The sequence below is a fragment of the Rhododendron vialii genome, chromosome 4a (genome assembly GCF_030253575.1).
Source record: "Rhododendron vialii isolate Sample 1 chromosome 4a, ASM3025357v1".
Taxonomy (NCBI): domain Eukaryota; kingdom Viridiplantae; phylum Streptophyta; class Magnoliopsida; order Ericales; family Ericaceae; genus Rhododendron; species Rhododendron vialii.
The window spans coordinates 33,922,547-34,066,725 of NC_080560.1; the positions used below are offsets into that span (position 1 = coordinate 33,922,547).

General features: G+C 37.1%; 9 protein-coding genes and 2 long non-coding RNA genes across 20 annotated transcripts in view; 6 read left to right on the top strand and 5 right to left on the bottom strand.

The window, feature by feature from the left end:
• Positions 1-3,662: 3,662 nt before the first annotated feature.
• Positions 3,663-7,639, bottom strand: LOC131324842 (zinc transporter 4-like). Its single transcript, XM_058356995.1, has 3 exons — positions 6,970-7,639; positions 6,260-6,409; positions 3,663-4,112 (listed from the first exon to the last, which is right to left on the bottom strand). Exons 1-3 carry the CDS (start codon positions 7,561-7,563, stop codon positions 3,807-3,809), a joined length of 1,050 nt encoding a protein of 349 aa, XP_058212978.1. The 5' UTR covers positions 7,564-7,639; the 3' UTR covers positions 3,663-3,806.
• A 2,473-nt stretch (positions 7,640-10,112) lies between these two features.
• LOC131324843 (uncharacterized) lies at positions 10,113-17,916 on the bottom strand. 3 transcript variants are annotated; one of them, XM_058356998.1, is made up of 6 exons: positions 17,705-17,916; positions 16,612-16,892; positions 14,565-14,699; positions 13,397-13,453; positions 11,275-11,409; positions 10,113-10,473 (listed from the first exon to the last, which is right to left on the bottom strand). In XM_058356998.1, the coding sequence occupies exons 1-6, from the start codon at positions 17,715-17,717 to the stop codon at positions 10,408-10,410; spliced, it is 687 nt and encodes a 228-aa protein (XP_058212981.1). In that variant the 5' UTR covers positions 17,718-17,916; the 3' UTR covers positions 10,113-10,407. The 3 variants fall into 3 exon arrangements, with proteins under 3 accessions (XP_058212981.1, XP_058212980.1, XP_058212979.1); XM_058356997.1 differs by lacking the exon at positions 17,705-17,916 and adding an exon at positions 17,370-17,516 and having other exon boundaries at positions 16,612-16,881; XM_058356996.1 differs by having other exon boundaries at positions 10,113-11,409; positions 17,705-17,870.
• Positions 17,917-20,665: 2,749 nt separating this feature from the next.
• On the bottom strand, positions 20,666-29,790 carry LOC131324844 (uncharacterized protein At2g02148). Of its 4 annotated transcripts, none has more exons than XM_058357003.1 (9): positions 29,688-29,790; positions 29,048-29,339; positions 27,418-27,541; positions 26,970-27,311; positions 25,922-26,084; positions 25,132-25,255; positions 24,968-25,033; positions 21,305-21,568; positions 20,666-20,967 (listed from the first exon to the last, which is right to left on the bottom strand). In XM_058357003.1, the coding sequence occupies exons 2-9, from the start codon at positions 29,255-29,257 to the stop codon at positions 20,866-20,868; spliced, it is 1,395 nt and encodes a 464-aa protein (XP_058212986.1). In that variant the 5' UTR covers positions 29,258-29,339; positions 29,688-29,790; the 3' UTR covers positions 20,666-20,865. The 4 variants fall into 4 exon arrangements, with proteins under 4 accessions (XP_058212986.1, XP_058212984.1, XP_058212985.1 ...); XM_058357001.1 differs by having other exon boundaries at positions 26,970-27,326; XM_058357002.1 differs by lacking the exon at positions 29,688-29,790 and having other exon boundaries at positions 29,048-29,672.
• A 2,431-nt stretch (positions 29,791-32,221) lies between these two features.
• On the top strand, positions 32,222-34,387 carry LOC131324845 (pentatricopeptide repeat-containing protein At5g13770, chloroplastic). The gene has a single exon (XM_058357004.1). The coding sequence runs from the start codon at positions 32,280-32,282 to the stop codon at positions 34,110-34,112; it is 1,833 nt and encodes a 610-aa protein (XP_058212987.1). The 5' UTR covers positions 32,222-32,279; the 3' UTR covers positions 34,113-34,387.
• A 1,279-nt stretch (positions 34,388-35,666) lies between these two features.
• On the top strand, positions 35,667-44,005 carry LOC131324846 (protein NRT1/ PTR FAMILY 8.3-like). Its single transcript, XM_058357005.1, has 5 exons — positions 35,667-35,895; positions 40,347-40,452; positions 40,560-40,777; positions 41,613-42,169; positions 42,926-44,005. Exons 1-5 carry the CDS (start codon positions 35,791-35,793, stop codon positions 43,746-43,748), a joined length of 1,809 nt encoding a protein of 602 aa, XP_058212988.1. The 5' UTR covers positions 35,667-35,790; the 3' UTR covers positions 43,749-44,005.
• A 3,022-nt stretch (positions 44,006-47,027) lies between these two features.
• LOC131324847 (protein NRT1/ PTR FAMILY 8.3-like) lies at positions 47,028-52,820 on the top strand. Its single transcript, XM_058357006.1, has 5 exons — positions 47,028-47,212; positions 49,336-49,441; positions 49,526-49,743; positions 50,470-51,026; positions 51,799-52,820. The coding sequence occupies exons 1-5, from the start codon at positions 47,144-47,146 to the stop codon at positions 52,619-52,621; spliced, it is 1,773 nt and encodes a 590-aa protein (XP_058212989.1). The 5' UTR covers positions 47,028-47,143; the 3' UTR covers positions 52,622-52,820.
• A 1,326-nt stretch (positions 52,821-54,146) lies between these two features.
• LOC131324848 (uncharacterized) lies at positions 54,147-62,951 on the bottom strand. 2 transcript variants are annotated; one of them, XM_058357007.1, is made up of 7 exons: positions 62,608-62,951; positions 60,006-60,052; positions 57,412-57,538; positions 57,078-57,267; positions 55,520-55,649; positions 54,812-54,988; positions 54,147-54,718 (listed from the first exon to the last, which is right to left on the bottom strand). In XM_058357007.1, the coding sequence occupies exons 1-7, from the start codon at positions 62,849-62,851 to the stop codon at positions 54,503-54,505; spliced, it is 1,131 nt and encodes a 376-aa protein (XP_058212990.1). In that variant the 5' UTR covers positions 62,852-62,951; the 3' UTR covers positions 54,147-54,502. The 2 variants fall into 2 exon arrangements, with proteins under 2 accessions (XP_058212990.1, XP_058212991.1); XM_058357008.1 differs by having other exon boundaries at positions 62,632-62,937.
• A 32,901-nt stretch (positions 62,952-95,852) lies between these two features.
• Positions 95,853-99,605, bottom strand: LOC131324850 (uncharacterized). Its single transcript, XR_009199467.1, has 2 exons — positions 99,560-99,605; positions 95,853-96,545 (listed from the first exon to the last, which is right to left on the bottom strand). It is a non-coding gene; the product is annotated as an uncharacterized LOC131324850 (long non-coding RNA).
• LOC131324849 (uncharacterized) lies at positions 96,751-98,707 on the top strand. The gene is made up of 3 exons (XR_009199466.1): positions 96,751-96,875; positions 98,103-98,165; positions 98,473-98,707. It is a non-coding gene; the product is annotated as an uncharacterized LOC131324849 (long non-coding RNA).
• A 25,046-nt stretch (positions 99,606-124,651) lies between the features above and the next one.
• LOC131324851 (probable potassium transporter 17) lies at positions 124,652-133,358 on the top strand. Of its 4 annotated transcripts, none has more exons than XM_058357009.1 (8): positions 124,652-124,890; positions 126,099-126,321; positions 128,411-128,653; positions 128,741-128,791; positions 129,829-130,089; positions 131,050-131,102; positions 131,185-131,554; positions 132,353-133,358. In XM_058357009.1, exons 1-8 carry the CDS (start codon positions 124,780-124,782, stop codon positions 133,204-133,206), a joined length of 2,166 nt encoding a protein of 721 aa, XP_058212992.1. In that variant the 5' UTR covers positions 124,652-124,779; the 3' UTR covers positions 133,207-133,358. The 4 variants fall into 4 exon arrangements, with proteins under 4 accessions (XP_058212992.1, XP_058212994.1, XP_058212995.1 ...); XM_058357011.1 differs by having other exon boundaries at positions 124,747-124,890; positions 131,239-131,554; XM_058357012.1 differs by having other exon boundaries at positions 124,747-124,890; positions 131,392-131,554.
• Positions 133,359-138,379: 5,021 nt separating this feature from the next.
• LOC131324853 (annexin D5) overlaps positions 138,380-144,179 on the top strand; it is a 6,129-nt gene continuing 329 nt past the window's right edge. Inside the window, exons 1-6 of the mRNA XM_058357017.1 lie at positions 138,380-138,538; positions 140,651-140,796; positions 140,964-141,182; positions 142,853-143,068; positions 143,176-143,265; positions 143,899-144,179. The exon at positions 143,899-144,179 is cut by the window's right edge and continues 329 nt beyond it. Of these exons, the coding sequence (XP_058213000.1) occupies positions 138,463-138,538; positions 140,651-140,796; positions 140,964-141,182; positions 142,853-143,068; positions 143,176-143,265; positions 143,899-144,099 (948 nt within the window). The 5' untranslated portion in view covers positions 138,380-138,462 and the 3' untranslated portion in view covers positions 144,100-144,179. The remainder of the gene's footprint in view (positions 138,539-140,650; positions 140,797-140,963; positions 141,183-142,852; positions 143,069-143,175; positions 143,266-143,898) is intronic.

The window sequence follows — 144,179 nt, forward strand, 5'->3', positions numbered from 1 at the left end:
TTTCTCCATAATAGTATTGGAATCAATTTCTAAAACAGTCTATATTGCAGGAATCAATTTGCTCAATTTAAAACGACGACGACTAAATGCATCTCAAATCAAACTACAACGAAGCCCATGAGCGGCAATGTGGAGCATTTTTGTACCAATTAACTACCAAACATGACATTACCTTTTTGCTTTGTTTAGGAGTTTGCTAAGATGGTTCTTGGGCCTATACATGATTGTTCCATTTCACACATTCAGCAAACTAAAATGATGCTCAAACTAATACAACAAAATACCCTTGAAGATAATGGCCAAACCGTTCTAAATTCCCACAAGTTTTGAGAAAAAACTTGGCTGCTCAGCCTGTTCAAGCTCAATGAAAAATGGAACTTTTAAAGAAAAGTACGCTATGGGGAAAATAATAGTTTGATGACTAAAGAACAACACAGGAGACCCTAAAATGAAACCTTTCAAGTTATTCTGCAGTTTTATTGGGAAGGCACCAGTGAGATATAACTTTGAGATCAACAGAAGAAAGGTTGAAGGAATAAGAAAAACCAGGAGAGAGTGACCAGCTCGATCCCTAGGTTCACTCGCTTCAATGGAGAAAGGTTGAAGGAATAATACCCATAAAAAATAAAATAAAATAATTGGTGCGGCAGAGGGGGAGAGCCTCTTGCATGCGGTTAGCCATCAAGTACAAGTCAGTCCATAGTAGAAACTAGAAAATAAGAGAGGTGCCGGACTGGGATAATGTAATCCTTCCCTAGATCAATTTCTAGATTGGTTCGAATTGTTTATCTCACATAGAGGTGTATAGGGCCTTTTTGTATTCAGGCGGCATTCCCTTAATGCCTTATTTCTAGTATAACTATTTACTCATCAAAGAGAGAGAGAGAGAGAGAGAGAGAGAGAGAGGTGCCAGACTGGAAAACTTTCATGGAGCAAACATCTGTAGTTAAGAAGCAATACTGACACGGCAAAACACGGTTTGAGATGAACAGAATTCACAACGAGGCAGGTATAATGAGGCGACCCATGAGACAACTAGAGGCGGCAGCAGCAAAGATAAGATGTTGGAACAAAAAACTTAGTCGACCATAAATGAGTAATGATGGCTACAGAAGGTGGGAGTAATGAGGTCAACGGGCTAAGCTTTTAGATAATTTTTTTAATTATATTATATATCGTCATAACAAATTAAAATTTTAAACTAGATTTATAATTGAACACCATTTTTTAGGTTTTCCACTATCCAATTCTTAGCAAAAAGGCAAAATATATGGTGTATATAGCTTAAAGTGGTGTGAATATATACACACACACATATACACACACACCCAATATATATATATCCCCAAAATCTCCAAATTTTTCCGCCAAAAAATGTTGTACTTTTTTTTAAAAAATTAATAGTAGCTCATTACCTGACCAACCGGTTGTTGTAAGTATTACATGTTTGTGTGTTAAGTTTTGTCTTATACGATGGTAAGTGTTGCCTTAGTTAATGGTAAGTATTGCTTGTTTCTGTGGTAAATAATCTTCTTCTTTTTTGTCAAAAGTTCACAAAACCATCTTGTTTTTAATAAAACCACCCTACTTTTGTTTTTATTTAAGTAATTTACTTTTAAATATTATTGAAAAACTATATTATAGATATATTTACTTTTAAATAACCATTTATTATATATATACACAAATTATCAAGTGAGGGATCCCTCACTTTGTTAAAATGCGGGACTTTCAGCAAAAAAAAATGACCGGAAAGGGCTTCATCCGAGCAGTTTGTATATATATATATATATTTTAATAGTACCTACCACATTAAATTTTATTTGGATCTACTTTTATTACTTTTATGATAAATTAAATAAAAGCATTTATATTAATAAAATTACTTTTAAAAAAGGATCAAATAAATGAGATATTAATTTCAATTTTCTGGTTACTCCTACATTGGCCAAATGATCAATGTTAACCACAAAGACTGTTACTCATTTATTTGCCAAGTGATCAATGTTAACCATTTTTAAAATTTGCTAATTGTGTAATTTGAAGGATTGAAATAAATAAGTCCGTGGTTAATCAATTAAACAAATTAGTCAGCATACTTTAGCCAATTGTATTAATCTTCACTAATCATTATCAAACAACATCATTGTTAATTACCACATCTGCCAAATATGATTTTAATCGATTCAAATCATTTGATCAATTGGTTTAACATATAACTAGATCAATCAATTACAAATGAATCAATCCTCGTTGATTGATCGCTACCAAGTATATTAGTATCAATACTATTAGTTGTTAAATTTGCAAATTATATCATATTGATTACTATAAACTATATTAATTAAATTGAATAGCCTAATTTCATTAAAAACTACCATAAATTCAATTGAGAATCCTACAAAACTATTCAATAGCTATTAAGCAAAAATATATTTATTGTTCAATTTTGTTGTAACAATCAACTTATAGCGTTATTTTATAATATATATTAACTAAATTTGTAAGCTATCAAAATATTAAATGAATATCTTATTTTTTTCATAATATTTAAAAGTAAGTTACTTAAATATATCTATAATAAATTGTTATTTAAAAATAAATAAATACATTTACAATGTTATTTGGATATTATGGAAAATATTTGTCAAATTTTATATTTTTAGATAATTCTTCTAATTATATTTTCATAACAAATTAAAATTTTAAACTATATTTATAAACGAACACCATTTTTTAGGTTTTTCACTACCCAATTCTTAGCAAAAAAGCAAAATATATAGTGTATATAACTTAAAGTGGTGTGAATATATAAATTCCCAAAATTTCCAAATTTTTCGGCCAGAAAATAGGATATTCTCTTCTCTCTTTTTTTTTTAAACCTTAATGGGTAACTTGTTACCTGACTAATTGGTTGTAGTAAGTGTTGCCTTTTTATGTGGTAATTAAGTTTTATCTTATACGATGGTAAATGTTGCCTTAGTCAATGATAAGTGTTGTCTGTTTCTGTGATAAGTAATCTTTCGTCTTCTTCTTTTTTTTGTGTCAAAACCACCTCGTTTTGACAAAACCACCCTACTTTTAGTTTTTGTTTTTGATCCAAGGGTTGTGATTTATCTATTTTCAATCTAAGGGCTGCAATTCATTGTGAGTATGGTGCTCCCATACCACTTGGGAGCACCACAGAAGTTTTGTCCATCTCTGCAATGGACAGCTCGGATTTTCATCCAAATAATGGACAGAATAGGATTTGTAGAAGCTCAGATTATATCCAACTATTCATTGTCAGGATCGACGACCCGTGTGTGTCATACAGGGTGCCTTGTAGGGCCTCACACCACAGAATTTCTCAATCCAATCAATTCGGAACCTCAAATGTATTGTATTGCATTGGCACCTATAGGAGTACTGTGTTGACTCATTTTTACTAGTTTAGCTGGCCATCCATAAATAATTTCATTTCCCTTTCTTCGGAAAATTCAAATCAATGCATAGCGTATAAAAAGAGAGAGAGGCTATTGCGAAGAACAAATAGTTGATACAGCTTCAGCTATATCAACATTTTAATTCATTGTGGACTACCCCTAAAAAGGGCAAAACTTAATACAGAAGACATTGAGAAATCAACATTTTAATTAATTCATTCTGGACTACCCCTAAAATTGACAAAATTAATTCAGAAGACATTGTAAATTTTCCATTTTATCGTCAAAAGTTATAATCAACCCCTATCTATATGATTCAAACAATGCGACGGTAAAATAGACATTCGGAACAAAATTAATATTTCATATCTACTACTCCGTCTAAGCCCATATTGCCAAGAGGGACATGCACCCCATTCCTAGAAGAAGTGTCACATCGCAAACAAAAAGTAGTTTCAGATTGTTCAGCACTCGAGCGCTTTTGAAGTCTACTTCAATAAGGTCAACTAGAGCCATGTATAACAGTATTCCGGCAGAAGCGGCGTTGAATAGGCCTTCGACAATGAGAGCTGTTGGGCTGTTTTCGTTATACGAGTTTGAGATAGCAAAGCCGATGGCTATCCCTACTGGCGTGGTTAGGGAGAAGAAAATGGACATTATCGTGACGCTTGTTGCCTTCAATTTGGCCTACAAAATAGTTAATAAAATATGTTAGTTAGAAGAAAAGGAAAAAAGTACCAACATCAAAAATCTTATGATGATTGGAGAGAAATTTATTTACGGCTCAGCCATGAATAAGTTTTTTACGGCAGTAACCAATCGCGACCGTCCAAAAGTATTCTAGACGATCCGGATTTTAATGAATTTTTTTCGGAAAAAAGTTTAACTCTTTTCCAAATTTTTTTTATTAACTTCGGAATCGTCCAAAATACTTTTAGATAGTTGCGATTGACTCCGTAAACTATTATTTACTGCTCTGCCGCTATTAACTTTGGGATCGTTCCAGAATACTTTTAGATGGTCCAGAATACTTTTAGGAAAATGATTTTACCACACTATTTTTTGATAATGCCACACCCTGCAAGTGTATTTTTGCATCAAAAAATACACTTGCAGGGTGTAGCATCTTAAAAAAAAGGGTATGGCAAAATCACCACCTTACTTTTAAGAAGATTTTCTTAAGGCTCTGTTCCAGAACACCTTCTTAAAAAATAAGTACTTATTTCACATTTTCAAACTCAAAAATAATATAAATAAAAAATTATTTTTCAATTTTTTTTCACCGTATAAAAAATCTCAATGAGATCTATCAAACAAGATCCATATTGATAGGAGAATTATTTACGTAAACACATAATTTTTTAGCTTGAAATTACCTTCTTAAAAAATAACTACTTATTTCCGTTTCCGGAACGGGGCCTAATTGATCCTGTACATGGTCTGTAAGTTTGATGTGATGTGTTCTTCTATACAAGAGACAAGGTTGATGTACGAATTTGACATTTATCACCCCATATGGTCGTGGCTTCTGTTGTGTTGAAACCCATATCAGAAGCAATAAGGCCCCGTTCCAACTAACCTTCTTTTTTGAAAACTTTTTTTTCTTCAATTTTTAAACTCAAATATAATGAAAATGAAAAATAATTTTTTGATTTTTTTTGCACCGTATAAAAGATCTCAATAAAATCTATCAAACAAGATCCATATTGGTAGGAAAATTATTTGCATAAACATATAATTTTTGGGCTTGAAATTACCTTCCTTTTTCCAAAATCTTCTTTTTTTAGAGTTGGAACACCATGTCCACATAAATAATTTATGCACAGATTTTGTTTTGAAACTCATCATGGATCTCACACAGACGATTTGACTTGTTCATTAAATGTAAAACACTGTTTCAAGGGTCGATGCGAAAAAAGCTCAATCCGATATATATATATATATATATATATATATATAGGTGTTCAATCTAATAATCTAACTTTTCATTATTCGAAAATCTAAATGAAAATTTAGATGATTGAATCAAGCATCTATAGATATTAGATTGAGCTGATTTATTGCTGAGACCCTTGAAAAAATGTTTTGCATTTAATGAACGATTCGAATCATTTATGTAAGACCCGTGATGGATCCCTCGATAAAATCTATGCATAATCTATGCACAAATGTCTGTGTGGTTAGCAGGGTTCTATGAGAAGTCAAATGCCTTTTACGTATTGCGAGAATTCCAACCACATTTTGCTTTTTTCCCATCAATGACACAGCAGGACTATCTTTGTTTCTCGCCCAAACAAAATAACTTTTACAAATTTGGCCTTGACTTTTGAAAGGCTTAATGCAAAAATTAAAATGAGGCCTTTTTGTTGAATTATTATATAAGGTAAAAAATTAGAAGGGCCCCTTGAAACTAAAAAAATTTAGAGACCTAAAACGATCGCAACACAAATTTTAGCTCAGGATCAGCTCTATTTCCTTAGTAAATAGGTGGGCAACGGAAGGGAAGGTGATCAAAACCAGGATCAAAACTCGGGAAGGGGACAATGGCCAAAGCTACTACTGCTCCAGCCACCAAGGTGCGAGCATGGCAAGGGCCCCTCTCACACGGTCTAATTCATACACTTGACAACGCAAACGGGTTCAAACATGTGACCACATGGAGCTGGAATTTTCACCCCAAGTGTGTATCTTTGCCAACTCCACAACCACGAATTAGGTGGTCAAAATGGATTAGGTACATATTGAATTCAATATGAGAATATACTACTGCTATTCTAGTTTCATACATTACAACTAATGTTTTAACATTGGAATTTGACCAAGTTTATTAGTACCTGAGAAATGCAGCCTCCAAGACCCATGCCCTCAAACAACTGATGGAAACTCAATGCTGCTACAAGGGGCTTAATTGTCTTTGGATTTTCAGAAGCGCCCAAAGATATGCCAATTATTACCGAGTGAACCACAATACCTATCTCCAATACCTAGGCATCAACAATAGTAAAAAACATAGAATTAACAAACAAAATCAAACCAAATTCATATACAGGAAAAATTACCAGTTTAAACCCTGCTTCACTATGACCATTAGATTGAAAATTTGTCAGAAACAAGGGCTAGTTTTTTTTTTTGGTCAAACAATAGGATAAGCTTCTATTAATGATAGCAACAAAAAATATCAGAACGGACATCCATCCCCACAGAGGGAAGATAGATCATAGAATCCAAAAAAAAAGACTAAACTCCCAAATCTTACAACCAACATTTCTCTTCACAAAATCCACCTCGACCTCATCAAACCCTTCAATGAAACGGAGGAATAGAGAGACTAGTCTAAGAAATAGTGGAAGAGATACCTAAGGAGAAACAGCAGCGAACACCGACTATATGCAAAGTTGAAGGACATGAAAGTTGTTAAACAAATACTCCTACTACTAACTAATTGAGCATATATAATAGGAGAGAAACTTATTCACAGAGCCACCTGTTCACGGAGTCGGGCGCCGAAACACGGTTCAGATTGTAATGAACATTGATGACGTACCTGTGATATAACCTGATGCCGAAGAAGTTGAGCCTCATCCCCAAAAGCAGCGCCATGCGCATGTCCGTTCGTAGCACGCGTGTGAACGTGCACGTGACCCTCATGGTCCCCAACCTTTTCTCCATCGCTCGCCGCCGGTACTTTCGCCTCCTTACCGAAATGCATTCTCTTAAACAGGACGCTCGCAACCTGATCCACCAGCATCGTCGCGGTGGCCGCGACCATGACGCAGAAACCCGCGAACGGGAACGCCCCCCACGGGCTCTCGCTCAGGCACGGGCTCGTCAGGAGCTCGAACGAGTCCGGCAACACGTGCACGCATCCCGTGGCGAAGATCACGCCCGCCGCGAACGCCTTGACCACGAAGAAGAAGTCGTTCTCCGGCGAGAGGGCGGGGAAGATTTTTCCCAGGGTGGGGAGAGAGACCCCGACGGCGCCCGCCAAAAGGATGGAGGCTATTGCGATTAGTTTGTACTTGAGGGCCTGGACTCTGTCGTTGCCCGCCTCCTCGGTTCCGGCATCGCGCGCGCACTCGGCAGCGTGTATTGTGATCGGGAGGACAAGGACGAGGAGGAAGAAAAAAACCTTGTTCATGGCCTAGCCTAGAAGCGAGATCATGCAAGAGAGACAGAGGAGTTTTTGTGGGTTTAACGGTGGTTGTGAAAGGTTATATATACGAGAGAGGAGATATATCATGTATGCTGGGTCCGGATTGCCGACGGGTACCGTCACCCGAAAACTTCTCCATATTAGAAAAGGAATTAGGAGGAGATTACACGAATGGCGACATAGAACCTGATGCAATGTTGGTGGTGGTGTTAAAGGGAGTACCAAATATGCGGTGAGTTTGATGAAATGGCGACATTTTGGGGGTTAATATAGTGGTGGGTATAGAAACCTTTGACGAAAAAGGGCAATCATAGTGTGATGGAATGACGACATTGTATTGTAAAAGCGTAGGAAAATTAAGGGTGAATGCACTTCAATGCTAGCTTTAGCTTTTGACTTGGATGGGTTTGTTAATTAAGGAAAAAAAAAATTACTTAAAAGAAGAAATGTGACAGTGATTACTAGTATGACCTTTATGTGGAAATTTTTTTTAATGTCGGGTGGGTATCACATGGTGTCAGCTTGGCGCATTCGGACCGTTCATTTAAGTTTTGGGATGGCTCGAATTTGGAGATAGAGAAAGAGGAGAGAGAGTGGTGGGGTAAGAGGAGAGAGAGGATTTCAATCTGGACCGTTCAACACACTTTTGGACGGCCCAAATGGACTGTTCAGGCACCACGTAGACACGGTAAGGTGATTCCCACCCGTTACCCAAAAATTTCTCCCTTTATATGGGATGGGATCCCAACGATTTTTGAGAAAAAATCAATTGTAAGATTGGTCTCAATGGAGTTGTGCCGAATTAATATTGGTAGATGTGGACTGGAGAAGGCCAAATCTGAATAGAAAAAAAGCAATTCACACAATTGGAATGAAGCTTATATATACTAGTGTGGTAATCAAGTTAGGCAATAGTTCCATTTTAGCATGTCTTGACAAATAGTAGTGACGCATCGGAATTCACAAGAGACTAATTGCGTATTAATTAAACAAATAATAGAACTCGAATCCATAAACAAACCTTGCGCACAAGGAAAAAAAGAGAAAAACTCTGAATATTGTTGATGTAAAAGTTGAATAATTGAATAGGTTACGACCTTTATTTATACTAATAGATAAATCCTAACTCGGGTAGGAATCTAATAAGACAATTTCTTGCTAGTCAAGAAATTATAAAGAAGAAAATAAAATAAGACTTATAAAATCCTAAAAGGAAAGAAAATAAAATTCTTAGAAGAAATCCTAAATCATGCCAAAACAAGAAGATTAAAAATGTGCAAAACAGGTAGCACAAATAAAATTTCCTAATAATATAATTTCAAAAATAAAATTCTAATTCTAAATAAGATTTTAGATTCTTATTTTTATAATTCTGGAACCATAAAAATAAGAATAAAATCTTTCAGAATCTTGTCCTACATCAAGTAGCAATTAATTCATATAGTTGTCACTCCAATTGCGAGATAGAACCCACCCAAGTGCCGACCGGACAAGAGTCTTGTCAATTTCCTACCATCCATTTTCAATTTTTTTGGGCTCCGTCTAGGGCCCGCAACAATGATCGGATACCTTCATTTTGTAGAGCTCGTCAAGAACTTCAACCATGCAAAAAATAAAATAAAAATCATGTTGTCGGTTAACAATCGACCCTTGCATATGTATGTATGTATCAATTGCATGCTTCTGAGGCCCTACAAAGACGAGGTGTAGTGCACTGACATCTCCATTTATATTACTAGCATTAAAGCAGCTTCTGAAACTTCGGCAATGCCATGAAGATGGGTACACGAGATTAAACATTTTGTTCTGCTAACTCAAATAAATATTGTATTGTGAGAGAATGCCCTGTTTTGAAAACAGAAAATAACTTAAATAAGTACTTAAAAAATATTGTAAAAACCTTAGCGGAACGGGATCTATTGTTATTGAGGAGATACAATCTTTCTAATTTGATATAATATAAATATTGGAACTCTAGTACTCTACTCCCATTCTGCCATCACCGCCGTGGGTTGCGCAACGTCTTCCATGCTAGCAAAACGCTACTGGAGTTGCATAGTTTGGACACAGCAGCAGCTTGAAGGTGACACCATGACAAGCTCCTTCAAAGAGTTGTGTCATCCACTATATCATCTAGCGTTGTTCTGAAAAAGTCACTTGACAAAATTCATCCCGATTACATTGACCGAGCAAGCCAGTGGATAGCTACTGATCGATAGCTGCGGGATGCCTTATGAAGGGGTTCAACTTCACTAAGCAGTCTGCACTAACATCCGACTATGGTCTCTGCGTATCTCGTCTCCAAGGGAAGGTTTGCTAATGAGATCTTATCCTAAAATACCATTGTCGATATCATTGCTGTCAACCCCACATCCAAAGACATCAGAACAAGCTTGCTAAATCACAACCAAGTTTTTTCTTGGATCAAATCACAATCAAGTTCTTCAAGTGTTTCACCATTCTCTAGTCCACTTTCTCCATTGAAAGTATATCATAAATATACCAAAAAACAAGAAGAGTGAATGCAAAAGAAAGAATGAAGAGAATTCAAAATAGGAAATATCAGTGCAGTTGTACAATAATTCCCTATATACATGTATGCCACCAGAGGAGATATTTGAAAGACAATAGAGAAAATTGGAGAAGTACATGGCAAAACATCGCAAAAAAAAATCAGCTCCAAGGATTTTATCCAGCAGAGGAATCCACAACAACGAACAGGGAACAGGAGCAAGGATGTCTACTCAGTGACTCCGATCCCACCCCACATTACGAAGAGCATGTATATAACTGACTGCTGAAATTTTCTTGCTGGCTTGTTGAAACAATCTATTTGTAAATCCATTCATTTGCACGGCCTCCAGTCTCATCCATGTCGATAAAAATGCTGACTGCCTGTGCAAAAAATACAGACAAGAAGTAATACTGCAATGAATAATGATCCCCAAGCCTCGTAACAGACTCTTTACGAATGATTTTCGGTTAAATTATTGCCTGTCGTGTCATTTTCTAAATCACTTCTCCGTCAAATAGGCTTATTCACCTTCCAATAGGGTACATAGAGGCAATGGACAAGGCAGATTTAGAGTTCTGCTTGCGAAAATAACTTAATAAGTAAGTTGAATTTTATAAGGAATTTACGTCTTAGTCTTAGATTCCTCATAGGATTTGATTGGTTGCCATCTATATGGCTTTGAAGTGTATTGACTAGTACTTAAGAGAAATTTTGTACCAAATACCAATTGACACATAGGATTGTAGTTCTTCATTTCTTCTTCCCCTTATTCCTCATTCTTCTTGTACATTATTGGTGCTTCATGGCATTCTCTTTGCACTTAACTAGGTTCTTCTTGCTGCTCATTGTACATCATACAATCCATTAACTTTGCAAATTGTGTATAAAGCTTTGCTCATGATGGTCCTATCAGAGTTTTGAATCTTCATGGTTGAGTGTATGAATTGTAGCACCATTTGTTTGTTTATATCCACCTTATGATTATGTGCTCAACATGATTTGTGGAGCATTAATCAATATGATTGATATTTACATTTCCACCAAACATGCTAAATATGGTTTTCGTCAAAGTACAGGCCCAAAACTGTCTGATTCTCTACATTTTCCCTTGTCCCATGTTTTCTATCTGAAGACATTGAACTTGAACAGATGCAGTTGCGACACCTACATGCTAAGCTTACCTTCCCTATCCGAGGTCGCTCTTTTGATGTTGCTAGGCTATTCCGAATATGTGAGACAGCTCCCCAACATTTCAAAGTGTTTGCCACATCATCAAGCCTCAGTAGATACTCTTCCTCAGTCAGTGGAAAGGATTTCTGAGAGTAGGAAAAAAAATTGGTAAAAAAGCACAAAGTTTCAGATGGAAGGACGAAATCCAAAGGTCAGACATTCAAACAATGGCATGGTGGTCTACTGACTCTACTCCAGTAGCTTTTGTACCTTTAACTTCGATATTAATGTCAGGTAGATTTTATTGAGAGGGTAAACTACATCATCCTTCCCAGAGGTTTCCCACCACCAAAGTTGGTCGCCTTTAGTATGACGATGTTACACCAAATAATGGTGAAGTAAACAAAGATAAGAAAAACATAAAATCACATTCCTACCCCAATATAAATTGTATCAAAATGATAAATCACATATCACCCTTCCATCAACTTATATATTCCTTCCACTAAGATACCCACCTGCCAAATTTATGTTTTGTTTTCCCTCCGCTTAGAGCTGTAAGATACCTGTTCATGCAACTGTCTCTCTGTGTTCCTTCTCCTCTCCCTCACCTTATGTTAGCCGGACTCCAACACTGGTGTCACACCCAACACATGTTAGACATTGGACTTGTTAGTTTTCCTAATTGTAGGATATAATGACTCGTCTTAAGAATTGGACATACAGCATGTGTAACGTAAAACAGTATTCAATGTACGTGAGCTAGGCATGGTAGGGACATGACAAAAGTCAATTTAGGATATTGAAAACTTATGTGGGGGTCGAAATTTTAATATTAAAAAAGAAAAGGCAAAAAATTAGTTAGCATTTTAACCTAATAAAATCATCAAATCTAATTACTAAATGGCGAGAATGGAAATATAATACTACTTTTATTTTTTTTGAAAACAATATTCATGTCTAATGATTAAGGAATGGATTTAATTTTTTGTCGTGTCCCCTGCAGTATCCGTGTCCCCAATTTTGCAAATTGTCATGTCTTGTGTCTGTGCTTCTTGAGGGAGATGCATATGAGATGGAACAAGATAGCTTCCTCTTCTCCTTTTTTGGATTTATTGGACACACTGGTTGTGACCTAATGGCGTGTATCCAATGAGTATCCAATTATTAGGGGAGTACTCTGTAACATTCCATTTTATATTATATATGCAACATCAGATGGATTCTTTGAAATAACCAAAGCATCCATGTCTAATACTTGGTACCTAGACAAGGGTACCGGTCATGTGTCTAATACTTCCCGTGGGATACTTGTTTTTACAATTTTATTCACATCATCATTTTATGAGTATTTTGTTGCTTGATTTGAACAAAATTATTGGAAGTATATCTTTTGAAACTAGGTTGATGAAACATCATTGCAAGCCACAAAATAGACTAAATATTAACTCTAACATGTATGCGTAGAGAGAGAATTACTTATTGTCAACGTTTCCATTTTCTGAAATCGATGTGGAGTGTCCGTGTGTTCGTTTTCTGGTCATCAATCATGGAAAATGCAAGATAGCACTAGGTAAAATGCTCAATACCATGTATTCCATAACCTAAAAAGTGAGGGGTGAGTTATACGTGTTAGTGTTCGGAGAATGTATTTCGTGCATTGCATGTGCTGAAATTGTCCATATTCCTGAATTTGTCTGAAGAGTGTAGATTCTAAAATGCAAGTGGCCGAAGATTGTCTGGTTCTAAGAAAATAATAATTAGACAAGATTTGAGGAGTGTTCAACAAGGTGTCGATTCTGAGCCCCCTTTCCAAACTCTATACACTGGTAGACCAAATGTCACAAAGCATACTGCTCAAAAAACTCAAAATGGTGCCTGCTTTAACATTTAACTTCAGCTCAATACTGCTCTAAGAGTAAAGAAATCATGATAGCTAAAATAAAAGTGACAGAAACTTAATCAAAATTAAAGTATCTACAAGATGACATGAAAAAGTAGAACACTGATTGCATATTAAAAGCCTGAAGCTTTAAAGTTTGATCTAAACTCATAGCACTTCTTGTTACTGAAACTTGATATCAGCAAACACTCCATCAACAACCACCATTTTTGAGAGAAAAATTTGCTCACCTGCTCCATGTACTTCCACATGACATTCATAGCAAGGAGATTTCTTCCCATGAACTCCTATATTTAAGGCATGAAATAAAATGAAATGGCAAAACATAATGACTTCAGGCTGTAGGAATAGTAAATTGAAGACTACATAAGAAAAAAAATCACTTAAATGAACAAAGACACACTTGAAGACTTGGAACATTTCAGGACCTCCCTAAAAACAGAATTTTAGGAAAGAAAATGTGATTTCATCCACGATATCATTTTCTTTGGAACAAAGTGTTCCCTAGAAAAATCAAAACTATCGATTAAGCAAGACCATTGCTGGTGCTGTCTTTTAGCCTGCAGTTCAAGACCCCATTCCACCTGGATTTGGGAATTTAAGAAACGTGTAGTCATTTGTTGATGGAAACATACAACGGTATCATAATCATATCATCATTTGCTCAAAGGCAATGAAGGAGAGAGGGAATGTTGCCTTATGTACTGAAATTTCTCAGTTTACATGGTCTTAGCTAGCTACTCTAAAATGTTACAGAGTCAACTTAACAAGATTATATTTCCTAGAGAGAATCTAAACTTTAAGTGGCTTCAATGTTGGACAAGAAGCAGCGAAGAATATTTGACCATATGTGTTTTAACTTCCCAGCATTATAACTATCTTTTCCATTCTAGCTTCAGTAACTGTAATTGTCTGTAAGCCCTATAGAACAAATGAAGAGCTAAATGTCGGTGCAGAGGAAACTAAAGCACTATAATAGTGAGATTCTTCTGAAACCAGTATGCACTTGTTGCTGATACATTAAAAACTCCTTTATTCCCACCAAAAGAACCTCAAAAAGCCCCACATAAATGAGAAAACCACCCAGATGCAGTAGGAAATAATCTTTATAAAAGTAAACTGAAATCACTCCACTCACCGAAATCACTAATTGACATCAGCATTAAGGAAAAATAAGTGGAATCTTTCAATAGCTATGACAACTAAATACGTTTTTTATGAAAAAGTTGCATGACAAAGTGGGCTAATTAATTTCCATGAGACATTGAAGCACCCTTATCTATTCTTTCCCCAAATGCTTTTTCATGCCAAGGGGTAGAAAATGCATAAAATGATACAGTAGTGATGTTAAGTCATCCCAATTTCAGCATTTCATTCGCTAAGCCTGCAAATGCATACCTTCTTTATCAGTTGAACATCATAAGACCTCCCATACTTGTTCCTAATAAGAGTTGCCAGATCTAATCCACTAAAGGCAGAGTCATCTTTACCAACAATTCTTTCAAGATTTTCTCGAAGCACTTCACTGTTCACCTGAAAAATGTGAAGCCTGATGGTTATCAAATCAAAAGCAGTGAGGGTGTGCATGCCTGTGAGTAAAGATGCATATAGGTGCACACGAGATTATAATAAGCATTCCAGCAGCCAATGTGGATGGAAGTGCTTACCGCTAGAGAGTAGAGACTATGCATACAATATTTACTCCTAGTATCATTACGAAAAAGTAAGCATGAAGTCAATGAAAGCATCCAAGTTGTTAATGTGCATGGCAATATGCCTCCACTTGCGGATGCACACAGGTGCACACGAATTCAACAACACAAATAGTACCCACATAATTCCAAAATGTCGGGGATATGGGTAGGGGACGACTGGAGACAGACATTAACCTTTAGCAAAATAAGAGCAAAATGGCTGCTCTCGTAAAGTTTTACCACTGCAATAGTAGCCCCCTACTATGAAGCACCGACACTCCAAAAGGGCGCCGTGTCCACGTATTGGACACGGGGACCCAGGGACACATATTGGACATGCCACGAGGCGTGTCCAATAATTTTTATTTTTTTTGATAGGGGACACGCCGGGGACACAGCTGGGGATCAAATGTAATATTTTTAATTTTGGAGGGTTAATATAAAATTATTCAAAACATTTGGGTTAAACTGTAACTATGCCTTTGAAAGAAAATTACACAATTTGTGAAATTATTCATATACAATGGTTCATAAAAAAAATTATATATATTTATTTCTCTATTGATTTATACATGTGGTGTGTCATCCGCCGTGTCCGTATCCCCATTTTTTTAGAATTACTGTGTCCCGTGTCCATATCCGTATTCGTGTCCGTATTCGTATCCGTGTCCGTGCTACGTAGGCCCCCTATACCTCCAAAATGGAGGAACTCAAAGAATGTTACGCCTTGGAAGTTGGAACCATGCCCCTAAATCAAAGCAAAAGGCATCAGAGAGGGCATGCCTACAAACCCGATTCAATTTATGTGCTCATTAGCTTACCTCATTCATTCAAAATCTAGAGCATCAGTAGTGCACTACCGGGGCACACGAATTCATTTTTATTTTTTCTGTTATCAATGTGCACGAAATTTCTTAATTTCTTACAATTAGAGAGTAGAAAGCATACAGATATTACTTACACATATTCTTTACAATGTGCAAAGAAATGTTAAAGGCGACAAAGCAAAAAGAACTCAAGCATAGATGCATCACTGAAGGCCTCCAGCCTGAATTTTTTGATGTTAAAACATGAAACGAAGAAAAGAGAATGGAAACAAAATTCTGATTAGCTCACATCTCACGATTGACATGCTCTTCTGTTGCATTAAACTAGCGAGTAGCGAGAGCCTAATCTGTTGCATTAAATTTAAATTTCAACAATGGATGGTGGTAATAAAGCAGACAAACAACAAATGCCAGTCATAGAATACAAAGCTACACTTGGTTCTACATTGGAGCATAGAAAATACTCGATCAATGACTTAATCTTCCTAAAGGTTTTCAAAAAGTTGTAAACATTTTTTCGAATCTTCCTAAAGGTTTTCATAAAAGTAGTAAACAATTTTTTGAAAGTTAGCATACAAGTTAGAGAGAGTATATACTAGAGATAATTACGAAATCAAGATGCTCAAGAGAACAAGAGAGGATGAAAAAAACTGAAAGTGGATGACGTTTTTGCTTCACACGTTAAGGAACAACTCAACAAAGAATAACAGTAGCAATGTAGCATCAAGATATCTATAAGAATTTTGTGCGAGGACCCATTTTTTTGTTAGTTTAACTACTTCATGCTCTTGGCATTGGGGATAAACCCATAGAAAAACTGCAAGGCGCAGCAATATTCCACTGTAATCCCTTGTTCTTTCCAATTCACTTTCATTCTCATGTAACTTGTCAAATGACTACATTAAAAGAGAGCACTCAACATACCGCTTCAGTTTCATCTTCGGAGGACCCTTCATTAGAGTCATCAGAGTCAGCTGGGTCCGCCCCATCGTCCATGGTACTTGAGAAAATAGGCTGATGAATCCTAGTACTTCGCTTAGAACCGGTTGCAATGCATGGACATTGAAGAAAAACTGATTCCTTAAAATAAAAGTCTGGATTGTAATACCAAAAACATGGAACTTTACTAAATCTTTGCTCACGAACTCGTGGGGACCAGGTGCAAGGATGACTTCCAAGGATACTCATCATATGCTGCATGATATCTGTTGTTACACGAGAAAATAGTAGCACTTTTTTTGTTTGAGCTGGTAGTAAAGTGAGGTCTTATAAAGATGAATCATGAACATAACTACAAAACCAATGAACTTACGAGAGAGAGAGAGAGAGAGAGAGAGAGAGAGAGACCCACTCATTGTTCGAAAATTTTAAGACAGTTGAAAACTGAGCCATGAAGTCATTTAATCAGGCCATTCATGTTAAAGAAATCAACGGTTGCTACAAATTAAGGGCTTGCCCCAATAGGTCGCAAGATTGAATCCCATCAAGACCCCAAACGTTACAAACCTTGGATCACTGGATGTTTGGCCGGTCGTTACTTTCAGACCAGGGGATTAATTGAGATGCACGCAAGCTAGCTTGGACAACTAATTATCAAAAAATACAAAAAAATAAGAGCTCCCATTTATATCATCACTTTTGTTGGATTATATGTGAATCACAACAAATGTTCCCAAAGTTACCATCTCGTCCAGGAAAAGAGAGACACTCGACGCTTTCACGAGAGAGTCAACATCTAAGTCACATAAGGGATGTGCGCGCATGTGAGCGCGAGCGTCAGCGCGTCTTCCAAAAATAGGTGAAAACTACTACTAAAATTCTCGAGCAAGCGAGTGGAGGGTCTTAACGAAGCATCAGGATTATGCGACTAAGGTCAACAATCAACATACAAGAGCTGACCAATTGTAAATGATCTAACAATTTTAGAGACCACAGCACAGATTTTATTTTCCCCTTTCAAACTTCCTAAAGCTAGAAATGGCAAGGCATTATTGAAGAGATAAAGTAGTTTAAAAACCTGAAGCGAACATCAGTTTGACATGATCAAATGTAGTGAGTACACCCGAGCAAGCGAGAGAGAGAGAGAGAGAGAGAGAGAGAGAGAGAGAGAGTTGAAGAGGAACAAGAAAATGGTGAGAGAGAGAGAGAGAGAGAGAGAGAGAGAGAGAGTTGAGGAGGAACAAGAAAATGGTTGCAACTGAACAGTACCTTATTTTCAGTCCAAAATTAATTTGCAGCCTCACAGCCTTACGTTTCTTCACGGTTATATCCACTTGTTGGACGAATTACAAATAGAAACCCAGAGGTTTCCTTTTCTAATTAATCGAACCACAATATGCTTCGTGAAATTACAACATGAGCCCTTACTATTAATTTGATGACAATTGCCAACCCTACATGACCTAATTGATAATCTTTTCTTTTACTCAAAAAGCTGAGCGCCTGCGCCTGTCACTTTATTTTATCACAACTGGCAGGGAAATCATGAGAGTATTGTGGTTGTTTAAGTTTAATGTGCATTCTTCTTAACATATTTAGCCCCCAAGTTAGACATTCAACAATTGGACTTGTGTGTGAGATTCCATGTTCAACCTATTTAGTTGGAGATTCGCCTAGCAAACATAACTTGTAATTCGAACTTGCGTATATGGAGATTAACCCAGTGAACATAATCCTTTAAGTCAAACTTGCGACGAGCTATATATATTAATTCTAATTCACTCAAGCACCTTGTAAAAACTATTTAGATTATCAAATATAGTAAAATTTCTAAGTAATAGGAATATTATGGCATGTCTTGCTATCCTTGAAATGCATATTAGATGAATCCGACATTCACTTATGTGCCAACATACAACAACCATACCCGAGTCTATGTAACAGTCACTTATTGATGGTACGTTTGACTGATGATAACTCTCCTAACCTAAGAGATTATCAGGAGTGCACAAAGTGGGAACTTTAGTTCATTGCCCAAATCATTTGATAGATGCGGTGCAGTTACCGGAAAAATATATTGCTAGAGTTTCATCATGTCTAAGTGCTCATCATACAAATAATCTCGCAAAAAAGTTAAATGGCATGGCTTCAAAGAACGAAAGGGCACAAACGTGAGAAAAATCATACTGTAATCAATTCTTTACGAGCTTCTTATAGCTCATCATTACTTTTGTGCTCAATTCTTTATGATCTTCTTGTAGCTCATCATTACTTTTGTGCTCATCATACCCACCTTCCATTTGTTTTTCTCACCAGATGTACCCACATTTTTCGAATCGTTGGCATTACTATCACTGCTCTCATCTGCATCACTATCAGTGTCATCATCGTCCCTTGATGAGGAGGATTGTGCACAGACCACATCGCGGTGCTACCAGGAGTGTATCAAAGAGGCAATCTAAGTCTCTTCCGCTACAATGAAGCCTCTCTCTCTCTCTCTCTCTCTCTCTCTCTTCCATGGGGAACGCCCGTGGGAAGTTCGTGCACAACTGTGTATCATCTGTGGCATATGCACAATCCGTGCATCATCTGTGCACAATTTGATGACTAGTGTAAATTATTTGTGTAGGACCCAGTGGCGAAGCCAGGATATTGACCACGTGACATCGGTGTCGGTGCTGAAATCTGATCCGGTTCAACTTCAACCTAATCGTCACCGCCATCATTGGACGGAGCCCAGCGGCGGCGGAGCAAGGTCACTGCCAAGGCCACGAGCCCCAGCTTGACGAGGAAGCCCAAAACATTGACCGCAATCAGCATTGCAAGCGCCATGGACTACTGCTTGAGGCTACATCCAACTCTGTCGAACCTTTTTTTGAGCCCAACTCAATGATCAGAAAATCATTCATTTTTCAAACTCATATCTAAGCCTGCAAAAAATCAAGTTAATCGCATATAGTTTGATATGATTTCGGAACACATTTATATTGTAAAGGATAGTTGAAATGAGATTTGATCCTATAGTCTTGTTTTTTACGGAATAAATATGTCCCAAATCATATCAATTGAAATTCAATCAACTTTAATTTTCGGTATGCTTGATATTCTCTGAGAGCTGAACAAAATGAATGGTCCTGATTACTGAGGTGAGCTTAGAAATAATTCGTTTTCGAGCAAAAATTGTATTCTTCAATCGGATTGGAGTGGAGCTGGACTAAAAGGGTGCTGTGGCAAAAATTGCTCAACAAAATTGTGACAACATTTACGTGAAGAAGGTAAATTCCTTTCCAACAGTACAACTTCAAAGGTTACTTGCAAGAACTTGGTTGAGGTTTACCACACGGAAGTAGCTTGCTAAATGCGTGGGGAGAAGGGTAGAATGAATTCCATCATGAAATGTAATCAGATTGCTACATGGCAACTCTTCAGTCTAACTTACAAACCGAAGATACTTAAACCGATTCTAAATTTCATCGCATTTGTTAATTTTGCACCTCACTTTTTCGGTTTTCTACTTTGTCTCATCATGGTGAATTAAAAAAATAAAAAATTATGATTTTTACCCAAATATTTTTAAAAATATCCAAGATAAAGCCCAAAAAATTGGCTTTATATTGGATATATAAACGGCACTAATCACATGGGCACTATGAAGGGTTTTAATTTGGGGAAAAAAATTATATTATCACAAAAACAAAACAAAATTACCCATCCCATTTTCCTCTCGTTTTGAGGCATAAAATATCACTCGAAAGTATACAATGCTAGAAAATATCAAAACAACCACGATTATTTACAAGTGAATTGTAGTCCACAAGACCAACATTACATAGAAAATTGAGGAAAAATGGGAGGTGAAATTAAATGATCATAATCCCAAGTTCGGGGATCAGGGCAGATTCGAGGATACGGGGACAGTACTATCCGCCCCCGTTCCATCCCATTGCCATCGCATGGGCGTTGCATTGTAAAGGGGTTTTATTCAAAAGAAAAGAAATGAAATGAAAATCATATCATCACAAAAACAAAAAGACTACAGTTGTCGATTGAACACTAGGTTACCCATCCCATTTTCCTCTCGTTGTGATGGATAAAATATCGCTCAAAAATATACAACGCTCGTCCATGTCAAAATAATCATGATTATTTACAAGTGAATTGTAGTCCACAAGACAACCATTACATACAAAAAAAAAAAAAAGGAGGAAAAATGAAAGGAGAAATTAAATGATCGCCTTCTCAGGTTCCTAACCTCTTAACACCACACTCTGAGCAGAATTTAGAGGTCTCCCTCAAATATGGTGCTCCACATTCATCACAAAACTTAGCGGGACTCGTTGGCTGAAATTTAAGCAAACGAAACAACTGATCAGTGACCATTGAAGACAAGAAAACAACTGCCTAACTCATTGAATCTCTCAAAGAAATGATCCTCTGTCGTTACATGAAGCAGGACATCAGTAGGCATAATTGAAGCAAATATAAAAGACTTCATGCATCATATCCAAAACTGGTATCAAGGCATTTTTAGAAAAATAAACCGTATGATCACGAATCCGATAATGAGTTAGTTTGGTTTAGTTTAATCTTCGGATGATAAACAAAATTTCAATCCATGAACCCCAAAATCAGATGGAGAAACCAAACTGAAATAAGAACGTATTCCAAAGAAACTTACCAATAAATGCAAGCGCCCTCCCACATGGCCTCCTGAGAGTGGTTGTAAGCAAGCCATGTGCTGGGGAATGGTTGCAGACTGCTGCACATGGGCAATTCCAGGTAAGTGTGAAGGTGCTCCACACTGATGGTTGTGAGAAAACTGAGCTGCATGTTGATTTTGCTGGCCAGGATGTTGATGGTTGTGGTGCATAGGATGGAACTGGGTATGATGCAAAAGTGGTTCTAGCTGATGCTTTGATGGAGTTTGCTGCTGATTTTGTGGCTGCGAAAACAGGAAGAATAATATTATGAAATTATTGACTCCAGCATTAATTCTAGAAATACCAATACAAGCATATAAATAAGCGCGCACAAGTACCACAAACATATCAACTCTAAGATAGGTAATAAATTTGGTTGCACCCTAGTCTCATAATTCGCTCAAACTATCCATTGCTCCCATCCTGAAATCACAGAGACTTGAGGAGAATCCGAGCTCAATTCGAGAACTGAGATACATCATTCATGAATCAGCAAACGAATTCAGTTTTTAGCTGCTTGAAGACATCTGTCAAATTGCACGTGGCTAAACTCAAACCAGCCTTGATGATAGACAGCTGCATGTACATACGTAGCATACTGCATATATAGAACTAATAAGGAACCTCTGACCAGTGACTAGAAGACAAAAATGAGGTGGGCAACTGCCCAAGAGTTTCCTTTCACAAGGTGAGATATAGATTTCAAGATGGATAAAATTATAGGTGTATGAATATAAATATAAACACTCTAGGACACACCAGTTCTCAAAGTAATTTCATAAAAAATGCTCCCGTGCTCCTGCTCCCCCACCTGCTCCCGCCTTATGTGAATTAGGTTGCACCCACCCTTTCATAGCGTTTTCACTCTATGTAATGTGTTCACTTACTCTATTTTGAAGTGCAGGTGAAATCAACACGAAGTCGTGGCTATATTGGCCTCATAGGACACTCCAGCATGCCGCCTCACATGTGCACCTTAGCCTCACCCTAGGCACCCTGCCTCTCAAATATGAGCACTTTTCATGTAAACAACATAATCAAAATAAAAATTTGCTTGTTTCAAGAAATACTAATACCATACAAAGATTATCACATCATGTCCATTTTTGGTCCAATCTGAGCTCAAGATCCTTAGAAGAAAGAGATTAGAAGGCCTTGGAGACACCTGGTATGGTGTCTTCAAGCACCCTTTGACGAGCAAGTTAGAATGGAGTGATAAAGAGCAGAAGAGAATTGAGGTTTTTGGATGAAGAAGAAGAAAAGTTACTGTTTAGACGTCATCCACTTATCGTTCTATCATGTGTCCCCTTATCCATCTTATCATAGGTCAGGTGGGTTGTGGTCTCCCTTCTAACACATGTCCCATTGCAAGGGAATCTAAAAAGCCTTTGTAGTGACCACTGACCACTTGCAGTGCTCGAAATTCGGTTGCTTTAGACCATGCCTTCGAGATTCAGGTTAGGTGTAGACTGTAGCCTCTCTAAAGTTGAGGTTGGATTCAGGTCCCTCAAACATTGCAGGCTTACAATTAGGCTGAAATGGGAATGGGCCAAACCCGGTATACACTGCACCTATGTGTACTGCGGTCCCATTCTCGGAGTGAACTTTGGACCAGTGAAAAGTATACGTACGTGTTAACTTGATTCAAAGATTCAGGTCACTTCGGGACCCAACCAATTCCGTGTTGAGCTAGAGGCTAGAGCGACTTTGGGAGGCTAGAGCGACTTTGGGTGGCCTGTCTGATGAAATGCAGAGCTGACAAAGTGGGAACTCTCTTGAGCCATTGCCTTTATATGGCATGGTGCATGACTTTTGAGCTCTCCTCACGTTGAGCCACACTCGCCTTTCCTCCGTGAGATCATTATTTTGCATGCTCTCCTCCACGTTGAGCTATGTTTCCTTGCAAAACTTCATCGCCTGCTCCAAGATTGAGAAGTACCACTCCAAAAGGTGCCCTTCCAACATGAACGTTGACCCTCCAACGTAACCATGCAAGATGGCCTCTGCCCACTATTTCGGGTGAAAATATTCTGTTAGCTCTCCCCCCAGGATTGACCTTTGTTTACTAGTTCCCTTTGAAGGTAGAAGTCTATGTTATCTTGCTCCCCAGGGGGTCGAGCAACACTTAACCTTCGATCTGGGGTGATACAACTATGTGTGCTCTCCTCTTGGATTGAGCTATGTTTACATGCTCCCTTAGAAGCAAGGTAAAGAACTCACCAGATAAACTCAAATTTCACAATGCTATTGTTCTACAACCACACGCTAATGGACGACAGACGTGATTGGATGTGTTCTATTTCCAATTTTACATGGGATAAGTGAAGCAAATCAATTCAACATGCCAGAAGGGGTGCAACTCTACACACCAAAGAATACAAACAAGCTAGAGATGTTCACCGAAACTTGTTCTTTTTCACTTTGACAAGAAAATGCATGTAGAAGGGCATCAAAGGTGATGCAAGCCATGTTAATCAACGACAAGCCTTATTAAGGCCTAATAAAGCCCTAAACCCTAGCAACCACCCCAAAAAAAGGTCTATAAGATTGCAAACCCAAAAAAGGTCTATACATGCCTTACATTCAAGTTTACCGAGAAAACCCAACAAAAGATCAATGAGTATTCTGGTTAGTGTTTTTAAGAACTTCACCCGAAAAGAAATAAACTGTCAAATAAAGCACTGAGTTACACATCCCGACGAAAATTCTCAAAACTTCAAGGGGCACTCTCCAGCATCCTCTCTTTATAAAGGTGTTAGTCAGAAACTCACCACCTCTGACCATAAAGAAATATAGAATTGCACGAGTCAGCTTGTCCAGTATGACAGAATCTAAATATACAGCACTGTAAACTCTGTTTCAAAAGATAGTTGTAGGAATTGACCTAAGCCAACAATATATGGATACAAAAGGGGCTTAACAGAAGTTTCGATGAATAGTATGTCACCGAAACCTCCAGTCAGCTGCAAGTCCTGATTCAAAGATAGACCACAAAACCCAGCCTCTAAGGGAGAATAAGAACATTTAAGTAGACAAAATAATTAGAATAATTATTACCACACAAAAAATATTATGTTGAGAAAAGTCAAACTCTTGCCAAAAGCCTAGAACGTTAATAGAAGTTCACGCAAACACTACATGCATCCTGGGTAAGGCATCATAGCAGAGGGTAGTCAAGTAATATTAGAATCGCCTGAGTTTACAAACTGAGCACAATAGTTGTAAGAATTGGACTAAGCCAACAAACTACATAAAAGTGGGCTTTACAGAAACTGGAATCTGTAACAGTCTTGGTTCAGAGAACACTTTTTTTTACAACGCCCTGATTCAAAGATAGTACCACAAAAAATGCGTCTCCATTAGAATAAGAACATCTACAACAACATTGGAGACAAAAAAACAAAACAACTACTACCATGTTAAGAAAACTAAAGGAGCTCCTACTCTCGTTAGCACATAAATCAGAAGTGTAGTCATCATCCATGCGAAGAAATGCATCCGAGGTAAGGTGTCCAAGAAGCATAGGGCAGTCACATCATATTCCCACTATTTTAAGCACACCCTACTCAGCCCCTTGAACCCCCCCTTCTTAGAACAACAAAACTTATAGAAGAAATACAAGGATAGGGTAGGTATCTTACGTCATTGACAGAGCGATAACCTTGCCCTGTAGCCATTGGAGAAGAATTATCTGTGCCAGCAAAAGCCTGAGGAATAGTATCAGAATGATGACATATGAGTTAAACATTTGACCACAGTATGACTACAACAATCAGCATGTGAACATAAGGCAGGTCAAGCTTACAGGCAAACCGGGAATACATGGCAAGGAGTTTGATGCTGCACGCCTATACTTGTGTCTCGGATTGTAAAACTTATAGTCTCGGGCAGAGACAGCCACTTCATGCCGCCCCGTCAACCGCTTGAACCTTTGTAAGTCAGCATGCTAGTTAGACTATATGTTGCCACCTAAATTCAAAAACATTACGGAATTCGAAGATACCATTGTTACTCTATCAATATCTGTCTCACAAAATGTCATTCTGTGACTCATTAGGTTATAACCTCTATTTAGTTGTCGCAGCTTTGAATATCTCCTCTCCTTTTACACAAGAGTACCAAAATGGTCTTCCTCCACTATTCCACCATTTTCCTAATCATTATTCATTGTGATCTTACTGAGTAACTTTTTTAACCAAGAAACACCGACCTCTATTCTCTAGTCCCATCGAAATAATTCTCTCCCTCTCCTCCATGTTATCTAGATTTCAATTTGTCCTTAATCTCCTCTTCCTTAAACAGTTAACTCCCTTGAATCCTCAGCTTTTATACACTTAACTTGAGGAAAGTCCTTTGGTTTCCTTCTATTATCATATCGGGTTCACAAATGCTCTTTTCTCTTTCTTTGCTACTTTAAATGATGTAAATCCACTGCCACTTAAACTGATAATAAAAATGAATTTAAAACTTAATAAAAGTATATTTGTCCAATCCTAAACAAAATCATGACCTAAAGATTCACATATAATAAGCCATCTTATTCAAAAATAATAAAAATGAAGCCGCAAACATAGGAAACTCAAGGCCCCTCTTACCACTCAGCGTCTTCAATGTGCATGCTAGTAGGTTTCTCAATGATAGATAAACCATTGACAACTACAAAACGAACCCGCTTCTCCTCTTGAATTACTAATTCTGGAAATCTTGATCTTGTTTCAAATGAAGTAGCCAATTCTCTTCTTTTAAATACGCAAGTTCCTATGTTCATGGACCAAAATAACCGGAAGTCATAACAAGAAAGGAAATCGCTTGGAAAAAATAGAGGAGGAGAAAAAGGAAAACGAATGATAACAGAAACAGAGTGATAAGCATGTACAGCAACACGAAATGTGAGTGTGTCAAATAGTCAGCAGAAATGGTTGAAGCGTGGGGTTTTCGAAATTCAAAGAGCAGCAGCTGTAGCAAGGCAACATGCAGATAAGGATTACATTCTGAAAGGAGATGCCAAGCACGTCATCCAGATGTTACAAGGAATTACTTGTGTCACAGCTTAGATGTGGTCATCACAGATTCTATTGTTTTAGCTAGCTTTCTTCATTCTTGTTCTAATTTTGTTCCTCGAACGTGTAATAGGGTGGCTCATGTGGTAGCCAAGTATGGCCTATCTAGTGAGCTCCATACAACCTGGAACGGGAACTTTTCGGACTGGGTTTGTGATGAGGTTTCCTTAGATGTTCCTATTTCAGCTTGATCAATAATATGGTTATCAATGGTTAAAGAAATAGACCCATTAGAATGCTTTGAAAAACAGCAGGCCCTTCATGTCAATCGAATTAGAACCAAAGCTCACGTCCAGTGTTTTACTTTTACACACCACAGATATACGAAAAATAAGATAGCGAAAAGGAACCAACAGCTAAAGCCAAAAAATGGAAGTACAACTTCAAAATGCAAAAGCAGACTCTACAAATTTGTGACGATAGGCCGGATGAAGCGTTTTCGAAAATCAATTTGGTTCGCTCCAAATCCCATGTACTAATATTAGAAGCAAGCAAAATATATACAAATGACAAGGAAAAGTTCCAATTCTTAATAGAAATGTCCAAATTAACCAATGGCTCCAAAAGAGAAACAGCTCAATACCTTTTCTGGGGAATTTCTTATTAACCTTTCTGTACAAACCACCAGATGCTTCAAGGGCCACCCCAATGGTCTTTCCACGAAAGACATTCACAGAAGAAAGCCTTATGTTCGCTTCATTTACCAATGTCTCATACATATTTGCGACATACATCAAGGGCAAAACAAACCTTGCGTCCCCTTCATAATGGATCTCTCTTAGTTTCCTCTTGCTTAACTTATCTTGAGCAGACTGAGGCGTATAATCACCCTCAGAATCTGGTGCTTCAATTATGTGTGAACTAATAAAGTGATCCACGATTATGTCCAAAAATTTTGCTCTTGCATTTTCAATCGGTGCAACATCTGGGTCATTGTTAGCTACAAATTAGCATAAAGAAACCACATTCATCTCTAAAATTCCAATGATCACTAGTTTACGATTAACCAAATTATCAGAATTGGTAGCAACCTTCAGTCGTTAAAACATCATAGGGATCCCTTGAAGAACAATTGTTTTCTAGGGTGGAGCGATCCCCCTCCACTCCTACACTGTGAAGCGGTAAGGAATTCCTGTACGGTTCATGAATGCAGTCCTGAAAGAAAACGAACAACAAAATGATCAACAATCGTTTAAGAGATAAGGTAATGGGAAACTTGGCTCCCTTTGGCTGCTTCGAAAGTGTAGCAAAGGAACGATACTAACTATTTGATCCTATATTCTCCAATATCTAATTTCCAAAAACAAAAAGCCAACTTTAAACAAGGTTTTCATCTAACAGAAACCAAGATTAATGGGGAGGTTAAGTTGGACAGGTTATCTATTCACTATTTTAGCAGTGTGCGGTGACTTCCAAGCACAGACCTTCTACGCAGGAGACATGTTGTGTCCAACCCCCAATATTCCTACGACACTCCCGAATAAGTGGCTTAATTCATAGATTAAATTATTAAAATAATTTGAAACGCTAGATTTGAAATAGGGCTGTAATCAGTGTAAGTGCCCACTACTTCTTGAACCCTATGAACACGTCATATGAATTTCTTCAAAGGAACAATCCTGCATCATCTGGAACTCAATTTACACACTGACATATGAACATATTGGTCCTATCTAAATGTTCTGCAACTGCTTTGCATGCTTTAGAATGCAAATGTTACATGACCTATATCTTGACATATAACGCCTGAAACAAGACATATCAGAGATATATACATGACTCTTTAGACTCTCATTCGTGTCTGCCCCTCAGTTTTCTCAAAATTGTAGTCAGCGTATCCAAGTCATTTACAAATATTATGATATTCTTTTACCACCAAATAGTATGATTTAGTGAATTAGAAAAGGAAAAATAGCAACTGTTTCAAATTCAAGGCTAATTCTCGCAGAGAGTAAATAAGGCAAATTCTCTTCCTGTTTTCTTAATTTCATTTAATAACTCAATATTACTTAACAAAAGTACAGAACTAGGAAAAACTGTAATATCACATTCATAAAATTCTGGAGTGAAATCGCTGTTGCATAGGCAAACATGGTATTTTTTGTTATGTTTTATGGTTAGCGGGGGACTCTTTCAAGACCAGGTTGCTTTGGAGTTACCTGTCCAGTGGTAAGTTGGTAGCCCGTAGCCATAGTTGATTAACATTGAACCCATGTCAGTTCAGCGAATGAATGATGTCTCTGACGCGTATGAATCTTGTCTCCATTTTTTATCTTTTCATTTTTTCCTCAAGTATTATGAAGCCCTTTTAGAAGTAGCCTGTGTATACAATATAACTACGTTGGCCGCTTGTGCAATTTAAGTCTAGAAGTAGCTCGGCTCATTCACAAATGAGCCGAGCCGGGTTAATTTACTTAACGAGCCTCTTTAAACGAGCCAAGCCTATACAACCGAGCCGAGCTTTTGAGAGTTGAACTCGGCTCATTTACTAAACGAGCATAAAACTCAAGCTCGAGCTCGGCTGGATTTCTAAACGAGTCGTTTGCAGCCCTGAACCAGAAGGCAGAAACCTACAACAAACAATAAGAATTCACTCGTTTTCAACAAAAAGAGCATCAGAAGCAATAGAGGGAACTCGGACAAAAAGACTAGCAAACTCACAACAGCACTCGATTCCTCGACATTGTCCAAGCCATCATCTTCCTCCTCCTCAGTGACGACGTCCCGATCGACCTCCCCGAGGCCGTCCATCTCCCCGGGGCAACCGTCGACGACAGTGCTGTTGAGGTCGTGCAGAGAGCTGCCTCCGATGTACGAATCGGCAGCCGATCTGAGATTGTACTGCTGCACTACCGGTACCCTAGCCCCCATCACCCGGTCCAATTAAACCCTAGATTCCCCCCTGGACCAAAACCCCAAACAGCAATCTCACTCCTCCTCCTCCTCTCATTATCTGTGAAGTACAGAGATAGTAATTCAGAAGGCATCGTAGATGTCGTAACCTTGAGGAACAAGGAATGCTACGTACACAGTCCCGGACACAACTGCATAGTTCGATGCACATGGGTTCACATGCATCCAACCGCTCCGCGCAGCTGTGTCCTGGTCGACAGTTGTGTATGTATACTTAGGGTTGAGAAAAAGAGAGGGAAGGGGGAGAGAGAGACATTCAAATTTGAAGCTCAAGGACTAAATACTCCATGTGAACTGGATAAACTGATGATGAAAAAGAAGCGAACAAACGAGAGAGAGAGAGAGAGAGAGGGAGAGGGAGAGGGGGGCACCGAGGCTGTGACCTTACCTGAGCTTTTTCGCTATGGCAGTTTCCAAGCCTACCTTCCGATATCCGCACCAACCTCCAAGCCGGTTAGGGCTTAACTAGTGAAAAGTTCTTGTTGGGTGAGGTCGTCCTCATGTTATTTCTCATGTGCTTTTGACCCCTACTCTATGATGTTTTTGATAAAACGTACTTTGGTGTTCGGCTAAATAAGTCATTTGACTTTATTTATTTATTTATTTATTTTTATTTGTTAGTTTTTCGTTAATTTTTTGTGAATTATTGATTTTTCATGACGAGAGGAATCTAAAAAGTAAAAAAATACGATTGAAACCTAATTTTTTTGAATAAAGACAAAAGTAAGCCAAAAAGCTAATTTTTTCGTTTTTATTCAAAATAATTTGGGTTTCGATCATAATTTTATACTTTTTAGATTCCTCTTATCATAACGAAGCAATAATCCACAAAAAGTTGATGAAAAATTAACAAATGCGAAAAAAATTTGAATAAAAACAAAAAAAAAAAAAAGTCATTTGACTTGTTTAGCCGAATAACATACTGGAAACTAAATGCGAATTTTTAAGCTGAAAAACTATTTAATAAACATATTAAATACTAAATTAAGACATAATGACTTAATTTTAATTTCATTAGTTATAGTAATTTTCTCTTAATTTTACTAATGGTCACCATGTATTTGTGGTAGTGGTGGTGGCGGTAGTAGCGGTGGCAGAGTAATTGTGGTTGTGGTAGTAACTTTTCTTTTCGCCCAAGAGATTTGAAGGTTAATCATATAGAACTTTTCAAAATTAACCTGAAAAGTGAAAATATAATAAAGTTAGTGGGATAATTTGAAGTGCAATGGGCCGGCCCCAGCTTGTACCCCTTACGTCCGCCTTGGTGGTGGTAGGGGTGGTAGTGATGGTAGCAGAGTGTTTGTGGTAGTAGTGGTGGTAGTAGTGATGGTGATGGTGATGGTGATGGCGGGGACAATGATAGTGGCAGCGATGTGAAGATTCACGAATTCACTTAGAATTAAATACGGAGCAACGCAAAGCTAATCTTTTTCAATTTTTTGACTTACATTTTATGAGGAACTTAGGCTCCGTTCCAGAATTTATAGAGCGCCCTACGAATTCTGAAACAGCACTTACCGATACCGGATTAGGCTAATTTTTTTCAAAAACTCACAAAAAAATATTTCCAAAATAAATTACTATTTAAATTATCTTTGTAATACCCGTAAAGGGTCTCACAAAAATTCAAAAAATCATCATTTCTTGCCCATGAACCGAGTCCTATTTTAGAAGATTCAAATTTTGAACCAAAACAGGGCCGCACCATCCATTCCTAGAAACGTGCTCAACATTTGTCATAAAAATGTAAGTATTTATTCGGGGTGTTTCCACTAAAAAATTGTTGTGCACGACAGCACGACAATTTATTTATCAAATTCACAAGTTGTTCACATTTTTAATTAAGTTGTTCATTTATAAACTTAATTACATTAATGATTAAGTTTTTCATTAGTGAACACGTAAAAAATCACATTGATCTGATAATGACAAATATCTAATTGGAGTTAGTAATGAGATGAGTACACTGGATCACAAATTGAAGAGCCATTTTTTTTCCAACATAAACATGCTCCAGTCAGTGGACTCAGGAATTTAATATAATAGGTGCATCATTTTTTTTGTAACCATAAAATATGAGTTGGAATTAAGCAAAATCACACCAAAATAATCTTTTTTGATAAGTTAACAATGTTTAAATTATATGTTTATTTTAAAACCAATTACTAGGGCAAATTTGTCCACCTCGACTATATGCGTTCGAAAAAAATTTATCATGCATTCATATCATCTATTTTTTTTATTAATAACTCTATGCGTTCAAATTTTGAGACCAAAAGTGTACAAATGCAATGTGCAAGTTCACATTATGTCTCACGCAAATGATCAGAGATGTTCATTTTGAAAAAAATAATTTTTTAGCTTTCCTCGTGAAAATAAATAAATTTTATTGAATACGGATAAGTGCTTGATTTTTCATTTATGCTTTGATTAAGAATTTACAATCTTAAATTCCGAATTGAAAGTTGAATGAATGGATCAAGAGCTCAGTTGTATTCGATTGAGCTAATATTTTCTGGATAAGACTTAAACATTATTCTCTAAAGGATGAACGATTGTGATCATATAAATGGAACCTGAGATGAATCTGAAAATTCTATATATACATTAGTGAAAATGAATGGGGCACGTGACCTCATGGTACTCAGGGGCTCTGTTGTCCCAGCTGAGTGGGGTCCGCTCTGGTCTTGTTTCAATGATAAAAAATGTTCACTTCGTATAGCTCATTGAGTAGAATAACTCTGCAAACAATCAACTCGATCGAATATCACTAAGTATCTGATTGGAACACTTATGATTTGCCAATAATGGGTTCCAAATTTCCAATAGCCAATGATAGTATCTTCCACGTGGCAGTCATTGAGTGATCCACATGGATGGAGAAATCTAGTGATGGAAGACGATAAGGCATATACAAAATACAAATGTAGAGCCCCACGCCCAATTCTCCTCCTTTAACACCTTATCCGATCTCCCTCCCATGGCGATACCGAGCTCTCCAGGCTGGTCACCAGCCTCCATCAACAGCGCCAAAGCAACCCACAAGCTGCTGCTCATCACCTTCAACTCACCATCCAAATTCTTCTCTCTCCTCTCTCTTCACTGCGGAAGCTTGAGAGTTTCCACAGCCAGCTCCAACCCTGTTGGCTCCCCCGTTCTGGAAGACCCGTCAAACAAACCAATCGTACTGCCTGAACCAGACCCAAAGATTCAAGATTTCCAGGAGCTTGATTCCGAGGGCTTAAATGGTATGCTTTGCACTTTATTTGAACACCCACAAACAGAGGAGCTGGCGTATAACTACTACGGAAAAGCCAAGGGAAAGCCGGATTTTCGACCCGAGAAATCGACTCTGAAGCATCTGAGCAGGTACTTGGGAAGAACAAAGAACTGGGATTCTATATTGTCGATGTCTGAAGATTTGATAAGATTCCAAGTATTGCCTGACAGTTTGACATGCTGTAGATTGGTTAGTAAGTGCATTAGGTTTAGAAAATTCAGACTGGTAAGTAGACTGTTGGAAATTTTCAAGAATGACCAAGAAATCGCGGTCGCGGCCTTCGAATTGGCCATGAAAGGCTATAACAAGCTCCACATGTACTCCAGCACGATTTCTGCGTACGGTCTTTTGAAATCTGCAGGAGTTGGCCTGGACCCCGGATGCTATTGCCAGGCGATGGAAGCGTATATGAAAACGGGCGACAGCGAGAGAGTTCTTGCCTTGTTTAAAGAATTTGAAACTGGAAGTGTAATTGATGAGTCCACACCATTTTTGGGGCAAATTTACCGGACTCTATGCGAATCGTTGGGGAAATCGGGGCGTGCTTTTGAAGCCCTCGAGTACTTCAGGGACTTGACAGGGAAGGGCATTGCGCCAGACCACAAGATTTACTCTTCGCTGATTTGTTCGTTTGCGAGGATTCGAGAGGTTGAGGAGGCAGAAGAGCTGTTTTGCGAAGCGGAAAGCATGAAAATGTTGAGAGATCCCGCGGTGTTTCTGAAACTCGTTTTGATGTATGTCGAAGAAGGGGTTGTAGAGAAAACTGTGGAAATGGTTTCTGCTATGAAGCGCGTGAAAATCAGAGTCTCCGATTGCATTTTTTGCGCGGTAGTTAATGGTTTTTCGAAGAAGAGAGGGCTTAGAGCTGCTGCAAAAGTTTATGAAGACTTGGTATCGCAGGGTTGTGAACCAGGCCAAGTGACCTACGCTTCAATTATATGTGTCTACTATCGCCTCGGCCTCTATCTAAAAGCCGAAAAAGTATTTTCCGAGATGGAAAACAAGGGATTCGACAAATGTGTTGTGGCATACTCTAACATGATCGCAATGTACGGTAAAGCAGGGAAGCCAAGTGAAGCAATGAGACTGGTAGCGAAGATGAAGGAAAGAGGGTGCGAGCCTAACGTGTGGATTTACAACACCCTCCTGGACATGCACGCGAAGCTGTCGAACATGAGGCAAGTGGAGAAGACTTGGAAGGAGATGAAGAGAAGGAAAATTTTGCCGGATAGGATCAGTTACACGACTGTCATTACCGCTTACAGCAAGGCAAAAGATTTTGAAGCGTGCATGAAGTACTACGAAGAGTTCAGGTTCAATGGAGGGGTGATTGACAGGGCATTGGCGGGGATCATGGTAAGCATATTCTCTAAGATGAGCCGGATCGATAAGTTGGTGATGCTTTTGCAGGATATGAAGACGGAAGGGACTCGGTTGGATGGGCGCCTTTATCGGTCGGCTCTGAATTCCTTGAGGGATGCTGGGCTCCAGGTTCAAGCAAAATGGTTACAGCAGAGCTTTGGAATGACTTAGCTACACCTCTTGTCTTATGAACAATGACTTGGCTATTGCAAAAGGTGCCGATAGAAAGTTATATCAGAGAGTTTGTATGATTCTTACAAGGGCATGGAAGATTGAGTGCTTTGGATAGAAAACATGGCCCAAACATTCCTCATGCCTGATTTTGCTGGGCATTTGTTTGTAATCACAGGTCTTGTAAATGTTCATTTATTGCAGGGTAATATACTATTATACTGCATTACACTGTTATAGATCAACAGAAGCTTGGGCCTTGGGTTGGTGTTGTACTTAGTGATCACATAATTCTTCAAAAAACGGCATTCGCTTCTGCTCTCAATCCTCGCTCTGCGCTCTCAATCATCGCACTCACGAATTGTAATTGTTTGGAAGGTTTGTGAAAGAGTCTTACACGCTCGCGCTTTCGCACCTGCATTATGTGACTGGTGTCTCTACTTGTAGACCATTTGATAAGGCCATCCGAAACTTCATTTGTGGCAACAAGGATTCATTTTACTTTCAGAACAAGGAGTCCTGTAAACTCATTTAATTCTTCCAATATTGAGAAACTTCGCATGTAGTTTTGGGTCGATTTTGTGTGGATTATTTGTTCGTAACGATGAGAGGAATTTAAAAAGTAAAAAATTATGATCATTTTTCTTTTGAATTCAAACAAGAGAAAATCTTTTTCGTTTTATTTCTGCAATCAAACAAGAGAAAGTAACTGACTATCTTCACAATTTCTCTCTTAAATATTTTTTTTTTCCCTTTTTCACAAGTTCCAAACAAAAAGGGTGAGCCTAATAAAACCCTCCGTGTTGCAAGGAGGTTGAAGGAATAAATTTACCAAGATGCGGGCAACGAACTTATATTGCCTTTGGTTTGATCATGGATATATAGATATCCCACTTGGTTTTTTTTTTTTTTTTTTTGCATTATTTACTTGAATAGACTTATAAAATGAATGACTCAGAGAATATTTTAAAATCACACACAATCGAGGGGTGTGTTTTTCTGCTGTGTTTAAAATAGCGTGCTGCAAGGCTCAAAAAAATATTGGTATTGACTAACAATGCACAAAAAATGCAAAAAAATATGTGAGGGGCTCATTCTGAGGTCTCACACAAATAATTCGAACCGTTTATTAACTTTAAAATATTTGTTCGGGTTGCTGTAGAAACTATCATGCTCAATCATGATCTACATGAATTTTGAAAAATGTTCGACAATGGGCCCAAACACTTGCTACAATCCATCTAATTCAACTAATTTTTTTCAGGATAACTAGGAAAATTATTTTAAGTGGCTCCCATCATGAAACACTGGAGTGGGCCCCACGCATTTGTTTTTTTCCAGGCAACTGGAAAAAGTTATTAGCTGAACCCATTCTTAAGTCGAAGGGGGCATTGGCACAAACAAGTCAACAACCAAAGTCGAGGGGTGGTTCCTGTCATTATTAAAATACGAGGGTGAGGTTTTGTTATTATTAGAAATCGAGGGCAAGCTAGTGTAATTTACCCAAAAAGATTCTTGCATTATTGCGACCAATAATCCCACGATAACGATAACGATAACGATAACCACCGTTTTTCATTCACCATGACGAATGTCTTATCCTTAACCCACCCAGAATCAGTTTTCCATTCTTGAGAGAGAGAGAGAGAGAGAGAGAGAGAGAGAGATTGTTGCCCAAATGGGTACACAAGAGGACGAGAGGATTGTTGCCCAAATGGGTTCCCAGGAGGACGAGGGGTTAGAGACGAGATTGCTCCTGCCAGGAGAAGAAGGCCTTCCACAGGTCTCTCTCTCTCACTCTCTCTCTCTCTCTCTTTCCATCTAATATATATGTACATGCTCATGTATGCACGTATATATATACTGCCACCCACGTGCTTGTTGTATGTATTTGCATGATCAATCTCCAATTTCGACCTCTTAATTTTGTTCGGATTTTTGAGAATTGAGGAAGATTCGGGTACGTGTAGATTTTAGGTTGGGACTGATTATAGAGTTGCTGGTTGGTCGTGTGAATGCTGTTTCGAAGCCTTGATTCGAATTTGTTTTGCTTTTGTGAATTAATTAGCGTCTGGGCACACGCGATTTTGAATTATTTTTGTGTTCCGATCACATGTGGATTGATACCCAATTAACAAAACCACACTTATGGGTTCCAACGAGATCTACAATAGAAGTGGAGTCGATTATTGAAGTAGGTTTGGTAAGGGGCCAGAAAATGGCAAACCGCAGCCACTGCAGTTCTCGGCTGAAATGCCCAGTTCTTATAAATAGGGAGAATTTTTGGGAGGTCCAATATAACATGTTTCTAACCCCATTAGTCCACTTCTAAACTTCATAACCCCATTAGTCCACTAGCTCATTATTAGGGATAAAATGAACCCGGAATGACTAACATACCCCTGTACTTAAAACCTTTAGAAACCGTTTGAGAGCCTGATTTTTTCCCCATTTCATTCGTTCAAATGAAAAGAGATTGAGAGCCCGACTGAAAACCCTAGACGCTTGTTCCACCTCAAACATAATCACTCAACCTCCATCTTCATTCACGTTGTCGTTTTTGTAGATCCAACAGTCGCCGCCATTTTCACTTCGTCATCGCTGTCGTCAATCACTCAACCTCCATCGTCATTCACGTTGTCGCTGTCGTCAATCCAACAGTCGCCGCCATTTTCACTTCGTCGTCGCTGTCGTTTTGTTGCGTCCCGTCATTTCCCTCCATCGCCGTCATTCTCCTTCATCGTTCTTCGTTTCCCTCAGTATGGATATATTCAAGTACATGTGAACTTTTGCGTATATATAAGGTTATATGTCAATTTGTACGGTTAGGGTTTGGTTTGAGTAACATACATTGTTGTGTGAAGATATGTGAATATAGGGTTATATGTGGACTGTCATCAATTGCTTATATTCGAATATATTGTTATATTCGAATGTATGGTTATATTTGCATACATGGATACATGCGTATATGTGGTTATGTTCGAATATATGCGAATATAGGGTAATATGCGAATTTATAGTTATATGTGGACTTTCAACAATTTTTTGTGGACTGTCATCTATTGCTTATATCCGAATATATGGTTATAGAAGCTCTTCTGTAAATTGTCTTGTCGTCATATTTGACATATATGGTTATATGCGAACATATAACTTTCAGGGTTTCATTTGATATGTGTTACGGTTAGCATATGGTTATATGTTTGCATTTGTGCTTTTTAAATACAGAAAACAGAACATCTAACGTTTAGGGTGTCATATGGTTATATGTGATTTTATGTGCTTTGTAAAACCCAAACAAGATAACATATAACGGTTAGCATATGGTTATAATCGATTTTCTGTGCTTTGTAAATCCCAAATAAGATACCATAAAACGGGATGTCACGCGCTTATGCTTATTGGTTCGGTACATTAAACCACAGTTATGCTCATTTTGATACTCTTTAATATGAAACACTCCATTAGATCTATTCAAAATGGCATGCACGTGCCATTCACACCCATTAATAACACAATCAGTCATCACCCTATACGACGGTACATAAACCCATTCTCAATTGTTTGTTTGGCTAGTACCTCCCTAAACTCCCTCCGGGAGATTCTTGTCCAACACCCTCTATCAAGTCAACTCAGCCTTCCGTCAAATACCTAGTCTCAACATGCCTACAAAACTTTTCCAATGGGTTTACTCTATCTACATCTTCTAACTGATCATCAATCACTTCATCACTACCAACAATTACCCCGCTGCTATGTTTATGCTCATCAACCCCAGCATTTATCCGATCACAATTACTAAACAAGAATAGCATGTTATCAAAATCAGTTTCATTCTCAAGAGAACAATAACCATCCTCCAGAGCATACGAAACAGAAACGCTACCAACGGACAGGTTCTTCCACCTATTGCAAATGCTGCTTAAGACTTCCTTTAACCTAACACCACCCGATAACCTCACCGGAAGAATCTGCAACCCATACTTACAAAGAAACATAATTGTTGAATCCATGACACAACTTCACAAATAATAATACACAACAAAACAAAAAAAAAATCAACTAATATCATGACACCATAACTGAAATACATGGTTATATATCAAGCACTAGACTCTGTTACAAACATATATGGTTATATGTTTTCATCTGTCCTATGCAACTCCGAAAAGGATAACATATAACGTTAAATAAAGTCATATAACGTTACATGTGAACTTCTGTCCCATGTAACATATAATCTCATTTCAACAATATGCTTTCACAGTTAGGTTTCAACATATAACCACATATGTACCATATGATCCACGACCTCATACAGTTTTAACATATAACTCTCATATGTACAAAATTAATTTTAAAACCTATTACAATAACAACCACAAACCACAAAAAAGGAGACATATATTAGAAAATCGAAATCGTGAATCTATAACAATAACAACTTCAACAACAAAAACGAGATCGAGATCAGTTGATACTAAAATCAGAACTCTGAATCACTAATCAACAACAAAAATCACAAAAATGGAACAAACTAACGTACGCACATGAACATGAAATCCAGTCAATCACACAGAGCAAGCAGAGAAGCAGAAACAGAAACATTAGACGATTCGCAAAGAGCGCGTAGAGCAGAGCGCACAAAGAGAAATAGAAACAGAACGAACAACAGTCGATCGCGATCACCGTCGAACGGAATCAGAGACGATTCACAATCACCGTCGAACGGAATCAGGAGACGATCGCGATATCAATCGTTCTCTCTCTCTCTCTCTCTCTCTCAACGTAAATGGCGCAGTTTGAACGAGAGGGGATAATGGAAAAAATGGGAATTGAAAAGGGAATGGTAGTTTTGCCATGTACTAATTCCCTTTTTAGGAGATGTGGACTTACGGCCTTGCCAAACATTATTAGTGGATTATGGGGGGTTCCAAACTTAATAGGTGGACTAGATGGGTTAGAAACATGCTATAGCGGATCCTAGACCAATTTTTTATTATAAATATGTTGTTAGGTTGTTTTTTGGTTTCATGGACGTAGCTGAAATTTTTGCATTGATAACCTTTAAAATGGACCGTACACTTGTTTCATGATTGTTTAGTTACTACTTACTGCTTCATTCTTTCTAATGTGGAAGATGCCCTCTTTTGATGGCAATCCGTCAAAAATACTTTGAACAAACTTCAAATATTTTCTGCAAGACTATGAGATTGGGGTTTCATTCTATTGGACCTTAAGTAGCCTCAAAATGAAGGAAAACGAAGGCATATCATGTACAATCTTATAAAGAAGCATATCACCTTTCAAATTATTACTTGACTTTGGCCGAACTCCATTAAGTTCCTCATCCATATCCCTACTTAAGGGCAACTTCTCACTAGTAAGCTCTACTAATCTTGGTTATCTATTTTAATATAGATCCTTCCTTTTGTTTTTGCTCTTTTTTTGCATGCAGTTATTCAGACTCTCAAAATTGATGTAAATATCTAATTTGATAATGGCCAAAATGAAATTTTTTATGTGCATCATTATTTGTTGTTTGCTTGTTAGGCATATTTCAAGTAATAGTTGTTTGCACTCAATGTGACCCAACAGCTGTGCTCTTATTCCCCCAGTAAAGTGAGTAGAGATTGATAACCAATCTTCTTTACTTTTCCTATCAAAGTAAATGTTTGGGCTAAAAAAACATAGGGATAATTAGAATGTTGTCCGCTTAAGTTGACCCCTTTTGCCAATTTGGTCCATGTAGTTCCAATCGCAATAATTTTGACCCTTTTCAGTTAACCAAAAAATGCTTCAATCCACCATACCAGCAAGAATTGTCGACAAAATTGGCCATGTTCTCCTCACGTGAACGTGGCCATTTGTTAAAGGTGAAATGATACAATTCTATGTTTGCAAACTGGAGAATCAACTCTCAGCGTTGAAGGAAATTTGGGCTTGGGAACCAAAGGAATCAAGGTGCATTACAATTTGCAACTGACATCGAGGCTATCTGGAAAATTGAGACAAATCAGCGCTGACTATTGAACATCGAGGGGAAAGCATATGGGGATTGTATAGACTTCCAACAACCTCCCACCCACCAAATCACCCCCATAGATGCATCTATTTGGACACACACAGCCATACCCACACTCGCAGTAGCACCCATGAACACATTTATCACAAAAATGTTTACCCTGCAGGTTTACGCTCTCTGCCTTTCCTCTCATTCTCTATCTTCAGGATGAAAGTGGTGGACTTTACACAGGAGATGGTTCGGTTGATATTAAGGGGCAACCTGTGTTGAAGAGCAACACGGGGAATTGGAGAGCATGCCCCTTCATTTTTGGTACTTGCTAGTGCATTATTATTTAAAATTGTTTATGTTTCTGATATTTCCATCTGTTTCTCTAACATCTTTGTGTAAATTTTTCTAACATCTTTGTATAAATTTAGGTTTTGATTGTTGTGAACGTTTAGCTTATTATGGGATTGCTACAAATCTTGTCACTTATCTCACCACAAAATTGCACGAAGGGAATGTCTCTGCTGCAAGAATTGTTACCACTTGGCGAGGCACTTGCTACCTGATACCCCTTATTGGAGCAGTCTTGGCAGATGCATATTGGGGGAGATATTGGACAATTGCAGCCTTCTCTACCATCTATTTTTTTGTAAGTATGAAATGTAGTAGTAGTTTGTGCTCAAATCTTGGTTTCTTCACTATCAATTGAAATATTTTTATTAAATTCATGTTTGTCAGCTGCTACACCCTTGCTTGACCTCATCTTTGGACGAACAGTACATCATCTTAACAGATCTGGCTTGATTTAGTCAGATTAACGATTAACGACAATGGTAGTGGATTGCAAATTCAATGACTTAGCATTTTGCAACTGGCCCAAAGCTTGGTCCTATGGCAAAGAACAGTAAAAGTTACTTTTAATTAAACTAGGGATTCAACTATATGACAAAACAAATCAGGATGTTCCTGTTTAGTCTCATCGACAAGGTGAAGGAATGGAAGAGGAATTACATATAATGCCAAACATTGGTGATGGTCTGTAACAGTGTAATTGCCTCTTTGAAGAATTTGGAGGCCAGTTTTACCCATAAGTTCTACCTTTGTCTAGGGAAAACCTCAGCTCTTTCGTTTCCTCCCTTTGTATTCTCATGGAAATGCAGGTAAGAGATAAACACAAACCTCTGGATAACAATAATACTATAATATAGTAAAAATATTTTCAACCAGAAAATTTCTATGACGCTGATGTTGTGACTAGAATCATTCTCTCAGGAATTTCAGATTGTCTCCAGTTGGGATATGGTTTCCTCGACTTCCGATTAAGTTGAAGCTGGCAAGGGCTAGGCATGCTGGCTATGGTCATTGGGAGATAATTACGTTACTGATTAGTCTCTTCTGTGTCCTGTCTTCTCCATATCTGCAAAACAAAATAGCTATTATGCATTTCTGTCTCTTACATTGTTGTACTGTGCAATCTTGTTTAGGGAATGTGCACGTTGACTCTATCAGCAACGGTACCTGCATTTAAGCCTGCTGAATGTGTTGATTCTGTATGCCCTTCTGCTACTACCGCTCAATATGCAGTATTCTTCTCCGGACTATATCTGATTGCCCTAGGCACTGGTGGGATCAAACCATGTGTTATACAATTTGGGGCTGATCAATTTGATGATACTGATTCTAAAGCGAGGGTGAAGAAGGGATCATTCTTTAATTGGTTTTATTTATTTAGCAACATTGGTGCTCTTGTCTCAAGTAGTTTAATTGTGTGGATCCAAGACAATGCTGGGTGGGGCCTAGGTTTTGGAATTCCCGCATTATTTATGGCCATTGCAATTGCAAGTTTCTTCTCAGGCACTCCTCTGTATAGATTTCAGAAACCTGGGGGAAGCCCACTTACAAGAGTGTGCCAGGTTTTGGTTGCATCATTTCGAAAGTCCAATTCGGTGGTCCCTGCAGACAGTAATCTTCTATATGAAACACCAGACAAAACATCAGTAATTATAGGCAGCAGGAAACTGGAGCATACAGATGAGCTGAAGTAATATTTCTCCTCATTCTCCTGATTTAAATACTTGTCATTAATGTATTGTTTCCGACTTATTAAAAGAGTATTTTCCACTTATATGGACTTTTAGTAGCCTTCTGGACACTAAGCAAGACCTTTTTATTTGGCCTGTAGTCAAGCACACAAGTATGAATGGAGCAGCACCATCATTGCTGATAATGAAATTTCATGTTGGTCTCTCGTAGAACTTCAGGATAAATGATAGATTCAGTGAATTACCTTCAGAACGATAATGCGACAATCTCAGTTGATGTATGAAGACAGAAAAATGAGCTTAAATTCATGTAGATATTCTGATGCTTTCATTTATCTTCAGTTGTCCTGTCGTCGTTGCGTAACCATTTTTGCTGGTGAGGCTTTTTGCTGTTAGTTCTGCTGTGTCTTTTGTCAGCCATGTTTCAAAGCTTTAGATAGAATATCTACCTTGGTCTCCTTAGTAGCAGTACCAGTTGTGTTGGTCATAAAACTTGAGATTACAATTCTGTCATATCTTGCATAGTTCAAGAGGAAAGAGAACGGAAAATGTTTGTCAGAGTCATTTCTGAGAAGATGCAGGATTTTGGTGAAGTATGCAAATCTGATTTGACAGAGAAGTAAAGCAAAAATGTAGTCTGATGTATTTTCTCTTGATAATGGTTGCTTCATTTTCAATGCAACTTATCTAATGAAGAATCAATACCTACTTGTTTCTTGGACCTGTTGAAGAACTTTTCTCTCTTTATGTTGAAGGTGTTTTGACAAAGCTGCTGTAATCTCCGATGCTGAAAACAAAACTGGGGACTTCTCAAATCCATGGAGGCTTTGCACTGTGACACAGGTGGAGGAACTCAAAATCTTGATCCGCATGTTTCCAATCTTGGCTACTGGGATTGTGTTTTCGGCTGTTTATGCACAAATGTCGACACTGTTTGTTGAGCAAGGGAGGATGATGGACACAACCATCGGGTCCTTCTCGGTTCCTGCAGCCTCTCTTTCAACATTTGATGTCATCAGTGTTATTTTCTGGGTCCCGGTCTATGATCGCGTCCTTGTCCCCATCGCAAGAAAATTTACTGGCAAGGGTAGGGGGTTCTCAGAGTTGCAAAGAATGGGAGTCGGTCTCTTCATTTCAATTTTATGCATGTCAGCTGCTGCTTTGTTGGAAATGAAGAGGCTCTCAGTAGCAAAAGCCCTGGGTTTGGTTCATGAAGATGTTCCAGTTCCACTTAGCATCTTGTGGCAAATTCCACAGTACTTCTTGTTGGGTGCTGGGGAAGTATTTACATTTATCGGGCAGCATGAGTTTTTCTATAACCAGTCCCCGGATGCTATGCGTAGCTTGTGTAGTGCCTTGTCCCTGTTGACAAATTCCTTGGGAAATTACCTGAGCTCTTTTATTCTGACCGTAGTGACGTCTATAACAACCAAGGGTGGGAAGGCTGGATGGATCCCGGATAACTTGAATGAGGGGCATCTTGATTATTTCTTCTGGCTTTTGGCTGGGCTCAGCTTCGTAAATACGGTGGTTTACATCTTTTGCGCCAAAATGTACAAATCCAAAAAGTCAGCTTAATTGTTTTGTACTAGCAGCATAGCTTATTACCCGTCATTGCTTAAAGGGTTTTGGTTTATGTCATTGTATCTCACCTAGAATTGAATCATCCTATTGCACAGAAGTGACTGTAATATATTGTTATAAGTGAATAAGCACGTTCTTGTACTCCGCATGCATTTGCGTTTATTGCGAATGCATTTGCGTTTACATGATATGGATGAATGTTGAATACTTGAATGCCGTACTAGTACCACCGGGTACGACCTTTTATGAAATCCTTGATCCTTTAGTTTTGTTCCAGTTGAAGTATCGCCCTCTATTGGCCATATCTGGTAATATGGTCCTTGATACTTGTCGTAGGGGAGTGATTTTGCCACTTTCCTTTTTGTTAATGTCACTCCGCTTTGTGTCTTTATTAGATGATTTGTTTTGTGAGAGAAGGGAAGTGGTATTAACAAAAAAGGGAGAGACAAAATCAATTCCCTTGTCGTATCATGTTTTTGTTTCCTTATTATTACTTATGAGGAGGCCTTTCAAGAAATGAAGGCCATTGCTTGAGTAACTTCTTATTAAAACCAAAAAGGACTCAATTCATTGTCGGAAACTGATTTTTGTGCTCCACTTTTTACTGATGGCGCTCCAATTTTAACGTGAAGTTACTAATAACTTCATGAACAAAGTGGAACGCAAATATCAATTTCCTTCATTGTTTTATACTAAAAACTTGCAATTGTCTTTCTATCTCTTAATATAATGGTCTTCATAGTTCTCTATGATTTCAAATCTCTGAGTCTATAAACAGGTGTATTGAATACTCATTAGTTAGTTTTTGATGTATTGATTAAAGAATATTGAGAACTTTTGCTCCTTGTATCCCTTTTAGGGATTTCTCTCTCTTATGAATCTATCCTATTGATTTAGCTTGCATCATAAGGTACTACTAGTATGTTGGAAATGAGTATTTGTTTTTCCTTTTTTACTTCTTTTTTATATAATTTTTTGAACCTCTAAGAGGTGGGGAAAAAGCTCCTAAACTTTCAGTAATTTGTAGCAACAAGGATTCATTTTACTTGCAGGCTTGCAGGAGCAAGGAGTCATTTCAATGAGTATAATTCTTCCAATATCCAGAAACTTCAATCGTAGCTGCTTTTGTAACCAATCTATGTAGGTAATCCTACTAAACACGCTTCATAGCATAAATTTTCTTCAAACTAAATAAATTACATGTTGAGAGGCGCTTCGTAAAACATAGGTAACAACCCGCCGATGTGTCCCCTTACATGTGTCACTTGAGCCGCTGGCGTGTAGCTAATCGTCTGAAATTACTTTAAGGCCCATTCCATATATACTTACTCCATTGCGTCTTAGCATAACTATGTCCAGCCTAGCTAAAATTGTAAGCCAGCAAGACATCATTACAGTCTAGGTCTATACTTGTCTAAATCGGGAAAACTATAATATACATTAGTCCTGTAACAAGTACATTTAGAGTATTTGTTTATCTAACTACTACTATTGATTTTTTTTGGCTCAAAATATGATCCACTACGTCAATCTATTACTGCTTTTGACGTATGCATGCATATTCACTTAATCATATGATCTATTCATGGATTACGATCGTTATCGAATATCGAATCCATTATGACAAGTTCAACATAGAGAGACCGATTCCTAAGTATGTCTGTGGTGCTTCGAATGTGTTTGACATTGAACTCTTTGTATATTTTTGCATTTTTGATGTGATGATGGAAGGGATAATTCACATTTGATGAAAAGATTGTATTTTTTGTTTTATTTATTTATTTGTGTGTGTGCTAAGGTTAATGCCATGTATGGAACTTCAGGGAAACATACGAAAAAGGAAATAAGAAATTTTTTTCCCTCTTAGGGAGAAAAGAAAGTAATATAAAGGAATCTGTAAAATTGAAATCTAGAAACTAAAAAAATAGCAGAAGAAAATGGAAGAGAACTTTCGAATGAACAAGAGGCAGTTAAAGTAGACTTCATTATTTTCTTTTCATTTTCCTTATGAAGCCAAACAAGAGAAAATCTTTTTCCAGTTGTTTTCTTTCCTTTCATTTTCTTTCTACAACCAAACAAGACAAAACAATCCGCTTTCTTTACAATTTCACTCTTAAATACATTTTTTTTTCTTTTTCACAGGCTCCCAACGCAACCTAAGAGTAAGCGGTAAGCCTAATAAAACCGTTCATGTTGCAAGAAGGTTGATAATTGAACCTATATATTTTAAAAAAAAAAAATTCATGCCTAAATTTGGCAAAAGAACACTTTTGCCAAATTTTTTGGAAGAAGCAACTCGAATTGAGGTAAACAAAAAAGGAATAAATTTACCAAGATGTGGCCTACGAATTTATCATCTATAGTTTATAGGTTGGTGAGATAAATAAATAAAAAAATACTAAAATAAGAGCAAATTGGCAAAGCAACGATGAAATATCGCCAACTATTGTTGAGCAAAAGATAAATTATTTTTTCTGTTATTGTATTTTTTTTAAAACTGATCCGTACCATATATCATTTCAAACGTTACACCTAGTGCAAGTGCAGGCTTGGCGAAACGTCGGTAAATAAGAATCAGTCCCAGAAAAGACAATAGAGAATCCTACAAAGACACCTAACTCAAATCCTAGAAAGCACATATGAAATCTTGAGCACGATTCTGCCATCCCAAAGAGCCACACTAGCGTGTTGAAGATCCGTCAACCTGATAAACAGGCTCGCAATCACAAACACATCTTTCGATTTATGAAATTTTATGTGATTTTGAAAATTTTGTTTAATAGAACTAATTAAAATATTTCAAACAAGATCTATATTGTATATTTTTTAACATTCATATTGAAAGATATAAGCAATTGAGAATGACACGTTTTCCCAAAAAATGCCACTCATTTTGGAACAGATGGAGTATTTTTTTATTGGTAGTTGGGTGGCCTCGTGCCCCACCAGACCCCTTAATACCTCCGCCAATGTACACGGCTCGGATCCTTTGTGTGAGACACCCGTGTGGGTCCAACACATGCATCCGTGCACTGCTAGAGCACCATTTGTCGGACCGTAATTCTTTGGACGAAAGGGGGAAATTTTTCTTAGGTCCGAAATCTGAATGGGGCACCGATGCAAACAAGTCAACAACCAAAGTTCAGGGGTGATTCCTGTCATTATTAAAATATGAGGGTGAGGTTTTGTTATTGTAAGAAATCGAGGGCAGACTAGTGTAATTTACCCAAAAAGGATTCTTTGCGACCCAAGAATCCCAGATTCCCACGATAACCACCGTTTTTCATTCATTATGACGGGTGTCTTATCGCCAACCCACCCAGTATCTCTGTTTTTCCATTCTTGAGAGAGAGAGAGATAGAGAGAGAGAGATTGTTGATTGTTGCCAAATGGGTACCCATGAGGACGAGAGGTTAGAGACGAGATTGCTCCTGCCACGAGAAGAAGGCCTTCCACAGGTATCTCTCTCTCTCTCTCTCTCTCTCTCTCTCTCTCTCTCTCCAACCATCTTTATACCTACACACACATGTATATATGTACATGCTCGTGTATGCATGTAGGTATATGTATACTGCCACCCACGTTCTTGTTGTATGTATTTGCATCAATCTCCAATTTCGACCTCTTAATTTTGTTCGGATTTTTGATAATTGAGGAAGATTAGGGTACTTGTTGATTTTAGGTTGGGACTGATTATGGAGTTGCTAATTGATAATTAAGTTAATTAACTGTCGGGATTTTAATGGGAAATTCGGCTTTTGGGCAAGGGTTTTGGTCTTGTGAATGCTGTTTCGAAGCCTTGATTTGAATTTGAATTGCTTTTGTGAATTAATTGGCGTCTGGGCACACACGATTTTGAGTTATTTTCGTGTTCCGGTCACATGTGGATTGAATAAAACAACACTTATGGGTTCCAACGAGATCTACAATAGAAGTGGAATCGATTATTGAATTAGGTTCGGTAAGGGGCCGGAAAACCGCAAACCGCAGCCCCTGCAGTTCTCGGCTGAACTGCCGAGAAGCCCAGTCCTTATAAATATATTGTTGGTCGTTTTTTGGTTTCATGGACGTAGCTGAAGTTTTTGCACTTACGACCTTTAAAATGGACCGTACACTTGTTTCGTTACTACTTACTACATTCTTTCTAAAGTGGAAGATGCCCTCTTTTGACGGCAATCCGTCAATAATACTTTGAACCTACTTCGAATATTTTCTGCTAAAGTAGTTACTAGGACTATGAGATTGGGGTTTCATTCTATTGGACCTTAAGTAGCCTCAAATGAAGGAAAAGGAAGGCATATCATGTACAATCTTATAAAGAATGATGAATTTTGTTCTTGCGCTTCTTCAAGGAAGTTTCCCACGGGCATAGCAAACTTGTTTTTGAAAAATTTGGAAAGTAGAAAGTAAATATTGTCTTAGAAATAAAAAAAGCATCAAATCATTCTTAAATAATAATTTAAAATGTGCGTCTTCGCATACTCCTCTGTTTAGATTCTACAATCATAGACTCCAAATATAGTTATGAATTTTGAAAAGGGGGTTCATTTAGATCGATTTCGCTTGGATTAAAGGTGTGATTTATCAACTCAATGCTCCAATTTGAATGCATGAATGGGTTTATATTGTCGCAATGATCATCTTTATTCCTTGTCACCTTCAAATAATTAATTGACTTTGGCCGAACTCCATGAAGTTCCTCATCCATATCCCTACTTGAGGGCAACTTCTCACTAGTAAGCTCTACCAATCTTGGTTATCTATTTTATTATAGCTCCTTCCTATTGTTTTTGTTCTTTTTTGCGTGTAGTTATTCAGACTCTCAGAATTGATGTAAATATCTAATTAGATGATGGCCAAAATGAAATTGTTTATGTGCATCATTATTTGTTGTTTGCTTGTTTGGCTTATTTCAAGTAATAGTTGTTTGTGCTCAATGTCCCTTTTGGGACAGCCCAACAGCTGTGCTCTTATTCGTCCAGTAAATTGAGTAGAGATTGAGATCCAATCTTCTTCACTTTCCTATCAAAGTAAATGTTTGTGCTAAAAAAACATAGGGATAATAAGAATATTGGCCGCTTAAGTTTACCCTTTTTTGCAAATTTGGTCCATGTAGTTCCAATCGCAATGATTTTGTCCCATTTTGGTTAACCAAAAAATGCTTCAATTCACGACGCCAGCAAGAATTGTTGACAAAAGTGGCCATGTTCTCCTTACGTGAACATGACCATTATACCATTTGTTAAAGCCGAAATGATACAATTCTATGTTTCCAAATTGGAGAATCAACTCTTGACGTTAAAGCAAATTTGGGCTTGGGAACCAAAGGAATCGAGGTGAATTACAACTGACATCGAGGCTATCTTGGAAATTGAGACCAATCAGCACCTACAATTGAACATATCGAGGGGAAAGCTTAAGGGGATTGTATAGACTTCCACCCACACACATAGATGCATCTATTTGGGCACACACAGCCGTACCCACACTCACAGTAACACTCATGAACACATTTATCACACAAGAAGTTTATCCTACAAGGTTTATGCTCTCTGCCTTTCCTCTCATTCTCTGTCTTCAGGATGAAAGTGGTGGACTTTACACAGGAGATGGTTCGGTTGATATTAAGGGGAAACCTGTGTTGAAGAGCAACACGGGGAATTGGAGAGCATGCCCCTTCATTCTTGGTACTTGCTAGTGCGTTATCATTTAAAATTGTTTATGTTTCTGATATTTCCATCTGTTTCTCTAACATCTTTGTATAAATTTAGGTACTGAATGTTGTGAACGTTTAGCTTATTATGGGATTGCTACGAATCTTGTCACTTATCTCACCACAAAATTGCACGAAGGGAATGTCTCTGCTGCAAGAAATGTTACCACTTGGCAAGGCACTTGCTACCTGACACCCCTCATTGGAGCAGTCTTGGCAGATGCATATTGGGGGAGATATTGGACAATTGCGGCCTTCTCTACCATTTATTTTTTGGTAAGTATGAAATGAAGTAGTCATTTGTGCCAAACCTTAGTTTCTTCGTTATCAATTGAAATATTTTTATTAAATTCACGTTTGTCAGCTGCTACACCCTTGCTTGACTTCATCTTTGGACGAACAGTGCATCATCTTAACAGATCTGGCTTGATTTGGTCTGATCTTTTAACTGGATTAACGGGTCACTATGGAAGTGGATTGCAAATGTAACGACTTAGCATTTTGCAACTGGCCCACAGAATGGTCCAATGGCAAAGAACACTTAAAACTACTTAAACTAGGGATTCAACTTATGACAAAACAAATCAAAATATTCCTTTTAAGTCTTATCGACAGGGTGAAGGAATGGGAAAGGAATTACATAATGCCAAACATTGCTGAACTGCCTTTCTCTTACTTCTCATAGAAACTCAGATAAGGGATGAACACAAACCTCTTGATAATAATAACAATAATAATATTTTCAACCTGAAAATTTCTATGGCTCATGTTGTTGTGACTAGGATCATTGTCTCAGGGATTTCACATTGTCTCCAGTTGGGATATGGTTTCCTCGAATTCAATTGAGTTGAAGCTGGCAATGGTTGCGCATGCTGGCTATGGTCATTGGAGATAATTACGTTACTGATTAGTCTCTTCTGTGTCCTGTCTTCTCAATGGCTGCAAAAATAGCTATTATACTTTCCTGTCTCTTACATTGTTGTACTGTGCAATCTTGTATAGGGAATGTGCACGTTGACTCTAGCAGCAACAGTACCTGCCTTTAAGCCTGCTGAATGTATTGATTCCATATGCCCTTCTGCTACGACCGCTCAATATGTAGTGTTCTTCTCCGGGCTATATCTGATTGCCCTAGGCACTGGTGGGATCAAACCATGTGTTTCATCATTTGGGGCTGATCAATTTGATGATACTGATTCTAAAGAGAGGGTGAAGAAGGGATCTTTCTTTAATTGGTTTTATTTCTCTATCAACCTCGGTGCTCTTGTATCAAGTAGTTTAATTGTGTGGATCCAAGACAATGCTGGGTGGGGCCTAGGTTTTGGAATTCCTGCATTATTTATGGCCATTGCAATTGCAAGTTTCTTCTCAGGCACTCCTCTGTATAGATTTCAGAAACCTGGGGGAAGCCCTCTTACAAGAGTGTGCCAGGTTTTGGTTGCATCATTTCGGAAGTGCAATTCGGTGGTCCCTGCGGACAGTAATCTTCTGTATGAAACACCAGACAAAACATCAGCAATTAAAGGAAGCAGGAAACTGGAGCATACAGATGAGCTGAAGTAATATTTCTCCTCATTCTCTTGGTTTAAGCACTTGTCTCAAGTCTGAGCCATTTACAAGGACGCATTGTCTCCGCCTTATTAAAACAGTATTTTCCACTTATTTGGACTTTCAGTAGTCTTTTGGACACTAAGCAAGACCTTTTATTTGGCTTGTAGTCAAACACACAAGTATGGATGGAGCAGCACCATCATTGTTCATTAATGAAATTTCATGTTGGTCTCTCGTAGAACTTCAGGCTAAATGATAGATTCAGTGAACCATCTTTGGAAAGATAATTTGGCAATCTTAGTTGATGTATGAAGACAAAAACAATAAGCTTAGAATCATCTAGATATTCTGATGCTTTCATTTATCTTCAGTTGTTCTGTCATGGTTCTGTACCCATTTTTGCTGGTTAGGCATTTTGCTGTTAGTTCTGCCGTGTCTTTTGTCAGCCATGTTTCAAAGCTTTAGGTAGAATTTCTATATTGGTCTCCTCAGTAGCAGCACCATTTGCGTTGATCATAAAGCTAGATTACAATTCTATTATATCCTGCATAGTTCAAGAGGAAAGAGAATGGAAAATGTTTGTCGAGTCATTTCTGTGAAGATGCAGCATTTTGGTGAAGTATGAAAATCTGATTTGACAATGCAGTCTGATGTATTTTCTCTTGATAATGGTCGCTTCATTTTCAATGCAACTTAAGATAATGAAGAATCAATACCTATTTATTTCTTGGACCTGCTGAAGAACTCTTCTCTCTCTCTCTCTCTCTCTCTCTCATGAAGGTGCCTTGACAAAGCTGCAGTAATCTCAGATGCTGAAAACAAAACTGGGGACTTCTCAAATCCATGGAGGCTTTGCACTGTGACGCAGGTGGAGGAACTCAAAATCTTGATCCGCATGTTTCCGATCTGGGCTACTGGGATTGTGTTTGCGGCTGTTTATGCACAAATGTCGACACTGTTTGTTGAGCAAGGGATGATGATGGACACAACCATTGGGTCTTTCTCGGTTCCTGCAGCCTCTCTTTCAACATTTGATGTCATCAGTGTTATTTTCTGGGTCCCGGTCTATGATAGCGTCCTTGTCCCCATCGCAAGAAAATTTACTGGCAAGGGTAGGGGGTTCTCAGAGTTGCAAAGAATGGGAGTCGGTCTCTTCATTTCAATTTTATGCATGTCAGCTGCTGCTTTGTTGGAAATGAAGAGGCTCTCGATAGCAAAAGCCCTGGGTTTGGTTCATGAAGATGTTCCAGTTCCACTTAGCATCTTGTGGCAAATTCCACAGTACTTCTTGTTGGGTGCTGCGGAAGTATTTACATTTATCGGGCAGCTTGAGTTTTTCTATGACCAGTCACCCGATGCCATGCGCAGCTTGTGTAGTGCCTTGTCCCTGTTGACAACTTCCTTGGGAAATTACCTGAGCTCTTTTATTCTGACCGTAGTGACATCTATAACAACCCAGGGTGGGAAAGCTGGATGGATCCCGGATAACTTGAATGAGGGGCATCTTGATTATTTCTTCTGGCTTTTGGCTGGGCTCAGCTTCGTAAATATGGTGGTTTACATCTTTTGCGCCAAAGTGTACAAATCCAAAAAGGCAGCTTAAGTGTTTTGTACTAGCGGCATGGCTTATTACCTGTCATTGCTAGTAAAATGTTTTGGTTTATTGTCATTTTATATCAACCTAGAATTGAATCATCCAATTGCACAGAAAGTGGCTGTAATATATTGTTATGGGTGAATAAGCGTGTTCTTGTACCACAAATGCATTTGTGTTTACATGCTATGGATGAATGTTGAATACCGTACCACTACTCTCTGGTACGCTACGTTTCATGAAAAAGAATGCCTTGATCCTTTAGTTTCATTTCGCTTGAAATACCATCTAGCATCACAAAGCTGGGTCTGTTTTATTTGTTTCATTCATACTGTATTAAAGTGTTTCAGTTACCCAAAAAAAAATAGTGGGTCGTATTTCAAAGAGATGCTTGTATGAAAATTCTATTTTGCTCTTCCTGTAATGGAAGCAACTTAATTTTTTTTGGTTTATTTTTTTTGTAATCTATTATCTTGCAGAAATCTCTTTCAAAATATTCCAAAATAAATCCAAAATGATAAAAACATTCACGTTTGTAAGATTTAATTTCGTACCAGACATAATAAATTAGGTTCAGTATCTATTGCTTGTGGTAAAATAAGGTTTGTGGGGTTCAGTTTATCGGGATTTTGACCGTGGGTTGGTTCCGGTTCCTTCCTCCACTGCTCCGCGCGCCCGCCGCCGGACCTGCAACAAGTCACTAGAGCTGTGGAAGCCCAATGACCCTCCGACGATCAAGTTAAATGTAGAGAGAAGTGTATGTCTAGGGTTAGGGTAAAATGGCATACCTCTTTTAGGTTAGAGTCCCTTTGCTTTTATAGATATTGCTTGACTTGGTCCTCGATTAAGCGCGTGGAGCGTACGCTTGGATAACCGCCTTGGGTGACATCACAAGTGACACACTGGATAAGGTTGTTACGGAGCACATGGTCAGGTCAGTCTGCAATGATGATCCTTGTGCTATAACCGCCTCGGCCTACGTCATGATGACGCATGTGACCGAGCGTCCAGGTGCACGAGGACAAGCCTTTCCCTTCGGATCACTTGGGCTACAGCTGCAAGGTTTGGGTCGACTGTTCCCGAATGACTTCATTAAAATCCCGAGCTGTGTACCGAAGAGTCCTGAATATGACTTCCGAGCAAGCCTGGTTGCACCGGCGAATAATCCGAACGTCATGTCCGAGTGGATCTGTCACTGAGCGATTATGCTATCGTTCGAATACATCCCCTAGCTGAGTGTCCCGGTTGAGCTATCCAGACCCTCTTGACATAGTGGCTTGGTCGGTGATCAAACCCATTTATTCGGGCCACTACAAGATTGACTAATAGTATTTGGGTCCACGCACAAAAGGTTGATCATGGTAAATGAAGGTACGACTGATCGAGCGTGATAATGATCTATATCATCAATCACCCATACCTTAATTTACCAAGATTGACATGAGTACGATATGTTGTTGCTGACCCCTTCAAATTGTAATAGCATTAGTTTTTTTCTCTCTGTGGTTTCCCTTCGACTCCTAGGATGCAAGAATTGGATCCTTCAATTCAACTGTCATTTTACTTCAAAATCCAGTACAACCAAAGCATTCTTTTAAACCATAGGCATTCAACAATGTTGCAGATATCTTGGCATAAAAAACCTAGACAAATAGTAGAACAAAGAGCTACAAAACCATAACACAGCTGGGATGCAGTGAACAGATGAAATCAGATTCAACCAAAGATGCATATTCAGTGAAATTGGCTTTACCCACAAAATGAGGCACTTGCAGCTCACGTAACCATTGGCAACTGTACTTCTTCGCATCTCCCCCTAGAGATCAATAGGTAGACAGGGTATCAAGGACCTACATGGCAGCAGAAAACCAGCATGTCCATCCCCTTACACTAGAAACTAGCACCAGACTGTTTTTTATCTTCAGTCCCTTCAGGGCCTCTATCGATTTTCTTCCCGTCACTCTTAGCCTTTGTATCAGATAGCAGTGCCTTAATGCAAAGTCGCGGCTTAGTGGTAACAAGGTTGCATGGAAGAACTGAGACGGCAACCACTAATGCCTCCTTGGGCAACCCAGAGATGGGTAGCAGTTCCACAAGAACTGATAACTGTAAGTTCAGTTTGATCAGCAAAACAGCAGCTATAAAAATCAAAAGGAATCTGTACATTACAGAGTTCCGAAAAGGCTTTCGAGTTTTTACCTCTGGAGACTTCAGATCCACGACTGAATCTGTTACAACATCATTAACTGCTGTGGCCACAAGACTAAAGCATTTGTTGCGGTCTAACAAAGCCAAATCTTCATGACTTTTTGAAGTATTTTTTGAAATCTTCATCTCTGTCTCCTCAATTCCTCTGCGATTATACCCAACTGCAAACTACAATGCCATATTAAAAAAATTTCCCTAGCATATCTACAATCTTCCCATATAAAAACAAATGCCAGTAAATAGATTGAAGAAGATTGTGAGAAATGCTATTGCTTAAACTTAATTAAAATAAATAATTGTAGAGAAACCTGCTGATAATGGCCTCATATAATGTATCTAGGGTGTGCACAAAAGCAAAACAATGTGAAACACTTCCAGGTTTGACTTTTTATTTGATACTAGTTGATTCAGATTGCACGCATAAAGCATCAAAAAACAAGGTTAACAACAAAGTTAGACAAGATTTGAGGAATAACAAATAAATAACTTAATACAAAGTTTAGATAAGAAGCATATGCTTGCTACAAAAAATTCAATGTGCGAGTGTCGTGATTAAAATTGGAACTTCTCTAAAAACTGTTCAACAATAAAAAAAATATCATTATCCAAAAACAGTGAATATTAGCCATCAATAAGCAATGCATTCAAGGTCAATGACGTCAATACCAATCAATCTCAATAGTCTTAATCAAATCATACCTTAACAGGTCTTGCAAGTTTGTTCTGCTTGTCATTCACAAACTGAAGAACAAGCTTCGACACAGTTGCACGTAGATCCTTCTCATTCAAGCAACAAGTTGCTTGGATAGGAAAAATTCGATGACACCAACTGGAGAAAACAAATGACAGCCACATGTTATTATTTGTGATTAGTACAAATAGAACAAAGGTATCATTTCCACAACCACTTACTAGAAACAGGCCAAGGACATAAAGGCCGTGTATCAAAAACATCTATAAAAATCAATCAATTGGTGAGAGTTGGATTACACTCTCCCTACTCCCAACCAGACAAACTCCAAATAAAAGACTTTCAGGTTCATACATGTAACATTTAACACCATCAAAATGCCTCCTCTGCGGCTCTGCCGATCTCCCCAAATAAGCCACCCCAACCATTAGGGAATGAGAACGCAAATCTTTCTCCTCCTTCCGACTAGTTAGTCATTAGGCATTCCAATGGGCGACCATTGCCATGCTAAAAGCAACCTTAAAAGTTACATATAGTTCCTGGTTATCAAATCAAAAGACTACGCATTCATAAGAATAGTATCCAATCATGAATTGTAAGCTTTGGCATGATTAAAATAGGTTGATTAGAATATGATATTCGGTCAGTACATTCAAATCTAATCAGGGTCGATACCTGAACGGGTAGTTTCTGTAATGTTTTTACAACTATGTGTGTAATGCATCCTATCAACTTCCCTTTCAACTTGCTACTTTATCAGCAAGAGAAAGAAGCAACAGATGTGCACCGGCCTTGTTTGAGGAACCAAGGGAAGCATAAACATGACTCAGATGAAATACGTGGTTCACCATAAATGTATCTGATATATTGCACAAAATACCCAGTGTTTTAGCGAGCTTTAGGCGCAGAGAGGCACCACCCGTTCCCTAGAGCCTAGGCGTGAGGTGCGGCGAGGCGCATACCTCATAAGCAAGGTGCAAGTTATAGAAAATACGTACAGCTGTACGCACAAAATAAAATAAAAATTCTACATAAGCAAGTATTCATAGAATTCCAAATACCATAGGCTGACAATACAAATGTTCAAATTACCAACTACATACCATCCCTAGAAAACTACTGTTTTAACATTCAACTTCCAAAATTGATGGCTTAGTGTGAGCTTATCTAATGAGGTATCCTAGAGTTTACGACCTGAACTATATGATGTTTCTTTCATTTTGCGCAGCCATGGCTCACGATTAGAGTTCACCAACTTGTAATCCCTTAAAATCAATAGTTGAGAAACAAGATGAGATATTGAACAGATTTGGAAAACAAACAACTGCTCATGCCCCTTTGAGGGAGGTGTGCGCCTCAGGAGCCTCGGTCATGCTACACGAGCTGCGCCTCGAGGAGTTCGAGGTGTTTTGATTGTGCCTCGCCTCAGCACCTAGGTGCTTAGAACACTGAGAATACCCTTTTAAACTTATTTTAGTACATTAGTCACATAAACATTACTACCAAAATAAAATATGTAGAGAGGAGCAACTAAAAGTAAAAAATGAATTAAGGTAAGGAACTTACAGTGGTGAAGCTAAACTTCCAGATTCCAGAGAGCACATAATTCTTGACACAATATCAACAGCATCAGGAGAATCACTACTAGGAAACACAAACAGAAGCAAGCCACTCCTTGTCAACCTAACTAGAGAAAGCGTAGCACTATCCCATTTGGCAAAGGCTTTCTCCACACAAGAATCCTCTAAAAGTTTACCTGCCATCATTAAGTGCAAGCCAATCAGTTCTAAGGAACTTTTGAATCTGAATCCTCCTAGATATCACCAGAACTGCATTATATATTCGCAGCAATTTCATAATTCTTTTCCAGAGTCGCCAACATTAGCAGCAGAACTCTTGCCTTGTGTGCTGCTGGGACATTCTTGGTGGTCTATTTCTCCCATGCATATTTTCCTTCTCTTAGCATCAACATCCCCGTCAAAAATTTCGGAACATTCAGAGCTGCAACTATTGAAGGACCCAATAAACTGCAAAAAGTCCCAAATGCCCATGATTGTAATTTGTGAGTGCTAATTGTAAAAGAGCTTTTGGTTATTCTTGCACTATTTTAAACTGGAAACAAAGTATGGTTCTTGGTCACTATTTCATGTGACCAAGAACAGAAGGTTATTGTAGAAGAAAAATAAGAGGTTTAAAACCATACAGAAAAATTAGAAAAAGTTGCCCATTAAGAAAGGTGACCCCTAATGCCACAAATCCAGATTATGGTGGCCCACACATTTACACTGTCTGCATAAAATTGCCCTTCCACTAGCTCATGTATTGTCGCTCTCTGTATCTCCCTTTCTTTTTTTGCATATATTGTTCCACTGACCCATCACCCCTTCTATTGCAGACCACTGCACCACCGGTTATGATAGATCAGCTCCTCCGACCAAATATTTTTGGCTGTGGCTAGCATGTTTACCAAACCAACCCTTAAACGCCAATCGATTGGAGCTGGCCACATGAATCCATTTTCTCCATTGAGTTTGTCTGAGGACATTGTGTTTCGTTGCATCCATGAAACCTAGGTCTTTTCGAAGTACCGCCTCCAAAGTCAATTTTGGTCCCTTCCTCCCTCAAAGACTTTAGAGCCAATCCAAGTACACGGGTAACCCAAATTAGTACTCGGAACTAGTTTCACTCAATACTTGAGCTTTGAGGTGGATGCAAATATGAGTAGTCAAGGATATGGATACAGTTTATTTGATTTTTGTTGGTGATTGGAAGTACGCAAACCAAGTAAGGTTTCAAGTTATTGATGCCGACTAAATGACATCAGGGGATGTATTGATTTGTGGGTAGGAGGGCTCAACAATGGAAGTAATGAGGATCAATGTTCCATTAGATTGGCTTCAAACAAAGACATCTGTACGAGAACAAGAATGGAGATACGTTATTGAGAGAGGAAAACAGCAAGCGCAGTGGGTCAGTACATGGACAGTTTTGTCCAAAAGGTGTACAGTGTGTGGTCCCATTAGCACCATATCTATCAGAGGACAAACTAACATTATCTGGTGAAGAAATGAATAAAGTTTCCCTAAAAGTGTGACAAGAAAGAACGAAGCTCTGGTCTAAGAGGTCCTACTGTGAAGTTATTTTCTGTCAACAATTTAACATGGCAGTCAATCACTATTCCCCATTGTGTAGAATCATTTTCCATTAGGACTCAAAAATCGATAATTAGGCTAGTAGCTAATATTACAGTCAACTGCCAGTTGGAATGTTGTGATTGATCCATATTGCTTGACTCAACAATAACATTTGTTAGAGGTCTAGCTCTACACATCATTTTTCGAGAACTTCTCTTTTGGGAACACGAGGCCTTCTAGTTTCATAATGGCTTGAGTCATAACTAGTCCATCCAAGAAGATTCCAACATGACTTTTAGTGTACCAATGCAGCTACTACATGGTAAGCGCCCAAGAAACAACACAACATTCAACCTACAGAAGTATCACCAAATTGGTTAATGTAACAGTCAATTCCTTTGCTACATGGATCCTCCATTTAAGGGAACTACCCGTGTTCACACGGGATACGGCCGAATAAATACGGACGCGACTGTTTTTGCAGATCAAGATCAAAGAAGAAAAAGAATACCGGATATGAATAGATCAACGACCATGAAGGGAGACGAAATAGATCGACATAGTTGGCTCTATTCAAGGTTGATGGCGGTGCTGGTTCAGGATGTGTGCACGTTATCGATGAAGTTGAAGGGGTTCAATTTCTTAGATATCTACAAGGCAGACAAAGTTGAGGGATTTTAACTGTATATGGCAGGGTCTATTAAATCCGCATCTACATGGGAAGTAAAGTGGAAGTTTGGCTAACTTTTTTTTCTGGGCCGCGAATTGGCCTTCTATATTGAGTCAGGCTATATTCTTTTTAGGCTGAACTTAGTCTGACATATTGTGGCAAGCATGGGTAAAGCACTGACTCCACATTTTGTGGTCTGCTTGTAGAAAATATGATGGGCAATGAGAAAAGTGAAAACATAAGATATATTGTGGCAAGTATGATGGGCAATGGACAAAATCTCTTCCAATTCACACGAATTGTTCATTTTCAATTATCAATCTGGGCAACGTAATAAACATATTAAAAATAATTTATATATCATAACCCCGTATCCACATCCAAATCTAGATCCATATTCGCGTATCCTCTATTTGCAGATTTAGGTATCCACTCCCTAGATCTACACCAGCATCCATACCTGCACCCGTATCTGAGCAACATAGATCAATTCACTCTAACCTGGACTTGAAAGATGTTAATTTATCATTTAAACCATTATACAAGACCACAATCTCAAATCATGGTACGTCATTTATAAAAATATATTAATAAGTTCTCTTTCCAGAGGTCATTTAGAGATCTATTCATTGCGAAAGAAACCACAAATGAGCTTTGAAAAATGTCCAATAGCAACAGACAGAGAGTAACCTGTTGAAGAATGGATATGGCTTCTTTTGTGGCACTTTTCTCCCTCTCTGAAAGACAGAAAAAATTACTACTTCAGAGCCAGCTTGAACAAGTAATTACAGGTAAGACTAGTGATAAAGATCACCATCCAAACACTACAATTTCCATTTAGTTTTGCACGTTTAAATATGTCAATCACTCAACATATGGAATAATAACATACAATTTTTTGTACTGCAAGAACTACAATGTCAAACCTCGGGCCTAGCTCAAGAGGTAAGAGGGCAAATGGCTTTCTCCATGTCGGAACTTCAACTCCCAGGAATCCCACAAACCTACTAACATATATGTACAAAGTTCTTGCCTCCTAAAACAACACTAATGTACCACAACAAGCTCAGATACAGTGGGAAAAGTGGATTATACGAACTAATATACGTGTACATACAAGTCATGCAGAAGAAGTGCATGTTTACTAGAAGCTAAACAACTCACACCATCAAACACATAATCTAAAAGCATGCACGTCTTGTACGATTGTAGTTTTCTGGGATCACAAGAACAAAAATACCATACAGTTGGAAACACAATTATAACCAATTAACATTCATGCACATATGAGTAACGCAGAAGACAGTGCAGCTTAAAATCTAAGCATTTGGGGATTGTATTTGCAAGAAGCCAAACAACTTGCAACATTGAATACACAATATGAAAACATTCATTTCCAATATGTCTGTTGTTCCTGCACTAAGGCTTAAAGTAGTGTGAACATATCAATACATGGCAGCAGCAGTAGGATTCAGAGGATAGGATTCAATTTGATTTTTTACTGAAACGATACTGATAAATAGCAGGCAGCAGCAACAGTAGACTTCAGAGTGCTGGATTCAAATGGATTTTGGCTGAAAAAGTATTTAGCATATAGAATTTTAATGGTTTCTAGTACTAAAGAGGTCAGGGCTCAGAACTAGAAATGACAGGATTCTGGGCTGTTCGCTGATGTTTTGAGGACTGTGAACAGTAACCAAGAATTGTAACAAAGTGCAGTGCTTCAGCCTCACAAAAGAGAGGCAAATTCAAACATACACAATTCAATTCTCATAAGTCAGCTACATTGGTTAAAATGACTACATAGCTAATCATAGGCTGCTCGAGTTCTCCTATCATTTCAAGGGCCGCATGGACACTACACAGGTGGTTACGTGTCAGTGTCAAACTCGTGTTCGGAGAGTGTCAGGGTCGGAGAGTGTCTGACGGACCCTGACACTCTCCGAACACGAGCCCGACACTCAAATCAGAAGAGTCCTATATTATTCTCTACCTTTTTTGTTACAACACGCTAGGACATTCTCAGGACACTATGGACACTCTTATCACAGTCTACGGACACTCAGTGGGGGGTCTTCCTTTTGGGAATAGATAATGGTTGATTGATGACAGTGTGAGTGATAAAAACGTTTTTTTTTTTTGTGATATACTCAAGTGATTTATGTACTGATAAATGTGGAAACCATGATATATGGTATTTTGATTGTAATAGGGGCTTGTTCTGTTGTTCATATCTTGTATTTATAGCTTTGATTAGCGTATATTTTCCTTGCCTTGTCCACTGAAGTTTGGAGATTTACGCGTCGAAGTATCAGTGTCTTGTGACCCATGTCAGGTCGCATGTCTACGTCACGTAGCTAGAACCCCTAAAATATGAAACTAGTTAACTTTAGTAATAGCTACGTCATGGACCTACTAAAACCATGTGAAGGGGGAAAAAAAAACAACTAGATAACGTGATTGGAAGTATAGCACGCGAGCAAACTCTAATGCCCTGCAGAAGATAATTCAAATTTACCAAGCTACAGTAGAAGACTAAAACCTACGTAGCACGGACACTTTATTAGTTCATTAAAGGCAAGATACCAGTGTTGGATGCACTCTGGACACGTATCCGACAAACAATAATCATAGTCTCCGAATTCTGTTTGCACTATTTTCAATTGGACACTCTCCAACGCGCTCATACACTCCAAGTACATGCTCAGGACACTTTGGGGCAAAAACAGCGTACTTAAAATCTTACTCTCTCTCTCATATTGTCTCTCTTCGAATTTGTTATTTCACCAATAATATATGAAGCAATGTGGAAGATTTTGTGTGTGCCCTATAATGGTGGAAATTTGGAATGTGGAATATGTATGTTATGATAAAATTAAACTTGTATCTTTACGAAGAAATTAAACTTGTATCCCCCCGAAACGGCGACTGCCCGAGCTAATGATAAGAGGCAAGAACACTTTCCCGCCAAGTCCCATTAATTGATCATAACGATATCGTGGAAATGCTCAATCCCAAAATACTCAATCTAAATGAGTGATTTGGTTAGAAACCATAACCCTTTCTTTTCTTATGAAATCCCTCAATCCAAAGGGTCGATATAAAATTTTCCCATCTGAAAAAATAAAAGATACAAATCATCATAAACTCTTACAAAAACAACAAGAAAGTGATATATACGAAACTTAAATAAAAGCAGTATCGTTTGGAATACGAATCCATAGGTGTACATACAAAATCACATAGAACATGCAGATTCCATAAAGATTCAAGACGAGAGTTAGTAAGTAACTGATGGGGCAGGTGAGGAGAAAACCGGAATGGGAGCGATGGAGGAGGGAGGAAGGGGCGTTGTAGTCGAAGCGAGGGATGTTGATCACAGCCGAATGCTGCTCCCATGGCTTCATCATCCCATTCCTCCTCCTCGATTCCTCCTCTGCTTCACCTCCTTCTTCTTCTTCTTGCTGCTGTCCCAATTGCTCTTTCTCTTCCGCCATGCCCGTATTTCCAGTACTACCACTCTTCGCGCTATCCATAAAAGCGTTCGTTCTCTGTGCGTGTTGTGTAACAGTAAAACCCTAATTTAAAGCTCGTCCAGAACCAGAAGTCCTTCGGGATTCACACAGATGAGTGTGTGATAAGTCGAATCACTCATTAGTTTTAAAATATTTTCAAGATTATCCGAACCGTTGGTTGGTTTTAAATATTTTCAGGATTCTACATGGATTCTCAAAGAAATATTAGTACATTTAATTAAACACTTGCAAATTGCAATTATTCGATTGGGCCGATTTTTCTCGAGGCCACTCAAAAAATATTTTAAAATTCGGATCATCTGGACGGGATTCGAAAGGGGGCTCAATGCGCCAATCTATGCATTATGTGCACATCTCGTTGGTTCCCGTAGAAGGGTTCAAACTCGACCTCGAGCTCTACTCGTTTATTTACTGATGAACCCTCTATAAACAAGTCAAGTGAACTCGGCTCATTTACTATACGAGCTAAGACTCGAGCGCGAACTTGACTTCAGTACTAAATGAGTTGACCAAGCTGAGCTAGTAGCTCGGTTCATTCGTAACCCATCGCGGCCCACTTTTATACTGGATTCAATTCAATAAAAATAATTGATGTTCCAAAACAATAGAACCTGTAAAAGACAATTACAAGATCAGCTACCTTAATTTTTAGGGCCTGCTTGGATGGAATAAAAACTGGAGGGGAAAAATAAGAGGGGGTGTATAGGGAGGGCCCCACCCTTATCCCCCGTTTGGCATTTCATAATTTTCCCCTGATATTTTCTTACCCCCTCATCGTTTCTCCCCGTTCTAGGGTTTCTCAGGTGTTAATTTTGGACTCCTCTGGAGGTCCCCAAAAATAACCCAGCTATAGAGGGGTGATTTGTGGATGAATATACCCTTTGTTATCCCCTTTTCCCATCCCCAGGCTTCGTTGTTTACCATTTCTGTTGCCGCCCATTTCTGGTCTGTCAAAGAGAGGGTTTTGGTGGTGATTTCGTCGATTTCTGCTACTGCAAACTCATGTATGGCTTCAATTCGCGATGTAGGGTTTCTCACGCCCTCATCTTCATCATGCGATGCAATGGATTTCTCAGATCTATGTTTATGTGTGATACTGGTATGAATAGGCTTTCAAGTAAATTTTTTTTTTATTTTTATCGTTGGTGTTGTGTATTGTATGCATTCTTTGTTTGTTGGAGTATATTATGAATAATATGAAAGGTTAATATTAAAAAAAAAACGTGACAGAATTTCAGATCTGTTGCGCTGATACTCTTAGCAGTAGGCATTGAAGTACTTTATTTTATTTTTTCTATCGTTTGTGTTTTGCATTGTAGGCATTCATGATTTTGTTGGAGTATATTATGCATAATGTGAGAATTTAGTTTTTTTTTAAAATAAAAAACGTGACAAATTGAAAGATCAGAACACTTCACTTATATGCGTGTTGGAGTGGAAAGGATTTTGTCTCTTACCCATCACAGACTACACGAACTTTGATAGTGGAAAGAAGTTTATGAATATGAGGAAAAGCAATATAGAATGACCAAGTTTGAAATTTTTTAATTCATAATTATAGGGCCAATGTTAGGTGATTTGTTGATTGTCTTGTTTATTAGAAATTTATGAATGCATATGGAGGTTATGATTGAGTGTTGTGCCAAGGTTTGGCCTCTCTTGGTTTTGTTTTAAATTGCCTTTTCTGGTCTGTTTGTGGGTTGAAGTGCAGGTTTTGGTTATGTTTATATATGCACGTTATGGCTGTTTTTTGCGCGAAATTTTGGCCTATGTTGGTTGGGTTTAAAACTGCATTTTTTGGTTGAAAAGTGCAGATTTTGGTTATGGTTACACATGCAGGTTATGGTTGGGTTTTGTGCCAAGATTGTGGGCTGAGTTTGTGGGAAATAACTATAGGATTTGCTTGTGTTTGTGGCAGCATTTGTGGGTTAAAACTGGACGGATAAACATAAGCAATACTTGCACTTTTATTAACTCAGAAACAAAGGCCAAAACCCCCAGTTTTTAACCACAAGTAGATGTGAAAACTACTTCATAAACTGAAGCAGAACCTGCATGTTTGAACCAGTTGGCTACAGGAGCAAAAATTGGTTTCCAACTGATGTTTTCGATCAGGTTAAATGATGGCTAACACATGCAGTTTTATGACATATATTACGATATTTAGACACAAACAGAGGCTAGCACATGCAGTTTTAACCCACAAATAGAGGCCAGAACCTGGATGTTTGTATGAACCAAAATGTACAATTTTAGTATGGTAACATAGGGGTTTTAGTGATTGGTGGTGCTATAGATAACCAATTGTAGGTCATTTGTTGAATGTTGAGTTAAGGGCCTGCTTGGATAAGTAGTAAAACAATGACCACAACTAGAGTCTTATGCTTCCTTTTAGAGCTTAGATTCAACTGCACTGAACAAGCTACACCTCGTAGAACATTTGTGAGCAATATGAGTTAGAGTGAAACTATGTGCTTACATATTTACCCTAAACCACCAATGAGGAGATTCATGATATGGCTATACTCTGTATTTGTTCTAAAATGCATGAAACCCTGTTTTAGGTTTTTACAATGGCAAGATTAAACAGAACAAAAATTAGGAGAAGAGAAGAGGAAGAGGCATTCATTGCGTTAACCATGTACATTCGTGCTGCAATCGGCGTGTTTCAGCTGTATTGCTTCATTCTGTCGACGGCACAGTATCCCCGTCCCAAGTTGTCTCCAAATCCAAACTACTACCAGACCCAAGTAGATGTCGTGAATAGGCTTGTCAATGGTAATGAAGTAGATTGTCACGAGCAGTTGAGGGTAAATAGGCATACATTTTTTAGGTTGTGCTATCTACTTTAAGGTGTTGGGTTAGGAGACTCGCGCAATGTTTGTCTTCAGAAGAGGGTAGCCATTTTTTTGTCTATCCTCGGTCACCATACAAAACAGAGGCGTACAAAATTGCACTTTTGGAGATCGACTAAAATTGTGAGCAGACATTTCAATGTTGTACACCAAGGTGTGTTGCGTCTTTTCGACATGCTCCTAATAAGGCCCGAGCCCGTACCTCCTAACTACCACGACAGTAGATGGAGTTGGTTTCAGGTAAACTTTAATTCAATTGTTTGTAAATCTTCCATTTGGTTTTCTCTACTTGACCATGTCGACGTAGTATTAATTTTGTGATATTGATGTTGTCGTAAAATTGTCTCGGGGCATTGGACGGGACGTACGTGCTAGTTAATCCTCCGGCAGTTGATAGGCCACGCTATAGGTCAAGGAAAGGTGAGATTGCCACAAACGTTTTAGGTGTATGTAGTCGAGACCTAAAGTTTGTCTTCGTCTTGTCTGGTTGGCAAGGGTCGGCCACTGACTCTAGGATCTTGGCCAACGCCATTTCAAGGCCCGATGGTTTGAGAGTCCCCCGTGGTATGTGTCAATTCCTTAGTTCACCTTCCTTAGACTGTAGTCGTAGTATGAACCCTTCTTTTAATCTCGTTACTTCCATTTCGTAAAGGACATTACTACCTTGTCGATGCCGGATACCAAAATTCCGAGGGTTTTCTAGCTCCTTACCACGGGCAACGATATCACATTAACATATGGAGGCAAGGTCACATGCCAACTACGTAAGAGGAGTACTTCAACATGAAGCACTCCGCTGCTAGGAATGTGATTGAGCGAAGCTTTGGTGTGTTGAAGATGCGATTTGCAATATTGAGATCTCACTCGTATTACCCTATTAGGACTCAAACACGTATCATCACAGCATGTTGCCTTCTCCATAACCTCATCAAGAGAGAGATGCCCAACGATCCCATTGAGAACGAGTACACGACATGGGAACGTGATCACATACATGATGTCGCGACAGATGATCACATCACTACCATAGAGACTTTCAATCAATGGACCGAGGAGAGGGATGCGTTGGCTACAGCCATGTACAGCCATTGGCTCGGAAATGGTGGGGGACAAGAGGTTTTTCCACCATGAGAGAGTTTGTTTAGTGTATTTGTAATAAGTATTTGATCAACTTTTATGATGTAAACATTTCATTTGGTCGTTGAGTAACTTTGATCATGTAACCATTCTATTTGAAGAACATTCTATTAACTTCATCGTAATTCAATTCTAGTTTGTAGCCAACGCTAGACTTGTTAAATAATCATGTATTGTCCATTTTAAAATCCATTTTCAGCAATGGATACCCAACTAGTTGATGTGCCTACAACAAAGTCTTCAAAGAAGTGTAGGGTTTGGAGGAAATCCGAAAATAATGCCCTCATCAAAATCATGGTAACTGAAATATGTGAGAAATGGAAGGCGAAGAATGGGTTCAAACCCAGGTTCTTCACCGTACTTGAGAAAGAGATGGAGAAAGTCATGCCGGAGAGCAAAATTAAGGCATCCCCACACATTGACTCCAAAGTCAAATATTGGAGACAAACATATGTCAAATTAACCGACATTCTAAAACTTAGTGGCTTTGAGTGGGACCATGTCAACAAAAGGATTGAAGTGGATGATGAGGTGTGGAAAATCTACGAAGAGATAACTTCCAATGCTTTAAAGTGATATGTTATGGCATTGAATCATGAACTAAACTTGTAATGTTCGCGTAGGCGTACCCTGAGAAGGCAAAAGAGGTTGGTGGGAAGCATTTCCCTTACTTTGAAGATTGAGAATTTCTCTTCGGAAAGGATAGGGCCAACGGGAAGGAGCCGAGGTTCCTTCGGAAATGGCACGACCGGCACAAAATGAAAATGATTCCCCAAATGAACAAATTAAGGAGAGTGAGGATTGCTACTATCCTTACTTCGGTGAAGAATTTCATCACAACCCTGCAAGTGGACTCATGAGGATGTCGAATGAAATTCCTTTGGGATCGACACCTCCACTCTCCACACCTCCAGCGTCCACACCTCCAGCCTCCACAACTCCAGTCTGCATGACTTCAAACTTCGCATGTTGTATGTCACTCCCGACATCCACTCCCCGGACCTCCACTCCTCCGGCCAACTCCGGAACTCAAAGGGGGAGGAAGAGGACAAGGATGGGTGATGTGAGATCCCTTGCTGCAAGCATGGAGGTATGGCTGGAAAAGAGTGATAGCCATATGGAGAAAATGATCGATGCAATGAAGTATTAGAACAAATTATCCGCTCGCCGCACGCAAGTGCCTCTTGAGCTTGAAAAGCTTGACCTTACCGATACCCAACGATTTAGGTTAGTGCAATCATATGTGCGGCTGAAAATCTGTTGGACCTATTCTATGACATCAAAGGTCATCAAAAACAAGCGTGGGTTGAGGCCGTCCTAAATGGTCTCATCTTTGGTCTCGTGTAGGTGTGAGGGGGAAGAAGGACAAGTACTAGAATGTTAATTTTTGTAGTGGCCTGATCCTTAACTCTTATTATACTTTTATGGCCCATGTGTTTGAAGTGGCCAATCTATAACTCCTATACATGTGGTTGCTTGTAAATTTAAGAGCCTTTTGTCCTACAAACAATGGTAGATAGCTCTTGGAATGTAATGTACGTAAGTTATCCAAACAATAGTAGATAGCATTTTGTAATGTTAACAATGTCAGTCCTGATCTTGATGTTGGTGCTATATAATTGCAGTTTTTGGGTAATTGAAGTTGCATTGTACTTTATGGTTATGGGTATAAACTCATTGGATAGTTCTATTTCACTGCTGCAGGTTATTGGTGGCTATGATGAAACTTTTTTGAGCCAAATGGTTCAGTTTTCTGCCTGCATATTGGTTTAGTTTTGTGCATGGATGTGTTGGCTCGTTTTTGTTGTCTCTGTTTGTGGCTTAAAGTTGCAAGTTTTGGCCCTTTTGATGGGTTAAAGCTGCAAGTTTTGGACACTATAGGTGGGTTAAAGCTGCAGGTTTTGGCCACTGTAGGTAGGTTAAAGCTGCAGGCTTTAGCCACTGGTTTTGTAACGCCCCGAATTTTGGGTACGTTAAAAGGGCATTTTATTGATAACATCAAATGGAGTCTGGCTCTTATTACAACAAATACTCTCACAAGAGTTCAATATTTACACACATGAAGAGGGTTCTAAGGTTCCTAACTACAGCTCCTCCTTCTTCTCCATCCTAGCCAGCTCCTCAGCTTCAAAAGCCTCCAAGGTGTACTGTTCATCTTGATCATCTACAAAATCTAACACATTATACCAGCGTCACCACCGATATAATATGTCAGGGTCACCAAAAGGCAACACCGTGAGCTACAAAGCTCAGCAGAGTAATCCCATACCCGCTAACCCATAACTAATAAACAAAGCTATAATACAACATCAATTTCCACATGATAAGTATATACACAGTTTAATCAATGACACATCCACATTCATTAATCATCTATCGTTGGTGTCCAAGAGTTTCGTGTTTTTCCTACGTGACTCATCGTAGACTGTGTCAACAATTTCATTTACAAAACAATCTTTCAAAAACCATTTGTTTAACACAAAACATTTGCATTGGCTCCGTATCGCGAATAACCAAGCTACACACCCAACCTCGGTTCCGCCGTTCCGGACTCCCGAGTATTCTCACAATGGTTCCGCCGTCCCGGGTTCCCATTGGCACACAAAAATATTTGCATTGGCTCCGTAACGCGGATAACCAAGCTACACACCCAACCTCGGTTCCGCCGTTCCGGACTCCCGAGTATCCTCACAATGGTTCCGCCGTCCCGGGTTTCCATTGGCACACAAAAATATTTGCATTGGTTCCGTAACACGGATAACCAAGCTACACACCCAACCTCGGTTCCGCCGTTCCGGACTCCCGAGTATCCTCACAATGGTTCCGCCGTCCCAGGTTTCCATTGGCACACAAAAATATTTGCATTGGCTCCGTAACGCGGATAATCAAGCTACACACCCAACCTCGGGTCCGCCGTTCCAGACTCCCGAGTATCCTCACAATGGTTCCGCCGTCCCGGGTTCCCATTGGCACATAAAAAATATTTGCATTGGCTCCGTAACGCGGATAACCAAGCTACACACCCAATCTCGGTTCCGCTGTTCCGAACTCCTGAGTATCCTCACAATGGTTCCGCCGTCCCGGGTTCCCATTGGCACACAAAAATATTTGCATTGGCTCCGTAACGCGGATAATCAAGCTACACACCCAACCTCGGGTCCGCCGTTCCGGACTCCCGAGTATCCTCACAATGGTTCCGCCGTCCCGGGTTCCCATTGGCACACAAAAAATATTTGCATTGACTCCGTAACGCGGATAACCAAGCTATACCTCACCATGGTTCCGCCGCTCCGGATTCCCATGGGAACGCACACAACCTCACAATGGTTCCGTTTTTTCCGGATTTCCATTGGAACACACACAAAAACACACATCACACAATGGGCTACCATGTCCGGCCACATTGCGGTTTCCAAAATATTTCAACCTTTTCAAATGTTTCTTTTACACACGCACACAACTCACATAATGCCACCCAAAACCGGTCATTATGTTGTTTCAAAATATTTCCTTCCTCGGAAAACATTTCCTTTTATTAACCACACCCTAGGTGTCATGTTTCTACTTTCTCGATTCTCGTGTCTCGTTACATGCAAAGACTCCGTGGTAGGACAAAAACAAGCATGAATCATTCTAACAAGATCATCCAATTCTATATTACTTATCACGCTCAATCACTACTTATAGCATAACGCCACATGTACGGACGCCTTTGGAGTGTATCACTTATGCTTTATTCAAAGCACAACGCCGCATGTACGGACGTCTTTGGAGTGAAATCACTTATGCTTTATCACACCACAAGTAATACAAGCAACTCATATACGCATACTCATAATCATCTTAAAGATCAAAATACAATATTTCTAAACAAACGATAAGTACGTAAGGATGAACTACATATAATTAGCGGTTCAAAATAACAACGTTATACTTTAGACGGAAAGTAAATAAAGATAACCTACTTTATACTTGGGGTGGAAGGTAAGGAGATCCTACTTTTAGTGGACACGGGACTCTATTTATACGTAGGGAAGTGAGTAGAGGTATTCTACCTTACTTCTTGGCGGTAGTCAGCTACGGAAGGTTAGTCGGCTACGGAAAGTACGTCGGTGGTCGGGCGGAGTAACTTCCTACGGTGGTCTCCGGTAGCTTCGAAAGAGAAAGGTTTCTCTCGAAACTTCTACTTGACTAAACTACTACTACTTTATGGATCGAAGGGTGGTCGAGTGGCGGTTTAGTAGCGGCCTAGGTTGAGTTTCTTGAAGAACTCAAGAACATAAAGAACAAAAGAAAGAACAAAGAAAGAACACAATTTTTCTAGAGAGAGAAGTTGCTAGGTGAAGGTGTGTGTTCAAATGGCATGGGAATGGTTCTATTTATAGGCAAAACCTTGGCCCTCCCCTCTCTCTCAAGGCCGGCCCCCCCCCTTCCCCTTTCTCTCTCTACCTCAAATTTTGACACATGGCATGCAATCTTTGAAAGATCAAAGCCTAACCCTAGGCTTGCATGGCTAAGTTTGGCTAAATGGTAGGCTTGCATGGCTAGGATTTGTCCTTGGATGGGATTATGGGAGATTTGTTGGAAGATTTGGAGACAATGGTACAAGATTTGGTTTTAAACAAGGCATAGAAGTACAATGGAGGAAGTTTCTTAGCTAGGAAGGAAGATATCACCAAGGATTGAAAAGATGAGAAAGATCAAGGAATGTACAAACAAAATCTCTCCCTCTCTCTCTCTCTCTCTCTCTCTCTCTCTCTCTCTCTCGGCCTCTCTCTCCTCTCTCTCTCTCGGCAATCTCTCTCTCCCTCTCCCCCTCTCTCTCTCTCCCTAGTACACTTATATATATATATATATATATGCATATAAACAAGAAAGAATAAATACAAAGTACCAAGTACAAGATTTTCCAAATCAAAATCCTATTAAAGAAATACAATTAGGCATATGTTGATTAAATAAATAAACTAGGGTACTTCGTAATCTAGGTAGATCACACCTCCCATTAAACAAATTCAATTGGGTACAAAACCCCAATACAAAATAATAAAAAGGGTACTTAGGAAAACTTAGGCTTTAAAGGCTACATAATAAAATATGGGTACTTCATCACATGGGAATTTAGGAAAAATGACTAGTTGAAAGAATAACTCTTTTACCCAATGGATAATAAACCCCTAGCATTTATTGTCCAATGGATAATAGCTACTAGGAAACTTTTATAGTAAAATAATCAAAAAGTACTTTAAAGAATTTTTATAAAAGTCTGTAATAGTATTTTGTTCAAATATTTCATTAAACCTTTTTAATATAAAGAATTGGGTTACTATTATCCAATGGATAATAGTTCTCCTAACTTTTATTGTCCAATGGACAAAGAATAAAACCAAATTAATAAAAGGAAATAAATAAGTAATTTCTAGGGTTGAAAAAGGTTGACTAGTCAAATCAACTTTATTGGAAGGTTCTCTAGTCACATCGGTACTTTATTTGGTCAAAAGACTCTATTATCCAAGGGTCACTAACTTCCCTAACGGTTATTACCCAATGGATAATAGTTTTCCTTGCGGTTAATAACCAAAGGATAAAAGGAGTACAAGTACCTTTTATTTTAAAATATGATTTTTGAAAGACTACATATACTTTTATAATAAAAAATTTATTATCCAATGGACAAAAATTACCCTTGTTGTTATTATCCAATGGATAATGGAGGGGTGGGAGAATCCCCAATAAACAAAGAATAAATGTACTTTGCACATGTGAACATACACCATTAAAATACTATATCTTGTACTCTACCAAAATATTTAAATGGGGGGTCTATTGTCCAATGGACAAAGATTACCCTAACCATTATGGACCAATAGGTAAAGACAAAGGTTCAAGAGTTTCAAAAGGTCCAAAAGGTTCATCTAGTAACTAGGTAAGTCGGTTACTCGGTTCCTCCAAGTAGTCGGTTGGAAACTAACTAAATTGGTCACGTAGGGTTTCTAGTCGAGACCAAAATCTAACTACAACGAAATTTACAAGAAAACATATAGCCACTCAAAAGAAAATAAGTAAATTAAATAAAATTCAAATATTTAACGAAATTTTTATAGACCAAAATTCAGGGTCGTTACAGGTTTGTGTGTGTGTGTGTGTTTGTGTGGTCGTGATTAAAAAAAACCTGCATAGAAACTAAATCAAAACCTGCACTGGTTGTGTTTTGTGGCTGCATTTTTGGGTTTCTTATTTTTGCCTGTATTTCTGGTTTAACACTGCAAGTTTTGTGGCATCTGCTAATGTTTTAAACTAGAGGCCAAAAGCTGTATGTGTAAGTGAGTGGCTGTGATGAAAATTGCATAAGACACAATGGAGACTTAGGCGGGGCAATATGAGAGGATCATTTGGCAACTCATGTTGCAGTTTAGTTCCCTCAACATGTTGTGTACAACTCTGAGCCCAATGCCTTAATTTTGTGTATGTGTTAAAGTGCAGTAATTTGGTTCAGTTTTTCTGAAGGTTTTGGTGCTATAATTTGTGTTCGTGTAAAAATTGAATGTTGAAATTGCAAGACTTTGGCCTCTTTTTGTAGGTTAAATCTGTGTTGGTGCGATATTCTATGTTGGTGCTATAACTAGTAATGATTTTGGCCTTTGTTTCTACGTTAAACCTGCAGATTTCTAACTCTTTTTATGCAGACAGGTTTTTATTCAGATTGTGTACAGGTTTTGGTTCAGATTTTGTGGAGGTTTTGATTTAGTTTGTGTGCAAATTTTGGTTTAATTTGTGTGCAAATTTTGGATCAGTTTCTGTGCAGGTTTTGGTTCAATTTCTGTGCAAATTTTGGTTCAGTTTCTGTGCAGCTTTTGGTTCAGTTTCTGACCAGGTTTTGGTTCAGTTTCTAAGAAGGTTTTGGTTCAATTTCTGTGGTTCACTTTGTGGTTTAAAACTGCAGGTTTTGGTTCAGGTTTGCACTTGCATTTCTGGGTTTATTCAGCAAGTTTTGGTTTATATTTTGTGGTGTGTTTGTTGTGGTTCAAAACTGCAGGTTTGTGGCTTTTGTGTATGTCTTACAACTGTTGGGGTTTGATTATGTTTTGTGGCTGCATTATTGAGTTAACACTGGACGTTTTCGTTCAGATGTTTGGATGGCTATGATGAAAGATTTCTGAGCCAGAAATTGAACCAAAATCTGCATGCAGATACTGAACCAAAATGCAGCCATAAACTGAACCAAAACCTGCAGTTTTAACAACCAAACAGAGGCCAAAATCTATATGGGTGTGTGTGTGTGTGGTTGTGATGAAAAGTTAAGAAGACACATTGGGGACTTAGGCGGGGCAACATGAGAAGGTCATTTACCAACTCATGTTGCAGCCTAGTGCATTCCAAAAGTTGTCTACAAATCTGAGCCAAATGTTGGTACTTATTGCATTGCTATTTCACTACCAAACTCCTCATATTTATGACTGCGTTGTTACTTTTGCCCTAGTCTGTGTCCTAATTGTGTCAAAAGGCATGTGATGGCTTATTTATGAGATATTGGGAGGTAATCCTCCCAATCTTTTATGAATAAACCCTCATATGTCTCTCGATGATCAACGGAGAGTTCAAATGTTATTTTCAAATAGATTACTGCCATGTTTTATCCTAATGTTTATGGTGACTTATAATATTATTTTGGAATAGATTATTCAATGATAGGAGAAGAAAAAGACTACTATTGGGTAGTTTTCATTGGGCATAAGCCGGACATCTATACAACTTGAGGAGAAGCTCAACTCCAAGTTAATAGATACTCAGGAAGCTTGGCGAAAAGGTTCAAGACATTCGATGCAGTCGAAGAAGCATTACTCAAGTTTCACGAGGAGAGATACGCCCTCAAAAATTGCAAGACAAACATTCCACTTTCACAAGTGTGTTGGGAGTTGAAGATCAAATCAATGGGTGGAAGACGCTGATGGTTGTTTTTTTCTTAGGTTTTGTAGGTTGTATTTTGTTGGCACTTATTCTCGATTCCGATTGAATTTGAACATTCCAAGATTATGCCAAATATCACATTATGAACAGAAACAAGTTGTAACATTATTTTAAATTGAAGACGTTCCAACATCATGAACATAGACGAAAAATCACACAACATTTATGGGTAATGCTATTTATTCTTCCGCCATCTTGACTTACTCCTCGGGAGGGGGAATGAAGCAAACATGCCAATCATCAAACAGTGAAAATTGAATATCTCTTGCCTCCCTAGCTTGTTTGTTAACCTAAGTCAAAATGAATAAATTAAGAACAAATAATATTTTGACCTTTTAAAAAAATTAATAACACTTTATTAAGGCTTACTTGGAGGAATGCAGCCCATACATCGTCTTCAGCCACCATCATGTTTTGACTTGCATCTCATTCAAACCCGGGATGATAAAGTAGGTTCACAATGATGAAGTAAGTACGGCGCCACTTCTTTATCTTCGCTTCAATATGACATTCCTCAATGGTTGCGTCAGGAAAATCATTGTTCATGATACGTTTCAAGTAGCTCAAGTAACCTGGACGAAAGTGTCCACTCCTGGTGGTCCATAATCGGGACTCCACCATTGATTTCAGTACCGAAATCAATAAGATCTCCTCAGCCTGGACCCAATTATGACAAGGAGGCGGACGACCAGCCATACAACAAAAATGAAATCTAGACTTGTTTTGTAATTTAAATTTTTGAATGAGTTTGACAATGAATTTACTTGCTATTTATAACCAAAATTTACAAAGTATTCTACCACATATCCAACATTCACCATTCAACATTCAACATTCAACCAACTTCTACTCTCCATTCTACCCAAAATCATACTTTCCATTCAAACCTATCCAAATTTTTCTTTTCTTTTTCAAAAAATTCACTTTCCAGAATAATTGACAAATAAATACAAACCATTCATTAAAAAAACATTTTTTAATATAAATTTTTTAGAATATAAATTTTTTAATTCATTTAGTTTTTTATACTTTCAATTTTTCAAAATTGATTAAATATTTTGATTTTTGAATTAATATACTTATTTTCATACATAATCAAATTTCATACTACACATGAGCAAAATAGTCATTTGACAGTTTTTCCCATCATCCACCCCTTCTTATCCCCTCCATTTTATACACTATTCAAACAAAGTTAAATTGTATCCCCCTATTTAATACCCCATCTAAAAACATACTATTTTTCCCCCCTCAATAAACATCAAATTGATTTGGGCCAACCCATCAAAATTAATACTCTCTACTATCTTATCCTCCTTCATATTTTTTACCCCCGATTTTTTCTCCGCATCCAAGCGGGCCCTAAGTGTATAATTAAGGGGAGTGGCAAAAGAAGATTTACTTCATTCCACGAGCCGCTCACCTCCTCCTCGAGGGTTATCAAAGATAGCGGTAGTGGATACAGGATACCGTACCGGTAATGATTCTATTTTTTTTATTGGTATGGTATGGTATGTATCGATACTGGTGCACTATACTAAATTTTTAAGGTGTTTACGCTAGTGATTAACTTATGTTGAATAATTTTTTGACTGTCTTTATTCCATTTTTTGGGCATTTGTTAGTTTTACGTCAAACTTTTATGTGATATGGATGAGTAAAGACGAGAGGAATCGGAAAAGTAAAAAAAAAATTAACTTTTACACAAGTATTTTGGGAAATATCCAAAGAAAAGCTCAAAAAGTCAATTTTTGGACTTTTTCTTGAATATTTTCCAAAATACTTATTTAAAAGTCAAAAAAATTTACTTTTTTGATTCCTCTCATCCTTAATCACCCATATCACATAAAAATTTGGCGTAAAACTAACAAATGCAAAAAAATTGAATAAGGACAAAATCAAAAAATTGTTGAATATAAATTAATCAGTAGCGTGAACGGGGTTGTTGCTTAATTTTTACTATTAAATATTGCAGTTTCAAGTTAGCATTGTTTGCAAAGTTATCACAAAAGTTAATTTTGCTATTTCTGCGCATGTAATCCTACCACTGCCATGTTATGGGCTCCGGCTATGGTGCTCTCGGGCGGTTTTAAGAGCACCATACTCTTATTGAATATGGATCATTTGATTGAAAATAGATAAATCACAGTCTTTGGATTAAAATCAAAAACTAAAAGTAGGGTGGACTTATCTATTTCAATCCTTCAAATTACATAAATTAGTTCGCGGTTAAGCAATTAAACAAATTAGATAAGTCTGCGGTTAAGCAATTAAATAAATTAGTCAGCCTACTTTAGCCAATTGTATTAATCTTCACTAATCACTATCAATCAACATCATTGTTAATTATCACATCTGCCAAATATGATTTTAATCGATTCAAATCGTCTGATTAATTGGTTGAACATATAACCAGATCAATTAATTACAAATGAATCAATCCTCGTTGCTTGATCGCTGCCAAGTATATTGGCATCAACACTATTAGTTGTTACATTTGCAAATTATATCATATTAATCACTATAAACTATATTAATGAAATTGAATAGCCTATTTTTATTAAATACTACCATAAATTCAATTAAGAATTCTACAAAATTATTCAATAGCTATTAAGCAAAAAAAATACTTATTGTTCAATTTTGTTGTAACAATCAACTTATAGCATTATTTTATAATATATATATATATGAACTAAATTTGTAAGCTATCAAAATATTAAATGAATATCTTATTTTTTTCATAATATTTAAAAGTAAGTTACTTAAATATATCTATAATAAATGGTTATTTAAAAATAAATAAAATAAATACATTTATAATGTTATTTGGAAATTATGGAAAATATTTGTCAAATTTTGTGTTTTTAGATAATTCTTCTAATTATATCTTCATAATAAATTAAAATTTTAAACTAAATTTATAATCAAACACCATTTGTTAGGTTTTCCACTACCCAATTATTAGCAAAAAGGTAAATATGTGGTATATATAGTTTAAAGTGTTGTGAATATATAAATCCCCAAAATCTTTAAATTTTTCCGCCAAAAAATAGGGTACTCTTTTTTTTATTTTTTAATGGTAACTTGTTACCTGACCAACCGGTTGTCGTAAGTGTTGTCTGTTTCTGTGGTAAGTTTTGCCTTATATGATGATAAATGTTGTCTTAGTCAATGGTAAGTGTTGCATGTTTCTATGGTAAGTAATCCTTCATTTTTTTTTTATCAAAAGTTCACAAAATCGTCTCGTTTTTAACAAAATAACCCTACTTTTGATTTTTGATTTTGATCCAAGAACTGTGATTAATCTATTTTCAATCCAATGATCCATATTCACTGAGAGTATGGTGCTCGCATACTACTTAGAAGCATCATAGAAGTTTTGCATGTTATGGCGTCCCCCACAATAAAGCAGTGAAAGATATGTCATCGTGTTTTCTATTTTACGTCATTTTAATTAAAATGTTATACTGTTTGTGGCGTAACAGTAAAGTTGTTCAGTTATAACCTGAAGGTTACGGGTTCGAGTCGCGGAAACAACCCCGTTGCTTGATAAGACTACGTATATCAACCATTTTCCAGACCCTACAATGGTGGAAGCCTTGTGCGTTAGGTTCACCCTTTTTACTGTTTGTATTCAACTATTCATCTCACTTGGTGTAAAATAGTATGCCTTCGGCCTTTTCTTGTGCATAGGCGGCTCTGGTGGTAGTTTTTTTTTTATCCGCTCTGGTAGTAGACTGGTCGTTGATGGGGTTCAAGCGAATCCTCTTAGTTTTTTTTTTGGCTCGGTGAAACTCACGTGTTAGTTGTACTAAGTTTGAAATTAATGACTAGATCTCTTGATATAAATGAATCGAGCAGCCTGCGAGCTTGACTTGGCTCGTTAAGGCTCGGCTCATTTAGTAAACGAGCCGAGTTCGAGTTTCCAGCTCGTTTAGTAAACGAGCCGTTCGACAAAAGCTCGACTCGTTAAGGGTGGCTCAGCTCAATTAAAAATGCTCGTTTAGTAAATGACTCAACTCGGCTTGATAAGGGCTCAGCTCGTTAAGACTCGAGCCGAGCTCGTGCTCGACAAAGCTCGGCTCAACCCGTTTACAACCCTATCTCTCGCATGGAACCGATGCAAAATGGAAAGTCCAATTAAATTAAATTAATGACTAACTTAAATCATATAGCTGAAAAATCAAAAATAAATCTAGCCAAGTATTAGGATTTTAGTGTCTCATTCCACGGCACTTGGAAACATATACTCCACTGTATTTTGTTTAATTTTTGTTTCCTTTATCTGAATTGTGAACAAGACAACAGCCTTTTTGACTTTCCGGCTAGTTTTCCAGTAGTCTACGCGTTTTACATAGTTGGGTCCTTATGCAGGTCGTTGACATTAAAAGAATTATTCAATAAGCAAGCTGTCAACTGGAATATTCAAAATAATTATTTTGTATATACTAGTATAAGGAATCTGTATGTATCTGGGAAACAATCTTCAATAATATGCTTCAAATGATTCAGCATTTCAATTGGGTTGTTTAAAATACATGCTGCATCAGACTCACCATTCTAACTTATCGTCTATTAATATATTATTTCCTTCTTCTTCCAAAATAATATTGAAATGTTATTTATGTTTTTTCTCAAACGTAAAATGTACTTTATAGCAATCTATTAAAAAAATTAAATTCTTTAATTTTTAATTCATTTAAACCAATGCGAAAATCTTATTTTTTTTATCAGTTTATCCTAAAGAGTCATAATTAATTTTTTTCTTTAGGGCTCTCATAATCAAGTTTCTGCTCTTTATTTTGAATCATGTAAAGCAGAAACTTCATTATGAGAGCCCCATAGGGAAAAAATAATTATGACACTTTAAGATAAAATAATTTAAAAAAAAGATTTTCGCTCTGGTTTGAACGGATTAAAAATTAAAGCACTGGGGTTATGCCTGGACGTTACCTTTATGCCCCGAAATTAGTCGAGGCGCGCAAGCTGACTCGGACATCTAATTTAAAAAAGAAAACAAAAGACTCATTGATGGGGTACAAATTAAATAGTAAAATAATATAGTACGATGAATAGTGCCTCGTTGCTCTAAAGAGGTACTGTAGCTAAGGTAAACAAATTGCAAAGTAGAGAGGGAGGACAAGAGGTCGATGCAGGAGACTTTATGCCTTTTTGCTCTTTATTCTAACTTTTGAGCAAGAAGTAGCGACAATGGTGTGGATACCCTTTGTTTTTTTTTGTTTTGACTTGGTGAAACTTAAGTGTTAGAGCATCCACACCTCTCTCTTTACTTCCCTCTTCAAACTAAATTAAAGAGCCAAAAGAAAAAAAAACACCCAAAAACCCTTGCATCTGTCTCTCTTCTTTCCTCTCTACTTTTAAAAAACTCTAACATTGCTACAGTTGCTCGGTTGGACAGCCAAGGAACTGTTCACTGGCTTCCCACTTTTATATTGTTTCCCAATCCCTCTTTCTGTACTCCACCAGTCCACCTCTTCTGACTTTTGCACATTTTCTTGCTTTTGTTTCTCTCTCCGAGGCAATAGAGAGTATTTAATTGAGATGAGTTTGATTATTTATTGAGAGAAGAATGAGAGTAAAGAGTCTGATGCAGTAGTTATTTTTAAAATGAGTAGCTAAAGTAATAAAGTGACTTTTTAAGGTGTAAATTGGTCCAAAATATAAAGAGGCTGGTGCGGATGCCCTTAGTTGTACTAGTTTTAAATTAATGACTAGATCTCTTGCTAGGGCTATAAACGAACCAATCAGCCCGCGAGCTTGGTTCGGTTCGTTTAGTAAACAAGTCGTTCGACAAAAGCCCGACTCGTTAAGGGTGGCTCAGCTCGATTAAAGAGGCTCGTTTAGTAAATGACTCAGCTCGGTTCGATAAGGACTCGGCTCATTAAAGCTCGAGCCGAGCTCGTGTTCGACTCGTTTACAACCCTATCTCTTGCATGGAACCGATGCAAAATGGAAGTCCGATTAAATTCAATTAATGACTAACTTAAATCATATATCTGAAAAATCAAAAATAAATCTGGCCAAGTATAGGACTTTAAGTGTCTCATTCCACGGCACTTGGAAACATATATACTGTATTTTGTTTTTTGTTTCCTTTTATCTGAATTGTGAACGAGACAACAACCTTTTTGACTTTCCAGCTAGTTTTCCGGTCTACGCGTTTTACATAGTTGGGTCTATTATGCATGTCGTTGACATCAAAAGAATTATTCAATAAGCAAGCTGTCAACTGGAATATTCAAAATAATTATTTTGTATATACTAGTATAAGGAATCTGTATGTATCTGGGAGACAATCTTCAATAATACGCTTCAAATGATTGAGCATTTCAATTGGGTTGTTCAATGAATTGAGATTTAAATCTTTAGGCCCTTTTCTCCTCGCACAAAATATAAGAACCAAAAGTAGTAGCGGCACTAGTTGTGGAATGGGGGATGCTAAAGCATCTTTCTGTGAAGCGCGTGCCGAACGGCCGATTCGGCCGTTCATCTCGGCAATTGACAGCTTGAATTTTAACCGAACAATTGACGATTTAGATTTGTATACGCTTAAATTTAATCTGAGCCATCCTTACTAAGATGAATGGCCGGATCGGCCACTCCCTGTCCCCTAGTGTGAGCTTTTAAATGTCTCTAGGTGGTGGCCTGGTGGGCTTATGCCTGGGACGGGCCCAGTCCTGCCCGCACTCACTTGCATGCCTGGGATTGTTATATTTGGCAGAGGATTACGTGAAAGTTACACAAACATAAATCTGACATGCCAAATGTGCCTTGTTCGATGTGCTTTTGATCAAAAAGACGCCTTTAGAAAGGAAAAAAAAACAATTCCACTTATTAATGCAGAAATTTGGATACAACAAAAACAGACCCAAGTACAAAAATGGATTTCACAAAAAAAAAAAAAAAAAAGTACAAAAATGGATACCAAGACCAACACATTTTCCTAGCTTTCATCTTCTTTTTATTTTTATTTTTTGTTGATAAGTAATTAGCTTGCATCTTACTTTAGGAAAGCAACGCTAACCAGAGAGCTAAAGGGTCTTCACGAACAATGGGCAACAACTACCGGAGACCTCCTCGACCGAGGCCTCTGCCCCGAGAAACAAGGGAAGATTTTTTTAAGCACATTTTTTAGAACCCGGCCTCTCTTCGGTATCCAACGAGGAGCAGTGGGTGTTCGTCGCCCAGCGCCTCCGTTGGCTTGCTGTCGGGATGTTCCGTGCCGCGGCGGCGGCGGCGGCGGCGGCTGGAATGTTGTGGTGGTTTGGATGCGTGCAGCTGACATGTTGTTTGTGTATTGATGATGCTACTTGAGGTTTTGGTGAAGTGGGCTTGAACTGCCGACGTCGTATTTATATAGAGAGTGTATGGACCGTGTGGAAATTGACGTAAACGGGTTAAGAACGCGTTGTCTTTCGACGCTTTTGTGGGTTAAAATTAAGAGTGGGGCGACTCGATCCACGATACTCAAAGCCCAGCTTTCTCTCTCCTCTCTCTCTCTCTCTCTCTCTCTCTCTCTAGTGTTTGATTTGGTCTTTTCTAAAGTTTGATTGGTACTCTCCATTGTTAGTACAGGACGATACGAAACAAAGTGGAGTATTTGATGGTTCGATCGAGACCTAGTCCACAGGGTTTTATTTTGGCTTTGGATGGTCCCCTCTCGTGAATAGTGAAAATGGTCACAAGCTCGGTCCTGGGCATAATAAGCCTACCGAGCCACTGTTCGGTACTTCCAGTTTTTGACCCAATAATAAGGCCTCGGAATATCAAGGTATAATAAATACTACGAATGTCAAATAATATTTTATATAGTATAGCGTAGTTTAGTGGTAAGAACTTGACTTTTCACCTAAGAGGTCGCATGTTTGACCCTTTATACTACATTTTTAACGTGAAAGTGTTTTGAACAAGAAAAAGGTACTATTAATTCGATAGAGATGATATTTGAACTCACAACGTAATGAAACCTGAAGGGGTTACAAACAAAACAATGAGAGGCTCCACTGCACCACGAAGCCTATCTTCTTCTTCTTCTTTTTTGTTGGACGTCTAATAAAATATAAACAAAACAATGAGAGGCCCCAATTTTTTAACCCTGTCTAGGGCCTTCAAAATCTCAAGGTAGAGCCCAATTGATCCTCTAGATTAGTCGAGATGCATATAAGTTGATCCAAACATCTAATTATAACCAAAAAAAAAAAAAAAAAGAAGAAGAAAGAAAGCAAGAAAGATAGGTTAGATGTTACTAGAACGATAATGATTTGATCTATTCCGGTCTATTTTTAACACGGTTTTGCTTTTCCCGTTTCCCAAGTTAAAAATTTCTCTCTTTTTGTGCTTCCGTGGTACTACCGTGTAGGCATGGGGCTAACAACCACACGGAAACGGTAAAGGGCGGAGAAGTCATTTGATTTCCTACTTGGAGGATGGGAATATTATTAATCTGAAGTTGGCCTCTCGGGCTGTCGGGAACGAGCAATCGTCGATTTCGGGGCACGAGCGGGGTTCGTTTTGATGATCGGTTTGTATTATTTTTGCGGAGCTCGTTAAAAACGTTAATCATGTTAAAAATCAAAAAATAATCGGACGCCAATTAATACGTGCTCGGAGTGAATTTACCTATCGTAAAAATGAATTTGATTCACAGCGTGGCCGAACCTTTTTATTATAAACATATATATAAATGAATTTTGAAGAGGTATTAAGCGATATCCGATCAGGTCCGGCTCATAGGAGAGACGAGAGAAACGGCCGCTTCTGGTTCCCGAATTTTGATCAAAAATTGAGATCCGACTGTAATCTAACTTTTGTATTAATATTAGAATGTTTCAAAATAAAAACATAAACCATGTACTTGGTTCAGTGGCCACGTAATGGTGTCGTGTTAATGGAAGCGTATGGTTCGACTCCCATGCAATTTCATGTCTATTTTTTCACTTCTCAGGCTCTTTTTGTACATTAATTTTTGTAATATTGTGAAAAATCAGATTACTCAATTACGTTGTTGAAAATTTTCAGCTAACAACTACAACAAAACTATCGAAAAAATGTGCTCTTATATTTGATTAAAAAAAACTTATCCCAAAGGATAATACTCCCTCCGTCCCTAAATAAGTGTCCGCACGTAAAACTATGCCTTAAAAAAAGCATTTGTTTCATTAAAAAAATCAAATTTTTTTCACAAATCAATACATAGCAATGAGTTCTATTAGATTGTGAAAAAAAAATTAAATTTTTTAATAAAAAATATGCATGTTTTGTAAAGCCTAATTTTGCGCGCCGAACACTTATTTAGGGACGGAGGGAGTATAACTTATCACGTTACTCAATTACTTTGTTGATTTTTTTTGAACTTTTGTCATTTTTTTTAGGAATTCATGAATATGTCAGGGGCTCGATATAGAGAATTTGCTTTGGGCCTCCAAAATATATAAGTCAACACTGTATCCAATTTTCATAATTTTAAAATTATTAATGTACTCGACGAGCTCTACACAATATATAGTTTTGATTATTTAAATAAATCCCGCTTGTGCCCAGAAATCAATGACTACACGAGAAGCCAACCCTTATAAAGTACTCTCTATGTCCCTATTTAATTGTCGACTATGGCTTTGCGTGCATTTTCAACGGCTTGTATCTCTCGACGTATATTGTTAAAAATATGCAATATGGATCTAGTTTGATAGATCTCAATTTTTTCTATAAGACAATGATTTCAAAAATATAAAACACAATACACGTCGAGAGATATAAGCTGTTAAAATGTACGCAAAATCGTAGTGGACAATTAAATAGGGACAAAGGGAGTATAAACATATTTGCTTCGGACAGAGCTCCTGTCCAGTTGTTTCTCTGTCCGGTCCAATTTGAGTCTTTGTGGGCTCCTCCTGAAGCCACAATCATGATCGGACTTGTTCATTTTGTAGAGTTCATCAATTTTTTCATTCACGTATAAAATTATTTGAATCAACATTGATAGGTATACGATAGGTATATGACCTATACAAATTTGTGTATAAGAAAAAAATGGAAAATAATGTTAACATTTTTATTTCCAATTTTTTTTTGTACAAATCTGTTTCAATCATGTATTTATCGATGTTTAAACAAGCTAATTTTTATGTAAATGATAAACTCGACGGGCTCTAAACAATAAACGATTCAATCATTACCTTGGGCCCAAAAAAGATCCACAAAGGCCCAAAACTAAGGAGCCGAGTCCCTGCAGCGCCCATTTGGGCTGCAAATTGTAGCCCTCCCAAACTGTGTCGTTTGGGGCATGTTAGACTTGTAGACAAACTTCCAACTTTTTATCGATTTATGAATCGGGAAGTGCTACAATACACACCCCTTATTTGGAGTGTGTATCATATGCACCCTCATTGAAACACACCAAAATATTACGATCCCCAAAATGTTATGAATCTATTGCTAAAAAGTTACGAATCATATTGATGAAAGTTACGAATTTTTAGTATAAAAGTTATGATACGAAATAAAATGTTATGAATGGCTGGTCCTATAAGTAATTTTTTATGAGGTGGCACAATATAAACCACACAATAGGTGCATATGATACACACCTTTAAGGGGTGTGTATTAAAGACTTTCCCAAATGGAACCTGTCAACTTTTTTATTCCATTTATCACAACTTTGTTACAAACCTCACAACTTTATCACAATCTAATGAAAATTTGATCCATAACCTAATAATACCAAGAATTATACTAATATTTTATATTTCCAACAAATTAATAATATCAAAATGCTACACGGTGACAATCCGAATTTCTAAATCTCCTAAAAGACAATAATAAATTTTTTTCTTTAAAAACATTAGAAAAGTGCGACCGGGGTATTAATTACAACAGAAAGTCTATGGGTACAGAAAAATTGGTACAGATTTTGTACATAATTTTTTGTGGGGTCCACTACGGGTCTCATACAAATGATCCGAGCCGTTCACTAAATGTAAAACATTTTTTCAAGGGCCCTCGCAAAAATTCAACTCAATCCGATACTTATAGATATTCGATCTAATCATCTAACTTTTTCATATCCTGAAATCTAAATGAAAAATTAGATGATTGGATTGAATACCTATAAGTAACGGATTGAGCTGAATTTTTTCAAGAGCCTTTGAAAAAATATTTTACATTTAATGATCGGCTTGGATCATTTGTCTGGAACCCGTAGTGGGCCCCACAAAAAATTATGTACAAAATCTGTACCAATATTTCTGTACCAGCTGGACTCTAATTACAATCTCCCTAACTTACTGATTTTCGTCCTCTGCAATTTTTCGATTCAAGATATCTATTTTTTTATTAAACAAAAACACACTTCTGCTGCACACTCTGATTAAAATAGTTTCATTTCATAAAATCACGTTTTCGCTGCACACTTTGATAAAAATACGATTTTTTAAAAATCACCCACTCATCCCATATAAGATCCGTTCCTTAAGCTTTGATACCAATGGTGACTACCCAAATTTCTAAATTGTCTAAAAATAATAATTTATTCTTTCAATTTTCTTCTTTAAAATCATTAGAAAAATATGGTGGTTAAAATTACCCCTTAAGCTACGGAGAAATAAGGAAACCCTTTCAGTTACAGAGATAGCCACTGTTATAAGCCTTGGTATTGACATGTTTTTGGAGCAAGTTTTCATTGATTGTAACACAGTTGTGATGTATGGGATAAAAGAGTTGATAGGTTCAAAAGTCGACAAAAAGTTGGAAGCTTGTCTACAAGCCTAACATGCCCCACGATACAGTTTGAGAGCGCTGCAATTTGCAGCGCTACAGGGATTTGGGTCCCCAAAACTAGACCGGATTGGACAGAAAAAATACCACATGAGCTCTGTCCATCGGTCATTGGCCACTGCTTCGTGATTTGATGGTAGTTACGGTCATTGCTTCGTGATTTGATGGTAGTTACGGTCATTGGGCAGCGGGCTAGATGCCACTCCCACCCCATTTTCAAGACAATTTCATTGTGGTATTCGGTGTCAAGTTTTTAATTAGGAAGAAACTTAAAGTAAATCAGAATATTCATTACAATATTATCGGGACCTATTGTTTATAAATAAATGAAAATATCGTATATAAATAAAGAAATTAGAAATAAAAAAATATATCTCTATCTTATACTTAGGCGACGAACAAGGAAGCTATAAGTCAGAATATTCATTGAAAGGGTCTCGGAGACCCAGGAAAATAGAAGATCAGAAAAAGAATGCCTAAGAGCATAAACACATGGATAAGGTCACACTAAGACGTCAATTTTGGATTCAAATTCGAGATTTTCCTTATACAGTATCATCGTATCGTTAACGATCTTTTGAATTATATATAATAATAAGAATCTTACAAATACGTCTTCTCAAGAAAAATGGCTTTGGAACTGGATTTGGGCTATTGGCGTCGGCAGAGGAGAGTTTAGCCCTTCAGTCTGCGGCGGCACGAGTTTAAGTTGGTGCGGTGGGTTATCTCGAGAGTTCTTCTTCTCATATCTTGTCTCTCCTCTCAGTCTCTCCACCCATCTTCACGAGTATGATTGATGGGTCCGGCTCCGGCGTTTGGTTCCATATGCAGCTTTTTGTTTCTTTGTTGTTTTGTTTTTTTATTTCTTGTATTTCTGGACCAATAGTATCCTTTGTTATTTTCGTTCTAATATTACTGGGATCATCTTGCTCGTAAAAAAAGAAAAAAGAAAAAATGGCTCATGTAATTCTCAAAATTCAAAAGGAGGGGTCTTCTCTCAAGTTGGCTATTAGACTATGCTGCAGTCCATCAATTTTCTGCTCCACTTCGTATGTACTGCAATGATCGGATTCATTCATATTGTAGAACTTGTTGAAAAAATCACGTAAAAATGTCGTTTGAATACTGATCGATACATGAACAAAGCACATTTATTTGCGGGAAAATTTTAAAATAACACCTGACATTTCACACAAATCACGCATAGGCACCTGACCTTTTAATATTATCAAAAAAAACACCTGACCTATTTAAAAATCCATCAATTTTCCACCCGCCGTTAACTTTCTATCAAAAAACAAACGAAAATGCTGAAATGGTCTACACCTGGCCATTTGGAGGGAAACCAATATGCATTTTGGGGGAAAAATACATTACTCTGCTGATTTCTCCCGCCAAAACCCACCTGTGGGGCCATGGAGTTCCAATAACAACTATTTTTACTTTTTCTATAACTTTTAGTTTTGTTTTTCTTTTCTTTTCTTTTTTTCGCGTTTGTTAGTTTTGCAACAACCTTTTGTGACTTATTGATTTGTCTCGACAAGACTAATCGGAAAAGTATATATATATTTTTACTTTTACCCAAATATTTTAGGAAATAACCACTTTTAAGTTTAAAAAAATTACTATTTTCCAAAATATTTGGGCAAATATATAATTTTTTTTTTTTAAGTTTTGGGCCGCAAAACTAAGAAATACGAAAAAAATTTAATAAGAACAAAACTAAAAAAAAGTTAAGTGGAATGGGAATGTCCCAAAATCCCCAAACATCTCCTTCTTCTCCTTCATTTGCCTCACACCATCTCAAGCTCTTCCGAAAAAAATGGCACATAAATTTGATCCCCAAAATGTGCTATAACCAGTTCAACAAAAACAAATAGTTACAATAACCGAGATGAAATCTTATAAGACTTACTCCCATAACAAACCATTGGAACTCCATGGCCCCACAGGTGGGTTTTGGCGGGAGAAATTAGTAGAGTAATGTATTTTTTCCCCAAAATGTATATTGGTTTGAGGAGTGCTAGGAACAAAGAAAACGGGCAAAGAATTGACCCTTAAAGTGTACATGAACGGCTCAGATTCACTGTGCAGTGCATTTGAGCCGTTCATGTACACTTTAAGGGTCAATTCTTTGTCCATTTTCTTTGCACTTAGCATTTTTCTGTTGGTTTCCCTCCAAATGGCTAGATGTAGGCCATTTCAGCATTTCCGTCTGCTTTTGGAAGGAAAGTTAACGGCGGGTGGAAAATTGATGGGTTTTTAAATAGGTTGGGTATTTTTTTGATAATATTAAAAGGTTAAGTGCTTATGCATGATTTGCGTGAAAGATCAGGTGTTATTTTGGAAATTTTCGCGGCTAAGAAATGGGTTCTTCAAGTTTTGATTCAGTGTGATCAATTCTTTTTATCAGTGAGTTCAACATCATTAAAGTAGGTATAAAATGAGGCTAAAAATGGCAGGACTGCATCCTGTGCAGTCCGACCGACAGCCAACTTGAGAGGATGATAAGCGCAATCATCTTTTGTGATATGCAATAAATATTTTTTCAATCCAACGGAGCAAATGTTGCCATCAAGTATCTCATGCCATCCTATGGAAATCAATTGTTCTCGAAAGAATATGGATTTTTTGTTGGGAAAATAAATTAGGTGACCACATTGTGGTGACCATGTAATGTATCATCGTTGCATTAGAAAATATGCTCTACTACATAACGAATGGACCACATTTTGTCGATGCGGTGCAGAAGTTAGAGACAATTTGGTCTTTCATCAGACTAAATAAACATATGTACTAAATAAATTTATATGGCAACTTATGATGCTAGATATATAGTTCTTGCTCTATAAAATTGAAACTTTGAATGACTCATGAGTCATGGCTAGAAACAATCCTAATTAAAGGAGTTAGGGAAGTATTTCAATGGAATGCCGAAACTATTTTTGTTGGTGGCAAAATTTCAGTGTACAAAAGCTTGTACCTTGTGCAGTATACAAGACTTTTCTACGCTGGAGTTTTGGCACCAACAAAAAACAGTTTTAGCATTATCATAATATAATCTTTTCACTTTTTTTTATCAGTAATATATTCTGAGCTAGATCAGTAAGTGTATATATAGGTTTGGAAAAATGATGGTCAATGACGTGTTTTGATAATTAATACCCGCCAAGGATATTTTCAGCATTAACAAATGTTCTCAGCATATCTTTAACGCGTATTAATTATCAAAATACGTCATGGGCCTTCATTTTCCCTATAGGTTTTGTCCTGAGTAGAGTAACACAAATCCAACCTTTCCTGGGCCACTGTATTCCCTTGTTGGGCTATTTGGATCCATAGAAACAACACAACTTTGAACCCAAACACCGCCTACCCTATTGCCACAACAAGCTCTATCCTTCACAAAGCTTTCGAATGGGAAGAAGTAAGAACTCCTTTGTTCCCGTTCCATACAGCACCAACAGCTTATTGGGTGCTAGACTAAATACTCCATCCATCTCATAAAGTTAGCTCCCTACAAAATTATGTTTAATTTTCGAACTGGAAAACAAGGTACTTATGGAAATATTTTTTGTGCAATATGAATCTTGTTTGATAAATTTTGATGAGATCTTTTGAACATTGCAAAAAAAAAAAATCAAAAAATTCATTTAGTAAATATGTTATTTTTAAGTTTAAAAATTGCACGTAGTTTCGTAGAGGACCAACTTTATGGGACGGAAAAAATAGAAATATTGGGTCGGTTTCCTTCATTCTCCTTGGAGGACTTCTCAATTATTGCGATTCTGAGCCCTTTTAGCTTTTTATTTTAGAATATATATAATATAATAATAAGAAGCCTCCCTTTTAATAAAAATTAAGGCTATGCAGCCCTTCCTTCAACTGGTTTTGGCTTGCTCCTTTACTATGTTGGAGCTATGAAGCTTATCTTATTCATTATTAGAAAAAGAGGAAAGGACTTTTTCAGCTTACAGCTCGCTGCTGAGAGGCGAAGGGAGCCTAAATTTTAAGGTATCCATGCTTGGCCCATAGCTGTTAGAGCTATGAAGCTTACCTTATTCATTATTAGAAAAAGAGGAAATGACTTTTTCAGCTTGTAGCTTGCTTCCAAGAGGCGAAGGGAGCCTGACTTTTAAGGTATCCAAGCCTGGCCTGAAGCTATGGGGCCTTCGTGATAGCCTGAATGTAGCCTTTCAAAGGAAACATGATGCGGCATGGGTATCACAGTTGAAACAAACTCGGCAATAGTCGTTGGCATGCTCGCCGCCTCCGACAAAGACTACGGAACTCTTTATACTATGGTTTCCAATTGCAAGTTCCTCCTTGCCAAACTGGGTTCTCTGAAGCGCATCGCTTGCACTGCAAACAAATGCGCGAACATGATGGCAAAATATGCACGCAAGCAAAGATATTTCCTTACTTTTATTATCTATTGCCCCTAGTTCAATTTCGTCTCAGTTGTATGGTGATTGTAACGAGGGCCGGTAGCATACAACTCTAGTTATTTAATTTTATGAAGTACCTTTTAACCAAAAAAAAAGAAAGAATAATTATCATCATATTAGCTAAGATGTGGGGATTGACAATGCATGTGTTAGATAGGATGGTAGTTTTTTTTTGTTTTTTCGGAGGGGGGAAAGAAAAAATATACAGCCAGAATATAAACAAAATAATCAATGAAAAACATACGGCCTACTCTCAAAGGAAAACAGAAGCAACTATGAAACCATCTGTGCACGTTAGAAGATGGTAGTTCAATTGATGAATGAAAAAAGATCGACAAATTGCCTCGTGAGCTTGTAGTTAGTTGGATCATCCTTTTTAAGATTGAACATAATGAAATCAAAAGGAGATTCATGCTCCCTTTTAGACTTTTTTCTCTTGGAAAATTTTAAAATCAGTTCAATGGCTGACAATAACAAGTATATAAATATGTATTGAAAAGAGAAAAAGTACACAAAAATACGTATTTTAATTTTCTTATCTTTTTGTGTGTTTATTGTCAGCCCAACAATAGAAATTAAAGTCCGTTTTCTCTTACCCAAAATACCGAATTGTCTTTTTTCATGCGCAAATCGTTTTCACTAGTTGAGTATTTCAAATGGTTTATACTTCTAGGGAATCTTTTCGCTATCAGTACTGTCTTGCACGTTCCTAAAAATACTATAAGAGCACGAACTTTTAAAATTGGCGGGTAAATATCTATTGGAAAAAAAAAAACAGTAATGCTATTGGCACATATATTAAATAATATTTTTAATATATGTACCAATGCGCAATGTTTTGAAACCCAGACCGGTGAACGAACCAGAGAAAGGACCGGGCGGACAAGCGGTTTAGCGGTTGGACCGCTGGATCCTACCAGTTCATAGGATAGAGACTGGTTTTTGGATAGGGACGATTTTTGGGTTGTCCAGATTGGAGCTAGGACTGGTTGACGGTTCAACCGGTTTGAACCGGCCAGTTGGGTTCGATTTTTAAAACATTGCCAGCGCGTACAAGCCCTTTTTATCCCAAAATTCCGGCATGAATTCTAAAGCAAAGTTGGATGATTAGTAAACGCCCTTACTGATACCGATTGAGCTTATTTTTTGCAAGGACCATAAACAAAATGAGTGGCTTCTATCAGTTTTTGAGACCCAAAACAGACCTAAAAAAGTTTTGTACGCGCTGATATAGATTTTATGTATGTACCATTATCATTTCTTAGAATAGAAATAGAAGGTCAAAGCCATGTTCTTTTTCCCTTGTCACTAGATGTCATGCGTATATATGTCACATCCACGATTTTTAATATAATAATAATAATTTTATTTTTAATTTTAATTGAAATGTCCATCGAACTATACATAATTACTCTCAAAAGATTTCTCCATGATCTTTCAAAAGGTTCACAGTATTTAAAAAGATTACAATAATTGCACCTCGGCCCAAATTCTCTAGTTGATCAGGAGGTAAAGAGTTTAGAGTTTACAAGGTTCCCAAAGTCAAAAGAGTTCAATTTTAGAGTTACAATTACATCTCTCAAAATATACTCTACATAAGATGTTAAAGTAACTTCTCAACGTCTGGTTTCAAAAATATGACCAAACATGCATGTCAAGCACTCCATATCAATACCCTTGATTTGCACCTGTGAATAATGAAAAGTGAGCTACACTATCCCTAAATAATGAAAAGATGACTTACATTAACCCAGTAGAAAAATCATTGCCCAATCTAAATGTTAATGCGATGATTAACGCATCAAAAAGGACTTAAATTCAACAAGGACACTGCAAGTAAATGATAAGTTATATCGAAGAGCATATGTATCCCATAGTAAGATAAAATAACCAAACATCAAGTTCTCAGTTGTTTAAATAGTGTTTTTATCATTTTGCCAACCTTTCACTTTGGACGTATAATGTATATTATAAGTATGTTTTTTGGGTATTCGGAATCCCGTGCATCCTCTGCCGGCATCACACAAAGTGGCGGATTCGTTCATCTCCGGGTATTTGGGACCCTGTGCATCCCCTACCAAGCATCACATTGATTTGTTGGATTGAGCTCACGTTCGTTATGTTCTTCGGTTATTCATGTCATGCCCTTAATTTTCAACATAAATAATATTCATCTTTAATAAATAAAGTCCTCGCTAAAGTACAGATAATACCCAAATAACCTTTTTTTCCCCTACTCTCAAAGCTAAATCCTGGCTCGAAAGCTCCAAGTTATCAAAATACTATCCAAAGAAAATAATATTATAGTTTACAGTAATTGTCTTTATAAAATACTTCTTTCGAATCTTGTGCAATGGAACTCCTCATAAATACCTTTTAAAAGATGCTGTCAAACATGCACAACAATCACACTGTGTCAACTCCTCTGATTTGTACCTGAAAAAATGATAAGGTGAGCTACATTAGCCCAGTAGAGAAATCTATACTCAAACTATATGAAAATGTGATGATCAAGCACACAAAGTGAATAAGTACAACAAGATGTCACAAAGAAAGGTGAGTCTTTCGTCACCAACGAGCATACCACTGCCTGGGGGATCAAGATTTCATAAGGGTATTCCTAATAGTTTACACGTCTAACTAGAAGCAAACCCAACTCAAATCATTCTAATTAAACCATAATAGATCCTCAACCGTCACTTGTCCATCACTACGCCAATTCAAAGTTTAGATTCTCGTGTGAATACTCCATTCTACCTCAATTTATATGTATATGTGATGATCACGCACCAACAGTACTATGGATCAACAACAAATATGCACAACGATCCCGAAGATGCTAATGACAATGAATATATCTCACAGCTGAACAATATGAACATATCACAAAACTTTCTTTTGGAACTAATCAGTTTGTCTTATATTTTCAAGTATTAGTTATTTTCCTTTTTAATACATTTTCGGGCATTTGGGACCCTGTGCGTCCACTAAAAATCTTTCATTAAAGTCCAGACATTTCGGACCTCGTGCGTCCACTAAGAACCTTTCATTCACGTCCGGGCATTCAGGACCCCGTGGGTCCACTAAAAACCTTTTATTCAAATCTGGGCATTTGGGACCCCGTGCGTCCACTAATAACCTTTTCCCTAAGCATATCCCGTTACCCTACGTAACGTACCTACCCATAACGACTCTATGACATACTAACCACTAGTATCGATACTTAAATCCCATGGAATGAGTACCAATGGAGTTTGAAGAACAAGCGAGTCAAGAGGACACGAGTTACTATGCTACCATCCGGATCAATAGACAAGTTCACATCAACCTGCTAAACTCACCACAATGTCCCACATATCCTACGGTACTCCCAATCCACCTTAAAACACGTATTCCGTTTATAACAATGCTAAGATTACGATTAACCAGTATCAAGGGGATTGAAATGATCAACAAATCATTGGAACCCGAGTAATCAAGCTTAGGAATGGTTTAACAATGTTTAGAGTGTGTTAGATGTGATTGGGAATCAATACAATTGATGAATGATCAACAAAGTTCAACTGTTTTATGAGCTCTGGGTACCGATACCACAAAATATAGGTATCGGTACCAAACCAATCCAGAGAGCAACTCAGAGAACAAGGTATCAGTACCTCAAAAAGTAGGTATCGGTACCAATGCATTACAGTGCACGATTTGTAGAAAAATAAGAAAGAGCATAACTTTGAAATCCAACCACTAGAGCACAATTTAGGCACACAATCAACTCATAAACATGTAGAGTGAGTAAGAAATTCCTACCTCAAAGATTAGAAGCAAACCCGAGCACTCTAAACAAGCCCTAGACCATTCAAGCCAAAATCCACCAAATACGCTTCCTCCGAGCCGAGCTACGCGATTTCCAAGCTCTAGAACACGATCACACAGTGGAAAGGGTATGGATCCTTGTAGGTTTCAAGTTATAGGGTGGAATTTTGTGTGTGTGTGTGAGTGAGAGAGAGAGAGGGAGAGAGAGAGAGATGGGTGTGTCGTGTGTGTCACAAGAGAGAGAGAGGGATGGGATTCTTTTATCCTTTACACACACCAACCTATATATACCAACAAATGCACAAATTATCCAAACACTCATTCTACTAACAATTTTATCACATAAACCCCCAATTCATATAATTTTAACAAATTCCATATTTTTCTCAATTTCTAACATTTATAAGAACCTTTAAACAGTCTCTGAAAATACGGGCCTCTACAATTCATATTTCAATTTCCAATCAACTATCAACCATTTTATCACATGTGCCATTTAACAAATCCATGTGTATCATTTTATTTATAACCCAACTCCAATCTTTCTACTATGTCACAAAGAGTCAACAATTGTAAACGTAATCAACTAATGCACAAAAATATCCAAGTCCCATCCAACATGAGTTTACGAAAAAAGAACGTCTACGACCAAAGGAATATGTATTTCGATGTCATGGAGTGAGTTGAAGGGAGTCTCATAGCACACTAGGCCAATGGAAGAGGATCAAGAAAAGAAATAGCCTAAAAGGCTTGGGTATTAATACCTTTCTTAAGAGGTATCAATACCCTCTAACACAAAGTTCGGGAGAGCAGAGGTATCGATACCCTTTATCATGGGTATCGATACCCAAGCAACTACGATCCTGTCACGGCCCTGACCCGTCCCTTGAGGTCTTAATCATGACAAATGCTAGTGATTTCTCACTAAAGCCAAATCACAAATCAAATATCACTTAAACAAGTGATAATCAAAAGAACTAAAACATAACAGCGGAAGCAAAAAGCTAGCTTTTTATTGATAACAAACCAAAGTCTTACATGGGTTTTACAAACCAAAAGGTAAACCTCTCAGAGCTGTGCTTACTTACAAACTCAAAAGCTAACAAACCATGTACAAACCTAAGTGTCCACAAGCACAACTTCCTTTCTACAAGTTTCCAAAAAGAAATACGACACATCCCAAAAGTAAACACCACGCCACCCTACGCGTCACTTCCTGAAAGGTGGAAAAGAAAATACATAAGTCAAAGCTCGTGTGAATGATTAATACATAACTCACATGCCTTCCATAGACAATGCAAAATAATTTGATAGAATTTCAAAACAAAGAACTCAAATCCATCAGCCAAATATAATGCACATTCCGCTATTCAAAATTCAAAAGCTACCAGGCGTCCTCGATAGTGGATAAGCCAGACGTCTACGCATTATCCCAAAACACACACCAACCTCAAACACCCTTACTAGCCATTAAGCCGTCCCCTAGCAAGACCGGACGTTGGGAATGCCATTAAATAGGTTAGCAAATATTTCACAAATAGGTCCACCTTCCATTGCTATTCCATGGAGTACACAATTTATAAAACTTGTTCAAATAAGCTCGTTAAGGAAAACAAGTTCAAAACCATGTAATTTAGGTATTAAATCACTCACCTTGACTCTACGAACCACTTAAACTTTCTAAAACAATTAGACAACAAAACATGATTAGAAAATACTAAATAAGCCTATCTTTAATGAACATAATGTAACATCCTTTTTAATTGAGATGCTTAAATATTATATTTAATAACTTAAAGGACTAAAGTGCAATTTTTTTTTAAAATTGTGCATGAGTGCCGTGTGTGTGTGTGTTTCTTTTAAAAAAAAAGGAAAAAAAAAAAAAGGAAATCTATCCAGGGAGGTTTTGTTCAACGTTAGAGAGAGAGAGAGAGAGAGAGAGAGAGAGAGCGCAACGGTGGAGAAGAAAGAAAGGAGGAATTAGGTTAGGTCAAATTGAAGCTTAACTAGGTATTTTCCATCTTCTTTAAGTATTAAATTTTCTATTTCTCATGCTAAGTTTCTTGTTCTGCATCTAATATGCTCTGAATTGAAGCCATGGGAGAGGGTTTTTGAGGTTGGAATTGAGTTTTTATTTCAGAAAATTCGTGTATATGATGAACATGCATAACTGTGTTTGAACAAGTTGATAATCTGTCATGTTTTGACGAATTTATTCAAGGTACCTAGAAATCTTCTAAATTCTTGAAAAAAATCCTGAAGGTTCATCTGTGAGTCTATTGCATCGTGTTAAATTTTCAGAAAATAACTCGAAGTGGTTTGGCCTACAAAATTCGTGGACAGAACTGGTGTCTGATTTGCGTCTGTGCAGACAGCACAGACACGTGTTGGAAAAACGGGCATAACTTCTTGCTCGGGTATCGGTTTTACGCACCGTTGCTTGATTCCGAAACTAGACTCGTATATCTTTTTGAATATGTATGGGTTGTGCCGTGACTCTTTCTAGATTATAGCAGTTTTTGAATTAAAGTTCAGGTTTTGGAGATTCTGGAATTCTGGGCAGCTTTTGGAGCTGTGCTGTTCATCAATTTTATCATAGTTGAATATGCTTAATGACTATGGGTTCTCATGAGTCTTAAACATTGATCAATTGGTGATGTTTTAGTGTTGGAATTATTGGAAAAGATTGAGTATGTGATTTTTTATGAGCTTTCGATCGTAGACTGTCTTGTTGAAATCGTAATTTCGTGTTTCTTGTTATGTAATTTCAATTGAGCATATCTTAGTCTTCCGGAGTCCAATTTGAGCAAATTTTATATCTAGATTGATGTACTAAAAGTCTTCTTGCTAGTGGTGGTGGTCTTGTAATACTCGTTGAAACCTAAAGAAAAGTATGGCCAAAATACAATAGATTGTCTGGCTGAATTTTGGTATTTCCAACATAGAATTGCTGAAAGTGCTGGAAACACGTGCTACATGCTGAAACTGTTTTGGAAGTTGAAATATATGAAGTATAGGTGTTGTAATTGTGTATTGGTAGCTGGAGTTGTTGTATTACTGTAAACATGTTTTAAAGAACAGCGATAGGTGTTTATAATTGCAAAAAATAAGAGTTGGACACCGAATTTGACTAAATTAAACGTTGTATTGTATTGTTGAACAGATGCAGGATATTGTTAATGCATTTGTTAAAGACTTAAAAGTATTTCTATATTAAAATGTTTGGCTTGTGGATAGGTGACGAGTCGGTGAATCAAGGAGCACCGAAACCATAAGTTGTACTTTCTTTTGGAGTACAAGGTGAGTGTTTGATTCATAGATGTTGTTCTATATTGAATTGAACTTGATTGTTGGCTTAGTGCCCGGTGATTGGCTTTATGCCAAAAGGCTTTTATGCCTTAAATTATTGGCTATGTGCTCGGTGATTGGCTTAATGCCAAAAGGTTTTATGCCTTTAAATTATTGGTTGTGTGCCCGGTGTTGCTTTTAATTGCTTTTTGTTTCTCGATAAACTGTTACAAGTTGAGATTATCTTTTAAGTTGTACCTTTAATATGGAATTACATCCATGTCTCATAAAGACTCTCGGATTCCATTTTGGAATCCAGTTTTGCAGGCATTGTAGATATCCATTGCCGATCGTCTTGTGGTTGTACCCTCGCTTAGGGTAGCGTGTTAAGAAGACTTGGCGAGTTTTGGCGAGACACTGTAGATAGGAATCTAGTTGCAGCTCGTGTTGATATTAGTTTGTTGTATAGTTTTAATGTTTTCTTTAGACTTCCGTTGTGTTTGTAAGAACGTTAAGTTTTGCGTTATCAATAAAATGGCTGTTGGTTAATTTAATTGCTAGAATTTGAGTTATAGGAATGGGCTGGTGGTTGATGTTACACCCTCACGTCGGTTTGGGCTCATTGGAGTGCTGGCCCAGGGTGGGGTGTGACACTTAAGGTCCTAGAGTGAAAGATATGAAGTTAGACAACCAATCTCAAGAAATAATTTCAGAATCTGCAATTTCATCAACTTCAACTTAAAATCTGACTTTGCACAGATATAACTAAGGTGCAAACTCCACATAATTTTTAAGTTCTATGAATCTAATTTCAAAATCAGAAAAAGGATTGCGATTTCATCGCCCGAGCTCAAAATTATGGCCGTTTTCCTAACACGTGTTTGTGCAGTCAGCACAGTCCGAAACTGCGCGCTGCAAGGTCATGAATTTTTACAAAATTCAATACTTTGAATATGATTCCGAAATTTTTACCATAGATAGAAGACTCATAGAGGAACTCTCCGTAAAAATCTCATAATTTTTAGAGTGTAGAAACTGCCTCAAAAAAATCCACAAAATCAGGACAGATACAAAATTTCTCAAATCTGTAGATTTTCCAGAAATTACATCTTGTTCTTCCTTCAATTTCCAACTCTTAAACCCTTCCAAAATACTTTGAACTCACATCAAAACCTCACTAATCATGCTCAAACTTAGAGATATAGAAGAGCTACTCTAAGAACATCAAATTCATGCATCAAAACAAGCTTTAAACTCATCAATTCAAGATATTCAAGTGGTATTCCTCCCCGAATCCAAGTTCACCAAATACATGCAAGATTCATCAACTAAACATGAAATTCAACTACTAAAGCATGGAATTCAACATACAAAACATGAATTCAAGTAGTAGATGCAAGAATTACCAAGTTAAATCTTCAATTTCAAGGCAAATAAGGTTTCCCCTAATTTCTCTCTCTCTCTCTCTCTCTCTCTCTCTCTCTCTCTCTCTCTCTCTCTCTCTCTCTCTCTCTCTCTCTCTCTCCGTTTTGTGATAGGAACAAGAGAAAGGAAGAACGTAGAAGATATCTGTTTTGTTTTTCTAGGCTAACAGAAAAATTATTAGATGCAAGTTAAGCCAATAACAACACAGTTAACTCAAAACTCAACACATAATTAACTTAAAACACAATTAAAGATTAGGGGTATTACAGATCCAGAGAGCAAAAGGGTATCCATACTCATTTTTTAATTATTGAACGGCTTGGATCATCCGTGTGGGGACCGGAGTGGGCCCACACAGCGTGCAGTGGCCAAAGATGCGGTGGGCGTATCATTTTTAAACAGGGATGAGTTAGAACAAGATTGAATTAGAGCTTGAACTAATGGGTACTTGTGCCAAAGTTAGGGCTTGATTTAAAAGCTCCTAGAGCATCCGTAGTGACATAACCAAAAGTGCACCTTTTGATTAACCAGTTAAGGGGTTGTTAAGTTTAGCAAGGTAGAGGCCCACAATAGCATAATCAAAATTTAATAACAAACACTTGCCATATCACATTTTCAAACTATAAAAATCTAAAAATTGTGAACATAGAAAATATTTATAAAAAAAATACTTTTCAAACTACTAAAAATAGGTTATTAGAAATAGAAAATATTTTTAGGAAATATTTTTTTCTTTTACAAAAAACAGTTATCACAAAAAAGTTTTAAAATCAAAACAATTTTTGAAAAAAAAAACAGTTTTAAAAAAAGTTTTTGTAGTTTTTGATAAAAAAATTCATGAACTGTTTTGATTAAAAAATAGTTTTAATAAAAAATAAAATTTGCAAAAAAGAAAATTTGTTTTTAAAAAAAATTATCTTAGGACCATTGTTGAAAAAGAAAGGAGAGAGAGAGAGAGAGAGAGAGAGAGAGAGAGAGAGAGAGAGAGAGAGAATGTTTTTGTTTAATGATGGGTGTAGTTGATTGATAAAATGTGAGGACCATTAAATTTGGTTTTTGGCAAATGGTTACTAGCTTTGATTATTCAAAGACCAAAATTTGATGAGTTGCTAAGAGGTTGCTAAGTTTGGTTATTTCAATGTGAACACTTTTTTGACCAAATATTTAGCAACTTTTTAATTTTGAATATTCCACCGCGGATGTTCTTAATGCCACCTCTCATTTGACATGTTGTATTCCTTAAAATGCTTGGCATACTTGATAGGGAAAATTTCAAAAAAACACCTGAACTTTCAGCCAACTCCAAAAAAAGCATCTAAACTTTAAATATTAACAAAAAAGCACCTGGACTTTCAGTTCTGTTAACAAATACACACCTGCCGTCTCATTCTGTCATACGCCTAACGGAAGGAACTAAACAGTAGACTTAGCCCTCATCCATTTGCAGAGAACCAAACACCAACCAAAAAAAAAAAGTAATAGAACACCAGACTAGCCAAAAAGCAGCAAAAAAAAAAAAGCAGTAAAAAAACTGGTGCAAAAACAGCAGCAAAAAAAAGGTACAAAAAAAAAAGCAATAGAAAAAATTGGTGCAGACATAGAACTTGTCTTGTTCATTACACAAGGCTCAAAAGCTGTTCACTTACACAAGGCTCAAAACCAGACAAAGCACTTAACTTGTTCAAATAAGCCAACCAACAAAAAATGGACTTCAAAATGTTGCTATCCAAATTCCTTAATTCACAAAAAAACCAGCACTTCACTTGTTCAAGACAAAAGTTCAACAAAAAAAAATCACAGAATTCTTGTTCTCATAGCTTAACTACATTCCAAAAAAATAGCAGCCCTTGTACAAAAAGAACAGCACAAAGGTCTTGTTCACTGCATCCCTTGCCATATGATCATGTTCTGCACCCTTTTGCCCTTGCCTTGCAGTTCTGTTGTTGTTGAAGACTGGGTTGGCCCTTCTCAAACACTTCACTTGACCTTATCTCAACCACTTGAGCTGGCCTTTTCTCAACTACCTTCATTTGCCTTCTCATAGGTAACTTTGTCCCACTAGGCCCACCATAGTTGTCACCAACTTGAAAGTTGAAAGTCCAACCTTAAAATACATGGTATGAACATCATGACATAATTTGAAAAATGAAATTTGTCTCACCACTATTGAGGTTTCAAGTCCATTTCTGGCCCCAAGTGGTTCTTGGACTGGTGTGGTCCCAACTTTAAAATGGACATATGAGGACATATAATGAAAATGAAATTATGATGGCATATAATGAAAATGAAATGAACTGTTGTGGGCCTGCAGTCTCATGCTGAATTGGTGTCCACAATCCTCCTTGCAGGTCCATTGCTACCTTCCATTGGTCTTTGCATTGGTGTGGTCCCATTAGCATTGGTGTCCACAACTGGTACCCACATAATGGCATTTAAAAAAGTAAACAAGTAAGTAAATAATTAATTACAACAATAATGGAACTTAAGTATATGATGACAACTCAACTAATCTTCTTGCAGCCCCTCTTATTATGTCATTGTACACCACAAATACTACATGTCATTTTCGTTCCCTTTCTGCCCAACCTGGTTGGCTCTAGATTTGCAGTTGCTTGTTTCTCAGGCTCTCTTCTTTTGGCCTTTTTTGGCCTACCAGCCCTCCTGCACATATCTAATAGGAGCAGCTCTTGGGTAATGGTTGTAGTCCATAGTTATTTGCCATTTATAGGAGACAACATATTCCTATAGGTCTTCAAAAAGGTCTCTTTCTTGTAACATATGTGGACATGATCAAGTGGGTCCTCATCAAAATGGAGGTAGGCTGCCACTGCATGGATACATGGTATGCCACACAGATCCCATCTTCTACACCCACATATTTTGTTCCCCAAATCAACCTTGAACTGTGCATAGGTACTACTGATCTCATACTTGCCATTGCCTGTATATGTTGTAATCCACTCACCTACATGATCTTTAAGCTTCTCCACTATATTGTATATTTTAGGACAAATGTCTCCCTTACACTTCTCCATTACATCCCTCTTCTGACCACCATTTCCATAATAATATGCTTAATGGTCTCAAGCATGGATACTATGGACTGATCTCTAGCAATTAGAATGGCTGAATTGAAACTCCCACACAAATTGTTCAACAAAATGTCACATTTGGGAAAAGTGCTGAAATGGGATCTACTCTAGTTAATGGGTGGCCTTTCAGACAACCATTTAAATGCCTTTGGGTCAGCTTTGTTCATCTCCTCCATAGCATTTTTAAAGGCAGGGATAGCAGTTGCTCTAGCAGCCTTCCATAAGACGTCCTTCAAGACCAAACCTTTGAAATCATCCTTGAAGTTGTTGTATAAGTGCCTTACACAAAATCTGTGTGAGGCATTTGGGAAAAGAACATTAACTGCATCAATTAGTCCTTTCTATTTATCACTCATAAAAGTCCATCTATATGAGTTGACAATATCAAGGTCCACCCAATCATTCAAGGAACCACTGCCATGTTTTCCTCTTTTCCACCACTGCATATGCAAAGGGATATATACAGTTGTGTGCATAAATCCCCACAGCTGTATGTAAAATGCCTCCATGGGGCTCTTTGAGATGGCAGCCATCAACACCGATCATAGGTATACAACCCTCCAATAAACCCTTCTTCAGAGGCCCCCAACAAATGTACATCCTTTTGAACTTGTTCTTATTTTTAGCCCCAACTACAAGCTTTGCTTTTATATCATTCTTGTGCCAGGATTGGTTTTCATCATCTCTTCTGCACAGGCATACAATGTCCCGAACTGTTCATTTGTTGTCTCCTCCATAAGGTTCGAAGCCCTTTGTCTAGCTTTATACACCCTAGTCAAACTCACTTTGCAGGTTTACTCTTTCTCTATGGTTTGAGCCAGTGATTTGCAAGGCCGTGTGGGGTTAGATCTAATCTTTTCTTCATAAGTATTGCAAATCCATGTGGTACTCACCCATGGCATATGGTAAGTCCTAGTACAAGTATGCTGATTCTCAAATGTTTTTACTCTAAAAATATTATCTGCATCCACATGGGCAGCATAGATAAGCCATGTGCAACCTTTTGATTTATCACTCCCTTATTTCTTGGAACCCTTGCACATTTCCTTCACTATTGATTTATCACTCTTCAAGAATTTGATTACTTTTCCACACTTGATAGCATGTTGTTTGATAGCATCCCTAAAACAATGCACGAGTCTTAAACTCCATACCTACAGTAAACCGTGGGTTCCCCATGTCAATTTTTTCATTGAACACATCGTATTTGACCTTCTTAGATGGTCCAACCTGTTCATCACATGAGGTCTCACCACTACTCAACTAACTAGATATTCTACCATCACAATCACCATCTATGTTGGCCAATTTCTGTATGGTCTCTGCATAGCTTTGGTCAATTTCAACCTTGTTAGACAAACCTATAAATTCTATATCTTTATCTACATTTGCTTCAAATTCATTATCATCATCAGTTAAGTTGTAATCACTATCATTACTGTCATTAAAGACAACATTTGAGTCATCTTTAGAGGAAGACGAGTCAGGATCATACTCATCACTATAATTATCCTCAGTAACCACATCCTTACCAATGGTAGGCCTAAGGGTATTTGAGCAAATTTGACTTGCTTGGGTGCCTTCCACTGTTGCATTTTGCATATAAATATGAACGACCCTCCTTGCATCCACAACATAAGCCAAATTCATTATCTCTTTATCTGTTTGCAGTAGAACAAATTGCCCATTAAGCTTATGGTAGAACCTGCTATCAAAACCATATCCCAACTACTTACCCATGGTGGACAATTTAAGCATTGATAATTCATCACCATGGCAGTAATCAAAAGTACTGACACTTCCACCAATGTAGGTATGGCTTATTGTACCCCCAAAATCACCCCCTTGATGCATTTTAATACTGAAGTGCCCAGTGCTATAATTTGCATATATATATATATATATATATATATATATATATATATATATACACACACACATATATATTCTTACTTTCTGCAAACGAATAATTGTAGCAACTGTGCGTGATTGACTATCATTCCCTTTAAGTAAATTATACCCCTCAGTCAATCAACCCAACTACTCTGATAAACTCATGGTCTTCACTGTATCCATCCTTCCTTCCACCCAGACGACTTTCAGGTGGCCAGAGGACAAGGTGGTCGACCGATGACAACCGAATTGGTCCAGTTTATTTTGGCCCCATCTGCACCGAAAGGAGAAACAGTCAACAATCATTTCTGCTCTAGCACCGAAAGCAGAAACAGTCACCTACTTTAGTCACATGACTAAGTCATTCAGCACTTATAAAAATCAATCCTTATTCTATAAAAGGATTCGAGAAGTTAGGCCATTAGGAAGCAATTCAAGATAGTAAAAATAGAGTTTAGAGAGAGAGTAAACAAAGTTTGGGTTTTCAGAAATTGCTTACCCATACTTAGTCAAGATTGAAGTACTACTTCTGTATTCACTGTAAGTCTGAGCTTGTTCAGCTTACCATTCAATACTTTTGTATTAAATTTACCAGTAAACTGCATTTACTAGTTATTACTATTCATTTTTCGTGTACCATTCATCCAATCATAATACTATTCATCCACGAAATTACTATTCATCATCTCTCTATTCACCTACTATTTCTAATTGGAATCTACTTACTATTCATGATTTTAGCTTTTATTATTTATGTTTCTTACTTTCTGCAAACGAATAATTGTAGCAACTGTGCGTGATTGACTATCATTCCCTTTAAGTAAATTATACCCTTCAGTCAATCAACCCAACTACTCTGATAAACTCATGGTCTTCACTGTATCCCTCCTTCCTTCCGCCCCCCCTCATGGTATCAGAGCCAAGTAGGAAATTGTTGAAGAATTAAACTCAAGTAATCTGTAAGTTGTCTTTACCCCTACTTAGTTTTCTTTTACTCACTCCTGGTTCTTCTCATTTGGTCATTCCCTTTAAGTAAATTATACCCTTCAGTCAATCAACCCAACTACTCTGATAAACTCATGGTCTTCACTGTATCCCTCCTTCCTTCCGCCCCCCCTCATGGTATCAGAGCCAAGTAGGAAATTGTTGAAGAATTAAACTCAAGTAATCTGTAAGTTGTCTTTACCCCTACTTAGTTTTCTTTTACTCACTCCTGGTTCTTCTCATTTGGTCACAAGTTCAAGTCAGTAATCCCATCCTAGTTCTCTAGATGGTGGAACCAAAATGGAGCTATTCCTGACATCTTACCATTAGAACTCATGGATCAAGTCAATTACTTTTCAACTTTGTATCCAGAGTAGAATTTAATCCAAAACAATGGCATTATTTACTTCGGGCAATAATGCCATTATAGGACTGAGGAATTTAATCCTTTTCTGGTAAGTGGTTTAACTGCTACTTGTATTAATCCTACATGAATATATTTATATCCTCTTTCGAGGTGTCGTTTGACTGAATGTTGACTAAGAAGAGAACACCTCTCTTCTTGCTTAGTAATAGCATAAACATGCTCTGCAGTTTTTGCTACTTGATCAGTACGAAAAGTATCATCTAAAAAGCTTGACTTGTAAATATCTTTTACTGAAATTTTGGGAATATTCTAGTTGGGTTGATTGACTGAGGGGTATAATTTACTTAAAGGGAATGATAGTCAATCACGCACAGGGCGCGGAAGGAAGGAGGGATACAGTGAAGACCATGAGTTTATCAGAGTAGTTGGGTTGATTGACTGAGGGGTATAATTTACTTAAAGGGAATGATAGTCAATCACGCACAGTTGCTACAATTATTCGTTTGCAGAAAGTAAGAAACATAAATAGTAAAAGCTGAAATCATGAATAGTACCTAGATTCCAATTAGAATAGTAGGTGAATAGTGAGATGATGAATAGTAACTTCGTGGATGAATAGTACTATGATGAATAGTAACTTCTTAAATGAATAGTACTATGATTGGATGAATAGTACACGAAAAATGAATAGTAACAAATAGTAAATGCAATTTACTGGTAAATTTAATACAAAAGTATTATTACATGTTATAGTTGATTGCTCATCTTTCTGAGGAAACCTTAGAAGATGATAATCAAGACCAAAATTCTGGTCAAGAAAAAGATATTGATCACCCAACTAGTGATCAAGATAGTCATCGATTAAATATAATCAACCGAATAAATATATTTAAGAAGTTACTATTCATCCACGAAGTTACTATTCATCATCTCACTATTCACCTACTATTTCTAATTGGAATCTACTTACTATTCATGATTTCAGCTTTTACTATTTATGTTTCTTACTTTCTGCAAACGAATAATTGTAGCAACTGTGCGTGATTGACTATCATTCCCTTTAAGTAAATTATACCTATCATGAGGGGGCGCGGAAGGAAGGAAGGATACAGTGAAGACCATGAGTTTAACAGAGTAGTTGGGTTGATTGACTGAGGGGTATAATTTACTTAAAGGGAATGATAGTCAATCACGCACAGTTGCTACAATTATTCGTTTGCAGAAAGTAAGAAACATAAATAGTAAAAGCTGAAATCATGAATAGTAAGTAGATTCCAATTAGAAATAGTAGGTGAATACCATGAGGGAGCGCGGAAGGAAGGAGGGATACAGTGAAGACCATGAGTTTATCAGAGTAGTTGGGTTGATTGACTAAGGGGTATAATTTACTTAAAGGGAATGATAGTCAATCACTCACAGTTGCTACAATTATTCATTTGCAGAAAGTAAGAAACATAAATAGTAAAAGCTGAAATCATGAATAGTAAGTAGATTCCAATTAGAAATAGTAGGTGAATACCATGAGGGGGCGCGGAAGGAAGGAGGGATACAGTGAAGACCATGAGTTTATCAGAGTAGTTGGGTTGATTGACTAAGGGGTATAATTTACTTAAAGGGAATGATAGTCAATCACGCACAGTTGCTACAATTATTCGTTTGCAGAAAGTAAGAAACATAAATAGTTAAAGCTGAAATCATGAATAGTAAGTAGATTCCAATTAGAAATAGTAGGTGAATACCATGAGGGGGCGCGGAAGGAAGGAGGGATACAGTGAAGACCATGAGTTTATCAGAGTAGTTGGGTTGATTGACTGAGGGGTATAATTTACTTAAAGGGAATGATAGTCAATCACGCACAGTTGCTACAATTATTCGTTTGCAGAAAGTAAGAAACATAACTAATAAAAGCTGAAATCATGAATAGTAACTAGATTTCAATTAGAAATAGTAGATGAATAGTACTATGATGAATAGTAACTTCGTGGATGAATAGTACTATGATTGGATGAATAGTACACGAAAAATGAATAGTAACAAATAGTAAATGCAGTTTACTGGTAAATTTAATACAAAAGTATTGAATGGTAAGCTGAACAAGCTCAGACTTACAGTGAATACAGAAGTAGTACTTCAATCTTGACTAAGTATGAGTAAGCAATTTCTGAAAACCCAAACTTTGTTTACTCTCTCTCTAAACTCTATTTTTACTATCTTGATTGCTTCCTAATGGCTTAACTTCTCGAATCCTTTTATAGAATAAGGACTGATTTTTACAAGTGCTGAATGACTCAGCCATGTGACTAAAGTAGGTGACTGTTTCTGCTTTCGGTGCTAGAGCAGAAATGATTGCTAACTGTTTCTCCTTTCGGTGCAGATGGGGCCAAAAGAAGAAATGATTGCTAACTGGAAGGTGACTAGTTCTCCTTTTGGTGCAAATGGAGCCAAAAGGAAGAAATGATGGTTGTTGCCGACTATGGCTGAATTCGGTGTTGGTGGGACCAAAAGCAGAAATGATTATTGCTTTTGACTAAGACTCCATCATGTTGTCCAGATTCTTCAATTCTTCATTTGTCATATTATCCCAATAATCCTGCCCATTGTTATCAGTGGTCTTCTGGGTAGGATTCTTGGTCTTGACTATCTTCAGCTTGATGATTGAAAGTGTCCCAATAATTCTGGTATTCTTTGACTAAGTTTTGAAACTTCGTGTAAAAGATGAATGGAACTTCTTGAATAGGATTAGTAGATTTGATCTTTTGGATAGAATCTTCACAAATTAAACGGTACTTGCCATCAAGGAAATAATCATCATTTCCAAGATTGCTAGCAATTGACTTGGCTCTGTGATGCCTGATCTGTGCTCTGGTAGGCTTGGAACACGGCTAGGGGCATTCACCTTCAATGAGTTCAATAGGTGCACATATCCTACTGAATGGCCAATACCATGATAGATACATGACATGCTGTGCCAGTATCACAGTTCCAGTATTTGTCCATTCGGTCATTTTACTGGTAATTAGAACTTGACATTTCATTGATCTATGTTTAGCAAAGATATTGTTGACACACACTGCTAATTTTTTGGTGACTCAGTCAGTTTGTTCTGGGTCAGTAAAGATGATTTGCCTAAGAAATTCATGATCTAGTAGGGTCATTGGGCTGACTTGGGTGGTTTGGCCTTTATAGGAAAGAACAAGGTCTTGAAAGTGCTGCATATTGATACAGGCTTTGGGGATACTAAAAATTAATTGGTATGGGCAATCATATCTGTCTAGTGGTGTTTCTAGACACAATGGGTTAGTTTTTGGGCAGGTGACTCGGTTTTGGCATTATAGTGGGTTTCCCAAGTGATTGACAATCTTGGGGGTGGTTGACTGGCTAATTTAGCAAAGGTTTCAAATAGAAATTCTTGAAAATTGTGACTATCTTGTCTGGCCAAATGTTGAATGTGACTGACGACATCTAATGGTAGTGACTTGGGGAGTAGAGATAGGGATTGTGGTAAAGTTAGGGTTCTGAAAGCTTTTTCTTGAAAAGTTTCAGGCATACTTACGCTTTCACCATCATCTAGTGGGGATGACTGCACATTTACACCTTTACTGCCATCCAGTGGGGATGGTAGTTTTTCCTCTACTTTTACCAGTGGGGTAAAAGAGGTCTTCTGTGCTGACTGATTCTGTAACATAGTAATTTCTACCTTGAGTTGATTATTTTCAGTCATTTGCTGGTGACACCTGCAGTTTAAATCAATAAATTTGCAAGCCATTGATTCACAATGCTTACAAGAATGGATGTTAGTAAATGAACTGGTGCTGGCTAGGGATGGGTTTAGTGAAACACCACCCAAAGAACTAGGGAAAACAACTCCACTAGTCTGCTGATTAAAATAAATACTTAAACAATTTAAGCTGTCTAAGAATTTTCGATGGTCCCCACGTGTATTCCAGAGATTATCTAGAAGACACTGTTGGGTATCATCCATGCTGTATAAGTAATTTAGCTTCCTAAATTTTGTGCTGGCTCCTTCAGGAAATACTGGCAGAAGGATTTTCCCAAAGGGAATGGTTTTCTGTTGACTTTGAGCCATCTGTAAGACAATCAAATAAATCATTAGTAGGGTAAATAGAGGAATTTTGTAACTGATTTAATTCATCTTCTTCAGGTGTTGATAAAAATTTAAATTTTACTTGTTGATCAAAAGATGTAGTAATAATATTGTTACTGGTGACTGTGAATGGATAAAGCAAGTAAATAAAGGGCATGCCTAAAATCACTTTGTCAGTTAAATTTTTTACTAAAACAAATGAGGTTTTGAAATAAATTTTATTTTGGCAAATATTTACTTCGGGCAATTTATATTTAATTAGCGTTTTGCTATTATTTGCAGAACTCAATCGTTCAGTTGTTTTTTGATAATATTTAGCAGGTACTAAACCTTCTTGAATACAATTTAGATCTGCTCCTGTATCGATGAGAGTAGTGACTTGTATTGTATAATCTCCTATTGTTAATTTGACATGAGAATGCCATTTCTGTATATTTATTCGGTTGATTATATTTAATCGATTACTATCTTGATCACTAGTTGGGTGATTAATATCTTTTTCTTGACCAGAATTTTGGTCTTGATTATCATCTTCTAAAGTTTCCTCAGAAGATGAGCAATCTTTTTTCACTTTGAAAAACTTATTAGTTGATTTTGGAAGTTGGGATTTGATTTTTGTAATTTCCTTTTTAATGAGATTTATCTCGTGTTGTAGATCATGTAAAGTAACTTCTTTATTAATTTTATTAAAACGCTCCATAGTAGCATTAAGGCTTACTATTGGTTTATTGTATTGAGGTTGTTTCCCTTGTTGTGCCAAAAGTTGTTTGAGTTTTTTAATATATTGTTGTTTTAATTCTGCATCATCTATCCTACCAATCAAGTCAATTAACAATTCTTCTTCTGGTAATTCTTTGGTAAGTATATTTATTTTTTTGCAACAATTATCAGTATAACCAATCTTAATTTGGTCGTCACTTGGACTATCACTAAGAGAATGGTAATCTGAGGATGTAATAATATTTCCTTCATCGTCAGAATTACTCAGGTTTGTTATTCTAAAGATTTCCAAAATCTGCTATTTATCAGTATCAGATATATTAAGTTGACTGATTTTTGCTCGGTCTTTACATTCAGTTTTGTAATGTCCTTTTTTACCACAGTTATAACATGTAATATTACTTTTGTTATTACTTTTGTTTTTATTCTTTTGACTTATAGATTTTTCGTAATATTTTTCTTTGGATGATTTGGGTTTACTTTTCTTAAAGTATCTGTGACTCTTACTATTGTTAGTTGGTTTAGTATGATGTTTGGGTTTTCTTCGTGATGGTGCTACCGGTGGTAGACCATACTGTTCACAAAAGTTTCCTAACTCATATTTAGCTTTATTTTTGTCTTTTTGGGCTTGTTTATTAATTTTCATATCAATGCACATTCTTAGACCTTCTTTTTGAATGGTACAAATAATGTCACCGTATGTTAACTTATCATATTCAATGACTCTTGTTGGTTGACTAAGAACATCTCTAATTTTATGAGCAAATAAATTAGGAAGTCCATTAATAAATTTTTCTTTCCAGAATGATTTTGTACAATCATCTTTAAGCATGACTCTAGATGTGAAAACATCTTTGAACCATCTAAAATCGCTTAATGTTGGACAATGCAAATTACTCAGTTGATCATGTATCCTAGAAGTAATGTTACTGGGTTGTCCAATAAAGTGTTTAATTATGGTATAAATCAGAGTATTGACTCTATCTGGTACTCCCATTCCAATTTCATTATCAAAGATTGGGAGACCATTCTCATCTGTTTGAACGGCATATTTAACTTCTTCACGTGACTCACGGGTGAGGTATTTATCCCACCATGCTTTTAACATTCCAGTAAAACCAGAAGTTAATAGATCAACTATTTGCGTTTGATTAAGATCTGTATTCCCTAAGTAACTATTAGTAGCCATTGACATATGATTTAATTTTTTTAATATTTGATGTTCACTCAGACCATCAATATTCCATTCATATAATTTATTAGAAGAAACAGAAAATTGATTAATTAAACTATTTTCTTCATACTGTAGGTCAGGTGGGGTTGGTCTGGAATACCAATTTTTGGTAAGAATTGTAGGATTTGCTGGGGGATTGAAAAAACGGTTTATCTCTTGACCAGAGAATTGTTTTTCTAGCTGTGTGATTTCTTCATCAGAAGAAGTTGGTATAATTTGACTAGAAGTACTGGTGTCACAATTTTTTGTGATCGTAAAAACTTGGGGTGATTCTTGTTCGGACTTAATAGCTAATTTTGTTAGTATTTCTTCAATTTTTTGAATATTTTGATTCTGGTTTATGCTAATTTTCTCTCTTCTTTCAGGGAGGTGTATAAGGGGTGTCGCTATGTTTTTACTAGAAGATGGGAAGGTGCAAGAAGATCTTTCATCAATTTTAGTTTCGATTTTATCCAATTGGTTACCTATGGTTTTGAGACACTGATTAGTGTAATTAATTTGTTCAACAATTTGTTTGCATTCGATTCTCTCATTTGGTAGTTTGAACGGAGATGCGGTTATAGATGTACTTTTGTAATCAATAATAATTGAATCTAAAGGAGGATGACTAGAAATTGTGGTAGTGTTATCCGATTTTTTTCATTTTATTTTTGTAATGGTATTGACTTTTTTATAAAAATTATTCAAGTAATTGAAAAAACAGATTTCAGTATTCGTATCTTTCATGAAGCTTTACCATCGAGCTATTATTTTCTCTTGTCGGGAAAGTGAATATTTATTAGCATAGTCTCTTCTTTTTTGTTTATTTTTTTTTGACTTAAATTCTATGTATAATTTATCAAAATCAATTTCAAAATCTTTATTTAAAACATATAAAGCTGGGTCAATTTGATTTGAAATTACTTCTTCAAAATCTGTTTGAGTTGGAGACCTTTGGGAGGTGTCTTTACCCTCAAATTTTGACTGTGTAGAGCAACATGGTTTACTAATTTGTGAACTTGACTCAACACCTTTTAATTTAATACTAGGATCAAGCAAATTTTTGTCTTTTCTAGGCATGGTGACTGATCTGTCAATAGCAACTGAGCTATTTGATCTGCTTAATTCTCTGATTCTCAGAGGAGGGTTTACTCGTTGTTGATCAAAACTTTTTCTAACCGTACCGTCTAGGTATTGTTGAATATAATCTAGATCAATCGTGTCATTCTGGAGTTTCTCTGGGAAACTCTCATTTTCACTAAGCCAACTGGCTGGTAACTGGATATCATGCCAGGAGATGGTTTTTGGTACTTGAATATTGGCATTTGTGCTACTTTGAATAAGGACAGTTTTATCCTTTGGACTTTTAACCCATTAGTATGTTATAAACTTCAATCTGTAGCATGTTATAGTTGTTCTTTGAAGAACAACTTACTAACAAATTTCTTAGCCAACAGATTGAAAATTTTAAAGAGAAACTTGAAAAAGAAGTTTGTTCTAGTCTTCCCAGTGCCTTTTGGCATAGAAAAAGGCATATAGTAACCTTACCGTACATAAAAGATTTTAATGAAACTCAAATCCCTACAAAATCTAGACCCATTCAAATGAACCCTGAAGTAACGGAAACTTATAAAAAAGAAATTAATGAACTACTCAATAATAATATCATTAGAAAAAGTAAATCACCATGGTCATGTCCAGCTTTTTATGTCAATAAAAATACAGAAAAAGAAAGAAGCGTGTCACGATTAGTCATAAATTACAAACCCTTAAACACAGTATTAGAATGGATTAGATACCCAATTCTTAATAAAAAAGATCTAATTAATAGATTGAGTAATGCAGTTATCTTCTCAAAATTTGATTTAAAAAGTGGATTTTGGCAAATTCAACTACACCCTAATGACAGGTATAAAACGGCTTTTACTACACCATTTAGACATTACGAATGGAATGTAATGCCTTTTGGATTAAAAAATGCTCCTAGTAAATTTCAAAATATAATGAATGAAATATTTAATCAGTTTAGTCATTTTATTATAGTCTACATAGATGATGTGCTTATCTTTTCCAACTCAATTGATGAACATTGGAAACATTTGAATTCTTTCCTTCAAATCATAAAACATAATGGATTAGTCATCTCAGCTCCCAAAATTAAATTATTTCAGACTAAAATAAGATTTTTAGGATATGAGATTCACCAATCAACTATAATACCAATTAGTAGAGCAATTAAACTTGCTGATAAATTTCCTGATGACATTACTGACAAAAATCAGTTACAAAGATTCTTAGGATCATTAAGTTACATAGCAGAATTCTATAAAGATCTCAGACAAACATGTCAACCTTTATTTGAAAGATTAAGAGAAAATCCTCCCCCTTGGTCACCCTTACATACTTCTATAGTTCAGCAAGTCAAAAAATACGTCAAGTCATTACCATGCCTAGGAATTCGTACAATTAATTCATTTAAAATTATTCAAACTGATGCTTCCGACATTGGTTACGGCGGCATACTTCTCCAAAAAGTCCGTCCCAGTTCCCCTGAACAAATTGTTCGTTTCCATTCTGGCCTTTGGAATAAAGCACAAAGCAATTATAGTACTATTAAAAAAGAAATTTTAGCACTAGTATTATGTATTTCAAAATTTCAAGATGATGTATTAAACCAAAAATTTTTAGTCAGAGTTGATTGTAAAAGTGCAAAATATGTTCTGAAAAAAGATGTTAAGAACATAGCTAGTAAATAGATCTTTGCCAGATGACAGTCAATTTTAAGTATTTTTTATTTTGATATTGAATATATTAAAGGAGATCAAAATTCTATCCCTAATTTTCTTACCAAAGAATTTTTATTTAGCAAGTCATAAAAGTTTCTCATTCATCCCAAATATTTTCCAGCTATTAAAAATCGTTTTTCTAGCAGCATCTAGTATAGAGCATTCTTATTCATTCAAAGTACTTTCCAGCTACGCTATTTAGAGCAGCATTTACAGAAGCAGTACCACAGCCCAGCCATGGCAGAGAAAAGCGCAGAGCAAAGTAAGAAACCAACCCCAACTCCAAAAAAACCAGCTTGCACTTCTTCCAGCCAACTGTGGAAACAGGTATCAAGTCCTTGGGCAAATCCCCAAGACTAGTTACAGTTCTGCACTCGCATTCACTCCTTCGTACAGTCAACCAATTGATCCCTTTTGTTCAACCCAATCAATTCAACCTAGTCAACCAAGAATGTCTTACCCAGCAAAAACAACAGAATATGTCCTTAAACCAGTCAGCACAAACCTATTTTTCATTGAACCAGTCCACAAAAACATTCACAACCCAATTGAACTAGTCAAGTCCTTTTTCCCTCCTGGATGGCATTTCATCTCTGCTCACCCAAATAAAACCCTTTCCTTCTACAAAGATATCTTTCTCCACCACAATTCAATTGTAATAAAACCCATTACCGACAGAGTCAATCCAAACAAAGTTATTTACCATTCCCTATATATTCATAATATAGTCAGCCTAGATGAATGGGGACACCCTTCTTTATTCAGGGATCTCCCCAACCATGAAATTCAATATAATTATTATGATTATATTGATTCCTGGTTCAAAGTCATTCTTCATGAAAATGAGTCATTTACTCACTCCTGGTTCTTCTCATTTGATCACAAGTTCAAGTCAGTAATCCCATCCTGATTCTCTAGATGGTGGAACCAAAATGGAGCTATTCCTGACATCTTACCATTAGAACCCATGGATCAAGTCAATTACTTTTCAACTTTGTATCCAGTCAACAGCCACACCAGTCAATTTCCAACTCTTTTGTTATTCATGGCAAAATACAAAGTTCCATGGATTTTCAAATGGAGATATTGCACCAGTAATAACACAGTCACTCGCCAATATCTAGTCAAATGGTGGGATGCATACAAGCATCACCGCGTCATTGAACAAGTCAAGGCAGAATTTTCAGTTAAAGTTCCACCCCAGTCAAAATTCCAGCCCAGAATTAAACAAGTAAAAAGGCAGCTACACTTTCCCAACCCAGTTCGCCTACATTTTCCACTATCAAACTTGGAAGCCCAACACTAAGTTCTTCCAAGCCTTCAAAGTCAAAAACCAAGTGTTCGCAATTATTGATGCTAACTCAACAACTAATTGCTCAAGCCAGTCAAGAAGAAGATGACAATTCATCTGAAGAATCAACTACAGCAACTGCACATAAAGACCCATACGGATCAGCTTTCCAAGATGCCCAGGACCCATTTGCATGATAATCCAGAACAATGGCATCCGAAGCATAGTCAAAGAATAATTATTTCTGCTTTTTCCCATTTGCACCAAAAGGAGAAAACAGTCATCTTCCAGTCAGTCATCATCTCTTATTTTGGCCCCACATGCACCGAAAGGAGAAACTGTCGGCAATCATTTCTGCTCTAGCACCGAAAGCAGAAACAGTCACCTACTTTAGTCACATGACTGAGTTTTATATATATATATATATATATATATATATATATATATAGAGAGAGAGAGAGAGAGAGAGAGAGAGAGAGAGAGAGAGAGAGAGAGAAATTTTCAAGTGAGGGATCCCTCATTTTTTTTAAATGAGGGACTTTTATTTTTCGATCAAATTTTGAAAATTCGAACCGTTCAATGTGTGCAGAACGTAATTTTAAGGATTTCCGCGAGAAATCAGCAAAAAAAATGACCGGGAAGGGCGTCATTCGAGCAGTTTTTTTTGAACCGTTCAATGAAAACTGCTCGGATGAAGCCCTTTCCGGTCATTTTTTTTGCTGATTTCTCACGGAGACCCTTAAAATCACGTTCTGATCACTTTGAGCGACTCGGATCATTAAAATTCAGTCGGGAAAGGGATTCCCGCATTTTAATAAAATGAGTGATCCCTCACCGGAACCTAACTCTCTCTCTCTCTCTCTCTCTCTCTCTCTATATATATATATATATATATATATCGGAACAGTTCAATGGACACCCTAAAAAAACACCCAAAAAAACACCCATAATCTCATTCTCATAGTTCCCGATCAAATTTTTATGATCCGAACCGTTCAATGTGTGCAGAATGTGATTTTAAGGGTGCCCGCGAGAAATTAGCAAAAAAAATGACCGGGAAAGGTTTGATTTAAGCAGTTTTTATTTGAACCGTTCAATAAAAAACCGTTCGAAACTGTTCGGATCAAGCCCTTCCCGGTCATTTTTTTTGCTGATTTCTTGAGGGTACCCTTAAAATCACGTTCTGATCACATTGAGCGGCTCGGATCATCAAAATTTGATCGGGAGCTATGGGGTATTTTTTTAGGTGTTTTTTTAGGTGTCCCCGGAACCGCCCCGTATATATATATATATATATATATATATATATATATATATATATATATATATATATATATATATATATATATATACATATGCAATCATTAAACAACTCATTCTTTATTTAGCAATAAACAAAGAAGATATTGTGCTAATAGTGCATAGGAAAACAATAAACAATCACTCAATCGGTTTGGTGGGTCCTGCCTAAACTAATGTTATCAACTGTTAATGTGTTAAACAATGGGAAAATACATTAATCTTAAACAAACCCAAAAAAACTTGTCTTTTTTGTTTAAATAAATGCACTGGACCACTTAATCAAATAACCCCGCATAAATAGAAACAAAAATGTAGGTTTTCGTGTACATACCGTATGTTGGTGGTCTTCGATCGCTGCTTCTCAAGACCCACACCATCCTTGATCCAAGCAATGGCAAGAGCACCTCCTTCTACGTCTTCTAAACAAGAGTTTAGAGCAAATGCGACTTCTTTTATTAACACAGCTTTGGGTTCAGGGTTTTGTTCCCCTCAAATTGGGTCCATGTTAGGGGAAAAGGTACTTTTTTCCTTCCAAACCTTGAAATTTTCCCTATTTGATAAAAGAACTACTAATGACTAATACAAGGCCAATTATTAAAATGTGAGATGAAGTGTAGTGATAGGTGAGGTACTACCGTCTGTGCATGATACTCCCTGGTATACCACTATATAGGATTTATATTTTGTATCATTTTTTTTAATGATATGAGAACCTTTCTATGCTTGCTGATAAAAAAAGCGGCCAATCATTAATGATTGAGACAGGATACTTTTTTTTTTCACGGGAAAAAAAAGAGGTTTATAAATGTGAGGTGAAGTGTAGTGATAGGCGAGGTACTATCGTTTGTATATGATACTCTCTAATATATCAATACAGGATTTATATTTTGTATAATTTTTTTAATGATATTAGAACCTTTCTTTGCTTGCTGATAAAAAAAAGGGCCAATCATTAACGATTGAGCCAGTAAACTTTTTTTCACGGAAAAAAGAGAGGTTTTCTTAAGTAACAACCTGATCCGAAGAATTCGACTACTGCTATAGGTATCAATGGATACCATATAGACGACATACTGACAGTCATGTGGGCCCATTACGGATTTTGCACGGAAAATCTAAACTGTTCAATAATTTTAAAACAAAAAACCAATTGGGTGTGGCAAAAAATCAGCTCAATCCAGTATGTGTAAGTGCTTGATCCAAACTTCCCATTTTTCATCCAATCTTTCTATTTTTCTCGATTTTTACAAAATGGGAAGATCGGATAGAGTACTTACACATATCGGATTGAGCTGATTCTTCACCTTGGCCACTCAGGATTTTTTTTTTTTAAATTATTGAACGGCTCGGATTTTTCGTGAGGGGCCCGTAGTGGACCCTCGTGGCCATGGTACGCCGTCTGTGGTCATATCTTTTTCGGAAGAATTCACCCTTGCAAGACAGATCCCCGAGTCAACGCATTTGATTACTGTGGATCTAATGCGTTTAGAAGAAGACAAATGCTAATTAGTGTGGTCGGGTGCATGATTGGAACTTATTTGCGATTGAATAAATATGCATTGTGTATTGTGGGGTTTTTTTTAGTTATGAATGCAAAAATAACCAATATGGAAATAGAGGTTGTTAAGTTTGATTATGGACTAAGGGTTCGTTCCATAATGTCTCAAAGTTCTTATTTTATGAGTAATAATAAGTTTTGTTCCAGAAAATAGTGAACAAAGTATTTATTTTTTAAGAAAATAATTTTAAGCTCAAAAATTATGTGCTTACGCAAATAATTTTTCTATCAATATGGATCTTGTTTGATAGATCTCAATGGGATCTTTAATACGGTGCAAAAAAAAAATTGAAAATTATTTTTCATTTATATTATTTTTGAGTTTGAAAATATGAAATAAGCTGCTTATTTGAGTTTTGTGGAACAACCCTTCTTATTTTTCTCTGAGAAGTTCCAAAATAAGTACTTATTTTTTAAAAAGATTTCTAGAACGAGACATAAATAGATAATCAAATACTGACGTGACACATTTTGGTTATTGATTTTGATTATTACCATTTTGAATGCTTGGCCGCGACAGTCAACTCAAATGTTACTGTGTGCAGCTATACTTTTATCATGTGCCCGAAATGATATTTTTACCCTTTGTGTTGTTCCCAATCTTTCGTGACAATCTCTCTTTACCCACACACTAATAAATGCAACAAAATCAGCCTCTCCTATTTCAGCCTCTCCAATTTCCATCAATAATGGTAATTTTAAAAAAAAAAAAACTGACTCATTATTTTCAGTTTATTTACTGTTTTTCTTTTTAAAGTTGGAGATGAGTCGATTTTGTATATTTAACTCTTGTAGGCTCCGTTTTGCTAAATTTCTTACTCTATGTCCCACTTTAAATGTCCCTTACAGAAATCCGTGCATTTTCAAACTATATATATATATATATATATATATATATATGTATATATTTGAATTATTTAAGAAAAAGCCCCAAAATTTGACTTATTGAGCTTGTTCTTGAATATTTTTTTTAAGTCATAAGTTTTACTTTATTAATTCCTCTAGTCGAAACAATCCAATAATACATTAAAGTTTGGCACAAAATTAACCAACACAAAAAAAAAATTAAATAAGGATTAAATAAAAAATGATTCAAACAACAAGTTATCCTTAAAATATTTTTTCATGGGTTCTTATAAAAAAAAATCATCTTAATCCGATATATATAATGGCTTTTTTAGAATTTGTAGCCTACATGTGGGCCCACATGTATGAGATTGTTGCGCAGCGTGCTGTGCACAGCAAATCGCCTCCGCTTTTGTTCTCATTTCGATGATCGAAATCGTTCACTTTGTAAAGCTCGTCGAGTAGAACAAATGTGCCAAAAATAAGCTCGATCGGATATCATTAAATGCCTCATTCGTACACAATACGCTGCGCAATATGGGGCTCCACTCCGTTTGATAGAATTGTAGTTGGAGTGTGGTTGGTTAATGTGTATGTAGCGAAAAAGGAAAAAAAAAAAACAAGCAGTCCGAATAAGGTGTGAAAAAGGGTAAAAATGTCAAACAAACAACTACAGTTGGCTCCGAAAATAAAGTAGTAGTAGTTGTACACGGGGCAATTATGTTCCGACAGGGAATAAACGCTTTTAAATACTTTATGTGGAGCTTGAAATGGACATAAAATGACACTACTCCATTTGCGAGGTTAAGTGGTGCATTATAGTGCCCATTAGCGGGACCCAAGAATTATTCACGAGAGATTTGGTTAGTAATCAATTATCATATTAAATTTGTCATACTTTTACAATGAATCTGTTTCCCACTTTTCCGCCGGGTAGGCGTGAGCAGAAAATTAATGGTGTGTGCAGTGTGAGTGCGGGTATGTCGGGACTTGCCGTCGTCTAACGTATGAAAGGCGTGAACGTCCTGTAATGCGATTGCGTGTGACTCAAATGGTGAAGCCACAAAGGGGCTCGTGGTTTTGCCACAACGAAGTGGACTTAGAATTTTTCAACCGTGTGTTCGTATGTAATGCGATTGCTTGTGACCCAAAGGGTGAAGCCACAAAGAGATTTGTGGTTTTGCAACAACGAAATGGACTTAGAATTTTTCAATTGTGTGAGAAAAAGTAGAGAACGCGAATAAAAAAAGAGAAGTTTATTATATTGGAATAATAAAGTTGATGGGTACAAGCAGGGGCATAGCTATGTTGGGGCCCAAGGGGCTCCCCAGCCTCAGTTCCCCGAGTGCCTGAGTTTTAAATTTTTTATTTTGTATATACGGATATTATTGATAATTATTCGTGTATAACTACTTATAATCGCAATTATTTTGATTTGATTTGATAAAAAAATTGGCTATTTTACATTCTCATTTCTCAATTTCTTTCATAAATAAAAAATAAAGTGCGTGATAGTTGATGTAGCCTAAAGAATCATTTTAATGTACAAATGTAATGAATTGAAAAATCAAAACCTTATGAAATAATAAGTATATGATCCGATAAAAAATATATGTCTACTAAGCTGTCACCTCCGGAATTAAAATTCTGGCTCTGCCACTTGGTACAAGTAAATATAGAAGGTGTGAAAAAATAAAAATCCAAATTACCTTGTTTGGATTGGTTTTTGAATATTTTTTTGAAAAATAATAGGAATAATAAGCGGAGATAGATAGAGAGATAAATATTAAAAATACAAAGAATCTAGTGAGAATTTAAGAGAATTTTTTAAATATTTTTTTTTGGATTGTAAAGCAAACGAAGCATGATGAAGTAAACAGATTGAGACAGCTGAAAAAGTAAACCATAAAACAAACTTGCCGGCCGCATTCCGGTAGTGGTGTAGTGCAGTGCTTCTTGACTCCTCCAACCGTAAGCTGCCGTGTGTTCCATGATTGCGATTCTTGAACATGTTTAAATCGTGGATTTAAAATTGATCCAATGGCTGCCAAGTGTCCTTGGATGGTTGCCCCATTATTTATTCAACGTACCCATGAGTACACAAGCCTCCTGTGCAAATCTCCCAACAAATTAACCTCAAAGGAAAATTATTCGGTGTGTTTTGCTTCACTTGGATTTAATTAATCGATCATTGCTCCAAATTATAAAATTAATGTGACCCATTAATTTTTAACCCGAGAAACTCATAAATATCGGCCCAATTTAATTAACAATTAATTAAATGACCCTCCAGCGCTAGTTCAATATTTGATGCCAAAAACAGGTTTAAACAGAATCATATTTGTTAAATGTGTGTCTTTATACGTTTCTCTATTTTGACTAAGCTATCGAGTTTGATAAATTTATCACTTTTTTAGATTTTACATAGTAAACTTATAACATTTTGTTAGAGTATTTGATTTTTTTGATAGGAAACTTTATGTTCAGAGTTAGATTTGATAAAGATAGGTATGCATAGGTAATTTCTATGTGAAAACATCGCATTAAATCTTTAATTAATTGTTGATTCAAAAAAACATTTGACTTCATAAATATAGGTATGCATAGGTAATTTTTGAGTATATGGAAACATTGCATTAAATCTTTAATTATTTTTTTTGAACTGCATCTTTAATTAATTGTTGATTCAAAAAATATTTGACCATTTCCTATTGCTGACATAAGAACATAAATAAGGGTAATTTTGGAATATTGAGAAAAGATTGTCTTGCTTGAAGACCTGACGTCAAATGCCCCTTGAATTTTCTATTGCTTCCATCATTGCAGTGATGTCACTGAAGCATGCAAATTGCAAAGTTTGACATCGTACCTTTTCGTTTTCGTGGGTACCACCTTGTCCTCCTTCGCCCGAGAATAGGATTCGAGTCCCATTGCAGGTGTTTATGAGTTTAGGGCTCGATTGGATGGTGTATACGGTGGGTGTATTATACAATACACCCGGATTCACAAATAATACACCGTTTGGCATCCATTTCTTCCCCCGTATTAACTAATCCCCGTATTCGCTAATACACCAAGAACAGCCATAAATTATTGCTACCCTCCCAGGTAGCAATAGCTAATCCGGGTGTATACGCCTGATTTTTGACCAAAACACCCCTCCTCATCCCCTCCCCCAACGGCTCTCTCTCTCTCTCTCTGTCTCTCTCTGCTAATAGAGATAACGAAGAAGAAGAAGAACAGGCCACCACAAAAACACACACACAAAATATGTATGTATATGTAGAGACTAGAGAAAGATGTACCTTGAGTTCCGTACATATCGGAGAGAGAGACGATCGGAGAGACGGAGAGAGAGACGATCGGAGAGACGATCGAAGAGACAGAGACCACTGGCCGCCGCCGCCCCTGCTGCTTCTTTTTTCTTCTTTCTTCTTTCTTCTTCGTTTCCATCTGTTTCTCTCCCTCTCTGTCTCGCTTTCTCTCACTCTATAAAACGATAAGAACGAGGGTAAAAAAGAAAAATGATTTGGTGTATTGGAACACAGAAGAAAGAAAATGAACGGATGGATGGAACTGGGACAAATTGAAATTTTTTTTAAAACTAAATAACATTCTAAGTTCTTTTTATAATGAGTAAATAAAATTTATATTTTAAAAAATTGTTATATTATTTAATTTATTGGTATAGTAAATTATTATAACTTAGAATTGCCAAAAAATAATTAAATATATTAAGTTTTGCAATTATATAATTAATGTTAGGCATAATAAAGTTTGAGACTGCACAAGGGCAAAAGAGTCATTTAACAATTTTTTACATCATACACCCTTCCTTCTAATACATCATCCAAACCATCTACTTTTTAATACACCCTCTATAAATATCACATCAATGTGGGCCCTCCCTTCTTAACTAATACCCCTTACTATCTTATCACCCCTTCATAAATAATACACCCAAAACACATACGCCATCCAATCGGGCCCTTATGGTTATGAATCTATGTGGATTAAGGATGCGGGGGGCTGCTGTCCCCAAAGGGACAGTAGCGTGTTGTTAGGCCCACTTTCGGAGCTCACTCCAGTTTTGTTTTAATGATCGGAATTGTTCCTTTTATAAAATTCATCGAGTAGAACAACTATGAAAAAAATCAGCTTAATTGGATATTATTAAGTGCCTGATTGGAACTTTTTTATTTTGAAAAGAATGAATCCGAAATACTGGATCAAATCCACTGTAACCCATGGACCGAGAGTTATATTGTCTCCAATCAGGTACTTAATGATATCCAATTAAGCTGATTTCTATATTTGTTGTTTTACTCGACGAGCTCTACAAAGTGAACGATTCCGATCATCGGAGCGAGACCGGAGTGGACCCGAAAGTGGGTCCAGCAGCCCCCCGCTTCCGTCGATTAACTCATTCATCTATAAATACTAGTTGATACCGGGTGCGCTTGCCCGTACCGGACTTGTACCGGCATACCGGCCAAAACACATTTTTTTTTCCTTTTGCTTTAAAAATGCTTGAATTTAAAGATAATCCAACAAATTTTAGACTCTATAATATGTTAATCATCTTAATTTGCTACTAAGCTATATCAAAGTACTCCGTATTAGAATTTACTCCGTACTATTTTATACCTCTATTTTGAGTTTTTAATCATATATAAAAATATATAGTAAAATATATATTATGATCAAATTCAGAACGGTACCAAAAAATACACAGGTAGAGATTGATAACTTCCAGGGAAATTTTTCAATATTGGATGGGCACGGTCACACTGTAACCGTGCACCATCTAAAACACATTTAGACGATCGAAATGGAGCGCATGGGCATCACGTGACCTTGTCCAGCCGGCCCTGAAAAATTTCTCCTAAAAAGCCACCTGATCGATCTCCTCCTAAAAATCCAGCTCCACAAGCTGGTGGGTCAGTGGTCCAAGTTCAAGATTTTTTTTCAAGAAAAACCAGCTGGTGCGTCCCACATGGAAGATCAAACCACTTCTCTGGACCGACGGGATATATAATTCATTATGGCTGAGCTTCCTGCGAACCGGTCGGAGGCGGTTGCGGTCGACGATCACGCCGCCCCCAACGCCCGTCTTCGGACTCTCAACCGTTCAATCTCGTTACCAGAGGACAAAGTATGTCATTACAGTGATCACACATAGAGTAATTTTTTTAATTTAATGTTTTTATTTATCCCTCAAACAAATTACCCATTTTTTTGTTTATTTCGTACTTAAAAAAAAAAAATCATCCATTTCATCCTTAAATTGTTCAAATTCCACCCATTAAGTCTAATTAGTCATTTAATGAGTTCAATTAATCCTTTAATTAGTCTAAAGCCCATTAATTAGACTCAATAGGTGAGATTTAGATAGTTTATGAACGCAATGGGTGGTTTTGGTAGTTTAAGGACGAATTAGGAAAAAAAGATAACATGCCCTGTTCTTCTTCTTCTTGTTTGTTTGTTTTTTCTTTTTCAGAATGGAAGGCTCTGTTCTTCATAAATTATTAATTTGGTTGTATTTTTTTACGTCATTTTCGAATTTTTACTAGATTTTTAAACGGCTTGAAAGCCTTGAATCGACAATTCTTCTCCACGGGAGGAGCCTATAAAGTAGAAAATATGTCCAAAAGAAAAAAAAAATCACTATAAGAGATTTGAAATAACTTCTTTCAACTTTTGATCCATATTTTTATGTTTCTTTGATTTCTCTTGTGGAGATGAACGAGAGATTAATCTCAAGACGAAAACCTAAACAAACAAAAAAAAATTAAAAGAAGTAAATAATACCGGAAAAATACCAAGAGCAATTTCAACTCAGCTATAGTCTAAGGACATGTGTTTTTCTTTTATTTATTGCTTCTCTCAGTTTAATTTCTGTTCATCACTATTCACTTGTTTCTTTGATGCGATTTCATGGCGTAATTATTTATTGTTTCTCTCGGTTTAATTTCTGTTCATCACTATTCACTTTTTTCTTTGATGGGTTATTATTTGCTTTGTGATTTCATGGTGTAATTATTTTGACCCTAATTTGATAAGATTCGTGTATCTACATGGACAAATGCGAGTATACACGTACATTACCCCACAAGCAGTTCCAGAATTTTAGTTTAGCAAATGACAAAAAGGTAAATAAAAAAAATTATACTAAGCTCTGTATAAATAAAACAAAAAGGTAAATAAAAAAAATTATACTAAGTGTATGAGAATGTACCCTGCTCTGATTTTTACTGGAGCTTCTTCTTTTTTCACGTTAAAGATGAGGTTTTGGTTGGTTTCTTAGAATTTCTACTAGTTCAAAATTGAGGCTAGTTTGTTCAAATTTGAACTGGGGATCAGGTGACTAGTCGGTGGGAAACGCTGAAACTTGCCTACAAGACATTAGGAGTTGTTTTTGGAGGGCTTGTGACTTCCCCACTTTATGTCTATCCTTCAATGCCATTGAAGTCACCAACAGAAGATGACTATTTGGGTATCTATAGCATCATGTTCTGGACCCTCAGTCTAATTGGCGTCGTAAAATATGCCAGCATAGCTCTCAAAGCAGATGATCAGGGTGAAGGTACACATGAATCCATTAACGCTCATGTTTACTTGAATTGTTAATTTGGGGAAAGGTTTCCATTTTTGGTTCCAACTTGATCATGCTTATGCTTTACTTTCAAAACATATTTCACGTCTCAACTTTGCCTTCTTGTCTTTCTATGTCAATGTAGTTTGTCTTTAGTTTTAAAACTTGTAGCTTCTTTCATTATAAAGGCATTTGTCAATCTTTTGCTTGCGTATGTTGGCCAATGACATGAGGATTGGTAATGTTTGCGGATTGATGTTGGTTTCATGAGGAGGGTTCCTTGAGCTTCTAGTCCCTTTGCCATGGGAAAAGGTGGTATTTTGCGTATCAGTTGTAGAAAAAGGTGCTTTTCGTGTCAGGAATAGATTTGCCTCCTTCAAAATCCCCTTAATCTTTATAATCAATTTTGTTCATTCAAGAGGTTTGAGCGCAAGGTTGTTTAGAGATTGAACATTTGTCTTCAGGATTTGGTACTTTTGCGAAGTCCACTATACAAGGACTTTCGATTTGGATCTTAAGGCTTTCTTTCAGGCTCCTATGTTTGTCACTATATGAGAGTGGAACTAATGCAGACATGATCGTATTTGACTACATGTCTAGGTTGGAGCGCCGAGGCCCAATAAACTAATAGTAGATGTGCAATCTGACCTTGGCAGAGTGGTGTGTGGTCCAACAAGCTCATTGATGATGTTGAGACTTCAGGTCAATAGTTCTTTACTAGGAAACTAGTATATTCGATTTCTGCATCTTATTAGGAATTTTTGAGTTTCCCAATTCTAGAGTATTTAGATTACCGATTTAAGTTCGTTTGGTTTACTTTTTGTATGTTCTTGGTCAAGAAGAATAAGTAGCTTCTAATTTTATGGTTTCCTTTTTTCTTATTTCCTGATAAGTTAGGATTTCTTTTACTATAAATTGAGTTGTAAGTCTCATGGCAACTTGGTTGAGTGCCGATTGCATGAAAGACAGGAGCTTTCCCTATAGTGGGTGTTTGCGAGTTTGATATGGTGTTTGTCCTTGTTTTCCTATACGTATCCCTGCATTAGGAATTTAGGATCTTGTGATCTATTCAGCAGAACAATTCATTTTATTTTTATAATAATGCCAGGCATGCATCGGCAACTAACACTATTTTGCCACAGATCCATACCCAGCCCAAGCAATTTTTTGAAGCCATTATTTTCGTGTCACAAAGAAGCCCATTATAAGGGAGCGACATTAGTTACATCGGTGACCTTGGCAGCGCACAACAACCTCGAGCCATATTCGAACACACTACATGGCATATCGGAGTTTTTGTTATTTAATCGTTTCCAAACATGTTAGGGACACGGCTCAGACAGTATGGTGCATATATTCTACAACATTCTTTAGGGACAATGGTTGTGGTATATTAACATGCAGATTTTGATCAAAACTGAGTTTGTTTTAACTTGTTGATGAAGTTAGGAAGTTTGCGAGTTGCTCTTCTTTGTCACATAACGATGTTAGTGAGTTGCTCTATATTTGTTGAGGACTTTTGAAGTATTTATTGGAACTGCTTTTATGTTCAACCAGCGTAAGTTATGGTTGTGATTGGTTTATGCATGTTATACTCAGCTATGCACCAACACAAGCTCTTATTTTTTTGGGCACCACTGTGTGGCCGTGTCCCATGTCCGTATCCACTTTATGTTCATTTGTGTCAGGCTGTCAGTGTGTACCGTGCTTCTCAACTTATAAGCATGAGCTTGACATCAGATAATACATGTATAATAGAAAACACTAATGAACTGGCGAATTACATCTTGAAATGCACTTTTTGCATTATGGTATTCCCACATTCTACAATGATTTTAGTGATCCAAAGCAATTCTAAAATTTTCCTATCGAAATTGCAAAATTCAGATGGCAAAATAAAAGAATAATTGATCATCATACTTTAGAGAAATATTTTTTGGTGTCCTAGTACATTGCAATAAGGACAATAGTTTTATGGAGTTCTTATATTCATCTTTATGTACAACTTAACCTCATGTCACTTGCATTTGTGTTCATCTTGTGCCTGAATTCTTGACTTTTGGAGAATTACTAATTGCAGGTGGAACATTTGCATTATATTCGTTACTTTGTAGAAATATGGAAATTGGGTTTCTTTCTTCAAAACGCATAGTTCCAAACTCAAGAATTTCACATGCTAACGTGTACCAGAGTTCTCAAAAGCCAAGTAGGCTGGGTAAGTTTATCGAAAAGAGTGTAATTGCTAGAAGGGTGTTGCTTTTCATTGCAATGCTGGGCATGTGCATGCTAATTGGTGATGGGATACTTACGCCTGCCATCTCAGGTTTGTTACCGTTTGCAGTGCTTACTATTAGTGCAGCTATTTCATCAGTTGAATTGTCCATAACATGTGTAACTAAACTTGTTTCAGTGTTGTCAGCAATGGATGGCATACGAGGACCTTTTCCTTCTGTCAGCAAATGTAAGATTGACATGAACTTCTATAAGTCAGAGACAAGTCGAAATCTCCGGCGAGTTCCTAATATGTGATTGTCAACAAATGCAGTCTATTGCTTTTTTTCAAGCCGTTCTCTTAAAGTTGCAAGAGTTCTAAGATAACTATACATAGTAATATGCCTTTATCAACTGTTTTTCCGAAACTCTGTTTTTGTGGTGCATTTTAGTCACATGGATTTTGGATTAGTGAAATCTCTTTGCATCAAATTTAAATACACGTTGGTGTAACATGAAGACACCCCCTTGCCCACTAACTATTTATTACTAATTTTGACTCGGTAATGGGAATATCTTAAACACCAAATTTGAGTAAGCGTGTGTTTACTCGAAGAAACTTCTCTACATACTGTGCAACAAAACTACTGTGTACACATCTTCAAGAGTTCGTAAGAAACTTTATATTTATACACTTGCAGGTTTAAATTACAATTGCATGTAAAATACTGCATTTATTAGTATTCAATCATGGATGAAAATCAGAAATAGTAGTAACACTATGAAGATATCTTAGAAACAACCACAAAATATGTATTCAAGGGCCGCATCTGTGAGAATTTTGACAATGCACCAACTTTAAAAAAAACTTGCATTTTGACCATGTAATGTGTTCCAACATGTCCCAGTACCTGACACGGATCCGTGAAGTGGTAGATGTGTTCCAACTTTAAAAAACCTTGCATTCTAATAAATGCTACAAATCCAAAGAGGTGCAAGAAGAGGTTGTAGTAGCAACTAGAACTTGAACTCTTGAAGTAGAAACCTGACACGGATCCGTGAAGTGGTAGATGTGTTCCAACTTTAAAAAACCTTGCATTCTAATAAATGCTACAAATCCAAAGAGGTGCAAGAAGAGGTTGTAGTAGCAACTAGAACTTGAACTCTTGAAGTAGAAATTCAGATTGTATTTTCTGGTTTTGGCGAGTGAGTTATTAGTCATACAGGAGTAAAGTACTAAAGTGCGTCTATGGATGTATTCACAAATTTCTTGGTTTTCATTTGCAGCTTGGGTTGAAGCCCTTTCTGCAATTGTTCTTATTGTTCTGTTCCTGCTTCAAAAGTTTGGTACCTCGCGAGTGAGTTTCCTTTTCTCCCCCATTATGGGTGCCTGGACCTTCACCACTCCACTTGTAGGTATTTATAGCATCATTCATTATTACCCAAGTATCTTCAAGGCAATATCACCACACTACATGTTTCGCTTCTTTTCAAGAAATGGAAAGGAAGGCTGGCTGTTGCTTGGTGGCACGGTCCTTTGTATCACAGGTGACCCTCAATTTTCTTGGTTTACAACATTGTGGTCTTCATTAAATGACATAATTGCCCCCTCCACAAGTTTCATAAAAATGTACAGACTTCAAGACCATTTGTATTTTCAGAACTTAAACAGCCCTGGAAATGCGGAGCCATTATAAAGTAAGGTCAAAAGAAGCGCTTATGGTTACTCCACTGCAGGAAGAGATGGTCAGCTGATCAGCCTTTTCCTGGTGGTGGTTATACAATGTTGAAAGAGTGTCAATATGTTTCTGCAAGCTATGTAGCACGGACACGGATATGGACACGGACACAAGACACGGCAATTCTAAAAAAATGGGGATACGGACCCGGCGGGAGACACGCTACGTGTATAAATAAATATATATGTATGTATGTATAAATTTTTTTATGGACCACTGTATATGAAAATTTTCACAAATTGTATAATTTTTTTCAAAGGCATAATTATAGGTTAACCCAAATGTTTTGAATAATTTCATATTAACCCCCCAAAATTAAAAATAATACATTTTGACCCCATCTGTGTCCCCCGGCGTGTCCCCGTGTCCAATACGTGGATACGACGCCCTTTTGTAGTGTCGGTGCTTCATAGTCCGCAAGTAGACACATTGTTTATGTGCCTAGAAGGTGGATCTTTCCTTTCTGGATAAATCATCTTTGAGACCGCAAGAAGACTTGATCAATTGGATAACGTTACTATTTAAAGAGAGATCAACATACCGTTTTGAGGTCTGCGTAAAACTACAAGTTGGCTATTTTTAGAATGTTAAGTTCAAGTACTAGTTGGTTACTTGGTTGTGGTGCAAGGATCTACTTATTAGGCAGGTTTCAGTGGTCTAGACGTGCTTGGATTTCACTTTTTTGTTGTTCGTAACCCCAATTCACAACACAGAAAAATTAGACTTTTCTACACTACTTCACCTAGTTATTATCTCTCCTATGAATCAGGTTCAGAGGCATTGTTTGCTGATCTTGGTCATTTCAGCAGGAGTTCCATTCAGGTGTTGTACTTGCCTCATTCTCTCGGTGGTGCCATTTGACTGATTTTAAATCATTCTTCCCTAACCCACTTTCACCTGGCAGATAGCCTTTCTATTTACTATATATCCATCCTTGGTTCTGACTTATGCTGGACAAACAGCATACCTTATAAAGAACCCGTACGATCATGATGATGGGTTTTTCAAGTTTATTCCAACACCAATTTACTGGCCTATGTTCATCATAGCAACGCTAGCAGCAATTGTTGCGAGTCAGTCACTGATTTCGGCTACCTTTTCCGTTATCAAGCAATCTGTAGTGCTGGATTACTTCCCTAGGGTCAAAGTGGTGCACACCTCCTCTAGCAAAGAAGGCGAGGTTTACTCCCCAGAAGTCAATTACATCCTCATGGTACTTTGTGTCGCTGTCATTCTTATTTTCGGTGACGGGAATAATATTGGAAATGCCTTTGGTATGACAATAAAACTGCATCCTTGGATCTTTTTTCTTGAAGTAAATTTCCCGTTGCCAGTTTAATGATGTTTTGTGTTCATTATTGGTCTAACAGCTTGCATTCTCATGTTATAGATCTTGAATTTTTCCGCCTCATTGCATCAAACATAGGAAATGTAACTCTTTATTATTACTTATGCTTATTTTATTTATTTTTATGTTATTGCTAGCAATATGTTCTCCATGGACGATGTGTGTGTACATCAAACCTCAATTTTTTCACAATCAAATTTGAAGCAGTTGAAAGGAGAGGGAGAAGGGCTAAAAAATTAGAACTGCACCTGTTTATCAAAATTGAAGTTTTAGGAATCCTACTACTTCACAACGCACGCTAATTGGTAAACTGCTACTATCTATACCTTCAACTACTAGAGCGTTATAAAGCTTTGGCATCATTGAGAGAGGTTGACAAACAAAAACACCCAAGTTTGGGCATTGAAGAGAAAAAAGGGTAAGTTGGTTGCATAGATTCAAAAAACAAATATGTTCTATACATTAGTAAAGGTGATTGAAAAGGATATTGCGATGTGTTAGATACTGCTGCTCCTCTCTAAGTTAAGTATAGATTCTCAGCCCTGTCAAAGTATCAACAGTACTTTAATGGATAAACTTTCAAGCAAAGACGTGCACATGCCATGATACTTGTAAACAATGATTGTACTTCCGATCAGACTGTTTGCAGCTACTTTTCATGTGATATTTTTCATTTTCTTCAATTCTGACGCATCTCGTAAAATCATCAAGACATTATTTACAGGTGTTGTAGTCATCCTTGTTATGCTCATCACCACTATACTCCTGACGTTAGTCATGATCATGATCTGGAGAACTCCGCCTGTTTTGGTTGCTCTTTACTTCTCTGTATTCTTCGTGATGGAAGGCGCGTACGTGAGTGCCGTGTTCACCAAAATTCCAGAAGGTGGATGGATTCCATTTGCCATTTCCTTGATCCTCGCTTTTATCATGTTTGGCTGGTTTTACGGAAGGCAAAGGAAGATAGAATATGAACTCACGCACAAGATAGATTTGGAAAGACTCGGAGTGCTGCTATCTGATCCATGTGTCCAGAGGGTGCCGGGACTTTGCTTTTTCTACACCAATATTCAAGATGGCCTGACCCCAATTCTTGGACACTACATAAAGAACATGAAGTCTCTCCACAAGGTTACCATTTTCACGACCCTTCGATACTTGTTGGTTCCAAAAGTCGCACCGCGTGAAAGGATTGTTATAAAGAAACTAGGTCTCAAAGGGGTATACGGGTGTGTGATTCAGTATGGTTATGCCGACTCTCTGAATCTCGAAGGAGATGATTTTGTACATCAAGTTACAGAGAGCTTGCAAGCCCATATAGAGGACAGCTCTGCGTATGTACCAACGGTTCCTTTGGAGGTTGAGGAAGAGATATCTGAGGTTGAAGAAGCAAAGCTTGCTGGGGTGGTTCACGTCCGGGGGAAGACCAGGTTTTATATAGGTAAGAATTGTAGGTGGTTCGACAGGTTCATGCTTGGTTTCTATGAAGTTTTGCACAGTAACTGTAGGTCGGCGCTCCCTGCTATGGGTGTGCCGTTACCACAGTGTATTGAGGTTGGAATGCTTTATGAGGCCTGAAAGCATTACACATTATGGATAGGAAAGACACAGGATTTGACATTGGAAGGGCAAATTTGCATGTAACAAAAATTTATCATAAAGCATTACCAAAAGTAAAATTTTTGACGGAATATTCTCCGTTTGTTTTATGGAAGTCGTTTGTTCAATGACATGGTTACTGAAGCATTGGAAGCGGTAGCACTCAATCTCAGTGTCCGTCTCGGCAATCAATTTCACCGCCAAAGAGTTTTTTTAAAATTCGAACCGTCCAAAACACTTTTAGACGAAGAGATTGAGCGCTGCTACTAGCTGTTGTCTATTAGCTGCCAAGTTGCCCCATTTGCAACCAAAGATTTCTCTTAAATATTTTTGTCTATCATCTTTTGGAATTCAGCCCTTTCAGTTCTAATCATATTTTTTATCTCTAAAAATAAATACATGTGAAGTCGATAAAAATGCAATGCTGTAAATATCATCACAACATCTCTATCAAAAGACAAACACCTCTGACAAGTTTGGTAGTATTTGTCATTGTGCTTATAAATATGCAGCTTTGGTATTTGTCTTTGTATTTATGATACGCGGTTTTGGTATTTGTCAGAAGTTTGTTGTTTGCCATACGCGGTTGTGGAAATATTATTCAAGGCCATCGTCATTTGGTGTCCGAAACTCTTTCTTTACTATACATGTGTCGTGTGTGGAGTCCATACAAATAGGTAGTCGAAAAGAGTTTGGAGCACTGCCATATGGTGCTCTAGGGGCACTAAATAATACTCTGGGTTTTGGTATAACACTTGGGGATAATTTTAGAATATCCTCCAAACTTAGACCTCAATGTCTAATAAGCACTTAACTTTGATAAACTTTAATTAGAAACCTAATATATGAAGTCGTTATTCAATTAACCCCTACCATCTAAATTCGTCAAATTACTAGCATAAATTGCTAACTTGAGTTACGTTTTCCGTTATACGCTTATTTGGACGCTAATCTTTCCCCCCTCCCCCCTCTCTATAATTTTCTCCAATCATTTGAATTTCACTTGATCAACTAGCATTCTCAGCAATAAAACACCACCACAATCCTCCACCAACCACTGCCTCACTTGATTCACCATTTTCTTTCTCATGAAATGCTTCTGATCAAATCCATCGCAGCTTTAACTTGATTCACCATTTTCTTTCTCATGAAATGTTTCTAATCAAATCCATCACAGCTTTAACTACTTGTTTGGGCTAAATTAGCTCAATCTATGGCAAAATGATTGTGTGCGTGCGTGCCAGAAAAAAATAGAATTTATCCTTTGTCAGATTAATTCAAAACAACTAATTTAATCAGGCAATTGTGTTATCCGTTCGACTACGTCAATTAAGAGGATTTTTCTGAAGGTATCAATCAATAATAGATTGACGCTCTTCAATCAGAAAAGATAACTGAACTTAAACAAGCTTGAACTACCGTAACTGTTGAAATCCCAAAACTTCATTTAGAAGCAAAGACCCAAAAGATATCGATGTTTTGGTGGTGGGTTCAATTGAGAATATGTAGAAATTTATGTTATAACTGTTGTTAGGGAGATGACTGGGATTGGGGGTAAAACATGGGGTTTTAGACGGATTATGGTGGATCCGGGTGCTGTAGTGCACTTCCGTGTAGGACGACACACAACTGTCGATCTTATCAATTAACGGTCCACATTAAAAATCAATTATGACCGGTAATAAATAATTCTTACCGGTCATAATTAAAAAATCATATCTCCACCATTTTATTGCAGGGCCTTGCACTACAGGATTTTTCAATCCGGTTATGGTAGTGTTGGTATGGAGGATGATATGGTACTAGTTATGGAGGTATACGATTGCGAATTTGAGAGAGGGGTGATGCTCTGTTTTTATGAGAGTGAAAAAAATAAAAAATTGGAGGAAATAGAGTTACGATATGGGGATGTTCCCCTCTAAAAAAAATGAATCATCCAGAATTATTTTAAAATTAATGAACGATTTGAATTATTTGTGTGTGTTCCAAAAGTGGGCCGAAAAATGCCGATGTACATTTTCGGTACCCTCGTTTCGGTACCCTTTAACATTTTGGGGATCAAAAATGATACGGCCACCGCACGGAGGATTCGAGCCGTTCAATAATTTTAAAAATAAAACCGATTTGGGCCTGTGAAAAATCAACTTGATTCAATATGCGTAGGTGCTCGATCCAATCATTCCATTTTTTAATAATCGAAAAATCCAACCTTTCCATTTTTTTTCGATTTCACAGAAACGAAAAGATTGGATCGAACACTTACACATATCAGATTTTTCAAGGGCCCAATCTTATTTTTTTTTAAAATTATTAAACGGCTCGAATCATTTCCCACACAGCGTGCGGCGGCGGTATCGTTGTTGTTTTAAGATGGAATACACATAAACCCAGGTTTTTTTTTTTCTGAGAGTCTCTTTTGGCACCCCTTGACACACCCCTCCCCTCCGTATCCCACCACCTTTCCTCCCTTGCCCCTCCTCTTCCCCCCAGTTTTGTCTTTTTTTTTACTTATACTAGTTTTTTTTTTATACTTTTAAAAGACTTTAATTACTGTTTCCTTTTCTTTTCTTTTTTTACTTTTATTAGTTTTTTTTGTTTTACCTTTAAAAGACTTTAATTATTGTTTTTTCTTTTTTTTTTACTTATGCTAGTTTTTTTTACTTTTAAAATACTTTAATTACTATTCCCTTTTTTTTTTTTTTTTACTTTTACTAGTTTTTTGTTTTACTTTTAAAAGACTTTAATTATTGTTTTAGTTTTTTTTTAAATTTTACTAGTTTTTTTTGTTTTACTTTTAAAAGACTTCTTACTATAATTTTAATTAATAAATGAATAATTAAAATATAACTTGTACTAATTTTAATTAATAAATGAATATTAAAATATAACTTGTACTAATTTTAATTAAGAGTGAAAATAAATAAGTGGTTATAGTTGATGATAAAATGATAAAAGGAAATCTGAATAAATTTTTAGAAATAAAATAGATAAAAGATATAAATAAATACAAAATTAATAAATTCAACAACATAAAAAAATTATAAAATTAAAAAAAAATACTCACGTATATAATACTAGTACTTGCTCATACCTATAGCACTACGTACGGGCATTTTTGTAATATATTTTTATTTTTTTTATGCCAGCACCAGAAGCCAAGCAGTGGGTAAAAAAAAACCGATGACATTTTGTAATATATTTGTAAGAGTGTGGGTGTTTTTTTAAAAGAGTTGAAGAGCACACATCAGTCATTGGATGAAATGAATCTCAGCCTTCTTTCAACTTATGTTTGTGTGGTTCTCATACCCTTGTGTTTTATTAGGTAGATTAAAAAAAACATATAAAGAGTAAAATATATAAATAAAAAGACCTAAATAAATAGATAAATGAATAATTAATTAAATAAAGTAAATGGATTAAGAAATTAAATAAAAAAGAAAATTATGTAAAAAAAAATAAGTGTTGCAATTTTGAATTCTTTTAAATCGGTGCGAAGATCTTGTTTTTCTTATCATTTAATCTTAAATGGTCGTAATGAATTTTTGGCTCTAAAGCCTTTCAATGAGCACCCTAAGAGAGACCTGAAACTAAATAAAGAGCTTTAGGGTGATCGTTGAAAAGCCTTAAAGTCAAAAATTCATTATGATCATTGAAGATAAAATGATAAAAAAAATAAAATCTTTGCACCGATTCAACCGGATTGTAAATCGAAACACTTAAATAATATTAAATAAATAAAAATGAAAAAAGGAGTATAAAGATTATTAATAACAGAGAAATATGAGAAAATGAGAGGTTGTATTTCTGGGGTATTTTCGGAAAGGGGGGAGTGGGACCGGGGGGGTGTGTGTGTCAGGGGGGTGCGAGAAGATTACTTTTCTGATCAAGTAAAGGCATAGAAACCCGGGCCCATATCATTCCAATGATTATCCGCTTTCCACGCTCCATCCACATGATATATATGTACCACTTGAAAGTGTGGTGGGTATGGTTTAATAACGAAGGATGTCGACTGCTGGCAGAGAATGGTTCCTTGGTATTATCCGATATCAACAAAAAAAAATTTCCTCAATTTGTGGGGTGAAACTATTTAACTATTCAGTTTCGCCTCTACAAATTAAGAAGAAATTCTTACTGATATCGGATTGAGATGATTTTTTACAGGGCTTCATAAAAAAATGTTTTAAAAATAACGGGCGATTCGAATCATCTTTATGAGACCCAATGTGTTCACACTGGTGATTAATTTGTGCCAAAATTGTATGTTGTTCTTACTAATCAACAAGTTTTAACATTTTAGCATGTTGTTCACACTAATCATCAATAGAGTACGTAACTTATTCACACTATTTCACTCACAGTCAACAACCAAAATGGCATCTTGTTCGCACTAATTAACGTCTTATTGATTAGTGTGAACAATTTACATCTCATAATCAATAACTTATTCACACCCCCTTATAGCATGAACGGTTATTTTTTAACTACGACCTCAAGTTTGCAGTGAAATTGGTCACTTAGTATTATCAATCGAGGTGTGCAAAAGTTCGCCGCCGGGAGTTATCAAAATTGATGATACGCGGTTTTGCATGGCCCTACCTCGTTGACAGACTTTTCAAAATCTTTGCCCGCAGGGACCACCTAAAGGCGATTCCTAAGGTAATTAGGCTCCGTTCCGGAACGTAAAATAAGTCCTTATTTTTTAAGAAGGCAATTTCAAGCTCAAAAATAATGAGTTTATTGAAATCTAAAAATATGCAATATGAATCTAATTTGAAAGATCTCGATGAGATCTTTTATACGGTGAAAAAAAATTTAAAAAATTATTTTTTATTTACACTATTTTTTAGTTTGAAAATATGAAATAAGTATTTATTTTTTAAGAATGTGTTGTGGAACGGGGCTTTATCCCGTTCCACTTTTTCAAAAAAACCTTTCTTTTTAAAAAGAAGGTAATTTCAAACTCAAATATAATGAAAATAAAAAATAATTTTTTAATTTTTTTTTGCACCGAGTTTAAAAGATCTCAATGAGATTTATCAAACAAAATTCATATTAATAGAAAAATTATTTGTATAAACACATAATTTATAATTTTTGACCTTAAAATTTGTCATCTTTGAAAAAAGGTAACTTTTTTCAAAAGTGGAACAACCTCGATCATCGTTGCTATTTGCGAGGTTTTCTAACCCGGTCCTCATTTGAGAGAGAGAGAGAGAGAGAGAGAGAGAAAGAATGTCCACGGTGACTGTTCCTCCGGTGTTAACTTCCGCCCGTGACGATGCCATCCAGTTGCACCGCGCTTTCAAGGGTAACGACAATGAACCTCTCTTTGCTTCGATAGGTTTCTTCTTTGTGCTCAATTGATTATTAATTCCGCACGGTCATCTTCTTCGTTTGGGTTGACCACGTTTCATTGCAATATTTTCCTTTTTTCTGTGCCCTAATTACGAGTCTGCCCCACTTTTTCTGCCATGCCATGTTGATTTCTTGACCCTTCGGTTTCTTGTTTCTTCTCTCTCCATCTGTGTGTGTGTTATTAAGGAATTCACACTTCCGCTTAGTGTTGGGCTTGCAAGGCCTGATTTGATTTCGGTTGCACTTCTCTGACTATTCGGGGGCCGCCCCGAAATATAGATGGGGGTATTAGTGTATTGCGGTAATTGGTGATGTATACTTAATGAGGATAATGTTAGACTTCGTGTTTGCACTTGGGAGCATTTCCCCCACTCCCTTGAGAACCAAAGACTATGCAGTCTCTGGAATATTTCAAGCAAAGTTCTTGGTACTTAATTTTTGTAGTTTTTTTGGTAGAATGTAGTGAGGAGTTTCCTTTGTAAAGGTTTTTTGTACAGTGGGTTGATCTCCCCTTGTTTTGCGTTGGTTGGTATAAAATGCGCAACTTCCCAAAAAAAAAAAAATCTAAGTTATAAATACTTGCTAGTTTGTGCTCTATTTATTCGAATTACATAGTGGAATTGGTGTGAGCCATGGATGTACTCAACCACACAATTTGGAATCACGTAAATAAATGTGTCTTGTGTTCTTGTTTTGTTCTCCATTATTCTTCGTGCTGTGTGTTTGCTGTTTTGGCTGTTTTTTCTCAACACTTGGGAGACAGACGCTGAGCGCTGCATTTAGCTCTTAGACTGAATTAACTCTAACCGGAGCTGGTCAAGGTTTATCTAATTAGTGTCAACCACATGTGCGTATATATCATGCGCCTTGGTTTACAATCAATACAATTACAATCCCAAGATCACATAGTCCCGACAATAGCAATAAGATGCATCAAAAGATCACTGCCATTCACCTAAGACTACCAACAAATCCCCTTTTTTACTCTCAGGGGCTGACCATGATCAAAATTGAAACAAAAAATTGATCCGACACATACATTTTGGCACGTCACATTGGAATGGAAAATGATCCATAATTTCCTCCCCACTTAAGCACCTTGAACACAAGTCATCCGCCTCCAAGCCTCTTGTTCTGAAAACATGTTTAACATGAAGAATTAGAATGGATAATCTTCCAAACGAACAGTTACAACTTAGGGAGAATTTGTAGCATCCATAACCTCTTCCACATGTCAACCATTTGACCTTGATCAGAAACTAGTTCAGGAAACTTCTTTGGAAGCCCGGAAAATATGTTGAACTGAGGAAAATATTACAATGCCTTGCAGCTTCCCAATTGCAAAACTGCAGACTCACAGAGCATCTCCGATCAAGTGCTACATGTCCATTTTAGAGCACCAAACCACTATACCAACCAGTCTCTTGAGTCCCTAAAAGAGGACTCCAACCTGAAAGTCTAAATATGAACGCTCCTTAAAAAATGAATCATCTCTCTATGTCATCTTATCCATTGCTTATCTTTCAAAAATTCATTTAACTTCTAGGTTATGCAGTTGATTTTCACAAAGTAGCACTCTATTCTGCTTTTTATTGTGAATGTTGGTGGCATTATCCTAATATCCTCTAAAATATGAGGTTGGAGAATAAGGTGTCCCTTTCATTGGAAAGCTTGATATACATTTTTAGGTTCATTTACCTCATTTTCTCCTTATGTAAGGACTAAGGAGTTTTGAACAATTTAAAATCATAGTGTACCTTCCTCGCTTTGAGAGCATTACACTGTCGGGAGGGGCTAATGAGTTTTTTTCTCCAAAGCTGAAAATGAAAAAAAAGTCGAGAACCTCTAAGGTGTCTAACATCTAAGATGAATCATGTAATAGCTGTGTAATACTTTTGAGATTTGTGCCATCAGATTAATGGTTTTCTAGTCCGCACTTTTAGTCTTCCCTGTAATGACCAGGTTTCTGCATATAAGTACATGCCATGTTGGCATGTTGCGTATTGCTGGTCGGATGGAACTTAAGTGCAGAAGTCATTGCTAATGCTTAATTCTGTTTAATCAGGGTTTGGCTGTGACACTACCACAGTTGTAAATATTCTTGCTCATCGCAATTCGGCACAGCGTGCTATGATACGGCAGGAGTATAGAACTATGTATTCTGAAGACCTTGACAATCGCTTGTCTTCAGAGCTTAGCGGCGATGTTAAGGTATTAAGAGGAGGGCATTGTTTCATCACTACCTTTGGCAAAATGTTTCTTCTTCATAATAGTGAACTTCCAATCACGGGGAAGCATATAAAATCACAAATTGTGTTTCTATGGGCAGTTATTTAAACAACTCAAAACTGCTACCTATTCTTTTTAAATTGTTTCAGAGAGCAGTGTGTCTTTGGATGCACGATCCGGCAGGTCGTGATGCAACCCTCTTGAGGAAGGCTTTAAGTGGAGATATCATCAATCTCAGAACGGCTGCTGAGGTGATATGTTCTCGTACTGCATCCCAGATACAACAATTGAAACAAGTTTATCATGCAATGTTTGGTGCTTACCTTGAGCATGATATTGAATATCAAGCATCTGGTGACCTTAAAAAGGTTCTCTCTCTCTCGTTCTAACACAGACAGCCAAATGAACGCAAGTTGGATTCATTTATGGTGCCGAGCTCCACCTATTTTAATTCGGTGTCAGCAACTGAAGTGTCAAACTTGAATATACTCACGGGCCTGCACATTTTCAATATCAGTTTCGAATGGGAGGAATATATCCTTGTAACCTAATTTATCCCCGAAAATTCTGATTTCTCTATTGGTCACTTTATAAAGATGACCGGGTTTATTCTTAAGGCTTTGTTCATTACTTTTTGTCACAGGGCTACTCTTTTTGTTGCAGCGAAACCTTTCCCTATTTGGAGTTTATGACTCCACCCAATCCAAACCCGCCATACTTTGACTATCCGAGTGTTTGACTGAGCATGAGCATCGAACTTGAATCTGATATACAACTCTAAATACATTACGTACCCGCTGGTTTGACCATGAGCATCGAATTTGACTATAAATCCAAGGTGACCAAATATCCGGTGTTTGGTTAAATATTTACTCCATGGATTAAACATGCGAGTCGACGGATATATAATCTCACTTCGTGTGTGATGTACAATACCATGAAGGTTTTGTATTATTGGTCCGATCACTGTTAGTCCTGTCGGATTGTTATTCTTTACCAATAGTCGCGTCAAACAAATGGGCCCTATGATTAGAAGAAGTGTTGGTGTGGGGCTCCTATTTGACATGAATGCATTCCTCCATAAATGAGTGTGCTATTTAGTTGGGCACTGAAGATTGTGTTTGTGGTTCAGTAAATTACTAACCCTCAAGGGCCAAGGCTATGAGAATATGGGGCAAAAAGGATGAGATTTTGAACTTCCGTAAAATAATGGTCCATCCTTGACTCATTGGCTGATGGAATATATTGGAGTTTTCAGGGACTTTAATGGCCCATCTGGGATTGATTAAGTCATGAATCTGCATAACTCTATGAAGCTGGCCTTTATTAATCTTAGAAATAACGATACTTCTAAATGGGTGCTGTGTGCTTGTCGGATGAACGCTTCGTGTCAAATATCGGGCACTCCTCCAGCCCGGTCTTATTATTTTACTTTTCTCGAACTGAATGCGCTTCAGAAATTGGACACTGACCACATGGGATTGAGAAACGCAACACACATTACAAGCTTGTAGATTATCTCTTTTGACTTTAAGATCAATGTAGGGTCTCTTTTGATAACTTGTCATTTAAATGTTTTATTTGTATGAATTTAGTGTGATGTTGTAAGCCTTGAATGATAAATATTGGCAGTGTGTGTGTGTGTGTGTGTGTGTGTGTGTGTATTTGCCAAATGATGTATGGTGAGGTGAATAATGTTGATGTTATTCCATGGATATTTATGTAGTATCTTTTCACAACCTTTGATAAATTGACTGTCTACATCCCAGATTATCAATATGTATAAGTACATTTACAGTTCCCTCTTTTTTTTCTTGAAAATTTTATTATGGAAAGCCCATGTTCGGTCATTGACTTGGTGTCTATGTTCGTGCTACTTAGATGGCAATTCTAGACGTGTAACAATTGTTTTTTGTTAGCATGGGTAATGAACTTCCCCACTTTGAGCATTCCTCTCTTATTGATATCCATACTGAACTTTTAGACCGATAAAATGATTCACTAGGATTGATTTATTGTATTGAATTGGTTCTTGTAGCTGCTGCTTGCATATGTTGGTATACTACGTTATGAAGGCCCAGAAAGTGACAGAATGATGGCAGAGAATGATGCCAAAGCTCTCTTTAAAGCTGGAGAGAAGAGATTAGGAACTGATGAGAACACTTTCATACGTGTTTTCAGTGAAAGAAGCAGGGCACATTTGGGTGCTGTTAGTTCTGCTTACCACAGTATGTACGGGAGTTCATTGAAAAAGGTGAATCTCCAATCTGCAACCCTATCTTGACTTCAATGCCATTCTTATGCGGCTTCGTCTTCATGAACAAGTGCATCTTTTTAAACAGGCTTGAACTGTTGTTTCAGGCAGTAAAGAAGGAAATGTCTGGGGACTTTGAGTTTGCCCTTTTAACAATCCTACAATGTGCTGAAAATCCTGGGAAGTTCTTTGCAAAGGTAGTAAAATAACAGTTTTCTGTTGAAAATTGTCCTTCCTACAGAAATTCTAAAACCTGCAAAAACGTCTTATAGATTTTTAAGATGTGGAGTCCTGAGTCCAATAAAATCTGAGTACTGTACTTTCATAAGAGGAATAGTTTGCTGCATCATATCTTGAAGGCATTTCTCTTCATTTCAAAAATTGATGACAGTTCATTTCTTTGTAGTCTCTTTGAGCCATATGTTTTACTTGTTTGTATGTGGAATTATTGGTGTAGTAACATGTAATCATATTCATTCTGAATGGAACGCGTCTAGTAACTTCTTGTAGCAGAATTCGGAATTGCCAAAAAGATAAGAGCAAAAGGTGTTTTTTCTCCTTCCATGAGTTTTTGAACCATATTCAAATTTCGTTCCCAAAAAATTGTGATTTGTTAATAAATGAGTTGCGCCCACCCTGACCACCACCAAAGAAGAGGAAAACAAAGAACAGGAATAGAGAAGGAATATGTCGTACAGATGTACACCTTGTATACTCCTGAATGTGGAAAAAGATATATATGGTGCTTAATTTTGTATGAATTTTAGCTTTTCACCCCATTCCTAGTATCTATGACATGAAGGAGATGTTAATGTTATCAAAATGCGCAGGCATTGCACAAGGCAATGAAGGGCATGGGAACAGACGACTCGACACTTATTAGGGTTATTGTGACAAGGGCTGAAATCGATATGCAGTACATAAAGGCGGAGTACCGCAAGAAACATGGGAAGTCATTGAACGATGCTGTTCACTCAGAGACATCTGGACATTACAGGGCCTTTCTTCTCGCTCTGTTAGGCCCGAATTAGACTAGGTATCCAAAAGGGATTGTGTAAGATAAGGTGTGGATCTTGCTTGTTGATAACAATAAAACATTACAAGAGAACAG

What these genes read in the sequence shown, in the direction of transcription:
- LOC131324842 (XM_058356995.1), bottom strand. Translation starts at nt 7,563, where the DNA reads ATGAACAAGGTTTTTTTCTTCCTCCTCGTCCTTGTCCTCCCGATCACA. An exon ending in GGCATCAGGTTATATCACAG is followed by an intron (nt 6,410 to 6,969) that starts GTACGTCATCAA and finishes GTTGATGCCTAG; the next exon opens with GTATTGGAGATAGGTATTGT. An exon ending in TTGGAGGCTGCATTTCTCAG is followed by an intron (nt 4,113 to 6,259) that starts GTACTAATAAAC and finishes ACTATTTTGTAG; the next exon opens with GCCAAATTGAAGGCAACAAG.
- LOC131324843 (XM_058356996.1), bottom strand. An exon ending in ATGTTCAACTGATAAAGAAG is followed by an intron (nt 13,454 to 14,564) that starts GTATGCATTTGC and finishes CCTTAAATATAG; the next exon opens with GAGTTCATGGGAAGAAATCT. An exon ending in TGTGGAAGTACATGGAGCAG is followed by an intron (nt 11,410 to 13,396) that starts GTGAGCAAATTT and finishes TCCTACTCTCAG; the next exon opens with AAATCCTTTCCACTGACTGA.
- LOC131324844 (XM_058357001.1), bottom strand. Translation starts at nt 29,257, where the DNA reads ATGGGGGCTAGGGTACCGGTAGTGCAGCAGTACAATCTCAGATCGGCT. An exon ending in TGATGTTTTAACGACTGAAG is followed by an intron (nt 27,327 to 27,417) that starts GTTGCTACCAAT and finishes GCTAATTTGTAG; the next exon opens with CTAACAATGACCCAGATGTT. An exon ending in CATGTATTCCCGGTTTGCCT is followed by an intron (nt 25,034 to 25,131) that starts GTAAGCTTGACC and finishes ACTATTCCTCAG; the next exon opens with GCTTTTGCTGGCACAGATAA.
- LOC131324845 (XM_058357004.1), top strand. Translation starts at nt 32,280, where the DNA reads ATGGCGATACCGAGCTCTCCAGGCTGGTCACCAGCCTCCATCAACAGC.
- LOC131324846 (XM_058357005.1), top strand. Translation starts at nt 35,791, where the DNA reads ATGGGTACACAAGAGGACGAGAGGATTGTTGCCCAAATGGGTTCCCAG. An exon ending in GAGAAGAAGGCCTTCCACAG is followed by an intron (nt 35,896 to 40,346) that starts GTCTCTCTCTCT and finishes CTCTATCTTCAG; the next exon opens with GATGAAAGTGGTGGACTTTA. An exon ending in GAGCATACAGATGAGCTGAA is followed by an intron (nt 42,170 to 42,925) that starts GTAATATTTCTC and finishes TTTATGTTGAAG; the next exon opens with GTGTTTTGACAAAGCTGCTG.
- LOC131324847 (XM_058357006.1), top strand. Translation starts at nt 47,144, where the DNA reads ATGGGTACCCATGAGGACGAGAGGTTAGAGACGAGATTGCTCCTGCCA. An exon ending in GAGAAGAAGGCCTTCCACAG is followed by an intron (nt 47,213 to 49,335) that starts GTATCTCTCTCT and finishes CTCTGTCTTCAG; the next exon opens with GATGAAAGTGGTGGACTTTA. An exon ending in GAGCATACAGATGAGCTGAA is followed by an intron (nt 51,027 to 51,798) that starts GTAATATTTCTC and finishes TCTCTCATGAAG; the next exon opens with GTGCCTTGACAAAGCTGCAG.
- LOC131324848 (XM_058357007.1), bottom strand. Translation starts at nt 62,851, where the DNA reads ATGGATAGCGCGAAGAGTGGTAGTACTGGAAATACGGGCATGGCGGAA. An exon ending in TCTCCTCACCTGCCCCATCA is followed by an intron (nt 60,053 to 62,607) that starts GTTACTTACTAA and finishes TCTGTCTTTCAG; the next exon opens with AGAGGGAGAAAAGTGCCACA. An exon ending in CCATATCCATTCTTCAACAG is followed by an intron (nt 57,539 to 60,005) that starts GTTACTCTCTGT and finishes GACTTTTTGCAG; the next exon opens with TTTATTGGGTCCTTCAATAG.
- LOC131324851 (XM_058357009.1), top strand. Translation starts at nt 124,780, where the DNA reads ATGGCTGAGCTTCCTGCGAACCGGTCGGAGGCGGTTGCGGTCGACGAT. An exon ending in TCTCGTTACCAGAGGACAAA is followed by an intron (nt 124,891 to 126,098) that starts GTATGTCATTAC and finishes ACTGGGGATCAG; the next exon opens with GTGACTAGTCGGTGGGAAAC. An exon ending in TTTTCCTTCTGTCAGCAAAT is followed by an intron (nt 128,792 to 129,828) that starts GTAAGATTGACA and finishes TTTCATTTGCAG; the next exon opens with CTTGGGTTGAAGCCCTTTCT.